Raw genomic sequence first — 129632 nt, 5'->3', positions numbered from 1 at the left:
TTGAAATCCTCTGCTCATCTTTTTACCACATTCATGCACACATTTGCAAAAGATAGAGCTCTGGTTTCCTCTGCAGGGACCTCCTGCTCTCTTTACCATTTCCTTTGATGTAGGCAGTGGCATTCGTTTTACCTGTGTATAAGCACACTCCCTTCCCATATTCAATTGTGACATTATATGGATTCCATGTACTTCATTTTAAACAGGTACCAGGAATAACATTAGAACTGCACTGACAAGGAATCTATCGGTACACCTTTGCCCTGACTTGAGAATCAATGTGTCTGGCAGCCTCTTGATGAATGGATAACACAAGTCTTACTGTGCACACCTCTATTAGCATGCAAATGCACAAAGAGTATTCTACCTTTTGAGAAGCAAGGGAACAACTCTCACCCATATGCATGTCCCTGTAGGGTTTTCTTTATAACCTTTGGTCTGAATAGTGCTGACATGAATCAAAAAAATATTTATAGAGGAAAATGTTAGTTGGAATCATGCTTAAGGACTGGGAAAATTGAGGAAAACTGTTGATGATGATACACATTTGTTAAGGGCAACCACAAAAAAGAAAACCCTATAATAAAATTCTGAATTTTAATTTTAATTCCTACCATTATTTAACCATGGTGAGCTGTCATACTTATGTGCCCGCTTTTAATAATTCATCATTAGGTTTAAATAATTCAATTTAGATTTTAAAGAGTAGATATTGCATTTGAAATTTTAAAGACATGAGAAATGAATGCAGCTGTGGATTAGAATGTATGATTAATGTTGCCGAATGCAACTTTTGTACGGTGGCCGAGACAGCTCAACATGCTGCAACTTAAGAAAACACATGCAAATTGAAAAAACATCAGCAAGTGAAGAAAACATCTTCATCAATTTGACAACACAAGTGTTGCAAATCATCACAACATATGCATATAACGAAAGACTCTGCAAATCATCACAACACATACATATAACGAAACGCGCTTTGCAAATCATCACAACACATGGATATAACGAAACGGCGCTGCAAATCATCACAACACCTGCATATAACGAAACGCACTGCAAATCATCACAACACATACATATAACGAAACGGCGCTGCAAATCATCACAACGCATGCATATAACGAAACGCGCTGCAAATCATCACAAAACATGCATATAGTGAAACGAGCTGCAAATCATCACAACACATCCATAAACGAAACGAGCTGCAAATCGTCACAACACATGCATATAACGAAACGCGTTGAAAATACTTCACAACACATAAATTAAGAAACGCTGCAAATCCTTACAGCACACATTTAGAAACAAATAATGAAGCATTGCAAATTTATTTACATTAACCATGAAATTATATTTAGTTGAGAATATTAAAGTTAGCCATCTTAAGTAACGTTTTACATTTCATCATGTAATCATTTGGCTTATTTAGGCTAATAATATCCAAAAGATAAAGGAATCATGGTGTTTAAAAAAAACCCTCACCTTTCAGTTTACCAGCAACTCAACTGACCAGTAGCTGATGCATGATAAACAAATCTCGGGTCCGACACTTTTTGAGGTCTCCTTGAAACATTTCCATTGTGGTCAGTGCTATTTGCAGTGCGTTTGTTAATTGCATGTGTTGTGAAGGATTTGCAGTGCGTTTCGTTTATGCATGTGTTGTGATGATTTGCAGCTTGTTTCACTATATGCATGTATTGAGATAATTTGCAGAGCGTTTCGTTATATGCATGCGTTGTGATGATTTGCAGCGTGTTTCGTTATATGCATGTACTGTGATAATGTGCAGAGCGTTTCATTATATGCATGTGTTGTGATGATTTGTAGAGTGTTTTGTTATATGCATGTCTTGTGATGATTTGCAACACTTGTGTTGTCAAACAGATGAAGATGTTTTCTTCATTTGCTGTTTTTTCAATTTGCATGTGTTTTCTTAAGTTGCAGCGTGTTGAGCTGTCTCGGCCACCGTACTTTTGACACATACACAATCAAAACTTTAATTACCTGAAATTTGCACTTTAACTCTGAAACTTTGGATTTCAATAAAAATAATATTTTATAAACTGTTTATTGTTTCAATCCCACTTCAATTCAATTCAAAAATCAATATTTTGCCCCTAAAAGATTACAGATTGCACACTTGAGATCTATAAAGTTGTCATAAATACATGACTGGAGAGTTCATCCTTCACTGATAAGTATTTGCTTTCGCAATAAAACAAATGGGCTCCAGCACATTATTACTTTTCCACAGTTGCATCATTTTACTGCTTGCCTCAAGCCACAGCCTCTCTGTTTGCCCATAATCACGTGGACTTGTCAGGTAATTGGTTTTACTTTGAGAAGAGCGCAATGTGGATGTTTTTTTTTACCCCTATGAGAGGTCTGAAGGAACTTAACAGCCATGTTAAGCATCAGCCATGAAAATAATATGCCATAAATGAGCAATGGATGGGAAGAGGCTGCGTGGAGAAGAAGGGGTTCAAGACAGCAAATGACACAGAGTGTACTGACTCAGCCTGAATGTGCGGGTGGATGTAAAGAATAGTGTTTTCAGCGGGACCTCACGCTGAGAAAGGACAAAAACCACTGACAACTAATCATTACACCCACCACTGACATAAATGTTATCACTGAGGGTGGAAATAAGTGGAGTTGGCAAGTCAAGGAATGCAATTTGGGAATAGCTTTTCAAAGTGGGTTACCTTGTGGCTGTGGTGGGGCAGAGGAGGTGGTGCTTCCCCTGTTTTACGGTGATATATAGCTCAAAGAACACAAGAGATGAAATGAAAACAAACACAAAAGTCCATAAAGTGTTATACTGTGCTGATTGTACCTGCATTTTAATTCCCTGTTATATCATGCATTTTTAATGAACTGATTCATTGTTTAATAAGCTTCTCTATCTGCTTCCATGGAAATATAGTCGTTTTACTTTAACTGGTCTTAAATGAGAATAAAAAGAATTATCCAGCTAACCCTGTAATATTTATTTCAAGTGGGTGCTTTTTCAGAGCCACATACAGTTTCCAGGACAACATTTACATTTTAAACTAACATTTTCCTATTTGTACCTTGAAAGAAAAAAGCTCAAAACTGCATAAGACTGTTTGCTGGTCTTATGCTGGGTACCCACTGCATGATTTTCACTTGTTGACAGTTTTGTTCACATAAGTAACAATCGTAGTGTATTATCAAAGAGACAATCTGAGAGAAACACTGAAATGAGAGATGCATGTTAAATATCTAGACCTGTCTGCAACTCTGTGAAATGTGTTTTGCCTGGAAATTAAGTCGGTGACAACCTGCAACCAATGAAAGAGTAAGATCCAGAGCAAGGGAAAGGTCTGGGGAGGAGTCTCATAAACCTGCAACAAAACATCAGCATGCATGGCTTCTGCAAGTACCATTTATATTCTTCTTTTCGTTCCAAATCTGCATACAGAAAAACTTGTACTGCAAACTTCTTACGGTCTGCAGTTTTTAACAGGATTAAATCCTGTTCATGTACATATATTATTTTGTTGTTTTTTTGGTTGTGAAACAGTTTGTTTAAAATAGCTGTTATTTAGAATATAATGTATTTTACATTTACGTAGAATGACATCATCAGTCACATGCTTGAGAAACTTGCATACAATTATAGCAACTTCATAACTTTAATAGCGATAAAAGCCTCAACCATAATTGGTTAATGTAGCTCAAGCAACATTTCCTCTCATGCTGAATTATACTATACCATCTGGTTTAATACAAAGCCAAGACTAGGCTGAAAGAAAAAAAAACTTAGTAATTAGTAATAAGGAACTGAAAGTTCATCAGCAGAACATTTCCAGCAATGTTCAGTAGAACATTTCCTAAAAACATTTCCTTCACTTTCCCCTTCCTGTTATAGATATATTCCAGCTGCCTTTGTGCAAATATACACCTTGGACACCTCTCCTCTCTGTAAATACAGTGCTAATGTGATTAGCATGCCTCTAGGGCTCATTACAGAAAACTTAATTAGCAGTCAGAGGAAGAATAAAAGGCAACATCCATCCAAAAGATCCAGCTTGCTTTCACTGTATTATATTTGCATGGTTTACCATGCAGTGAATTAATTGAAAACCATTGAGGTAGCTTATGAAGTGAGCATTCTCTAATCATTTTGATTCCGATCTGGTGTTCAGGATTTGATGTAAATGAAAGGCAGAGGGAAAAAGGACAGAACGAAGCCCACCAACCCCAGTGACTTGGACTGAATGACATCAGCAGCTTGCTGTCACCATAGCGATGGAAACCTCCCAGGGAATACAGAGACCGGACTGCTAGTAAACATCTCTATGGACAAAAGCATAACCTTCTCCCCTCTGTCAGCTGAAATGCATTCTGATCTCTAACATTATTCGTCAGAGAGTGTGGTGTTGGTTATACCAATGTTTTTTTTATCCACTAAATGACCTCGACTTTAGTGGGGACTTATATTTTCACCATTATGATGTAATGTGACATCTGATGGGTGGGTATATCATCGCATTTAAGTATATGTTCAGTACAAATGCTTGTTAAATAGACAAAATGTTTACTTGAGTTACAACTCGAGCAAAGCAATTTGTAATGTTTATTTCAGGTAACAGCAAATCAATAAAAACGTAATAAATAATAATGGCAAAGCAGGTTTATTGCTTAGTCTACAGTTGCAGGGGAATTCCTTCAACATTGCAATTAACTCAAATGCTTGTATTTTGGGGTAAAGAATAAACAAACGAACAAGAACTAAACGATTAAAATGTTAATTTCTGTAGCTCTTAGGAAATTCAATATGAATTTCTATATAGCTGTTTTATGTAACTGGTTTATGTAAACACAATATTCCCTTCATTGTAAGAGTAATTCTGTTTGCCTTATTTGTTTTGCAGTGATGAAACACAAGCAGTGTGTTCTTGTGGGGAAACCATGCCATGCTGACATCTTCCCCTAATGTCTCAGCAGTTTCTAATTAAAACACTCCATTTGTGCCACCTATCCTGGTTGGCTGAGAAACTATAGGAGAATAAATTGCTGCCCTCATCTCCAGGGGATGGCAAGGCCTTTGCATTTTGCAGCCTTTTGTTTAACATCCAGGGGAAAAGAAGAGTGGATTACAATTGACTTGCTGTTGATGTGATTATAGTATGCAGCTGCAATTTAAATGATGAACAGCTTCATTGGGAAAATAAATGTATTGCAATTACTATTATTATTTTAGGGCATTATCTACATGTTTTATAAAGTTAGAGACTTTTTAAGACCAAATGTCTTAAATGAAGATACATTAAAATAAGTATAACGACTAAAGAATAAAAGAAGGCATAATATACAGTAAACATCAGCCAATGGGCTAAGAAAAAACAACTTAATTTAAAGGGAAAACAAGTTTCCATGCCCCAAAATGTAACATCTTAGCATCTCAAGTTCATGTCTCTTTACTAAATGATGTTTAGATAATTTTATTGAAAAACCAGTGAAGAAGATATTCTTCCTCTTCCTTTTTTATTTTATTTTTTGTTTTAATTTTTAGTAATTTAAGACTTTGTGCTCTGATTTAAGACCTTTTTCAGGCCTTAATTTGTGGAAAGGAAAGTTAAGACTTTTTAAATCCCAACCTGTAAAATTGGACTCTGTATTGCATGTGACCAACTTAAATAAAAATGTATTAAAAATATAATTCTGCTCACATGTTGTGGTGAAATCTTAAATTTGCATGTCCCCAAACTTGTTTTGAATTTATATAAAGCTGTTACTGATTTGATATTTAAAATTGGTTACATAAAAATGAATTGTCTATTGCTGTTCAAATGCCAAATAAATTCTTGATTTGCTATTAAATGTTTTCAAAATAATGGCAATTCATTTCTCCTTCATTGAATCATTTTCGAGGTCATTTTACACCACTAAACCGCATTTAACATAATTAGCACCTCCCCTTGACATTTCTCTTTCTCTCAATTGTTTTCAGTTGTCACACTTAACCATGGCACATTGCTGACAGTGTTCTATAATTTACAAAGGCAGGTTTCCTCTCTCATTATCTGTAGTCAGACAAAGGTCACTTTTTCTGTGTTGTTTTTCATTGAACATAGACGCTTCTATAACAGCATTGTGGAACCTACAACACAAACACATACAGTATGCCTTGGAACATTTGCTTGCTATCACCCTTGCGTAATAATTGCAACAACTGTTGGCCCCGTTGACAGCCCACACAATTAGACTCCTTTCTGCCACACATCAAATAATCAACTACATTAGTAAGTGTAGCTCACTGTGTTCCATATAAAAAAAAGATTTAACTGCTCCTTTTGCCACGTTTCACATACTGTAAAGTGAGACAAACAACACCATTTCTATGTTGAACATAACTGTATTAATTAATACATTGCAGTAATACACTGCAACCTTTAGATGACTTATGAAATGATGACTTTTTTTTAAGATTTCATAACAGATATTTCACATTCATATCTAAACGGTATATATGAATCTTCACCTTGCTCTCTGTCAAGTTAATAAAATATGTGCCAAATTGTGCCCAAAAAGTCAAACATAGTCAAAGTTATTTCACTTTCATTTTCCAACGTATATACTGAGAAAATAGCTCATATTGAATCTGAATAAAAAGAAACTCTAAAATCCAATGACCAGAACTATAAAAGTTCCTCTTATTAGAGATTCCACTACAAATGCAAAAATCTAACTTTTTGTTCAAATTCAAATTTCCATGGCAATGTGCTTAGCTACGAGTTCAATGTCTAAAATAAATCTAAATACAGAGAATGAAGAATTTCTGTGATGGGAAGTGTAAAACATAAAACTACACCACATCCACTACATACAAGAGTAGAGAGTGCTCTTCGTTGTAATAAAAAATGTATTATGGTTTATACATTGGATGGAACTTTAAAGACAGACATTTTGGTCGTGTTTAAGGTCAGGCGTACAGTGTTAGATACCAATCTGGCTCATGCTGTTATGACAACCTTGGAAGAAACACATGTAAATGGATCTGTGCCTGTATATATTGTGTTTAGTATCAAGAGACATCATTCTGTCAAACACTAATGAATGCCAATGAATGCCCTATTGCTGCATGTGTATAGAACACAATACTGCACAACCTAACAGCCTTAGAATCTGCACAGCAAAGCAACAACATTAGAGCAGATTGAAAAAGAGTATGACTCCACATCCATTCGTCCTCTTGGATTGTTTTTGATTTAAAAGCTTTAGATATTTTAATGAGAAGGGGGCTGATGTGCCAATCCTCAATCATTGATATGCAGAGAGCAGTTTGCTGCACTGTGCAGAGGAATGATGAAATAAGAGCTAAAAATAGCAACCTCCCAGGATCCCCCTTTGCCCAGCACTGTAAACACCTCATTCCTGAGACAAAAACAACACATCTGCAAACCTTTAAAAAACTATTTTGCAGTATGCTTTTCATACACACTGCAGGCAATTATAAATATAAAAAGACTCGCAGTAAACATTTATGGAAATGTTAACACATCTGTCTACATGAGCTGACAGCATACAGAACAAAACTGCTGGTTAGGTTGTATTGTCCACTGGTGTATATATAAAGCTTATTGTTATTTTACATTTTGATAATTTGCCAAAAACTAGCAGAATGAATTTTCATTCTCCATAATATCTTAGATTCTATTCTATCAATTTCTGTAAAGGTCCAATATTAAAACAGTCAATAATAAATGCCAAAATGACACATAAAAATTGCTTAACAACAATGTGAAGTCATAGGTATATGTGGCAGTATCCATAACATTTTGATCACTTAAATTGCTATATGCAGTCTAAATCGAACAGGAACAATCTTTTATCTACATACACTGATTATCCTGAGTAACTAACAACAAAGGTGAGAACCTACCCACAGATGAATTCATTGTGTCCTCATCTCCCCACCAGTCTGGAGTCGTGAGTCCAGCTGTTTCTCAAAACCTAGCGACCTGCCTATTTAGACAGCATTGCTGGGCATCGTGTGCGTGTGCATGAGCCGAGCTGACTCGAAAAGCAATGCTGCGAGCATCTCAAATGTCCCTAAAATGGGTACTAAAAAGCATTTTCCAACCACTTCTGGATAACATATTGAACGAAAGCTTAAAAATATAAAACGTAATTTAAAGGCTATTGGTTGCTAAACATAGCATTGTGTGATTCAACGGTTTGGTGTTTAAATTATCAGAGTAGCCTAACAGTTAGGCCTACTTTTATTTAAATACACAACACCTTGTATTTTATTTATTTATTTATTTATTTATTTTGATTAAATCATTCATCGGTTTTCTGTGAATGTGCGAGACTTCCAGATCGTTAGCCACTGTAGGGAAATAAGGAGAAGAATATCAATGTGCAGTAAATGGCAGAACCATTCGCACTTCAAACCCGTGTACTCATAACTAAGATAATACATTAAAACTTTATGGTAAGACAGTGTTTTCAACCTGTGGGCCGTGATGGTATTGCAGGTGGGCTGTCAATTACTATTAAAATAAAAAATTATATTGTTCATATATTTAAAAATGTCGGAGTCATAACACAATAACATCATTTCATATAATTAAATAACAAAAAATAAATATTAAACTGTAACTATGCTTCCAATATTCGAACTCACTGATTGGTTTAAGAATAAACCGCCAATTTATCTTAGATATTTTTGCTGCATATGCTACAGAACAACAGCAGTTGTGCCAAGCGGTGTTATGTAGCCTGAGTTATTTTCTGTTCATTGCCAGTTCATTCAATAAAGACAGTTAACAATCTAGCTTCTGAGTACTAAGTTATTAACTCAACAATAGCGGCTTCAGTTAATTTTGTTGCAGCGGGCCGCGCAAACATATGTTTGGTTGTGTGGGCTGCATTTTTTACAGCTAAAAGTACCTGGAAGCGAATGACACTGGAAGCCAGACACATAAAATTTACAAATGAACACATCCGCTCTTGGATAAATAAGGTCGATAGCCTATAAAAATAATACTTATTTACAGGACGCGTCTATAATAATAACTAGGATGATGTATTACAATTTACTTTAGAATTTACTTTTTTATGCTAGAATGCCTTCCGAAATCGAGGAATTAAAGTTAGTTCTTATTAGATCTTGGCTGCTCTTAAATTTCATTTTTATTCTTTAGCATTTTCTCAAGAGTTGTTATCTTGTTGTAACTGTGTTATCTGCCTTGTTTTAAATGTATAGCACTTTTGTGCAATGCTGTTGCTGTTAAATGTGCCTTCAAAATAAAAATGACTTGACTTGACTAGATCTTGTCAGTCTTCAGATTCGCCATGGCCGCCCGAGTCTCCAGATCCGCCCTGGATGTCCTCCTCAACTCCATCCTGTTCCTGTCCTGCATCAACCTCCATGGCGCCCCCCCCCCACCCCTCGGTGTTACAGCTCGGGATGAGCCTTCCAGGAGGGGAGTCTGACAGTAATCGGGGACAACCCGTCCAATGGCCAAACATCAGAAGGAGTGAGTCTTGACTCCCAGAGAGTGAAGATCAGAGGACTCGAGGCTTAGGATAGCATCCCGATCACAGCTTAGCATAAGCTTCTTCTAGCCGGAGGCCTCAGCCTCAGCGCACCATGGATAAAACATGTAAAAAGAGGGTGTCTGCCCACTGACTGGCCACCAAGGGGGGTGGGGTAGGCTGTCATGGCTGCCACATAGACCTTCAAGGTGGAGTGGGTCGACCCTGCGGAGAGAAGGGCCTGCAGGAACTCCAGAACTGTACCAACTGGGCAGTTAACTGGGTTGAGCTGCTGGTCTCTGCACCAAGAGGTGAAATGCTTCAACTTCAAGGCATACAGTTTCCTCATTGAGGGAGCTCTGGATTGGAGAACGGTCTCAACAACCTCGGTTAAGAGACTGGAAGCTAAGAGTTGTGCCTCCTCATAGACCACACCTACAGCCTCCAAGCTCCATTTGGGGGCACACAGTCTGGCCAACCTCTCCAACTCTGCTTCATCACCTCTGTGTGAAGCCGTCATTCCCTGGGCCTCGGCCCTACCTCAACAGGATAGGATGTCTGCTCCCATATTAAGATGCCCAGGAATGTGGACTGCTCTCAGCGGGAGTTCACCCTGGCACCAAACAAGGATCTGGTACGATAGTTTGTATGAACGGCGTGAGCTTGATGTAAGAGGCCACTGCTGTGTTGTCGGTGTGCAGCAACACATGGTGACCTCTTAGGTCTGGGAGAAAGTAATGTAGTGCTCGAAGCATGGCCAGCCTCCTATGGCAGATTATATGCTATGACAGATTGCATTACGCGGCGACAAGGAGCTCCCAGAACCGGGCCTTGAGACAAAAACCAAGGTTTTCTCCACATGTCCAAGGCATGTAGGCACCGCCGCATGACCATTAGCATGCAAAGTGGGTTTCCCCTCTAGGAGAACCCCTTGGTCTTGAGCCACTACTGTAGGGGTCTCATGTAGAGTGGTTAGAGAGTTTGACTTCTAACCCTAGCGTTGTGGGTTCGAATCTCCGGCCGACAATACCACTACTTAGGTGCCCTTGAACAAGGCATCGAACCCCCAACTGCTCCCCGGGCGCCGCAGCATAAATGGTTGCCCATTGCTCCGGGTGTATGTTCACAGTGTGTGTGTTCACTGCTCTGTGTATGTGCACTTTGGATGGGTTAAATGCAGAGCACAAATTCTGCGTATGGGTCACCATACTTGGCTGAATGTCACGTCCCTTTTTATGTACAGCAGTCCAATAGTATTCACGTTGGATGCACCTGCCATCAGACCCAGCAATCTCTGAGACTGCTTGACAGTGAATTGACCGGCCTTCTCTCACCCTCGCAACTGCAGTGAGGATCGACTCGATCCGAGCAGGTGACATACGTGCCTGCATTGTGGTCCGATCCCACACCATGTCCATATAAGTGGTTCTCTGTACTAGAGAAAGCACACTTTTCTTGACATTAAGTCTTAACCCCAGCTCTTTCATGTGAGCGAGAATGGCACCTTGGTGCCGAACTGCCATCCACTCTGATCGAGCTAATATCGTGAAAGTGTGGGGTGAGAGTGCACGGCGAGAGGAAGAACCGTATTGGCAGGCTTTTGCCCCCAAAAGCAAACCTCAGGAACTTCTGATGAGGAAGGATGGAGATAAGTGCATCTTTTTGATAGATCATGACACAAGGTCTTCGGACTTGGTCTGAACTTCAGTCCCCTGACTGACGTGGCATTTCACTACAATGTGCAGGACCCACTGAGACACATTTGGCAGTAGTTTTCACACTGCCAAATAGTCTACTAAGGGAATCAGCCTCTCAAGACTGATCTCTGGTGTCATCAGAGCAGTTAGCTTGGTGCCCTGTAGCGGCGCACTGGCAGGGGACAACCATACTAGCTGCTCTAGAGACCACCGCTGAAGTAGCGAGCCTCTTAGAACCGCTACATTTCCAGGCGGTAACTGAGAGAAGTGGTCGCCGGAGACCGCTGCGTCCTGGAACACCGGCAGGGTTGGCAGATCGATCTCCTGAGGGCACTGAGGAGAGACGGGAACTGTGTAATGTGGTGTACACCGCTCTTTCCAAGAGGGAGCTGGCCCTCAAAAAGTCCTAGACCTTAGGCGTCAGGACGTTATGACAAAGGCTATCCAGCGAAAATGACGGTCCGCAGAACCGCTTTCCACTAGAGGCCTTCAGCCAGGGAGCACTACTCTGACTCTAATATACCTGATGAGAGTGTGTTGATAGTCTGTGTTGTTGGATCATTGAACTCCAGAAAATCAGTAATTAGGTACTTTGACAGTTACAGAAAAAAAGGGGGTGGGATCAAAGAACCCTAAACTTTAACACAGGGTGTTAGAGCTAAACTCTGCAGGAGAGTGGATCTCATGGGCCAGATTTGAGGAATCCTGCTCTAACACAAAGAACCATTTCAGCATAAAATGGTTCTTCAGAATGCTATGGTTCTAAAAACCATTACTGCATGTAAAGAACCTTTAAAGAATATCTTTTTTTAGACTGCAGAAACTGAACTTGTTAAAATAACTAATGACTTGCTTCTTGCGTCAGACCAAGGCTGCATCTCATTGCCAATTTTACTTGATCTTAGTGCTGCGTTCAACACCATAGATCATGGCATACTCCTAGATCGATTACAAAACTACACAGGTATTCACGGGCAGGCTTTAAGATGGTTTATATCCTATCTGTCTGATCACTACCACTTTGTTTATTTAAATGGGGAGTCACCTCAATTATGACCAGTAAAGTTTGGAGTGCCACAATGATCTTTCCTTATACAGAAAAGTTAGTTCATGCATTCATGACCTCTAGAGTGGACTATTGTAATGCACTGCTAGGTGGTTGTCCTGCATCCTTAATAAACAACACTGCAAAAAATGGCTTATCTTACTTAGTATTTTTGTCTTGTTTCTAGTCAAAATATCTAAAAATTCTTAAATAAAGATACTTTTACTAGATATTCCAAATTACTTAATATATATAGTCTTGTTCTCCGGGGGGATATGATAAATTAAGTGCATTGTGCTTAAAACAATTAATTAAAAAAACTATCTGCCAGTGAGGGAAGTAAAATTCTCGTTTTCAGAATATCACCATTGGCAATGATATGTTCTATATTCTATGCTGCCCTCCAGTGGTGAAAACAAAAGGCACAACAGAAACCAAAAAACCTATACCTATATTTCATGGAAATCTCATTAACATATTTATATAATGAAAATTTCCAGTGATGTTAAAAGTTACAGTTCTTCCTCTGCTTCCTGATCCATGTGGGTCATTGACAGCTGGAGATGATGACAATAAACTGTGGTAGGAGGGGTGTCATTATTTAGGGATTCAGACGCTGTCTGTATTTGTAACAGATTTATGTTAGCACTAGGTGAGTCATCTAATGTACCTCAGGCCGAGGCCCATAATTAAGGACCCAGCATGCCGTTCTGGGCCAGGTGTACCACCCGTCTGTCTGTCATCACCAGAAAGGAGTGAGATTGTGTTTAGCTTACTCATCCAGCCTGCCCATGTAATAATGAATCCTAATTTTCACCTAAATCTTAATAAGCCTTGATGATCAGAATTATTAAAGGTAAATATATAATCTTTTAGAGTATGTAATTAATTTGTCTTTTGTGGTGTGTAGTTTTTACACACAGTGGTTACACAAGTGAGGTCTAGCTATTTGTTTTAAATCTGAAGCATCTCAAAGGAATCCTGCTAAGAAAGAAATTTAGTTTAAAAATTAATGTATTCAAACTGATAAGAGAGAGGAGATAAAGGTAAAGATACAGGCTATAGCACTTAATGAGCTCTGCCTATTCAAGTTTGAGGACTGCACAAAAGGTTAAAGATTAAGCGACCACCAGTATTATATAACGTATATTTCACAGACCAAAAAAGCAACATTTTTTTTTTAATAAAGTGTGGTTCTACCACACGTACATTACGTTACGATAAAGCAAAACATCTAAAGTGTAAATTAGTTACGCATGAACAACTTTATAGACGTACAGTACCAATGAATCCTAATGAATATTGAGATCCTGGCATTAATATTTTATGTTGTATTCAGTTTCCATATAAATAGCATTTTCAATCGCAAACAAAGTATTAAACAAAGTTTACTTAATATGAAATAAATTCTTGTTTTGTTCTGTGTGACGTCTCGTTTAAAGGATTAAAAAATGGTCAATTGTAAATATGTTTTTAGCTGTAAACATGTAATAAAGTTTACCTTTTTAGACATCGTACATCACTGCTGGACTTTATAGTGCCCAAGACAACTGTTTCAATATTATTACTGTAGAAACTGAATGGCTTTTGTATATATTACTTTGGGTTTTTTTTCCCCCTGCCCCCTCTTTTCCATTTGACTCTTTTGCTATTTCCTTAAAAGGCAATTGTCTTGTCTGGAAAGATTATTTTTACTTTCTTTTCATAGGATTAAAGTAATTCCTTTCAGCTGTGGACCTGTATCAGTGACTCAGAGGTTTAAAAATAGTCTTGGAGGAATGTGATTCTGAAAGCAATAAGAAAATGTGAAATGTTTTTTTTTTTTTTTTTTTTTTTTTTTACATGGTAAAACAAAAAAGCTGCAGGTCAGACAAATCAAACTAACTTCAGTTTTTATTTAGATTAGGCCAGTGACACAACCTGTGACATTTTTACTACTGCATAGAATGCATCATTACATTTGGTAAATGGGTTTAAATTGCATTAGACTGCATGCTTACAGCTTTAGAAGCCTGTCTTATAATTAATTCCTGGTGTATTTAAAGATGTCTCCATCTTTTAACAGTGTAATAACATTGCAGCAGGGGTGTCTCCACAATGACCTTGCAGTTCCCACTTGCAACTACCAGGTAATTAACACCTGCACATACTTTGCCAGCTTGTTAAATCATAGCTGTACCACATGGTAGCAGCTGATAAATCTTGCAGATATATTCTGATTAAAAGACAACTAAAATATAAGCTTATTATTAAAAAACGTGGGACAAACCCTAACGGACACAAGCTAACGGACCCAAGCTAATGGTGATTATGTATTATCGTTACGGCTTTAAACTTGCATGTAGCACATCACTGGTAATAAAAATCGTTATTTTTATACATATTTTGTTTAAAACATTTCTCTACATGCAAATTACAAGAAGATATGCTTTGACCTTCTTGAGGTGACATCTCAGCAAGCTACAAGACTGAAATCTGGATATGTCTCAGAGTCACTTACTCTTGTAAACTTTAATAATCCTGGAGCATTCCTACACTTCTCCATGCCTTTGTAAAGTATCTGAAAATGCATATTTAAAGAACTATAGTGTTGCATTAACCTCTGTAAAACTCTTCTCAGTGAACTAGGTTGACACTTCATTTAGTTAATGTCAGTACATTAAAAAAATCATTTGGAGTAGTTTATTAATGATTAGCCTAATAGGATATAGTAATATTACAAATTGTCTGCCACAGCTGCATTTTCTTTAATCACTAAAGATTCAATGTTGGCATTTTTTTAGTCACAGAACTTGAGAACTGTGAAAAAAAGTATTACAGGTCAAATGCTTAGAATTTTCCAATAAAGTCAGCAATGGTTTTAATTGTGTTCCACCATGTTGTGTGACTTTTGCATGCTGGGAGATTGAAAATACTGGACTGTTGCTGTTTTATACTGTTTTAACCTGAAGTTAGTATAAAATATAAAGAAACATTGTTTATTTTCTTTTTAAATATGATTGACTACAGTGGTTGTCAATAAAATCAATGGGGAAAAAAAATCTGATTACAGTGCATACTAGTTTTCTGAATCACTCCACAATTATCCAAAATAATTATTTAGGAATGTGTAGATGATGCCCATTTATGATTACAAGAAGTTATCAAGCACCATATGTTAAAAAGTTATAAAAATTACAACCACAAGAGAGCGCTGTCAGGCTAGCAGAAAATGTACTAGCTCAAACACTAGTTACTGAACTTTGTGAACCATTCTTCCATTCCGTGCTGGATGCCTATGGAGGAATCTGGACTAACAGATACATGTTGCCCTGAGGGCCCACCAGTGAAAAAGTGCTTGCTGGTGGCCTTTGTGCAGAAAAAAACCTCTTTTGTTTTCAAGCATGCTCTTGTCCCTCTCTGGTCTGCATCAGCATTGTGGACTTTGGGCACATGCTGGTCTCTGGAAAAGCCCCTGAGTCATCAACATGGCCTGAACTATTGTATGGGGAGATTTAGGGGTTATTGACCAGCAACTGTTCACACAACTGGCAGCTCATCCTCTCTCTCTGAACCAGTGCAAACACACAAGCACTCATTTTCACATACAAATGGTTAAAAAACAAGTGTGGTATGTATATTCATGTGAACAGGTACTGGTAACAAAAACAAAATTCCTGACCTAAGTGTCATTACGGCAAAAAGCCTGAAAAAGCAGTTTATTTTTAGGCCATTTATTTCAAGCTGATTCTTCATATGTCATGTTTATTATAAATAAACTTTAAATAAACTCCTATAGTAAGTGTTTACGTGCAATTGGATTTATCAAATATATTTCAATGTATTAATTGTTTATTTATCGTAAAATGTATAGTTTGTCATGACAGTACTAATATGTAAATGTAAATTCTGTTTTCTTGTCTTGTATGCAATGTAACAGAAGTCAACATTTTTTAGATTTTAAAATCTTATGTTTGTAAGAGACCATTCAGAAGCAATAAACCAACAGAAGGGAGTATAGAGTTATATCAACAGTAGATGCCGAAAGATATGAGAAGGCCATTAAATCAATTAAAAAGTGGTTCACATTTAACACACACAAACACACATGTATTTATTTAATTTCATAACTTTCTATTCATCAAAAAATCCTAAACAAAATGCATCAGCATAAAACCAAGTCAGCATATTCAATGATTTTTAAAGTTCATGATATTGTGTCACCGAAGACTATATTAAAGTCTACTAAAAAATGTATCTTTGTTATCAAAGGTATAAATAATAAAAAAATAAAAATAAAAAAGTAAACCAGGAGACTGGAGCTTTAGGGTAGCACAGTGTCATTTCTTATTAAATGGTTAAGGAACAATTAACTACACACTGAAAGACTTAAAACTCCTGAACATGGCTGATGGAGCCGACAGCAGGATGCATGGCACTCCAGTGAAGTGGCGGAACTCGCCTCTATCCAACAAATACTGATGTCCCCTGTAGTTAGGATGCTCACACAGGCCCCATCCAGAACGTTACAGGACTGTACTGTACCTCACGGTGATGGAAGCGGTCATAGAGAGAGGGTAAGTCCTCACTGGACTCCATAATCTGACCCTGAAAGTCAGGCCGCTAGTACAGACGGATACAAAAAATGCCAGTATGCTACAAAAGATACAGCAGGTAGCCAAATACCATTACAATGGATTGATTTCTTATCGGCCATATACTGTAGAAAGAGCAGAATCATATCCAGACTCACCTAAAATTATACTAATGGGGGACTGAATTATTAAAAAAAAATATTTAAGTTTATGCATACTGGGTTTTATGTTTCAATCTTCTCCAAGATAAAAATAAACTTTCAGTAGGGAACAATACAGTGTTATTCCATATCTGCCAGAGTTTAGGGCAAATAATGCTGTTCCTGAATGGTTAGTGAGGGATGCAGTATATGTTGGTGTGGTTCTTCCTGAAAAAAGGAACATACTGTAGACTTGTATTGGGCTAAATAGCTCAGTTTCTCCAAACAGGCATGACTTACATTTCGCACCTTGCGTAGGGTGACCATATGCGCCGTTCATACGGGACACGTCCCAGCCAGAATTTTAACAATGCCTTAAACATCCAGAGCAGCTTGACCAATAACATGCAGGTATTGTACGTAGTCGACCAATCGTGGGGCTGCGTGTGAGAAGGTGAGATCTAGAGGGAACAATCAAAGCTATGCAAATATGCGCACGTGTTTGTTCGTTCGATTGACTTGAAGCGTCGCTGCGCACAAATCCAAAAAAACAAACAAAAACAAAGTGCGCCACAATCCTTCAAGTCAAACGAACGAACATACACGTAAAAGCGATTCAAAAGCATAAGGAGCCGTCTGCTCTGCTCTTTATAGCTCTCATGATTCACAACAATCAATCTGCACAGTACAAATAGCCAAAACCTGGATATTTTAGGCAATATTAAAATCCTGGCTGGGACGTGTCCCGTATGAACGGCGCATATGGTCACCCTAACCTTGCGGCAAGACCTTATAGAGTCATTGTAGCCCATCCAGTGCAGGTAATGAGGATACTCTCCCCTGGTTAGGATGTACTGGCAACCGATTAATTTTGGATGTTCATTCAAAACCCAGGCCCCACTTTCACTCTTGGATGGAGTTACAGCGGCTGAAGTGGGATGACAGCTCTGGGCAGTCCATACTGCACTCAAAACAACATCCCTGAAAGTTTTTCTCTTCATGCCTTATATTCTCAAAACAGTAAACGCAAATCCGTAACATCTCACCCAATTCCCCAAACATCCAATTTTCAGTTCAGAATGAAGCTCTACACTCAAAACAAGTCCTCAAACACACACACTACAACATAGTCTTACACAGTGGTCAGGTAAATTCAAAACAAAACTACAAAAACTAAAAACCAGTAATAAGTTGTGTTGCTTGTGGTTCTCCCCCTCAATGAACTTTTCACATGATGAACATGTGTATACATTTGCACATTTTCTATTCCTTAATGTACTGTACAGTACAATACATCAAACAACAACCAAAAAATATTCTGCCCCAGCATCACATCTTTGGTCTGGGACAAAATCCTCTTGCATGAGTGATCCACCCCCGTCACACATCAACTGTAATGTCTAGTCAGGCTTCTTCCATTCCATCGTCTCTGTGTTCTACAAAAATAGAAAGACTGATTTTGACACAATGAGCCAAATTTTGCATAACGTGTGATAGCAATAAGCAAAATCTGTAAGCAATCGAGAAAAACTGCAAGTTTGCAAACTCATTGCCCAGCCTCCCTTATAGTCATAGGACATGGTCAACTAATGGCACAAATTTTATCTGAGACTCCTTTTCTCCTTGCCCCTCATCCTAATCCTCCTCCTCCTCCTCCTATTTGTCTTCCTCCTCCTCTCTGGTGTCCTGGAGCTTTTCAATCATGTCTCTCTTGATAAATTGCTCCAAAACTGAATGAACTGACTGGGACTCTTTTATCTATCTATTGAAAGTTCTGATTGGTGTGTGATAAGTTTTGACTCCTAATGTTTCCATTTGGGTAACTGTGTACTAATTGAGCTCAAGCTATACTGACTTTAGTGAACAATATTGAATGCTACTGCTTTCTAAATGACAACATGGCATAGGCAATGAGAAATTAAGGGATTTGTATGTAGAGATTTGCAGTGACATTTCACCAAATCCGATTCATGTGTTTAAAAAAGGGTTAAAGTGTTTAGTTTAGGGGAATGGGTGTGCTTTTTAATAAATGGTGCTATGGTCTTGAAATTTTAGTTCAGAAGCCTGGTTACAGTGTTTAAGCAGTCGAGAAAAACTATATTTATGCATTTATGAAGTAAAATATCTAATCACTGTATGTGAAATGACTGAAAATAGCATTTTGCTCTAAACACACACTGTCTGATAAGAACGCTATATATATAGAACGTTCTATTGTATTTTAAATTATAACAAAGTATTATAAAATTATAACAGTAAATGTAATATAATCTGATGAGCTGATTTTTATCTGCTTTGTAAATTGCTCAGGAAGTGCACAACTGCTGTTGTCTTTTGTCTGATTTATTTCAGAGTCAGACAACTCTTGTTCATTGGGCTTAGTTTATGAAAATATAAAGTAAAACATCTTACTTGAAAACATTTCTGCTCAAGAGATGCAAGTTTTACCCCCCCCCCCCCCATTTTTATCACCTGATTGAGTTTGGACTCTTTGCTACCATTGCCTTTGGCTCGTTTAGTTAGTGTTTAAAGACACTTAATATTCAGTAATATGATCACATTTACTCTTTAGGAAGAGAACACCACTTGAATCTAACTGAACTGAGCTGAATAATGACACTATTGTCTTCTATAGAGCTGCTTTATAGCAGCATTAAATTTGTTAATCACTGATAAATTTAACATAAATACTGTTATTGAACTGAATTTAATAAAGGTGACTTGATTTGGCTTTACAAAGCAGTCATTCATAGAAATATATATGATAAACTAGCTGTAATAATGTTTTTTTTTTTTTTTTTTTTTTTTTTTTTTTTTAGTATTTCAGCCTTATATTTTTTTTATGGCAACCAGAACAAAATAGACACAACTCACATATATGAATGCCTCTTCAATAATTGTATTTTTCAATATTTTTCAGTAGTAGTGACAAGAAGTTTTCAGTTCAACAGTCTGTGGTGATTTGACGAACAGAGCCCACAATGGGATGCATGGCCCCCCATTCAGTGTGGCGTCTGTACTCTCCCTTCTCAAGGAGGTACTGACGGCCACTGTAGTTTGCATGCTCAAAGAACACACAGGGACCTTCCTGGACCTTGCAGGAATGTATCTCTCTACAGAGGAAACGTTCCTGGATGGACGGGGTGCTTTCTGTAACTTCCCATGTTTGGCCATCAAAATTGGGCCTTTCAAAGAGCTTCAGCTTGAGATTTCCAGTAACCTGAAATAAACACAAATGACGTTTCTATGTTTACACCTAATCACACTGTTTACTTATAATCACAGACTCCCTAAAAGCAATTCAAAGTGATAATTTGTGTTGCCATTGAACTTACATGCCTGAGTAGACGACAAGATCGGACACAATCATTGAAGCCAATCCAATGATGATAATCTGGATACTCCCCTGGGGTCAGGACATACTGATAGCCCATGTAGTTTGGCCACTCATACAGCACCCAAAAGCCCCCCTCCACCTTTGCAGAATTACAGCGGCTAAAAAAAGAATGAAGGTCACTTGTGTCTCCCTTACACTCATATGACCTTCCCTGGAAGTTCCTGTCTTCGTAGAACACAATCTGTCAGACAAAACACAACACTGACAGTTTAACATTTTGCTAACACATCATGACAAACTGTGGGACTCAGACAATCAGGGAGAAAGAGGCACTTACACTCTCAGTTGTCATTGTCAGATGTGAAATGTTGGATAGCAAACAGTGTTGTAGTCTCTTTATACAATCCTGAACAAAGGCACAGGTTGTAAAAAAAATTTAATCAGCAATTCAAAAAAATATCTAAGCTATTGTTCTAAAGCACTGAATCATAGATTCGTTCAACAATAAAATTGTTAGTACCAAGCATCCCAACCTCTGTCAATAAACCCCAAGCTCAGGCTTGTTCAACATGCCACTACATACTGACTAAACTAGTGTTTGTCTACTTAGCCAGCTCAGGCTGATTATTTATCTTACTACAGAAAGATGCATTCAAATGTTTGCCAACAGCACCCTCACATTATCAGATATTGCAAAAACACTGTTATGAATGGCAACCATGGTATCCATCAAGGAGGATTTAGAGGCCGAGAACTGGTATATACTGTGTCTCTTAAAGGTACAATTTGTAAGATATTTGCAGTAAAATATCCCAAAACCACTAGGCTAGTGTTATATATTTTGTCCAGCTATTAACATATCTCTAATGTTTACAACTACTTGTAAATCATGAGAAAAGTCCTATTCTAAACAGTGACACGGGGCAGTGCAGTTACCTGTCAATGACGTTAGTAACCCTTTGTTACCACCTTTACTGACGTAGAAACCACATGACAACAGTGACTTGGATAAATGCGGAAGTTGCTTCGCGACAAACTTCATCTAGAAAGAGATGCCGATCTCGCTTGTGTTTTAATCGTCAGCAGTTGAGTAAAAGACAACAAATCCCATCATTCTACGCTCCTTCTTAGCATTATCAAACCACACGATTGTTATTGTTTTGGTAGTGCGCCCTCTCGTGGCAGGTCCTACCTTTAAGGGCCATTCACGTAGAACAATTTTAATTCATTTCAAAATGTGAGATATGAGGGCAAAAGAATGCAAGGTATACAGTAGAGACACTTTTTTAAAAGTTTAATTTCTTTTTACTGTCATGTGAAAAACTCAAGAGCAAAAGTCAAACGTGTCCAAATTTTTACAAATGGAAATGTGGTGCGATAGAATGGAAAAGGCCTGTGTGGACAGCTCTTATTATACAGATAATAGAACTGTATGATAAAATGTTTTTGCATATTTCTCAGTTCTTGGGTAGTGTCTGAAAATATCTCTTTTATTATGTTTGCTAATAACTTTTGAACCAAATAGACAGTAAACTTTTTCTCTAAAAATAAATAAATAAAATATTATCAGAGGTGCCGGATCCAGCTTGTTCCGGCACAAATTAAGCCCTGTATCTAAACAACAAAAATATCTGATAAATTCACGTTCAATAAAGCAAGTATATATGTGAGAAATAATATGCAAGTTATGTAATCAGATTACTTTTTTCAAGTAACTAGTAAAGTAAAGCATAACTTTTTAATTTACAAGAAAATATCTGAGTTACTTTTTCCAAAAAGTAACTAATTATGCATTACTTTCTATAAGAAATAACTAAGTAACATAATTAGTTACTTTTTTAGGGAGTAATGCAATATTGGAATGCATTACTTTTACAAGTAACTTTCCCCAACACTGATCATGATAAAGCCCCCTGGAACTTGAGTATTTGGGCATCCACAGAAGCTGAGGTACAGACACAGGTCTTAAAGCTTCAAACAACCCTGACATTTTTTTTTCTCTACATGTTATTTATAATATTATTTTAGTATTATTATTTACAATTATTTTTTTATTGATACATAACAGGGACAGAGTTTATACATATCTGCGTTATGCTCATGTCTAAACAACCATTAAATAAACTAGAAATGTAAAATAATGTTAACTGCAGTAAAGTGCAGAATAGGAAAAGAGGGACTTGAAATGAAATATGGGCTGCATTTTTTCAAAGCTGATACAATTGCTTCACATTATTAATAATTTTGGTGACCTCTCTTGGTAGAATTGTAGAATAAATGGCTACAATTATATGAGGAAATCTAAAATCAGTTACGGCATACTGTACAATTTATTTGAGTAAATTGTATAAATTTACTCAAATAAAAATAGACAGCAAATCAGACTCTTTATGAAACTCCAACTGTTACTTTTGAATTACTTGGTAAATGTTTGCTACTTTAAGGAATTCCTCAGACTTGGTAACTCTCGGCAAACATGATTTGTCTTGCTATTGCTGTCCCTCTCTCGTTCTCTCTCTTTCTGTTTATCTTTCAATCTGTTTGTTTCATGTAGGCTGTGATTGCACAATTTAAATTAATAGAAAACATAGACCTGCTTAATCATCAGGTTTCAGGGTATTTGAATGACAAAACCATTATCAGCCTATAAAGTATAAAAGGCAGCAGTCAGACAGACACCAACTGGACAGAATCCCACGAAGACTAGCAAACATGGGCAAGGTATGTATTGGGTGGCCTTAATCCAGTGGAGAAGAGCTGCCAAAAACAGCAAAATCTTCTATAAATGTATTAAATGCAAATAAACTTTATTTATTTATTTTTATGTGGAAACAGTCAATATGTTATAGGTAATTATATTAGAAACAAACTATAATACAAATACCAAATAAAAATATTCACATTTGATTTTCTTGGTAGATCATCTTCTACGAGGACAGGAACTTCCAGGGTCGCTCCTATGAGTGCAGCAGTGACTGCTCTGATATGTCTACCTACCTCAGCCGCTGTCACTCATGCAAAGTGGAGAGTGGCTGCTTTGTGGTCTATGACCGTCCTAACTACATGGGAAACCAGTTTTTTATGAGGAGGGGCGAGTATGCTGATTGCATGCGCATGGGAATGAGTGATGGCATCAGGTCCTGTCGCATGGTTCCTCAGGTGACAAAAAATTAAAAAATTAAAAATGAAATAAAATTCTAATATTTATTTTAATAATTAGTAATAATAATAGTTAAATGATTTGGCCTATTTGAAACACACTGTATTGAATCAGAAATGTATTCAATCAGACTGAATCAGTACATTTCATCTTACAGTACAGGGGACCCTATAGAATGAGGATCTACGAGAGGGAGAACTTCGGAGGTCAGATGTACGAGATGACTGATGACTGTGAATCCTTCATGGACCGTTATCGCATGTCCGACTGCCAGTCCTGCCATGTGATGGACGGCCACTGGCTCATGTATGAGCAGCCCCACTACAGAGGCAGGATGATATACTTCAGACCTGGAGAGTACAGGAGCTTCAGAGATATGGGCTACAGCAACACCAGATTCAGTTCTGTTAGAAGAATCATGGACTTGTGTTAAATTCATGGTCTGAAAACATAAATGATAATATAAGCAGAAACAATAAATTTCTCATGCATTTATTTTGTTGCGTTGGCCTGTTTTCACCACTTTGAGTTCCACCATTAGTGTCAATGTACCAAAAGTATTCAAACCAATGGAAAATAAACATATCAGTTTCATAGCATCAGTTATGTTTATAACATTTATGTCCAAATGAAGAAGCAGATCATTGTCTGCTGTGAATACTGTAGACTCAATCTATCATTATACATACTAAGGATTTTTTTTAAAGATTTATATTTTAATAATTCTAGTTAGATGTCATGCAGACAGATGAATGTTCATGCAGTGATATTACAGTCCTACTGACTGTGTTTCATTACCAAAATGCTTGTGGACGTCAGAGCAATGGCCTTGTGAGGAGCACTCAGGCATGTGCCTCAGCCGAATCAAGTTGTTGAGGTCCTTCCCCAGTCCTGTTTCTCTCTTCCTACTGTCCAGTCCAATAAAGGTAAAAAGCCTCCCAAAATATAACATAAAAGACATGGGCAAGAAAAGTATTGATTATTTTCATGTCTGCATGCATGTAAAACAATACTTGTGTACCTCAGTTTAAAGATTGTGTATACACGTCTGAATAATCGACCTGTCATACACACACACAAAAAAGGAACAATCTGACTAAATTGAATCGATTTATGTAGATCTATTTATGATGGAGATTATATCAGCTATTAAAAAGATTATACCAAATGAAAATAAAAGTTTTTGATCCTGTTGTGTTATGTATCAAGCGATTTTGTTAATTTAGCCTAATATGATACATCAAACAAAATTATTACAATTAAAGTAGGTTTGAACTAATGGATCTCCATGGTCTCTGTATATGACTTTCTGTTTTTATTTTAATCTCCCAGTCTTAAATGTAATATTTAAACAAACACCAATATAACAGTGAATAAACAAAAATAATCAAATAGGGCACTAGTAGGTCTTCAGTTACCAGTGTCCCCTTAAGGCTGATATGCTAAACGATATTAGTTTTAGGGCGAGTGAGACAGAGAGAAACTTACAAAACAAATTTTATTACTGAAATTTGTCTCTTTTATGTTTCAAATGTACATTAAATGACATATCAGTGGATCATGGTGGGAGCTTGATGCATGCGGCACCGGATGGGTACGCCGGTAGTTGGACGGAAAGGCCAAGAATGCTTGACCGGGAGGGCTCTTGCAGCCTTAGATGAGAGTTCAATACTCGCGCACGGACAGGCAAGCAACGGTGTTGGTTGAAAAAAAATGTTCATTCGACCATGAAGCTCTTCCAGCATCTGACGGGAGTTTAATACTCATGGCATCAGACGGGTAAACTCTGCCAGTAGTTAGTAGGAAAAGGTAAGGTTGCTCGACCGGAAGGCTCTCTCCGCATCTGACAGGAATTCATTACTCTGTATCAGATGGGTGAGCCCTGCCGGTAGTTGAAAGAGAAACATTTACTCCGCTTGCCACACTCTTGCAGCACCTGCCAGGGAGTTCAATACTTGGAGCAATTTGAGTTGTCTAAAGGAGATGCTATGAGGATTACTTTGCATAGTTGTTTAGCGAATCCAATAAGATTCTTCCAATAACGTCAGAAAATCTTGGTTCGGCTTGCCTTCGAAGGTAAGCATACAATGCAATAGAATTTCCTGTGTCAGTGTACCCCAAGTGCATTGACTGGATGTGTGGGCATAGCTTGGAAGTTGAGGTGATGTCAACTTTTGCCAGCCAAGTGCTAAGACCCAAGACTTTTTTTCTCCCTTTTCTTTTTCTCTCCATATCTATTGCATGATCATTGTTCTACGGTTGAGAAAGCGAATTCATCAAGAGCAATCAGGGTGATTATGCTTAAAAAAGGTAAATTATATGAAACTGACAGATCGATTAGGAGTTTCTAATCCCAGAATTTTCAGATTAGCCACTTCAATGGGCTAATGAGAAACCAAGAAGGCGGGGGTTCAAAGATGCTGATAATAAACCCTACTTTGATTCATGCCACCTGTCGGGGAAAGCTGAACAGGTTACTTTAGTGAAATACCTAAATGTATTGAAAAATGGCAACATTTGATGTCCACATTCAAGGATTTGTGATTGCTGTAGCATGCCTGACGTAAAGAATTGTCCAAATATTAAGAATAGTGTACATTCGAATTAAAGGTTTAGCCAAATGAGGATTAGATTGCACAATGACATGCACATGTAGAAACTATTGTCGGGACGTTAGTGCCCTTTGAAGGCTTTTGATATAATGTACATATACATTATATTGATTGTGATGCGTTATGTTGAGTTTGTTCAGTGGAACTGTATAATTAATTGCTTTCATACTTTACTTAAACTAATCATTACATTAAACTATAATCATCACATTGCGCAACAGTATCTGCACATCTCCAACGCAACAGTATCTGGTGGAACAGGCAGTGATATTGCTAAAAAATAAATTGTGATTGAATTGTGATGAAGTCGAGAGCTGTGAGAGAGATGAGCAGGGGCCGCGAAGGCTGCTTCCTCCTGCTTAACAGCGACCTCTGTGGCTCGGGGTGGAAAACTGAAGCCTGCGTTGCAGCCAGTCTGGCCATTGTTGTTTAGATTTAGTTTTTTTTTTTAGACTTCCCTAGCAACCATAAGAAGTTAAAAAGACATGCATTTTCCTCTTAACCACACAAGAAAGCAAGTACTGATAAATTAGCTAGAGCAGCAAGTTGGCTAGAGACTTAAGAGAGGTGTCTAGAAATACTCACATCACATGTGAATTAAGTTGCTAGTTCCACTTGGTCATTAATTATACTTGTTAGTTGTTTGATTGTTTACTTGTGGTAAACCCATAGACTGTAAAAAACATTATGCGCCTATAATTGTTAATCATTTAGGTACATGGTTGGTTTCATTTCTCGCAAATCAACCTTCCATCCGTTATCTGAGTGACGAGTAATTTAAAATACAGGAAAAAATAATAGCAAAAATTAAGGTTACATTTTAGCAATTTTACCTAAAAATTATTTTCAACAAGGCTTGTGTGCAGCTGGGCAATGAACCAAGGCGAGTTCAGGGCCTTGCGGTCTTTGCTTGATATATTGGCCGCCCTGCTGTTATGGATTTAGAGTAGGAGTGAGGTTGGCTGCTGCTGGGAGAAGAATGACTTAGATCGTATGGATCTGCTTGTTTACCTTCGCGAGGACTAAGCATGGGAATTAATCAGTGTTTGCCTCAGACTTAAATACAGTTAACTTCCCGATTGGAGGAATTGTTGGCATAAGCGAATGCCGAGGAAAATTGGAAGTGATGCCGGTAGAGGCGAGGTCAAGCCACGACGTCACCGAGAGCGCGTCGCTTGCCGAGCAGAACAGCAGCAGCCACACCTAAGTCCGGAGCTCGGCAGCGGTGTCTGTCAGAGAAGGAGCAATCCTGGGGCCAGCATATTGGCTGGATAACTGAAGAATCTCCGGTATATGTCTTGTCGTTTTATGGGAAAAGCTGAGTGTGACACGTAATGGCAAAAGGTGCAAACGGAATGCTGATAAACTGTCAGTGGATAGAGGTAAATCAGCAGTATTTATATTGTGGTACCGATTACTTGATTGTGGTCCACCGGTGTTGATTAGGCTAAGTATCTGACACGCTCCTCCCGAACCTTGTTATAGTAAAACATCCTTTGTTGGGAACCATTTGTCAAAGTACTCAAGATGCAACAGTTATTGGCATAAGGAGGAGCAACTAGCACAACTGTGACCATGGGCAAAGTAAGTTATGCAATCCAAAGTCACAACAACTCACAAACTAAAAATAAATAAATAAATAATAATAATAATAATAATAATAATAATAATAATAAAATGTGTGGATACATTTTTTAATTATGTAAAGTTATCTTTAAAAAATTTCAAATAGAAGTGATAAATGCAACTAATTCTCCTTATTAAAAAGTTTAAATTAATGAAATAATTACTTTGACTTTTCAGGTTATCTTCTATGAGGACAAGAACTTCCAGGGCCGCTCTTATGAGTGTACGAATGAGCGACTGTGCTGATTTCTCCTCTTACATGAGCCACTGTCTTGCAGAGTGGAGAGTGGATGCTGGATGATGTATGACCATCCCAACTACATGGGAAATCAGTATTTCTTTAGGAGGGGAGAGTATGCTGATTACATGTCTATGTTTGGAATGAATGAATGCATCAGGTCCTGCCGTGTTCCACAAACATTTGGATGCATTAGCAAATGTTATCATAACTTTAGTCTACGTGAAAGAGAAAACTTTTGAGCCTATTTACATTTGATCTCAGAAGTTCAGCCTGTTCAATTTAAATATATCTTAAATATAATTTATCTTCCACGACAGTACAGGGGATCCTACAGAATGAGGATCTACGAGAGGGAGAACTTCATGGGTCAGATGTATGAGATGATGGACGACTGTGACAGTATAATGGATCGCTACCACATGTCTCACTGCCAGTCCTGCCATGTGATAGATGGCCACTGGCTCATGTATGAGCAGCCCCACTACAGAGGCAGGATGTGGTACTTCAGGCCTGGAGAGTACAAGAGCTTCAGCAATATGGGAGGCATGAGATTCATGAGCATGAGGCACGTCATGGATTCATGTTACTAATGTTCCGATGATTTAATAAAATTGAATGAAATTTGTCTAAATTTATTCCAGGCTTTACTGTTTCTATATATATATATATACAGTTCCTTCCTCTAATATTGCCACCCTAGGAAAATATGATCAAAGGCAGCTGTGAAAATAAATGAATGAAAGAGCCATTTTTATATAGCACTTTTATTGTGTATTTCTATACACAATAGAAGCACACAAGCACACAAAGCACACAAAGCACTTTAAAGTCATTTTTGAGGTGGTCTCTCCTCAACTGCCACCAGTGTGCAGCATCCACTTTGATGATGTGATGGCAGCCACAGCAGAACAGTGTCTGTGTGCTCACCCCACACCATCTACAGTTGGAGAGGAGAGAGAGCAGTACAGCTAATTTAGTGAATGGGGATTATTTGGAGGTTGTGATTGACTAGGGCCAGTGGAGGGAATTTGGCCAGGACACCAGGGTTTCACCCCTACTATTTTATGATAAGTGCCATGGGATTTTAAATGACCACAGAGAGTCTGAACCTTGGTTTAATGTCTCATCAGAAGGATGGTGCTTTTTACAGAGTAGTGTCCCCGTCACTATACTGGGGCATTAGGACCCAGACAGACCACAGTATGAGCACTCCCTGCTGGTCTCACTAACCCCTCTTCCAGCAGCAACCTAGTTTTCCCAGTAGGTTGCGGAGTTGCGGCTAAATTTGCATACATCTAAATAAGTAAATCGTTTGGATCTTTCATTTTTTTTTTTTAAAAATCACAAAATTCTAACCTTTCATTGAAGTAAACAATTGAAAGTGGGGGGAACAAATATCATGAAATAAATGTTTTTCCTCCAATGCACGTTGGCCACAATTATTGGCACCCCTAGAAATTATATTCCCATTCAAATTTGTTAGCACACCAGGGTGACTAGGAGCATGAAATTGGATTATAAATATGAGTAACACAATTAAAGAGTTAGTTCACCCCAAAATGAAAATTATGTCATTGATGACTCACCCTCATGTCTTTCCAAACGACCTCTGTTCATCTTCGGAACACAGTTTAAGATATTTTAAATTTAGTCTGAGAGCTTTCTGTCCCTCCATTGAAAATGTATGTACGGTATACTGTCCATGTCCAGAGAGGTAATAATAACATCTTCAAAGTAGTCCATGTGACATCAGAGGGTCAGTTAGAATTTGTTGAAGCATCGAAAATAAATTTTGTTCCAAAAATAACAAAAACTATGACTTTATTCAGCATTGTTTTCTCTTCTGGTTTGTTGTGAGCACGTTCACAACACTGCAGTGTAGTGATGTCCGGTTCACAAACAAATCAGGCTCGGCTCGGTGTTCATCTTCAGTTCTCTCTTCACAGCAACTCAGTCAGTGTAGTGTTTGAGTAAATTAATTACTATGGGGTACTGGTTTATTTTAACTCAGAGGGAGTGTGAGCCACATTTAAAAAGTTAACAGTTTAAGTAATTTGTGGATTAATGCTTATTGGAGATGCGAACCATTTCAAGCGATTCAGTTTGATTTGTGTGAACTGGTTCATGAAGATATGGTTAAATCTCCTACTCCTACTTAGGATGTTGGCGTCCACTCCTGCTCCTCCAGAGGTGGTGGCATTTGCCCCAGAGCCTGCTCTAGTTCACAAGTCCATTTCAGAGCCCACTCCAAACATTGAATCTGTTGGTGCCACCCTCTCACCATTTTCAATGTCCCTGTTTGCCTACCTGCCTTGTTTGTTACTATAGTTACCATCATTAGTTACTATAGCAATTCATTAGCTCCTTCCCCTTGTTGACATATATTTATTTCTTTGTCTAATCTTGTGCATTTTCTGAGTTTTACGTGTTTGGTTCCCTCCTGTTCATGGTTTCAGTCATTCTGGTTCCTGTTAATTCCTTTAACAAAGCTCATCTGCATTTGGATCCTCTCACATTCGTTGCTGAATTTTACCAAGCATAACACAATCACACTACTCTGACTCACTACAAAACACCCTGACTTATATGGCATTTTTCCATTGCATGGTACGGTTCGGTATTGTTCACTTTTGGTTTTTTTTTCCACAGGGTTCATTACCTAGTACATTTTTAGTACCACCTCTGTTGAGGTTCCAAGTGAACCGTACCATTACCAAAATGTGACGTGTAAACTCTGTTGATCAAAGATTGGCTGGAGAGTATCGTCACTACCTGCCTCACTGAACTTGCAACACAAACACGAAAGAACCAATAGATTTAAATCAGCACAGCCAGCGAAGGAAGAACTGTTTTGAACAAGTAGACATTTTTTTTAACAACCAAAAAAAAAATTCTTTTGAGGAAGTACAGACGTTCCTCTCGTTGATAGCAGAGGAGTGGATCCAGCTGTAGCTGGATGGGGCAACGTGGATGTAATAATAAAACTTCCTATTAATCGGGAAGAAGGAGGCGGGAACCGGCGCACAATCAAACAGAAACTTTAATAATCACAAATAAACACAAAACAGCGCATCAGCCCCTCACGGACGAATGATGCGCGAAAATAAAAGCAAACACAACTAAAAGCCCAGGCCTGGTCCTCTCTCGTCCTTCACGGTCGTCGCTCCAGTTTTATATCCTTCCATCTCCTACGTGGGACTCAAGACCGGTGGTGGGTCGCAGGTGCAGCTCATCTCCAATCACTACACCTGGCCTCACTCCTCGTTCCCACGTCTCTCGGCCCCGCCCCACTCGTCACAGTGGAATGAAAAGATTTGTGATATACAAGTTATATAGATATATAACTATAATGATATACGAATAATCCTACCCACTCTAAAGTGATACTAAACTGCAGTGGAAACGCTAACTAAGTCGAGGCAAACCATACTGAGCCATGCTGAGCTGAGTCGTACCATGCAGTGGAAAAGCTTATTAGTTCCACTGACTTCATATACATGTGAATGCCGGAGAATGAATGCACAAGCTACTGCAAAGAAGTCTCACATGTCACTGCATTCCAAAAAATATAGTTTAGGGCACTCTGAGCTGCAGAGTCGTATCTCATGGAGACATGACAAACAGAAGATTGCTATGTCACAGTATGACCTTGACAAACATTAGGGGAACACAGTTATAAGCTTTGTATCATCTGAAAGAATTTCAGGTTTATCTGGATATCTGGGACATACTAGCATTATCTGTTGCCCAGACTGATTTGGCCTCTAACCATAAGTTGACATTCCCCTCACAAAAGTGGAGATGATGGGGAGAATGATAAGCTCCTGTGTGAGGAAATGGTTAGGTGTTCCAAGATGCCTAATGTTGTTTTTCCACTGCATGGTATGGCTCGGTACGGTTCACTTTTGGGGGGTTAACCACTGGGTACGGTACCTGGTACTTTTTTTAGTTCCAAGTTGAAGCTCTTATTGAACTGTACCATTACAAAACGTGACGTGTAAACTCTGCTGAGCTGTAATGAATAATCCCGCCCACTCTAAAGAGATACTAAACTGCAGTGGAAAAACAAACGTTGGAAGTCTGACATTAGAATGAGGCAGCAAGGCATGCTAAAACTGTTACTCAAACCCAGTAATAACAATTGACAAACTGAAGAGCAAAGAGAAACAGTTGGAGGGAATTGTAGGAGATGGATTCAAGTAGAATCAACTTCCTGCTCAGAACAGCCTATGAAGTCCCACCCTCACCCAAAAACCTCCAGTATTTGTTAGGGGAAGACCAATCATGTCCTCTATGTTTATCATAAATAAAGGTGTTGTTATTATTATCTTCTGCTTCAGTCAGACACATCCTTTCTGGTTGAAAGGTAAGCCTGTCTCCAGGGAGGTACACAATGAGACACAACCAATTGCCAAAATGCCTGGCTGCAGCAACTGAGGCCAATGCCCTGCTCTCCAGAACACCAAACACCAACCAGGCAGTGCTATTCACCTGGGAAGGGCAGAAGGTATATGGAAAGCTTCCTCCATTGACAAGGGCTGTACATCTCAAAGGAATCCGCGACTGGAAAATGTTGTCTGATGTGGGTCAACAACTCATAGTATGGAGCCAAAAGAGTCTCAATAAAGATAAATGCACACACTACATTCACATATGCACACACAGGATTCATACATGCACACACATGATTCATAAATACACACACAGGATACACAAATGCGCACAAAATTTACAAATGCTCACACAAAATTTAAAAAGCACAGAAGATTCAGAAATGCATACAAAATTCAGAAATGCACACAAAATTCAGAAATACACACACAATTCAGAAATGCAAACAATATTTACAAATGCACTCAAGATTCACAAATGCACAGGACAAGATTCAGAAATGTATTTCTGTTGATCACACACATATATCTTGATTTACAAACTGCTTGCAGTCTGTGAACTTTGAGACTCCTCTGACTTGGCTTGACACACAAATGCTTTTTTTTTAAACAGGGAATTTTCAGCAACCAATCAGATATCTCCATTCTTTTAGCCAATCACAAGAACGCACTCGAAGTGGGGGATTGTTTACTTATAAGCCAATCACATGAACGCGTTTACACAGCGCCATATGCCTGTGGTGCAGCATATTATAGCCTACTTATTTATGCAATTGTATGAAAATACAGATGTTTAGATTACAATTCAGGTTTTTTTTTTTTTTTTTTTTTACAAAATATTAATTTAAAAATGTCTCAATACATATAGCCCAGTGACTGCAGAAAAAAAGGTTAACCATGGATTCATAAATTTGCAATAGGCAATTATTTCATTTTATTGAAATATTTTAATGAAAGTAAAAAAAAAAGTTGACACCTTTTTGAATATTTAAATATATCTAAATATTCTTTTGGATGCAATATAGAAGTCACATTAATTACAATATTCAGTCCCTACATGAAGAGAGAGTCAGTGGTCCACTGTGAGAGGAAAGTGACTCTCCAGCTGCACAAAGTGGGTCTCCAGCTGTGTGAGGAAGGTGAGTTGTTTGCTTAGGAAAGTGAATTGATTTCTTTGTGAGGAAAGTGAATCGTTCGCTCAACTTCGCTGTGTGAGGAAAGTGAATCGTTCGCTGAGGAAAGTGAGTCGTTCGCTGCGTGACTCGTGAGGAAAGTGAGTCATTCGCTGCGAGAGGAAAGTGACTCTCCGGCTGCGGAAAGTGAGTCTCCTGCTGCACAAAGTGGGTGTCCGCCTGCGCAAAATGAGTCGCCAGCTGCGTGAGGTAAGTGAGTCCTTCGCTGAGGAAAGTGAGTCTTTCGCTGCTTGAGGAAAGTGAATCGTTCACTGAGGAAAGTGAGTCGTTAGCTGATTGGCTTATAAGTAAACAATCCCCCACATTGGGTGCATTCTTGTGATTGGCTAAAACAAGGGAGATATCTGATTGGTTGCAAATCATTCCCTGTTTATAAAAATGCATTTGTGTGTTGAGCCAAGTCAGGGGAGTCTCAAAATTCACACACAAATGCAGTGAAGTTCACAGACTGCAAGCAGTTTTGTAAATCAAGATATATGTGTTTGTGCATCAGAAATACATTTCTGAATCTTGTCCTGTGCATTTGTGAATCTTGAGTGCATTTGTAAATATTGTTTGCATTCTGAATTGTGTGTGTATTTCTGAATTTTGTGTGCATTTCTGAATTTTGTATGCATTTGTGAATCTTCTGTGCTTTTTAAATTTTGTGTGTGCATTTGTGAATTTTGTGCGCATTTGTGTATCCTGTGTGTGCATGTATGAATCCTATGTGTGCATATGTGAATGCAGTGTGTGCATTTATCATTATTGACACTCTTTTGGCTCCATACTTTGTGGCAAAATCGAACATCAGGCTGCTGAAAGACCTGGGAATCCACAGCCAAGCCCTGAACCAGACCATCAAAGAAATAGAAGCTACTGCAAAACATTGCAGTCAGTGGCTCTGGATCAGGTGTAAAAATCACAGTTCAGCCCCAAGATAATGGGAACATGTCACTGGGGTAGGCCTGCCTCTGCAGAGGGTGTATTATAAAAGACAAAACACCAGAAGACATAAATGTATACAAATGATGATGTGTCCCTTACATCAACTAAGTGCCCCTGGCATCTACTAATGGTTGGCACATTTTGGCTTTAGTGCAGTGCAAGACACTTGTGTAGCCAGTATTCTAGCTTTGTGTCAAGTCTGTGACATGTAGCTTGATCTACAGTGCTACAGTGTTCCATTTCTGGATGCTGTAGAACACTATAGAATGTAAATCAATTATTTTATATAAACAAGAAAAGGTATAGTACTCAAGGTTATTATAATTGTGCAATAAATGGGGATGTTGACACATTAAAAAAGCTTTAGTAGTCTTTGACTTTAGATTTTATTAGACTGCACATTTGAAAACATGGAATATTTGGCTATATATTCCGATACATTTGGGTATAAGTACATAATAGGGGCAAGAAAGAGAGTTGGAAACTACAGGTCTATATGGATAGATTCTTCATTACTAATATACAAACCCAAACAAACCTATGATCAAAACACACTGACCAGACACAACATTAAAATCACCTGCCCAATACAGTACAGGTCCACCTTGTGCTGCAAAAACAGGTCTGATGTGTAGAGGTATGGACTCCATATGACCTCTGAACATGCACCACGAATGTTATCTGGTGGCAAGCAGAGATGTATAAAGTACTAGAGAACCATACTTGAGTAAAAGTACAAGTGCTCTATCAAAAAAGTGACTTGAGTAGAAGTAGAAGTGCTCTTTAAGCACCACACTTAAGTAGAAGTACTAAAGTATTCAACATTTTTTGTACTTAAGTATTGCAAGTAGTCTATTTTAAAATTTACTACTCAAGTACTGAAAGTAAAAGTAGAAGTATTGTGTTATGTAGCTATTAAAGAAAATAGTCAAAAGTTTGAACATATTGTTTTTACTATTTCAAATGATTAACCTAAAAGACAATCACAATTCCTTTGACTGTAACTTCTTGTAAACAAAAAACAGTTACTAGGGTTAGTTAGCCCAATTTGCAAAATGATTTCATTAATAACTTACCCTCATGTTGTTTCAAACCCGTAAGACATCAGAGGGTCATTTAGAATTTTTTGAAGCATCGAAAATACATTTTGGTCCAAAAATAGCAAAAAACTACGACTTTATTCAGCATTGTCTTCTCTTCCGTGTCTGTTGTAAGACAGTTAAAAACAAAGCAGTTTGTGATATCTGGTTCGCGAACCAATCATTCGATGTAACCGGATCTTTTTGAAACAGTCCACCAAACCGAACTGAATCGTTTTAAACAGTTCGCGTCTCCAATACGCATTAATCCACAGATGAATTAAGCTCAGGGGCGATTCTAAGATTTTCATTTTAGGGGGGCTCAGCCCCCAATAAGGGTATGATTAAAAAATATTATTTGACTATTAGGGTAGGGTTGTATACTACTAACCTTATTGCAATCCACTATTCCATTGTATTTCCTGTATTTCATATATGGGAGTAGGAGTACTGACTGAGCCATATATAACACTGTAAAAAAAACTAATAGTTTTTTAGATGTGACCAGTCACTGGAAAATTTTGAATTGGGAATGTAGATTTATTTATTTTTTTTACAATAAAGACTAACTGATTCAGTATTAGGACATTCATGTTTATCCTTTGATGATACCACTGCTTTTTCTTATGAAATGTACGTGGAAATCGGCAGAATATTAAAACAACATAAGGGTTCAATGACTGCAATGAATCTTGGGAACACAGTGGTATTGTGTGTGTGTGTGTGTGAGGCTGTCTGTTCTATTCTCACCTGACTGTTGCTCATTTGCAGACCTACTCCCGCACGACAAAAAAATGTTGTATATCCATCTACAATGAAATATAAATTATTATATTTTTTTATTATTATTATTATACATTTTTAGCTTTTTAGCCTTTATAATCAACAATACGGTTGGTTATACATCAAGTCAGCCCCTGAAAATGTATTTCATTTCAAATCATTTAACTAACCAGCTAATAATCATTAAGAATATAGACAAAACATGTATTAATGTAATTGTCTATTGGCAATATGTTTAATCTGTTCTATATTTATTTCAATTTATTAAAAATAACACCATTATCAATTTGCCACTTCTATAACTCAATTACTTAAAAAAAAAAAAAAAAAAAAAAAAAAAAAAAAAAATCACAGATCCCTTTACTCTTACTCTAATATATGTATCATGATACACTAATGATTCATTATTACTTAATACAAAATTATATTTAATAATAGAAAACAAAATAACTCCACATGATGTTTCTCTCTCTGTGCCATTTAGTGCTTTCAGACAATGATGTGTGTCGTTAATAATTTCGTTTGCATGGCTGCATAATGTAATGCCGAAATACACAATAATATGTTTTCAATTTTAAAAAGTAAATTAAAATAAATCATGATCGTTTTCTAAAGTATGTTTTCATGGGTGTTAATCGCTTCATTTTTGTTGGAAGAAAAAACAACTGTCACACTGTGATAAAGGTTGAAAGTGAACGCAGCGAAGACGTATTGGTATTGGATGCGAGAACACACACACACACACACACACACACGCACACGCACACACACACACACGCACACGCACACACACACACACACACACACACACACACCTTGTACTCTCTGATGTTCGCTCTGCTCGGCGCCCCTGTGGATTGAAAAACGCGCTGAATCCATGCAGACTCAGATCAGGGGAGGAGCCGGAACTTGATGCAGCTTGCCACCGTCTCAAATGAGTTTTTAAAGGGGACTGAAGCGATCACTAATTAATTAATCAAATAATTTTTAGGGGGGCTGGGCATAAGTTTAGGGGGGCTGAAGCCTAGCCTAGCCTAGCCTAGCGACGCCCCTGATTAAGCTGTTAACTTGTTTAATGTTTCTGACACTCCCTCTGAGTTAAAACAAACCAATATCCCGGAGTAATTCATTGACTCAAACAGTACACTGACTGAACTGATGTGAAGAGAGAACTGAAGATGAACACCGAGCCGAGCCAGATAATGACTCGTTCACGAGTCAAGAACCGTTTCTGTCAGACGCGTCCGATTCATGAACCGAGGAGCTGATGATACTGAGCATGTGTGATTTAGCGTGAAGCAAACCGACACACAGAGCGTCTGGAACCGAACTGATTCTTTTGGTGATTTATTCTGAACTGATTCTGTTATGAGCCCATGTGCAGTCAACGCCAATGACGCCATTGCATCGAGCGCAAAAGAATCGGTGAACTGTTTTCTTCAACTGGTTTATTGAATCGAACTGTCAGAAAGAACTAGCGTTACTGGTCATCCGAAAACCGATGCAACCGGTTCTTGACTCGTGAACGAGTCATTATCTGGCTCGGCTCGGTGTTCATCTCTCTCTTCACAGCAGTTCAGTCAGCACGCGCAGTCTCGCTTGATTCGCTCAATGATGTGCCAGCGTCATCAAACCTCTCATCTACAGTTCTGGCAGTGGTTTGTAATGGAATGATTCGTAACCTTTTTATAATTGTAACGAGTAACGATGCAGCACATAAAAAAAATATCGGAGTAAAAGTATTAAACTCAGCGAAAATATGTACCGAAGTAAAAGTGGAAGTAGGAGAAAAAAATAATACTCTAGTAAAGTACAGATACCGCCTTTTAGTACTTAAGTACAGTAGTGAAGTAGTTCTACTTCGTTACTATACATCTCTGGTGGCAAGTCATTAGCAGCAGACCATTTAGGTCCTGCAAGTTGGGAGGTGGGGCCTCCATGAATCGAATTTATTTGTACAGCACATCCTTTAGATGGTGAATCAGGCTGAGAGCTGGGGAATTTGGAGGCCAGGACAACACATTGAATAATTGTCAACTGTCATTTTCTAATTATTGCATAATGGGAATAAACACATGGCTTGCTGTTTTGAAGATGCTTTGATCCTGTTGTCTAACAATCACTATTTGGTCCTTGTCAAAGTCACTTTATGCTTTTTCCTGCTTTCAAACACATAAGATTCAAGAACTGACTGCCTTCTTGCTGCCTAATATATCCCAAACCTCTGACAGGTGCCATTCTCATGATATACTGTAATATTTTTCTTTTCAGCTGTCAGTGGCTTTAATGTTGTGGCTGATCAGTGTATATAAATACTGTATATAATAATGTAAAATAGGTAGTGGTAACATAGTAACCATATGATGCAGTTGACTGCATTCAATTATTTTTTAAATAAAATAAAATATATATTTACAAATCAATTTCTACATTGATTTCAATTCTACAATTTATATTACATAATTTTCATTGACACTTTCAGTCCTGATTGGACAAGATGTGTTTCAAGAATTTTTTATCACTCCATGTCTGTTCTGTGCTCAACTTAGAGTACACGAGGACTGCAGAGTGAATGCAGACAACAATTATGTAATTTGTGCCTTAAAGGTTCTATTTCACCAGTGAAAAGTGTGCAAAAAATGAAGTGGAGGTGGAAAAACCCACATTCAGTACACACCTACTGTACATTATGTGCTAATCAGATAAAATTCTTACCACAAAAAAGACATTAAAAGGTTGGCACATTTGACATTTATATTTGAATCTACAGCATTTGTACAAATATTTTTGTACATTACACCCACAAAGGTAGGGTTAAAGGTATTCTGAAGAACAATTGAAAGGATAATTACAAAAGCATGTATGTTGGTCCTGTGATGGTCTCCATGCCAACTTGCACAGTCAGGAATTGACTAACAATAGAGGCCCTATAGTCTTTAGTCTTGGTCTAGTATAAAAGGACAGGTGACAGCAGTCAGCCAACAAGCAGAATCAGCTTCAGCTTCTCCTTTGTGGAACTACTGAGAATCAACCAGCACAATCATGACAGGAAAGGTAACTTATTTCCAACAACAATTTTACATTAAATTTAATTCACTTGACTTTAATTTCATAAATATGACTATAAAACATTAAAATAATAACTTTGAATTTTCAGGTCATCTTCTACGAGGACAGGAACTTCCAGGGTCGCTCTTATGAGTGTATGAGCGACTGTGGTGACTTCTCCTCCTACATGAGCCGCTGTCACTCTTGCAGAGTGGAGAGTGGATGCTGGATGATGTACGATCAACACAACTACATGGGAAATCAGTATTTCTTTAGGAGGGGAGAATATGCTGACTACATGTCTATGTTTGGAATGAACAACTGCATCAGGTCCTGCCGTATGATCCCCATGGTGAGCTCAATTTCAGTTTATAAGATAACATATGAATAGATATATCTTTAACTTTCTTTGGCTGATAAATAAAAATGAATTTTCTTCCACTACAGCACAGGGGATCCTACAGAATGAGGATCTATGAGAAGGAGAACTTCATGGGTCAGATGCACGAGATGATGGAAGACTGTGACAACTGCATGGACCGTTACCGTATGCCTCACTGCCAGTCCTGCCATGTGATGGACGGCCACTGGCTCATGTATGAGCAGCCCCACTACAGAGGCAGGCAGTGGTACTTCAGGCCTGGAGAGTACAGGAGCTTCAGCAATATGGGTGGCATGAGATTCATGAGCATGAGGCGTATCATGGACTCCTGGTACTAGTTTTCTGGTGTTTCAATAAAATTATTTGTAACTAAACAATGTGTTTTGAATTAATTAATACCACCTATATTTTCCTGATTAATGAAAACAAAAATACACCAGTGCTTAAACACACACACACAAAAAAGAAGAACAGTGAAAGCTTAAACCATATAATAGATTATTCAGGACATATTTAAGATAATAGCCAACAACATTTTATAGTTAAATTCTTAAAATAATCTCAGACATTGACAGTGACTATGAAAAGTCTTTAAAAAAATCACCAGAGTATTGCAACCTTGATCAGGGCACTTAAACCTCACCAGAGGGCAGACACAAATTATTAATGAATAATTTTATTTATGAAGCATACCAGTAATTTATTTATTACTGTGATTAGTTGTTTATTTGCTTGATTTTCACATAATATCGGTTTTCAAATTTTCTCATCAGACACGAAACATCTGTCATTCTGAAAAAAACTTCTGCCAATAGCCCCTCATTATAAAGATAACAAAATACTGGTTGATTCAGATGTTTTAAAACATTGAACAGAGCTATACTGAATTTTTACAGTACTTTCCACGTCAACATTGTAATAATTTGTCTGAGTTAGCCAGTTAATGGTAAGATTGTATGAGATGGCTTTTGCTCCAATTTAGACAATTCAATCAACACAATTTTTAATTCAATACAGGATATTTTTATCCAAATTGCAAGCCATTACTTTATTTTTAAAAAGTAAATGTTTGCCTACGTCAGTGAACAAACTGATGAATGCATTTCTGACTTATGCAATACAACATACATTTAATCAATACCCGCACTTCCAACTTATGTTCTCTTTACTTTCTCCTTGCTATCAAATCACAATTAAAATATAGTTCAGTTGTTTGAGCAAATTGTGCAACATATACGCATTAAAAACATAAGTTTGCCATTATTTACTCAAGTTCAAGCTTTTCCAAATCTTAGATTTGTCTTTCTTCTGTGGCACACAAAAGGAGTTTTTGTGAATCTCCTTGTTCCTTTTTTCCATACCACCAAAATGAATGGGAAAATGGGGCTATCAACCTCTAAAAATATAAAATAATATACATATATAGTACTGTATATATATAAATTGTGATGTATTCCATAGATTTCATATTTCAACTGCTATGAATCTTTAACATAGCTTCCAAATTTCACACGTGTGAAAACAGTTTAGTGTGTGATTTCCCAAAAAAATATTTTGACCTATTTTGTTGAAATTTCTCTTTTTATGGTGTAAGCAATATATTTAGGACGTTTTAACAAAATCATCAAATACTGAGTGTGCTCACTTTGAAAAAATATCTAATATTGTCCTACAAAAAAAAAGGGATTGACTGAACTGACTGCAAAAATATAGATTCAATTCGGCAAAAAATATTGAAAAAGTGAAATATTATTCTACTATGTTATGATATACTATACTATATTATGGCATATAAGAAGGAAATATTAGCTTAGTAAGTGTGTTTTAATTATGTCATTTTATAATAAAAATAAGAAAATGCTGGAATCGTGACAAATAACATACATAATAAGCTTTAGTTATAATGGTCTCTATTTGAACTTGCACAGTCAGGAACGGGCAAACAATAGAGAGGGTGTAGTGTTTAGTCTTAGGTTAGTATAAAAGCACAGATGACAGCAGTCAGCCAACAAGCAGAATCAGCTTCAGCTTCAGCTTTAGCTTCTTATTCGTGGAATTACTGAACTACAATCAGCCAGCACAACCATGATGGGAAAGGTAATTTCAATCCAACAACAATTTTACATGACATTTAATTCACATGACTTTAATTTCATATATACAACTATAAAACATTAAAATAATAACTTTGACCTTTCAGGTCATCTTCTACGAGGACAGGAACTTCCAGGGTCGCTCGTATGAGTGTATGAGCGACTGTGGTGACTTCTCCTCCTACATGAGCCGCTGTCACTCTTGCAGAGTGGAGAGTGGATGCTGGATGATGTATGACCGTCCCAACTACATGGGAAATCAGTATTTCTTTAGGAGGGGAGAATATGCTGATTACATGTCTATGTTTGGAATGAGTGAATGCATCAGGTCCTGCCGCATGATCCCTATGGTGAGTTCTATAAGCATTTTGATTTGGATTTATGTCTAAATTTGAAGTTGGGGAAACAAAAAATGAAATTAATGGACATCTCTTCCATTACAGTACAGGGGATCCTACAGAATGAGGATCTATGAGAAGGAGAACTTCATGGGTCAGATGTACGAAATGACCGATGACTGTGACAGTATCATGGACCGTTACCGTATGCCTCACTGCCAGTCCTGCCATGTGATGGACGGCCACTGGCTCATGTATGAGCAGCCCCACTACAGAGGCAGGCAGTGGTACTTCAGGCCTGGAGAGTACAGGAGCTTCAGCAATATGGGTGGCATGAGATTCATGAGCATGAGACGTATTATGGACTCCTGGTACTAGAGTTCTAGTGTTTCAATAAAATAATTTCTCTACAAAAACAAACACTGTGTTGTGAAAATAAGTATTCCACAAAAACACAAACAAAATTCATAGTAAAACACTTTCTCATAATGCACAGCATGTAAATCTCAATAAAAACAAAGAAACAAACAACAACAAAAAGCAAACATTTTCTGCCTAACAATGAAAAATATATCTTTAAATGTGCCTATACAGTGTTTTATCTACAACATGTAAGGTATACAGTATGTGTATGCAGGTTTAACTGTGTTTAAATGTGTGAGCATTGAAGAGAGAAAAAACCTTAATAAATTGAAAACGGTTCTGATAACATTTGAAAATAGTATTTATGAACATACAGTGCATATTTGAATGCTAAATTTTGCTTGCTTCTTTGTTTACAGAGGTGATGTGGGCATTTACAGGCTCACGCGTCTCACGTGGATCATTACCATATGAATAGCATGCGTGGGCATGATCACATTACAGATAATGAGCTCAGATGGTAAAGACTTCACACATTGGTTTCATTACTTCATTTAAAAGTAGACACTTCAAGCTTTCCTTATGTTTATATGTATATGTTTCTGATATCTGCGTGTGAAGTATTCTCTGAGTTTGTGTTTTTTATTGACGCGTTTCAGAAAGTAGTTTGCAGAGACTGAGACAGCTGAAAGTGCACACTGTATATTTTACAAAACCACAATATTTTAATGAAATTGTAAGTGTACACAAATGAAAGTAGACCCTTAACAGATTCAAATTATGTATTATGTATTGTAATTCAATATGTATTGTAAATTATGTATTACGTAATTCAAAATAATTTACCTGTAGGCTATCAAAATGTAAACAAAGCAAAATATTCATAGCCAGTACAGACCATTAAAAACATGAGAAAAGCTTCTAAGATGTAATAGTGATCTTGGGTGTCCCCACAATGTGTCTGTAAAGTTTCAGCTCAAAATACCCCACAAATTATTTATTACAATATGCTGAAAATGTCATTTTTGGGGCATCTAAAAATAGCTGTTTTGGTGCGTATCACTTTAAATGCAAATGAGCTGCACATTCCTGCCCCGTCTTCAGAAGAGAGCATAGTGTATATCCAAAGCCACTAGAAGGCAAGCCTTCAGCCTTTAGCCTAAAAAGCATAAAAACTAATGCTAATACTTCCGCTTTGCCAGTATGGGTAAGGAGACCAGAGGCCGTTTTTAAATGGATGTCAGTGGAGGAGGCTTCACTATGCTGAATAAACAGAATTTTAGAGGAAACGGCTTTTAATTTAATGAATCGACAGCAAGGAGTGCGCTGAGGCTGTTTTTGAATTCATCAGCAGAAGTTAATTCAGGGTAGTTTCAACAGATGGAAACATGTAGACAGGCAAAGGGTCAAAACCAGACTAACAGTCCAATCCGTTGACATACACAGGGTTAATCCAAAAGACGAGGGTGAGCAGGCAGGCAGAAAGTCCAAACACAAACATCAAGACAATCAGGTAGTCAAAATAGTGGGGATAATTCAGGTAATTAGTAGTCAAGTAAACTGGCAGAATTATACATAGGGAATGCAAGCAAGATAACTAGAGAAACACTTGGTAAGACAGGTTAACTGCCAATAATTTGCAAAGGGTTTGTGCACATATAAAGCCACCGAACAGGAAATGAGTAGTGAGGAAGCAGAGGTAGTGGGACACAGTCAGTACTCTGCTAGTTTGGTATTATATTGGCTAATCTTCAACATGTTTTACACTAAACAAAACCTTTGGATTTAACTATTTTTAGAGTTTACAGCGAAAAAAAAAAAGAAGTTTTATAAGAGAAGTCACACACTATTTTTCAGCTTATGGCACTTCTCATACATTCCTTTGGTATCCATAAACACAGATTGAGCGTCACACAACTCTTTCCGAAATTTAATGATATCAAGGCTATAATGTGATTGGTTACCAAGGAAAATACGATCCAAGTTGACCGTTATGCTTTCTCCAATAGTAATACAGACCCTTTCACCTCCCTATAGTAAACAATTTCTACAATCTCTGGTATATCTCAGCTTCACATACCTACAGCAATAAACAGCGGGTAGCAACATGACTGAGAGTGAAAGAACTGGTGTTCAGCCATACATGTTGAACCAGAGTCTGACACAGAGAGACCCTGGCAGAAGACAAATATCAGAAAGAACTAGGACATCTCTGAATGGTTATTTGATACATTTATATACATTCAGAGTGTTCACTGCCAATTTGCAATGATGGATGAGTAGCACACACACATACACACAAATACTTTGAATACACACGCACACAAAATATGGTTTAAACATTAGCTGAGCACTATAACGACATGACATTTATGCAAGGGATACTGTCGCATCATATTCAAATATTATTTCTTGTACTGGTGCTCATGGGGCAAATATGAGAGGATGCCTTCAGAAACCAGAGAATGTATGCTGCATTTAGTGTTTTTAATGTCACGTCTTTACAGATAAACATACACAGTTTTTCAAGAAAAATTATCTTTAGCATTGTTCTTTACAAACGTGAGCTTATACAGTATCTAAACAAGGTTAAAAAGAGATGGAAGACTTTAGGTCTCTAAGGGTGCTTTCACACTAGCACTTTTGGTGCGCTCCCGGTTTTGATCGATGCCAGAGTTTGGTTCGTTTGGATGATGTGAACGCTGTCTTCCGTACTCGGATGCGCACCCACGAACCGTACCCGAGTCCGCTTAAAAACAGTAGTCTGGGGTACGCTTCATGTGAACTCTGGTACAGTTCGCTGCTTATGTGAACGCAGTCGTACCAAATCGCGGAAGTGAATCGCTTTTAATGACAAATTATTTGATGAAAATGTGTGTTTGTGTGTGTCGCCTTTAAGGTTCTTTAGAGCATTTCCAGTACATTCATAAGACAGACGCAAGTGCCGTTATGTACTGAAGCTTTATAAACGAAACGAACAGTTCAAAAGCGTAATACATAAAAGTGCAGAGAGTAATGTTATGCATTTGCCGCCTTGCGCTGTCGTTACCAAGCAACGGGGTAAACAGCTGCTGGCTTGATGATGCAAGCGAACCGCGGTTCGGACTCAAATATTATAATATGAACACAGTCCAGTAGGGGGAGGGGGGAGCAACCGAACTCGGGTTCTGACCAGGCAAGTGAACCAAGTTTGAAACCACCCTAAGGCAACAATAGCTTTAGCCGCATTTGTTGTTAAAATGGCTAACAGGCACATTGACTGAAATGGCGATTTACTCAAAATTCATAAAAAATAAACAGTGTGACACTTACTTCTTCTGGAGGTGAAGCTGGTACAGATAGTTAGTTAGTAGTATTTTATTGTTCAGCCTAAGCTGAAAATACATCCTTGAATAACAACTTTTTAGCAATGCCTGCCCTTGTATTGCCCCTCATTCACAAAGCAGTCTGTAGTGAAATGATTTGTTCAGATATAAACAAATTTTGGTACAGTTTGAGATGCATTACTTTCAAAAATAAAAATTATCCACTGCATCCTCAGTGGCTCAGATTTTGAGAGAAAATTAAGACTCTCGGGTTTAGTCTTACATCCAAACCCAGAACACTGGGATTGCTTAGGAGATATTAGGCTTGTTCGACTTCATGCACTGCCACAAATATAGGCTGCCACCTGACAAAAGCAATGCATTCTGGTTAGAACATTTGTCCGACTTTGATCGATGCCGCAGCAGTTTTAGGATCACACGTCCCATCAAAGTACCACGAGAACAAAACCAACCAGCCACCTAAATAAAAACAAACAACAACAAATACTGCTTGTATTCTGTGTTATTGATTAGAATCACTCAGCAACAACATTTGCTTGTGTTTACACTAATTCTATTGGCTATACGCGATTTTATAGAAATTTTCCAAACACACGGATACTCTAAACTTTCATTAAAAGAGAGCACTGCTAAAAGCAAAAGAAATGGCAGACAGCAGTTGCTGAATTGTTCAGTAACATCAGAACTTAGCAAAGGGACACTGTATATGACTTTACCAAATACATTAAATATACTGTACCTTGGCAGAACAAACTATGTGACAAGATTCCCCACAGTGGCAAAGGCGTTAATTATGTATTGTTTGCAATATTGATTACAGTAGAATTATTGTATTTTATAAAACTACATATGAAGTCAGTGAACTAAAGGTCTAGCCTAGATAAATTTGTATCTCTTAATATAACACTGAGCAATACCTAGCTGTGGGTAATAATACCTTTGGTTGTTTGTACTCGAATTTACATTAATAATACAGAGTACTAGAAATGTTTAAACTTCCGAAGTGTTAGGGTCCTAATAAATGCGAGTGCTAAGAACTACATAACAAGCTTAAACTATAATGGCCTCTATGCCAACCTGCACAGTCAGGAATTGTCTAACAATAGAGGCTGTGTAGTCTTTAGTCTTAGTCTGGTATAAAAGCACAGGTGACAGCAGTCAGCCAGCAAGCAGAATCAGCTTCAGCTTCTCCTTTGTGGAAATACCGAGGATCAGCCAGCGCAGCCATGAAGGTAAACATTCCTGATCCATTTCCACAAAATTTGACTTTAAAATATTTGATTGGTTTATTTCACTTTACATCATCAAAATATTAACTTTGAATTTTCAGGTCACTTTCTTTGAGGACAAGAACTTCCAGGGTCGCTCTTATGAGTGCATGGGTGATTGTGCTGACATGCACTCCTACATGAGCCGCTGTCACTCTTGCAGAGTGGAGAGTGGCTGCTGGATGATGTACGATCAACACAACTACATGGGAAATCAGTATTTCTTTAGGAGGGGAGAATATGCTGACTACATGTCTATGTTTGGAATGAGCAACTGCATCAGGTCCTGCCGCATGATCCCTATGGTGAGCTCAATATAAGCATTTTTTTTTTTATTCCATATAAACATAAATTTATCTTTAAACATTTTTTTGGCTGATAATGTTAAACTAAAAGGACTTCTCTTCCAATACAGTACAGGGGATCCTACAGAATGAGGATCTATGAGAAGGAGAACTTCATGGGTCAGATGTACGAGATGATGGATGACTGTGACAACTGCATGGACCGTTACCGTATGCCTCACTGCCAGTCCTGCCATGTGATGGACGGCCACTGGCTCATGTATGAGCAGCCCCACTACAGAGGCAGGATGTCATACTTCAGGCCTGGAGAGTACAGGAGCTTCAGCAATATGGGTGGCATGAGATTCATGAGCATGAGGCGTATCATGGACTCCTGGTACTAGAATTCTAGTATTTCAATAAAATAAAATCAAAAGCAAACATTGTGTTGTGAAAATGAATTTTTACAAAATCACACTTAAAATAAAATAATGTATGCGCTGAAGGCTAATACACTTTTCATGGTTACTTTTTCGTAATAATTGTTATTAAGTCCTTGCCCGCAATTTTCTGTCATTTATAAGAAAACACTTTCCCTCCATTGACAGAATTTTATGACTTTGTGTTTTCACAAACTATGATAGGGGCCGCTATTACACATCTAGTGAAAGAGCACAGAATCTCCTGATCAAAACACAGGCAAAGAAGCAGAAACAAAAGATGTGTATATATATATATATATATATATATATATATATATATATATATATATATATATATATATATATATATATATATATATATAAGCAGATGCATTTGAAAAATAACATAATCATCAAACATTAAACAGCATGCGAATCAGAACGGCCTAAAGTTACCAAGGATTTTAATGAAATAATTTCTCTACAAAACTCTACATTTATTTATGAAAATAATGAATATATGGTGTTATTTTTTAGTCAAAAGTTATGAGTGTGTAAGACATGCTCATAAGCACATTATGTTATTTCACACGCGCAAAAATGAACCTTCAGCTGGCATGATAAATGTACTCGTGCACAAATTCAACAACCGAGAGGTGTACATGTAGCTGCGAGCGAGCGCCTGGCATACACTTTCACACAGGGACATCCTTTTACCTTGAATGACAGCTCTCATTACAGGAAGCACAGAGTTGGGTTAAGTTACCACCGAAGAAGAGTGGGAATGAATTAGAATGAGTTTTCTAATATACATAAAATGTGTCTGCACGTATAAAATGCTGCGCAGATCATAGTTAAATCAATTACCATCGATGAATATATTAGCGAACGATGAAGCCTACGTTTTGTTAAGCAAGTTAACATTAACTAACATTAACAAATGCATATACAACTACAGTAGCCAAAAGAAAGAAGAAGAAAAAAAAAAAACACACACACAAAAAAACCCCACAATTTTAGGAAATGGCAAAGTCAATGCTAACCCTTTTACCCCCTAAAAAAGAGCACCTGGTAGAAGACACTGGAGACGAGAATTGTCAGCATATTTTATCAAATTAAAGTTTATACTGTATGGTGAAGCATAAAAAGAGACTCCAACCCATTTTAAATATGCCTCTGTAACGGGCATACTGCCATCTTTGCAAATATGCTAAAATCTTTCATAACTTCTTTGGTTAACTCTGTGTAGCTTCTTTAGGCCAAAGTTATTGGTTAGCCATGAAATTTGTGTTGAAAAATGTTACATTCAAAATTTAAATAAGAACTTAGAACTTGAACCTGGATAAGGGCATGAAATGCAAGCTTTCACATCAACATTACCTATCACATCAACGTCACACACACTGGTGACACAGTCCAACAGAATCATTGAGCTTATCCAAATCTAAAATGATTACTGCTATTATATTTTTCTTATTTTTTTTATTTTATTTTTTTACAAGAATATAATGACAGACTATATCTATATCATGTGTGGACAGAGTTTTTGCAGAGCAGAATTAGGAATTAGTTATGAACCACATTACTTAGCCAATTATCAATGGCAAATGCCATGTGGGCAGTAGTTGTTTATAAGAAGCACGAAATGCTGATCCTCATTAAAAATGTATTTGAAATTAAAATAACAAATATATTGTTTTACTAAGTTTACCCAATAATGTTCATATATATATATATATATATATATATATATATATATATATATATATATATATATATATATATATATATATAATAATATACTCAGATGTATATATTTTTTTTTCCCCTTTCAAACATAGTAGACCAGGTGAGTTGCAATTACTGTGGCCAAGAACATTAAGGGTGTTCTCATTACTAAAATGACCAATGAGAATGAAACGTTAAAGAATGCCACAAAATGCAGACAAATTTTTTTTTGAAAGAGGCTAAATGAAAGTTGCTTCCTTCAACATACATCCAGTCATTTTCAAAGTAACTAAGCCAATTAGCTTTCAGCTTCAGTTTAGTGAGTCATTAAATCTGCTAGTGGTTTCAATAAGCAAAATAATAATAATAATAATAATAATAATAATAATAATAATAATAATAATAATAATAATAAACAGAACAAATAAGACTGAACAATGGGGCTAAATATATTTTTTCCTTTCTCTAAACTTAGGTCAGAATGTGTTCATTTAGGCTCTCCATTGTAAAAATTCTTAAAATGTTCAAAATCTGTATAATAGGGTTTCTGCAGGTTTTATGATGGTAAAATTAAGACCAAGATTTTAAGACCAAGTAAAGAAATTTTAAGGATTAAAAGAGGGAACACAATACCTCAGTATGTTCTCTTAATGTAAATGCCTAGGAAGCACACAGTGAGTTATATTGGCAACACTTCACGGTTTGAAAATTTAACTTCCAACAAACTCCATTTTTTCTATTTTACAAAATACTACTACTACTACTACTACTAATAATAAACTCTCTTGATTTTGAAAATAACCTAATTCTTTTATAATGTTTTGTTAGTTTGATCAAGGCTGATTTACATATATGCATGAGGGGAACATAAATGGCTTAAAGAATTAAAGAATCTTAAAGAATTCCTGTTTTCACTACCAACCCCAAAAACTGGCATCTGGTATGTGTCATTTAGCATTATAGACTGGCTACTCACTAGGTTTTGTCTCCTTACTCTGATCTCAAAATCAAGGAAAGAGCTAAGGATACAGGTTCAGAATCACTAAGAATGATTCCAAAATGCATGCTCATAAAAAACAAACAAATCCATATAACCATAAGTTCTCAATCTAAAACAACAACCACATGATAAAAATACAAACGTAGGCTGTTTCCAGAAGCTTAAGCAGCTGCCTTGTTGCCAAGTGGCCTCATTATATTATGCCTTGATTTCAGTTATTATTGAATTTCTACAATACTAGTTTCTCACTATAAATAAAACCAATTTTTATCACAACAAAGTTGGTCACAAACATTTACGCAAAAACTGACCACCATCTGCAACTTTCAGACACAATTTTACTCTCCTACTAGTTTGATATAGGCAGAAAATTATACATCTTATGCTGTTATCAAAAATCAATCAATTGAAGGTATCTCAGCAGACAGAATGTGCAAATCATTGGAATTCACAATCATTATTATTTCAATAACAGTTTACATTAACATTATACAATGTTCATGTTTAAATGATCCATTAAGAATGCTGGGAGCATTTTATAAATTATCATAGCCTAGATTAAATATTTTTCACTGTCATTTCGTGATATCTAAAGCAAAACCTAATGTTAACAAATTGAGCATTATTTTAAATCATTATCAGCATTTCTTAAGAGTTTATCCAAATCACATTTTTTTACCAATATACTTGTATTGTTCTAATAAATTTAAGTACTAAGATCAACATACCAAGCTTTAGCTAGAATGGCCTCTGTTCCAACTTGCACCGTCAGTAATTGAATAACAATAGAGGCCATGTAGTCTTTAGTCTTAGTCTAGTATAAAAGCACAGGTGACAGCAGTCAGCCAACAAGCAGAATCAGCTTCAGCTTCTACCTTGTGGAACTACTGAGGTTCAGCCAGCGCAACCATGAAGGTAAACCTTGTTCTAGTACCAATTTCCACAAAATGTAACTTATTTTTTTTATATTTGGTATCTCTCACTTTAAGTCACTAAAATATTATACACACAAACAAATATATAATTGTTTTTTTCAGGTCACTTTCTTTGAGGACAGGAACTTCCAGGGTCGCTCTTATGAGTGTATGAGCGACTGTGGTGATTTCTCCTCCTACATGAGCCGCTGTCACTCTTGCAGAGTGGAGAGTGGATGCTGGATGATGTACGATCAACACAACTACATGGGAAATCAGTATTTCTTTAGAAGGGGAGAATATGCTGATTACATGTCTATGTTTGGAATGAACAACTGCATCAGGTCCTGCCGCATGATCCCTATGGTGAGCTCAATTTCAGCTTATTTAACATGTAAACATAAATAGGTTTATCTTCAACTTTTTCTTTTAATTAATTAATTTTGTTTTTATTTTGCTGATAAACTAAAATAAAATTTCTTACATTACAGTACAGGGGATCCTACAGAATGAGGATCTACGAGAGGGAGAACTTCATGGGTCAGATGTACGAGATGATGGATGACTGTGACAACTGCATGGACCGTTACCGTATGCCTCACTGCCAGTCCTGCCATGTGATGGACGGCCACTGGCTCATGTATGAGCAGCCCCACTACAGAGGCAGGATGTGGTACTTCAGGCCTGGAGAGTACAGGAGCTTCAGCAATATGGGTGGCATGAGATTCATGAGCATGAGGCGTATCATGGACTCCTGGTACTAGAATTCTAGTGTTTCTATTAATAAAACATTTTCTCCAAAAAACTAAATAATTGTGTCTTTAAAATCATTAATGCCACTTATATTGACTTGGGTAATACACAAACAAACAAACTTCTCATGAGATTAACATACTTTCACAACAAATCAACAACTGTAAAAAATAAGCAATTACTGTATTATGTTTGCAAGACATACAGGATGTAATATTAAAATTTGGCTTCCAAAAGACAAGATACAAATAAACACTGAATCCTAGTTCTTTTAGAAACTGAAAATGAAATTGCAAGCGGTCTGGAATACCTCAACAGTTAAAGCTAATCCTGAAGATATTTCCTGAAGTAAATGAAGTAGAATTTTGTGGGAACCAAAAAGCCAAAGAATGATCTATGTGGAAACCACACTTACCATGTGTTGTCAAATAGCTAATTAAAAAAAAAAAGTGGTGGTGATCTAAAAAAAAAATGTTATCTACAGTGTCAAATTTTGCTCTTAAATATAGTAAGAGTAACAAATGTGCAAAACTTAGGATTTCTGAATTGTGTTGCCAAAATTATAGATGGGAGTTAAAAAAATAAAATAAGAGGTGCAACAGTATTTGTTGGGGAAAAAAGAAAAATTAACATAGATTCTGTGAGTATTTTCTCATAAAATACCATGTAAAATGTCTTCACAGGCACATGAATACTGATTCCTAGAATCAGACTGCACAGTCACAACAATTCCCACATAAATAACGTAACATCTAATCACATATTACATAACCTTTTTACAAACACAAAAGTATAGAAGCAGATTAGTCTCAAATATAATTCACGCAAAAAACACGATTCACACATGCGTAGACAATTTCACATGCATGAAACCGAATTCACGAACATACAAAAAAAATTCACGTGCGTGAAAAAAAAAATAGATTCACAAAAAGCAATTCACAAGCGCAAAATAAAATTATATATTTATAAAATACATTTCACAAATGCAAAAAACAATTTGTCGATATACAACTGTGCACAAAAACCTTTGAATGTTTAAAATGCACGAGTGTCTGAATGTACAAATTGTCATGTACTACGAATCCACTCGGATTTGTGTGTGTGTGTTTTTTGAGACTTTCCTGGCAGAGCTCTCTTCCCATGTGGGTCTTTGTACTCTTTAGCTAATCAGATGCGAGCTTACCATTCAACCAATTATATCCTAAGACACTGAGAGTGCATTCAAGGAGCACGATTCTGCGCGGCTTTTGCGCAATATGGATTAATTAGAACGGAAATTCGCTGGTACATTTTAAACATTCAAAGGTTTTTGTGCACAGTTGTATATCTACAAATTGGTGTTTTGAATTTGTGAAATGTATTTTATAAATTTATAATTTTATTTTGCGCATGTGAATTGCTGTTTGTGAATCTATATTTTTTAACGCACATGAATTTTTTGTGTGTGTATGTGAATTAGGTTTTATGCATGTGAAATTGTCTACGCATGTGTGAATCGTGTTTTTTGCTTGAATTATATTTGAGACTAATCTGCTTCCATACAAAAGTGCCCCACAGTTTTCTAATGATTCTGGACCATTGTTATAACACACAATATCAGTAAGTCAAACAAGAAAATGTAGATTGCCTTGAGTAGTCATGCTTCATTTGGAAAGGGAAATCAGAAAGAAGACAATGAGTACGTTTACAAGCTGTTAAAATTCGGGTTATGGTTGGGTTAAGTTCACTATTCGGGTTTCTGAAACATTCGGGATAACCCGTTTACATGCGTGAGCAGAGAGAGTTACTCCTGTATACATTGAATGTGTAATCAGTCACCAATATCCCGTTGTAAACGGCGACCCACGGTTAGCGTCTGGACGTACGGACAACATTACTCAAAAGACCAAGATTCCTTGCGAATAGAACATGCGCAGAACACCGAAACGCGTTTTCAAGACCAAATATTCGGGTTAGAAAAGGGGTACCCTAGGTATAATATCCCGGTCTTTAAAAACGGTGTTTACATGGCCGTGCGCGACCGGGTTATTGCTAATATTCCGGTTTTGAATGGGTTATTGGCTGCATGTAAACATAGTCAATGATCAGCCACAACATTAAAACTACTGACAGGTAAAGTGAATAGCATTGATCATAAAATGGCACCTTTCAAAGGGAGAGATACTTTAGGCTGAAAGTCAAAAGTTAGTTCTTGAATTTCAAGTGTTGGAAGCAGAAAAAAGTGGGCAAGGGAAAAGATCTGATCTGAGTAAAAAGGGCCAATTAGTGGTGGCTAGACAAGTGGGTCAGAGCACCTGCAAAACAACAAATCTTGTGGGGTGCTCCCATTATCAAGTAATTAGTACCTATTAAACGTGCATGGTGCAAAAAAGGGTAACAGGTTGACTGACATTTGGGGTCACTGGCACCCAAGGATAAGTTATGCATGTAAAAAGTGAAGACTAGCTCATCAGGTCTGACCACATAAAAGAGCTACTGTAGCTCAAACTCCTGAAAAACTTAATGCTGGCCATGATAGAAAGGTATAATACAGTGAATTGGAGTTAGTTGCCAATGGGACTGCACAGCAGCAGATGGTCAGAATACCCAGATAAAACCTGTCCACTGCCAATAGTACCTACAACGGGCACATGAACATCACAACTAGCATGGGGCAATGGAAGAAGGTTGCTTGGTCTAACGAATCATGTTTTCTTTTAGACCAGGCATGTGTGTGTTGTTTACCTGGGGGAAAAAATGGCTGCAGGACGTATGTGGGACGAAGATTGGCCAATGGAGGCAGTATCATGTTCTGGGCAATGTTCTGTTGGGAAACCTTGGGTCTCGTCATTAATGTGGATGTTACTTTGACACATACCACCTACCTTAAGATTGTTGCAGACAATGAACATTCCTTCATGGCAAAGGTGTTTCTTAATGGCAGTGGCTTCTTTCATTAGAATAATGCACCCTGCTACACTGCAAAAATTGTTCAGGAATGATTTGAGAATTTTACCATGTTACCTTGGCCTTATAACGATCAATCACAGGAAACGAGAGATCCAAATGCAGTGTGTTTAATGGGGTAATCCAAAATCAAAATCCAAAACAGGCTACAGGTCAATTATCAGGGAAAGCAGTCCAAAAACAAGAATACAAGAAACAAGAAAACACAAGGGAAAGTGGGAAAACCGGTGACGGAAAACAAGGATTCTATGAAAACAGAATGAGACAGGCTGGTATATATGGACAGGTAATAACAAAGAGAGTGGAGACAGCTGAGTGCAATACAGGTGTGCAATTAACAGTGATGAAGGGACAAGGCTTCGTGGGTAATGTAGTGCCTGCAGTGGGGTGCCTATGGGGAAGTGAGACCACTCGTGGACACCCAGGGAAACACAGACCAGACACTGTGACATTGCCCCCGTCCTACCAGATGCTCCATTGAACACAAAAACAAACCAAGGAACACAGAGACCAGGAGGGAGGTGTACTGGTGGAGGATAAGGGGGAGGGACGGAGGGCCAGGTCCATAGCAGGAAACAGAGACAGGAAGTGAAAAAAGAAAACAACAACCACAAGAAGACCAGGAGGGAGGTGGACCGGTGGAGGACCAGGGGTAGCGACGGAGGTCCAGGTCCATAGAGGGAAACAGAGACAGGAAGTGAAAAAACAAAACAACAAACACAAGGAGACAAGGAGGGAGGTTGACCGGTGGAGGACCAGGGGGAGGGACGCAGGGCCAGGTCCATAGAGGGAAACAGAGAGAAAAAACAAAAAACTAAACAAAAAGGCCAGGAGGGTATACAAAGTTCAGGGGCCCAGGGCAGAATCGAAAGGGCAGAAATCCAGGGTGGAGCAGGTGGAACTGGAGCCGTGCCATCGAGACAGAAGCCCACCAGGGCGGCGCAGAAGACCACCACAGCCGTGCGGTCGAGACAGAAGCCCACCAGGGTGGCGCAGAAGTCCAGGAGATCGATGGCACAGGAGAGCAAGTCTGGTTAGGTGAGCCTGAAATAGAGAACATGAACAGGTTAAGGGTGGGCTCTGTGGCACTGATGAGATGGTAGATGGTCTCCATGTCCATGACAGGGCAGGCGGTGACTTTCTGGATGGCCTCCATGGCCACGACAGGATAAGTCGAGCCCTCAGGGAGTTCAGCTGAGACGTGATGAGGCTCTTGAAGTTCCACAGAGATGTGGAGAGGCTCTGGTAGTTCAGCAGAGACATGGAGAGGCTCTGGTAGATCAGCAGAGATGTGGAGAGGCTCTGGTAGTTCAGCAGAGACGTGGAGAGTCTCTGGTAGTTCAGCAGAGACGTGGAGAGGCTCTGGTAGTTCAGCAGAGATGTGAAGAGGCTCTGATAGATCTGAGGTGATTTGACTGGGTTCAGGAAGATCAACTGAGACTTGACTTCTTCGTTCAGGAAGATCAACAGTGACTTTACTGGACTCAGGAAGATCAATGGTGACTTGACTTTGCTCATGAGGATCAACGGTGACTTGAACTTGCTCATGAAGATCAACGCTGACTTGACTTTGCTCATGAAGATCAACTGTGAATTGACTTTGCTCATGAAGATCAACAGTGACTTGACTTTGATCATTAAAATCATTGGTGACTTGACTTTACCCATGAAGAACACCGGTGACTTGACCTTACCCATGAAGATAATTCGGAACTTGACTTCTGAGGTCAGAAGCCCACCAGCATGGCGCAGAAGACCACCACAGCCATGCAGTCAAGAGAGAAGCCCACCAGGGCGGCGCAGTTTTTTTACGGGAAGTCGTGGCCTAATGGTTAGAGAGTCGGACTCCCAATCAAAAGGTTGTGAGTTCGAGTCCCGGGCCAGCAGGAATTGTAGGTGGGGGGAGTGCATGTACAGTTCTCTCTCCACCTTCAATACCATGACTAAGGTGCCCTTGAGCAAGGCATCGAACCCCCAGCTGCTCCCCGGGGCGCCGCAGCATAAATGGCTGCCCACTGCTCCGGGTGTGTGTTCACAGTGTGTGTGTGTTCACTGCTCTGTGTGTGTGCACTTTGGATGGGTTAAATGCAGAGCACACATTCTATGGGTCACCATACTTGGCTGAATGTCATGTCACTTTCACTTTCAGAAGACCATGAATTGGCTTTGCTCATGAAGATCATCAGTGACTTGCCTTTGCTCATGAAAATCATTGGTGACTTGACTTTACCCATGAAGAACACCGGTGACTTGACCTTGGCCATGAAGATCATTGGTAACTTGATTTGACTTCTGAGGTCTAACTGTAGTAGTGCTTAACTCATGAGTGTAAATGGTGACTTGACTTGACTCTGGAGGGTCAATGGTGACTTGACCTGACTCTGGAGGGTCGGCGGGGACCTGACTTAACTCTGGAGAGTCACCTGTGGCTGTCATATTGTGCAGAGGCGTTGGGCCGGTGGCCATCTTGTGCAATGGCTCTGGGCTGGTGGCCATCTTGTGCAGAGGCTTTGGGATGAAGGCCACCTTGTGCTTTGGTTCTGGGCTGGCGGCCATCTTGCGCAGTGGCGCTGGACTGGCGGCCATGTTGTGCAGTGGTGCTGGGCTGGTGGCCATCTTGTACAGTGGCACTGGGCTGGCGACCATTTTGCACAGTGGCGCTGGTCTGGCGGCCATATTGTGCAGTGGTGCTGTGCTGGCGGCCAACTTGTGCAGTGGCGCTGGGCTGGCGGTCCTCATGTCTGGAGACACCAGTCTAGAGTCGGCCATTACACCTGGAGAGACAGGTGTGGCTGGGGTATCCCACTGAGACCGATGTTACATTATGAGGTACATTATGAACCCCCAAAAATCCAAGATCTACAGCTCATCCATTTCCCACTCAGGCACAGGGTTGTCCAGGCAGGCGTTAAAAAGGCCTTTAAGTGCCTCATCATTGTACTGTCGTGTGGAAAGAGGACCAGAGAGAGCAATTCGCGGAGCAAATATTGTCTTTAATGATCAAACACAGGAACTTGAGAATAATAGGGAATGCAAACAGAAAAAATCCCAAAAGGAAAAACTGGAACCAAAACTCGTCCTTGTTCAAAAGGAGAAAGCAAAAGCCACCGGCCGCCCCGGCGGATTGAGTACGGTGGACAGCTCCGCAACCTCACAGTAGAGAGAGAGAGATCGGCAGGTCAGGAGATGAGCAGCGGCTAAACTTCCAGGCTCACACTCACAGCACCCCGAACAAACAGGACTAAGACTGGGACAAACGACAGGGGATAAGACATACCAGTTAAGCGTATTTTAGGGGAATAATCTGGCAAGGCAGGTAGGGAGGAAAGGGAAAGAAGTAGGAGTGTTAATCAAAGGAGAAGAGGAAACAGGTGCGGGAAGCCAAGCGCAAAGAGTAGCGCAATGAGGAGCAGCTGAAGGAGATTAACGAGAGAAGAAAGATTAGTGCAAAGTAGGAGAAGAGAAGAAAAAGCATCAGAGAGGGGAGGGGAAAAGGGGAAAGGGAAACAGGATCATGACAGTGCCCCCGCCTCAATGAGCGCCTCCTGGCGCTCCCAAGGGGGAAGCCTGGCGGGAGCGGAGGAAATCATCAATAAGCGAACGGTCCAGAACGTCCCGGGAGGGGATCCAACTTCTCTCCTCGGGACCATAACCCTCCCAGTCCACTAGGTACTGTCGACCCCGACCCCGGCGGCGGACGTCCAATAATCTACGAACCCTGTAGACAGGGGATCCCTCAATCTGAACGGGGGGGGTGGAAGACCAGGGTGGGGGCGCGGATAACCGGTTTAATGCAAGACACATGAAAAACAGGATGGACACGACGGAGATTGGGAGGGAGTTGGAGGCGGACCGCGACAGGACTAATAATCTTAGAAACTCGAAACGGCCCAACGAAACGAGGGGTCAATTTGCGTGAGATCGACTGGAGGGGCAGGTTAAGAGTAGACAGCCAAACCCTTTGACCGCAAAAATATCTAGGGCTCTTGACTCGGCGGCGATTAGCGATACGTAGGGTCCGGTCTCTAAAACGGCAAAGAGCGGATCTGACCCTCCTCCAGGTACGCTTACAGCGCTGAACGAACGCCTGAGCCGACGGGACGTTGGACTCCGAGTCCTTGCACGAGAACAGGGGTGGCTGATAACCGAGACTAGCTTGAAAAGGGGATAGCCCAGTGGCCGAGGACGGGAGCGAATTATGAGCATATTCAGCCCAAGGGAGCTGTTCAGACCATGATGCTGGGTTGCGAAACGCAAGACTACGTAATATGCGGCCGATGGTCTGATTGGCTCGTTCGGCCTGACCATTAGTCTGAGGATGGAAACCGGACGAGAGGCTAGCGGATGCACCGATTAAACGGCAGAATTCCTTCCAGAACTGCGAAGCGAATTGTGGACCTCTATCTGAGACAACATCAGAAGGTAGACCATGTAGCTTAAAAACATTCTCAACGACAGTCTGGGCGGTCTCCTTGGCGGAGGGGAGTTTGGGTAGAGGAATAAAATGCGCTGCTTTAGAGAAGTGGTCGATGACAGTGAGGATAACGGTATTTCCAGCCGACGGGGGAAGACCCGAAATGAAATCAAGGGCGATATGGGACCAAGGGCGTGAGGGAATGGGGAGGGGTCTAAGAAGGCCGGCCGGAGGGGAGTTCCCAGATTTCGTCTGCGCGCACACCGCGCAGGCGGCTACAAAACTACGAGTCTCCCGTTCGCGGGAGGGCCACCAGAACCGTTGGCCTATGGAAGCCAGGGTGCCCCTAACGCCGGGATGGGCAGCTAATTTGGACGTATGAGCCCACTGGAGGACAGCCGGACGGACGGATGCAGGGACGAAAAGAAAATTGGAGGGGCATCGACGGGGAGTGGCGGAGTGAGAAAGAGCTCGTTTGACTAGTCTCTCGATTCCCCAGATGGCCGCACCAATCACACGCCCCTCGGGGATAACGGGAACGCGTGACTCGGAGCACTCTGAGGAATCGAAGAGGCGGGACAGAGCGTCAGGCTTGACGTTCTTCGAGCCGGGTCGGTAGGAAATAGAAAAGTCGAAACGGGTGAAAAATAATGCCCAACGAGCTTGACGGGCACTCATCCTCCTCGCAGAACGAATATATTCGAGATTCCTGTGATCCGTCCATACCAAGAAAGGAACGCAGGAACCTTCTAGCCACTGACGCCATTCACTTAGCGCGAGGCGGATAGCGAGTAGTTCACGATTACCCACGTCGTAATTACGCTCGGAGGGAGTTAGTCTGTGCGAGAAATAAGCGCAGGGGTGAATCTGACCATCGGAGGCAGATCGCTGGGAGAGTATAGCTCCAACGCCTACTTCGGACGCGTCAACCTCGACTATGAACTGTTTGGAGGGGTCAGGGGTCATTAGGATGGGAGCGGACGTGAAAAGGGTCTTCAGGCGGTCAAAAGCGCGCTGGGCGGACTCGGTCCATTCAAAACTGGACTTGACAGAGGTAAGGGCGGTTAGGGGCGCTGCGACCTGACTGTAGTTGCAAATGAAGCGACGGTAAAAATTGGCGAACCCCAAGAAACGCTGCAAGGCGACGCGAGAATCAGGAACTGGCCAGTCAATAACCGCCTTAACCTTAGCGGGGTCCATGCTAATGCCCTCCCCTGAAATGACCGATCCCAAAAAGGTGACCGAGCGCGCGTGAAAGCAGCATTTCTCCGCCTTGACGAACAGCCTATTCTCGAGAAGCCTTTGAAGAACGCGGCGAACCTGCTGGACGTGCACCTGGAGGGAGGGCGAGAAGATAAGAATGTCATCAAGATAGACGAAAACAAATATATTTAGCATGTCTCTAAGAACATCATTTACCAACGCCTGAAAGACCACGGGGGCGTTTACAAGGCCGAACGGGAGAACGCGATACTCAAAGTGCCCAAGGGGCGTGTTAAACGCGGTCTTCCATTCATCCCCCTCCTTTATGCGAATTAAGTGATAGGCGTTGCGAAGGTCCAACTTCGTGAAGAATTTGGCGCCCTGCAAGACCTCGGATCCGGACAGGGCTGGCGGATTGAGGCTACACTGGTGGAGTTGTTTAGCCAGATCCGTCACCTGAGCCGCCAGCGTCTCCACGGCCTGTCTCGCGGCCGATAATTCCTCCTCGTGCTTACCCAGCATAACTCCCTGGATCTCGACGGCCGTCTGGATCGGATGCTCTCTTGCTGGGTCCATAGTGGGCCAGATTATTCTGTCGTGTGGAAAGAGGACCAGAGAGAGCAATTCGCGGAGCAAATATTGTCTTTAATGATCAAACACAGGAGCTTGAGAATAATAGGGAATGCAAACAGAAAAAATCCCAAAAGGAAAAACTGGAACCAAAACTCGTCCTTGTTCAAAAGGAGAAAGCAAAAGCCACCGGCCGCCCCGGCGGATTGAGTACGGTGGACAGCTCCGCAACCTCACAGTAGAGAGAGAGAGATCGGCAGGTCAGGAGACGAGCAGCGGCTAAACTTCCAGGCTCACACTCACAGCACCCCGAACAAACAGGACTAAGACTGGGACAAACGACAGGGGATAAGACATACCAGTTAAGCGTATTTTAGGGGAATAATCTGGCAAGGCAGGTAGGGAGGAAAGGGAAAGAAGTAGGAGTGTTAATCAAAGGAGAAGAGGAAACAGGTGCGGGAAGCCAAGCGCAAAGAGTAGCGCAATGAGGAGCAGCTGAAGGAGATTAACGAGAGAAGAAAGATTAGTGCAAAGTAGGAGAAGAGAAGAAAAAGCATCAGAGAGGGGAGGGGAAAAGGGGAAAGGGAACCAGGATCATGACATGTACCCCATGCCTACCACCATGGTACAAAATAATTGTGCTAAAGCACCTACCTCACTCCCCTTTTGACGTAGGGTGGTTAATTTGAGGAATCTCCCCCTCCACTCCTCCATGCTGGCTGGGGAACTGACACGAAATCCCACACCGCTGGGTCTGGGCATGATGGAGTCTTTCTGTACCGATCGATCACAGGAAACGAGAGATCCAAATGCAGTGTGTTTAATGGGGTAATCCAAAATCAAAATCCATAACGGTCAATAACAGGGAAAGCAGTCCAAAAACAAGAACACAAGAAACAAGAAAACACAAGGGAAAGCGAGGAAACCGGGTGATGGAAAACAAGGACTCCATGAAAACAGAATGAAACAGGCTGGTATATATGGACAGGTGATAACGAAGAGAGAGAGACAGCTGAGTGCAATACAGGTGTGCAGTTAACATTGATGAAGGGACAAGGCTTTGTGGGAAATGTAGTGCCTGCAGTGGGGTGCCTATGGGGAAGTGAGATCACTAGTGGACACCCAGGGAAACACAGACCAGACACTGTGACAGGCCTTCAAGTCTCACATATCTTAATCCAACTGAGCATCTAGGGCCGCAGTCCTGCAGAGTTAACTTCCAACCCTGCTCCAACACACACATACCATATATATATATATATATATATATATATATATATATATAAACTTATTGTTGAACAAGCTGTACAAACGGTTATGATGAGCAAGTGAGTGAATTGCATTTATGCCAAACACTTATTACAAAGCAAAAACAAACACTCTTCTACCACAACAGACATTCGGAAGTCTTGTGAGTGTGTGCCTCGATACATCAGACCTGATTTGGCAGCATGAGGGGGACCTACATGGAATTAGAATTAAAATGTCATTCTTTGGTCTGTGATCTGGAAGTGATCTTTTAATTCTTCTAAACTTTAATTACAAAAACAGAAACTAAACTATCTAAAAACTAAACATAAATGTGTTATATAAAATAAATTAATGAAAATATCAACTCTGGCAAGAGGCTCTTATGATATTCAACTCTGGGCTACTGTGGGCTGCTCAGAGGGCAGCAATTGGTCAGATTACATGGCACTCAAGCGGCTCCGGCCAATAAGAGCTGTGAAATTTGACACTTCTGGGTCAATAGAGAGGAAATACTATTTTTACTTAATTCTATAGCAAATATGAAAATGATATTAAAATAAAAATGCAAAACTATAATAACCTTGTAGAGCTGCATTATTAACCTTTTAACGCATTCTTGATTCAAACACCCATGCAATCTTATTCCTAAATAACAATGATTCAGCCATCAACCCTTTGACAGAATCATACCAGCCATAAATTTAAATCTGTGATCACTGACCCAGAGAGAGAGAGAGTCTTCACAGTGTCACGCTGTTTTATTATTATTATTATTATTTATTTTTTTTACTTTTTGTGTGTGTGTGTGTGTGTGTGTGTTTGTGTGTATGTATTTTTTTTCTTGGTTCCTGACTTGTCATGTATTCAATGACCCTGTCATATGATCCTGCCATGTGGTCTCTTTTGTTCATTTGTCTTGTTCTCATTGGTTCATTTGTTGTTTATGTAATCCACTGTTTGGTGAGTTTTGTCCATGTTCATGTTCTTATTTTGCCTAGCCAAATCAAGTCATGTTTGTTGTTTATCTGCTCACTTTTGGATTTATTTAAACTGCACTTGGGTTCTTTCAACTTGCCATCAGTGGACATTTATTACACAGTATTTTCAACATCATTACGCCATTAGGTGGTGAAAAGTGGCTTTATGAGCAAGTCAGTTCATTCATTTAACCAAATTCATTTAAATATACGGATTCATTCAGGAACAATTTTAATAATTACTGAATCATTTGTTAACCAATTCCTCAAAAAAGGAATTCGCTGTAATTGTACCAAATGGTCCACTGAAGGCAAGTTGAAGTGAGAATCCAAGTGCAGTTTATTTACGCAAAGACAAAACAATCCAAAAGACTTGACTTGAACAGACTTGACTTGGCATATACAGACTCACCGACAGCAGGGTTACAAAATCAAATCTAAACAAAGAACAAAGGCAACATGAGGGTTATTTATATCAAACAATGAGGGTCACATGCAATGAGAACATGAAACATGAACCAAGGAACCAATCAGATGTAACACACAAGGTTTGACTGTGCAGACCTATCGGCGGCTGACTTAAAACAGTGCATACTGGTTATAAATTTTGTCTGGCCTGAATCAGCGCCGACACCATGTCCCAGTTCATGTGTGGCATCAAAGTACCGCGATAGCGTTCCAAAAGCAGCTGTCTGACTCAGCTGGTGCAGCTTTTTCAGAGCAACTCCATGAGCGCTGATGACGACACAGCTGTTTCACGATTAGCCATTTTCACCATATGACAACAATGATGTGTGTTTCTACCATTTCAGTTCCAATACTGCTCACAAATCTGTTTTTAGAACAGTAAAAGTTTTTTTTTTTTTTTTTTTTTTAATTAAGTAACAATGTTTTATTGAGTCACCTTTATCAGAAAAACACTGAGAAAAGCATATATACCCCCACTGGTATTTAAATAGTAAATGTTTATGTTGAATTTGTTTCTTGAACAGATGGTGCTGTATTAAGCAGAATATGAAAAATGTTACTTGTTGCTCATGAAAATGCTTCTGAAATGTCTGTGTATTTTACAAATATTGCATGTTATTCAATTAATCTGCGATAGATTATGCAAACTCAACGAGAGCGTCATTACCGGGAGCAAAAATTGTCCAACTTGACGTCTCTGCTTTCAATTTCGCCCCTTACTGCAAGTGCTAACTTTCACAGATCAGTCTGTGCAGTGTTGCATAAAGTCGAAGACACCTACAGATAAGGGAATCACATGACAGTACATGACTGTGGCTGAACTACAAAATAAAAGACATGAAAACAATGAACAAGAAACAAAGCCCAAACCCCACGTTGCAGTAATAAATGTGTTTGTAAAAACTTCTCCTGTTTTTCTATTTAAATCTACCACGACATTAAAACCATGTAAGATGTTTTATGTGAACTTCTTATGTGAATTTATATATATATATATATATATATATATATATATATATATATATATATATATATATATATATATATATATATATATATATATTTTTTATTTTTTATTTTATTTTATTTATTTTTTTACATATTTAGTTTCAAAAGCTTCCTAATTTTAGTAAGTTTCAGGTTTTGTAAATCACAGATATGAATTACAGGCAAAAAAACAACAACAAAAAACAAAGTGTGATTCTCAGTTTGAATCATCATGCTCTGGTTTTTAATTTTAGCAAACATTAACTAAGATCTAGATACTACGCTTTAACTAACAGCCTCTATGTCAACTTGCACAGTCAGGTTTTGACCAACAATAGAGGCCGTGTAGTCTTTAGTCTTGGTCTAGTATAAAAACACAGGTGACAGCAGTCAGCCAGCAAGCAGAATCAGCTTCAGCTTCTACCTCGTGGAACTACTAAGAATCAGTCAGCGTAACCATGAAGGTCAACCTCATTCCAGCAACCATTTCCACAAAGTTTAACATCAAAATGTTTGATTTGGTATCTCTCACTTTAAGTCACTAAAATATTAAATTTGAATTTTCAGGTCACTTTCTTTGAGGACAGGAACTTCCAGGGTCGCTCTTATGAGTGTATGGGTGACTGTGGTGATTTCTCCTCCTACATGAGCCGCTGTCACTCTTGCAGAGTGGAGAGTGGATGCTGGATGATGTACGATCAACACAACTACATGGGAAATCAGTATTTCTTTAGGAGGGGAGAATATGCTGATTACATGTCTATGTTTGGAATGAACAACTGCATCAGGTCCTGCCGTATGATCCCTATGGTGAGCTCCATGAATATTTTGACATAATTAAAAAAAATACATAATCATAAAAAAAAAAAAATTGCCACATAATACATTTTTTTATTGAATATTTTTTTTCCTTGCCATATAGAGAAAAAAACAATTCTGGCAAAAAAAATTAAAGTAAAAATCTTTATCTACTTTTCTTCCACTACAGTACAGGGGATCCTACAGAATGAGGATCTATGAGAAGGAGAACTTCATGGGTCAGATGTATGAGATGATGGATGACTGTGACAACTGTATGGACCGTTACCGTATGCCTCACTGCCAGTCCTGCCATGTGATGGACGGCCACTGGCTCATGTATGAGCAGCCCCACTACAGAGGCAGGCAGTGGTACTTCAGGCCTGGAGAGTACAGGAGCTTCAGAGATATGGGTGGCATGAGATTCATGAGCATGAGGCGTATCATGGACTCCTGGTACTAGAGTTATATTAATAAAATAATTACTCTACAACTATAAGCATTGTCTTGAAAATCATTAATACACCTAATAACAAAAACAAAATCCACAAAACACTCTGCAAGTTGTCCTAGACATTATGTGGACTAGACATTACTCACTGACAGGAACTGACATTACTCACTGACAGAAATCACTGACAGGAACATTAGAAATTAAAATAAAATGAACACATCAGTAAGTAATTTTTTAAAATATTTTCTCTCTTTCTCTCTAGATTAGGAAACATCAGTAACACTTCACAATAACTTTCCATTTTTTTTATAAATCATTAAGAAACATTATATAATGCTTAATGGATCATTAGTTAGCATATATTCATAGAGTTAGATACATAAGATTATTTGCTTGTTAATGTTTGTTAATAAACTTATTAAACATGTAAACTAAAATGCTTACAAATGTCATTAAACTTTCAATTCCATATGATCAAGCACTTACAGTAAATCTTACAAGCACTTACAGCAAATATACAAATGAATTTAACAGATGTTATAAAATGATTAAAAGCTTGTATTCAAGCACAACACTTTGCTGCTATTGAGGTGTGATAGGGGTAAGGTTAGGTACAGGTTTGGTGGTATGGTTAGGTTTAAGGGTTGGTTAAGGGGTCATATGTGCACTTGAGACAATTTGATTATTATAAGTGAACAGTTTTTTTTGTTGTTTTTGATAAATGAACAAGTATTTTCTTCATATTATATATTTATCATATATTTATGATATATGGGGGAAGTCGTGGCCTAATAGTTAGACAGTCAGACTCATAACCCAAAGGTTGCAGGTTTGAGCCTTGTACTGACAGGGAGTGTAGGTGGGGGGAGTGAATGTACAGTGCTCACTCCTACCTTTAATACCACAACCCCCAACTGCTCCCCGGGCCCACTGCTCTGGGTGTGTGTGCACTTTAGATGCATTTATTAATTTATGTATTTATTTACTTATTTATTTATATATTTTTAGCACTAATTCACTCATTTCTAGGTTGGGGAGTTTATTTCTTTGTTTTGACACCACTTTCCCATCATTCAAATTGTATAATTTTCCTTCATTAGTTTTTATTTATTTTTCCTTGTGTAGTGTAAATAGCTCACACATGCTGCTTTGTGGTTCTGGTTTCTGGTTAATAAACAAATTAACGTTATTCTAAAGGTTTCCTTGGTTCATTTTGCTTATCCTTTCTACCCAGTAGTAGAAAACAAGTTTAAGTTTTGCTGACTTTTCCCTAGATCATTTTAAGAGTTGTAACACAAGCATTTCACAGGACTATTGTAATGCACTTCTGGGTGGCTGCCCTGCATCTTCAATAAACAAGCTACATGTAGTCCAAAATGCAGTAGCTTACCAGATCCAGAAAATATGATCATATTACCCCAATTTTACAGTCTCTGCACTGGCTACCTATTAAGTTCCATATCAGTTACAAATTATTATTACTTACCTATAAGGCCCTTAACGGTTTAGCTCCTGTGTACCTAACTAGCCTTATACCACACTACAATCCATCACACTCCCTAATGTCACAAAACACTGGACTTTTGGTAGTTCCTAGGATAGCAAAGTGCACTAAAGGAGGGAGAGCTTTTTCGCATTTGGCTCCCAAACTCTGGAATAGCCTCCTGATAATGTTCGGGGTTCAGACACACTCTCTCTCTTTAAATCTAGATTAAAAACACATATCTTTCCCCAAGCATTCAAATAATGCATCTCTTAAATTGTGACTGCAGTTGCATCTGATCAAATGAGTATTATTATTCTTTAGCTTGGGTTAAACTAATTAATTTTACTTGTTTGGAACAGCAGCTATGCTAATGATGTCTCTATTTGTTTCTCTGTTTTACCACGGGGTAACTAGGATTGACACAAGCTTCAGTCTGAAACCAGAACACCTGAGAAGAGATGATGCAAACCCCTCAGAGGGCCTCAGATGATGCTAACCCTAAAAAACAACATACAGAACTAACAAATATTGCTACTTACTATGCAATCACATTATAATTGCTGTTAATTAAACTTAATTTTCTGTAAAGTTGCTTTGCAATGATTTGTATTGTTTATTTGTACAAATAAACTTGAATTGACAATTGAATTTAGCTAAACTTAACCAGCCACCCTTTACACCAAACTTGTTACATTATAGATAAAAGCCCAATGATAAATATACTAAATGATTAGTAATTGTTTATAAAATACGGTTAGATATACAATACGATTTATAAATGATGAATAGTTTTAACTTTAGGTTGGCCACTACAAAAAAAAAAACATTATCTCATCTGTTTGAATATATAATAACTAATGATCTGTTAAGCATTATATAATGTTTGTTAATGATTTATAAATGGAAGTTATTATAAAGTGTTACCGAAATATCTATGATTTCAGACCAAATATATATTTCTAACCAGCTTGCCCACACATTTATTGTCCTGGAATGGAAAAATGGATTTGATGCTGATTCTGGGAATCACAATTCAAATCTAAAACAATTATTTATTTATTTTTACAGGATATGAATATCAAATTTGTTTGTTGAATTGTATGAAATTACAAATTAAAAATGAATCAAAACAATTTTATATTAAGAATTATTAAATACTGTTACTTAAATTAGCTTCTAAACATGCAATCATATATAAAGTAATAACAAACAAAGAAACACATTACAAGAGCAAACAAATAAAATAATTAAATCTGTATCTGAAAGTGCTTAAGTATTTGAAAATCAAATCAATAGCAAATCAAGTAAGTGATTTTCCAGTTATATACTATGCATCAGACATTAGACTGCACAAATACAGTTTACTTTATAATACAGACGGTCCACACAAGGATATGTGTGCTTCACCTTATTGTGTTCTACATTCCCAGTATTTTACAAGGAGAGTGAAATCATAAGGTAACACCTAATCAAATCAATCCAAATCCACATAGCCAGAATGTTTGAATCTGAAGCAACAAACAATCTATGAAAACTCTTTTGTAAACTCTTTTTTTTTCTTCTCAGTATTTCATATTCTAAAAAGCAAAATCAAACCAAATCCACAGAGTCAGAATCTGTCAATCTTGAGCAAAACAATTTCTTAGAATGGAAGCTCTTTATTATTCTTTTATATATATATATATATATATATATATATATTTTTATATACTCTTTAATTTTAGCAACAAACACTTTAGAAATTCTATAGTTTGAACATTATAAACACTTCATACAAAGCTTTAACTAGAATGGCCTCTAAACCAACTTGCATAGTCAGGAATTAAATAACAATAGAGGCTGTGTAGTCTTTAGTCTTGGTCTAGTATAAAAGCACAGGTGAGAGCAGTCAGCCAGCAAGCAGAATCAGCTTCAGCTTCTCCTTTGTTTCTCCTACTGAGAATCAACCAGCGCAACCATGAAGGTAAACCTTGTTCCAGTAGCAATTTCCACACCGCTTGACTCCAGAAATATTTGATTTGTTAAATTACTTAAAATATTAATTCTGTATTTTCAGGTCACCTTTTATGAGGACAGGAACTTCCAGGGTCGCTCTTATGACTGTATGAGCGACTGTGCCGATTTTTCCTCCTACATGAGCCGCTGTCACTCTTGCAGAGTACACAGCGGATGCTGGATGATGTACGATCAACCCAACTACATGGGAAATCAGTATTTCTTTAGGAGGGGCGAGTACGCTGATTACATGTCTATGTTTGGAATGAGCAACTGCATCAGGTCCTGCCGTATGATCCCTATGGTGAGCTCCATGAACCTGTTGATGTATTTATTTACAATAGTACTAAATTTATTTCAACCAACAAATGAAATTATGAAATCCTTCAGCATGAAAAGCAACATAGATTCTTTCAGAATGATGATCTGTGAGAAACAGACCTAGACAGTTGCTGAAAATATATGGTTACATGTGATGATACTTCATGATTGATTTATACATAACTGACTTTTCTTCCACTACAGCACAGGGGATCCTACAGAATGAGGATCTACGAGAGGGAGAACTTCATGGGGCAGATGTACGAAATGATGGATGACTGTGACAGTATCATGGACCGTTACCGTATGCCTCACTGCCAGTCCTGCCATGTGATGGACGGCCACTGGCTCATGTATGAGCAGCCCCACTACAGAGGCAGGCAGTGGTACTTCAGGCCTGGAGAGTACAGGAGCTTCAGCAATATGGGTGGCATGAGATTCATGAGCATGAAACGCATCATGGACTCCTGGTACTAGAGTTATATTAATAAAATAATTACTTTAAAACACTAAACATTCTGTCTTGAAAATCATTGATGTGAATAATATTTACATGAGTAGTCAAATCAATGGCGTGCTTCAGTTGCAAGTGACAATGCAGGTGACAATAAGCCACAGACATTTTATTGGATAGCATAGATCATGTTTGTAAGTTGGATTTCAGGCAATGTTCTTTTAGCTGCTGGAGGTTATTAACATAGTCTTGAGCCTTTCCTCTGTTTAGATCAACCCTCCATTCAGCACATTTCCATTCAGCCATAAAACAGGATGCTGAGAACACATGCTTTATACATTCTTCCTTTGGTGCAGACAGATAGATACTTTTTTTGCCACTGACGATTTTTCAAACTGCCAAAAGTAGAGCCCTCTTTCTCCAACATGATTGAATCTCATCATCTAGGATATTATTGCATGTCACGGTAGATCCAAGATAAGTGAAATTTTCCACATCATCAAGAACCACATTTATTAACTGAAAAAAAAACTATATATATATATATATATATATATATCTAATAAATCTCTAATTTATTGAGATGCACCTGTATTATTTAGAAAAATAAAATAAAAAATGCTCAGTGTTTAGCCCTGAAGCCCATGTCCATAGTAGAAAAACTAATTCTTATTTTATTTATATTCTAACTTTTGCTATAGGTTTTTACTATGGTAAATAAACACATATAATTATGTAAAGGTGTGGCTCATCTATAGGCAGGCAGGGAAAAGCCCTACCAAAATATTTATCAATTTCAAAACATAGTTTAAACGGCCAATATACTATGGGGGCTGGTAAATGCTTGAATTTTATTGGTTGATAAACATAATAAGGTGTGCAAGGCAGGTCTTGACCACATGTCCATACCATTTCACCAAATAAAATGTCATCCCTAATTTTTGTTACTTTCAGTTTGGTGAGCAGATCACAAATTATGATGAGATGACTTGAAAATCAAAAATCTAAATGCCAAAACGCAATAGAGGTTTGGTTTTGTTACATTTAAATTGGCATTGCCTTTTCTAGTTATAAAGGTTAAAACAAGCTTAAAGGGCTAGTTCACCCAAATATTAAAATTATGTATTAGGGCTTGGGCGTCGTGACGTCATTACTTGGCGTGGCCGCCACGTTGAATGCCTCCTTTACTGCTACTCGGACTACTGCGCAGTGTTTAGACATACTCCCTCTCATCCGTGTGTCTTAATTAGATTAATTAAAAATCTATTTCAACCATGGTAAACCGTTGCTGTATTGTGGGGTGTAATAGCGCAACACATAATCGCTGTTGGGAACTCAGAAACGAAGACCAGGAGACTCTTGGGTAATCTTCAGCAGGATTCTTTATTGAGAACGCTCTGCGTGGCGCTGCAGTCATCAAAAAGTCTACCTTGTCCTTAAGACATTGTAGTTTTTTATATATTTTAAGGGGGTGGGATACACAGAGGTGGAGTCAACCTAAACAAAGCATGCAAATGCAATACAGGGATCAGCCTGATACTGGCCTTTTTCCCATCTTTGATCTTGTCAGCATAACAGTGTCATTTAAATACAGAGGTGCCTGACAGTATCACTGATACCTTAACATTATCATAGAGACAAAAGACACAGCTGTGCCTTGAGCTTCAAGGAAGACAACAAAGACAAAAGGTTAATGTCTCAGACACTTGATTTTCCTGATTTGAGCTTCTTGGATGTCAGCTTTATTACCCCAAAAAGTCTACTATTATATTGGAAATTTCGACATTCATCTTTTTGTTGCTATCCCTCTGCTGACAGCAAAAATTCGTACTATAACACTGCTGCATTAACTAACATTAAGCGATTTGTGAAGCTAGGTCTAACGTGACTTTAGTTACAGATTGGCGTGAAATCGTGCTCTCACAACAACCAAGCTATCTTAAAAAGCCCAACATAACACTAGGGTTGCTTTCAAGTAAGCAAAACGATGCTTTGAAAACATCTGTTTTGCTGGAAGGGCAAGGAGTAGCAACAGGACAACAATGCAGAGACTTCACAGGTCCGATTGAAGGGCTAACGGGATATTTTACAGGAAAATACTAAAACGGGAAGACAGCGGGAAAAGAGCTCAAATACGCGAGAACCCCGGAAAAAACGAGAAGGTTGACAGCTACTAACTACACTTTTGAAACACATTGTTAAAAGTCCATGTGTGAATGGTTGTTAGCACTAACGGTTACTAAACTAGCAGTTAGGTAGAGCGCAGTTTACCGGATTACTGTATACTGTTTGCTGCTGTTCCGGTTACAGCTCCTGAACCCATCCATTTGTGAACTGTACATGAGACTTCAATGACTTGTAGCTTCGGAACTATTCTGAAGTTTAGGCGCTCACAAAACAAACAAGGTAGCCGAAGATATTTGTAATGCAAAAGTGTGGCAGCAAGTCTCCGTCGGTACTCCACTATTTGTTGGGAATTTCATATGGATCCAAACCATTAATAGTGCCGATTTTGTCCACATACCGGTCCCTGGCATCCCTATTTAGCGTATCCCTATAAATCCCTCAACCTTTTCAAGATTTTAACATCTTTTTTTCTTTCTCCCAACTCTGCTCTTCTCGTTCAACTTGCTGTATGTTTACATTTGCGAGGCTAGCAACATGGCTGCCACATCCCAGAATGCAACTCGGCGCCCAAGCCCTATTAATGACTCACCCTCATGAGTCTTTCCAAACCCATAAGACCTCCGTTCATCTTAGGAACACATTTGAAGATATTTTAGATTTAGTCCGAGAACTTTCTGTCCCTCCATTGAAAATGTATGTACAGTACACTGTCCATGTACAGAAAGGTAATAAAAACACCTTCGAAGTAGTTCATGTGACATCAGAGGGTCATACATTTTGGTCCAAAAATAGCAAAAACTACCACTTTGTTCAGCCTTTGTCTTCTCTTCGTTGTGAGTGCGTTCACTCCGGTTCGCGAATGAATCACTCGATGTAACCGGATCATCTTGAACCAGTTCACAAAATCAAACTGAATCGTTTGAAATGGTTCATGTCTCCAATAAGCATTAATCCACAAATGACTTAAGCTGTTAATTTTTTTAACGTGGCTGACACTCCCTCTGAGTTAAAATAAACCAATATCGAGGAGTAATTCATTTACTCAAACAGTACACTGACTGAACTGCTGTGAGGAGAGAACTGAAGATGAAAACCGAGCCGAGCCAGATAATGAATGAAAGATTGACTTGAGGCCATAAATTACACACCCTCAATGCATCCTATGTGTATGCATCTGAGGGGTGAACAAAGGCCTCCTGTAGCAAATAGATTTGTTTTTTTTAAGAAAATTATCCATATTCAAAAGGCAATAATCACTTTGATGTAGCTTGAGTCAACAGCTGAGACACTATGGGGAAAAGTCATTTTTCTCTGATTTCTGAAGCCTTTTTTAATCATGCAATGAAACTGTATGACTATTGTTTCATGGAGTTTGATACAAATGAACCAATGGCCATGTGAGCCTATGCTGTGCGCTACTAAGGCCAATACCCAGGCCTTTAAGGGTTCGAAAGCCAGCAGGATAAAACCTCGACTTCCACGACCTCAACCATCTTCCTCGACTCGACTGTCTCCTCTGCTGGTCTCTTCAGCCCCACTGTGGATGGGTTTGCTGAGCGCTTCACTGCTGCACAAAAGTTGTTCCAGACTATGTGACACTTTTTGCCCAAGCGCTCATCTTTGTCTGCCTTGAATCGCCCCAAGCCAGCGCTGACTCAGCAGCCTGATAAAACGATGCTGCCGGCGCTCGCTCTCTGCTAAGCGTTACCCCCTTCTAAAGCACAGGGACCCCAGCCCAAGATAGTGCTGGACCTGGCGCCTCAGAAGTCAGCCTGATGCACCAGTCAGGAAGAGGGGAAGGCTAAGTCCCGTCGCGGGCGGACCGCCCTCCAAATTGCCTCGTCTCGCCTTCCCATCACCCTGTTATTCAAAGGCATGCTCCTATCCTCTGTGAAAGGCGAGGATGTGCATGTCCTTCGCTCAAAGGTAAAATCTATGCTGGTGAAAAGGGCTATAGAAGTGGTCCCCCCAGCGCAAAGCGAGTCAGGCTTCTACAGCCGGTACTTCCTCGTCCCCAAAAAGGATGGAGGTCTCAGACCCATCCTTAATTTAAGGCGTCTGAACTGGGCCCTGATGAAGCGCTCATTCAGAATGATCACTTTGAAGCAGATCCTTATAACCGATCCCCATAGTGTCTCAGCCTAATGGCTTACGATGCAGTACGAGTGTAGAATCAAAAAGGAACGTACTCCGTTACTAACGTAACCTCAGTTCCCTTAGATACGGAACGATTACTGCGTACTTTGACGTGCAATACGCAAGGACACTTCATGTCATCGCTTCAGTCAAATTAAATCAATTTGCCTGAGTGAGACGGGCGCTTATATAGCCTGATGCCACCCCTTTTGGCAGGTTTGGGTGGGCTTGCTAACTAAAGGCTCTTGCGGCACTACTGCACCGCCATTGCTTCATTTCTATTGAACTCCACGAACCAATGGTCCTGCATTTTCACTGCTTGATTGAAAAAAGCTTGAAAAAAAATCTGAGAAAAAAAACTTTTCCCCATAGCATCTTAGCCTAACGGCTGATGACGCAGTACTCATTCCGTATCTAAGGGAACTGATGTTACGTTAGTAACCGAGTAGGTTTGTTAACATGAGCAAGGGAAGCTAAATTTCTTCTTTGCTTATATTGAAATCCACTAACATTGTTCTTTACAAATCCTCGTTTTGTACTTCTAATTAGTGACCGTTGTTTTGTTACAATATCTCCCCTTTGCAACCGCATTTGTCACATCTGAATGGCGCATGCGCAACACCGACCTCCATTCGTCATTATCCCCCTTCTTCTCTGTTCTCTGTCAGTGTGTGCTTATAAGTGCAAGGCTAGGTGTAAATGACCAAACCGTGCATGCGTTGCATGGGGCTGGAAGCTGTACAGGTTACACTACCTTTTTTACATTCATGTCCAGTTCGGTTTGAAATAATGGGGCAGGTCAGACTCTGGTCCAGTATTACTGTGTCTGTCTGGGGTTGGTTTTTTCCAATTTAAAATTGTATTTAAGAATCACAATCCAATTCTAAAACAATTACTGGATTACAATCAAGGTTTTTTTTTTTTTACAGACTTTGAATATCAAATTTGTGTGTTGAATTTTATTAAATGACTAATTTAAGTACTTTTTAATAATTAAAAATTAATTTTAAATCAAAACTACTTTATATTAAGAATTAATAACTACTGCTACCAAATAGCTTCTAAACATACAAGCAAATAAAGAGTAATAACAAATGAAGAAACACATTAGTAGAGCAAAAAAAAAAAAAAAAACATTAAATCTGTATCTGAGAGTGCTTAAGTATTTGAAAATTTGCAGAAGGTCTCTAGAATGAGTGGAATATACACAGTAGTTATATAAAACAGTCTTTGTAATAAATGTCACACTATTTCCATGATTTATAGACATTAGTGTTTAAGTACGTCCCCCCCCAATACTTCTTTGAACTTCTGCAACATAAAATCTAAATATAGCCTGTTGGTGGTACTATACATATAAATTACAACTGGTCTTTCACCAGCAGTGTTCAAATCCTATGTTTTAAAGGGTTAAGAATTGTAAAATAATAACGATTGTGATGTTATTTTGTACAGCAGTATGATTACAGGCTATACTCTCATAATACAAAGAATACATAGCATAATAATAAACAGACCATCCCATTTCCACTGTAGGGGAGAGCGGGGTCGAAAGTAACGTGGGACGAAAGTAACAAAGCGATTTTCTCTGAGCCTCTTTCTGCATTTTCATTCCCAGCTATGACAGATATTCAGCATGCAATCCTTGACGGAGCTGAGAAATATCACGTGATTTTTCACGTGAATAGCTCGGCTCTCCCGGGAGGAGAGGATCAGGCGGAGATCCCTGGGACTGTGTTTATACTGTGGCAGCCAAGAACATCACATCCAGCGCTGTCCGGTAAAAGACCAAGCCCGATAGTAAAACCGAGGCTACTATCGGGTGGGATCTCTGCCAAGAAGACCTCATCTACATCGACACTCCTTCCGGTGAGTCTACGGTGGTCTACCCACGCACTTAATCTTCACGCTTTGGTGGATTCTGGGGCCGAGGGCAGTTTCATGGACTGCAAATTCGCCAGGAAGCTCAACATTCCTCTCACCTCCCTCAAACACCCCATTGCCCCTTTTGCACTCAACGGACACAAACTGCCGATCATCACACAGACCACTCTACCGGTTTCGCTCATCACAGTTGGCAACCATACGGAAGAGATGTCATTCTTCATCACGGACTCACCTCTATCCCCCATTGTTCTCGGTCACACCTGGCTCCAGAAACACAACCCAAGGATCGATTGGCTTCTCGGATCTGTGGTTAGCTGGAGCGAGGAATGTCATTTGTCTTGTCTTTTGTCTGCTGGCGTTAATGTTTCTGAGTCTGTGTTTCAGGGGGAGGCAGTGGATTTGGCTAACGTGCCCGCGGAGTACCACGACCTGAGGGAGGTGTTCAGTAAGTCTCGGGCTGATTCTCTTCCTCCTCATCGTCCCTATGACTGTGCGATAGAGTTATTGCCAGGTACTTCTCCGCCTAAGGGCAAGTTATATTCCTTGTCTATTCCAGAGACGGCGGCCATGGAGAAATATATATCCAGTTCTCTAGCAACGGGGTTCATCCGCCCTTCTTCTTCTCCAGCGGGGGCGGGGTTCTTTTTTGTGGGAAAGAAGGACGGATCCTTGCGACCTTGCATTGACTACCGAGGGTTGAACAACATAACGGTAAAGAATACCTATCCTTTACCGCTTATGTCTTCAGCTTTTGAGAGGTTGCAGGGAGCGTCTGTTTTCACTAAATTGGACTTACGTAATGCTTATCATTTGGTCCGCATCAGGGAGGGGGATGAGTGGAAGACTGCTTTTAACACCCCTAGAGGCCATTTTGAGTATTGCGTCATGCCCTTCGGGCTAACCAACTCGCCGGCAGTCTTTCAAGCACTCGTTAATGACGTGTTACGAGACATGGTCGATCTATTTATATATGTTTACCTGGATGACATATTGATTTTTTCTTCGTCTCTCCAGGAACACGTGCAACACGTACGACGAGTGCTTCTGCGGTTGCTAGAGAATGGGTTGTTTGTCAAGGTGGAGAAATGCGTTTTTCATGCACAGTCTGTTTCTTTTCTAGGACACATCATTTCGACTGAGGGTGTTCGCATGGACCCTGATAAGGTTAAGGCTGTGGCAGATTGGCCATCCCCAGAGTCTCGCAAGGCCCTGCAGAGATTTCTGGGGTTCGCCAATTTTTACCGGCGTTTCATTCGCAATTTCAGCCAACTAGCCGCGCCTCTGACCGCTTTGACCTCCCCTAGATTGACGTTCAGGTGGTCAGACGCAGCCGAGGCTGCGTTTACCAAACTGAAGAGCTGCTTTGTTTCGGCTCCCATTCTCGTCACCCCTGATCGCTCACGTCAATTCATAGTGGAGGTCGACGCGTCAGAGGTGGGGGTAGGAGCAGTGTTGTCCCAGCGCGCATCCTCAGACGAAAAGGTTCATCCTTGCGCGTATTATTCTCACCGTTTATCCCCTGCGGAGGTTAATTATGACATTGGTAATCGAGAGTTGTTGGCAGTCAAACTTGCACTGGAAGAATGGCGTCACTGGCTTGAAGGGTCGGGTGTACCCTTCATTGTATGGACGGACCATAAGAATCTCGAATACATTAGAACCGCCAAAAGACTTAACTCCAGGCAGGCTCGGTGGGCATTATTTTTCGGTCGTTTCGATTTTACACTTTCTTACCGGCCGGGTTCCAAAAACATCAAACCCGATGCTTTATCCCGTCTTTTTGAGCGTTCCGATCGTACTGCTACTCCCGAGCCCATTTTACCGGGGACCATCATTATCTCCGCGCTCAGATGGGAGGTCGAATCGAAGGTTTTGACTGCCTTAGAAGGGGTAACGCCCCCGGCTCGTTGCCCACCGAACCGATTGTTTGTGCCGGAGGGGTTACGGTCAGACGTTCTCCAGTGGGGTCATTGTTCCAGCGTTGCTTGTCACCCAGGGGTTAGTAGAACTAGATTTCTAGTCATGCAACGATTTTGGTGGCCTGGTATGGCTCGTGACGTCCACGACTTCGTCTTGGCTTGTTCGGTTTGCGCTATTGGGAAGACTTCCAATCGACCTCCAGAGGGGTTACTCTTACCGCTGTCTGTCCCTTCGAGACCCTGGTCCCACATCTCGCTAGATTTCATTACCGCCCTCCCGCCCTCTAAGGGCAATACGGTGATTTTAACCGTAGTGGACCGGTTCTCGAAGACGACTCATTTCATTCCCTTGCCCAAATTGCCATCAGCCAAGGAAACAGCGGTAGCTGTCATTGACCACGTCTTCCGTATACATGGCCTTCCGACAGACGTGGTTTCTGACAGGGGTCCCCAATTTGTGTCCAGATTTTGGCGAGAGTTCTGTAAATTGTTAGGAGCGACTGTTAGTCTTTCGTCCGGGTTCCATCCCCAGAGCAATGGTCAAACCGAGCGAGCCAATCAGGATGTCGAAAGGGTTTTGCGATGTTTAGCGTCCAAGAATCCTTCGTCCTGGTGTCAGCAACTCTCAATTGTGGAGTACGCACACAATTCTTTGCCAGTGTCATCTACGGGCATGTCTCCATTTAAGTGTAGTTTAGGGTACCAACCACCTAATTTTGTCAGTACGGAATCCGAGGTTTCGGTCCCCTCCGCACACGCACTAGTCCAGAGGTGTCACCGCACCTGGACCAGAGCTCGCAGAGCTCTGCTCCAGGCTAGGTCGCGCACCAAGGCTAAGGCCGATCGCCACCGGTCGAAGCCTCCCCGTTGCGTCGTCGGTCAAAGAGTGTGGCTTTCTACCCAGAATATTCCTATGCGTTCCGTTTCTAACAAACTTGCTCCCAAATTTATTGGCCCGTTTTCTATTACCAAAATTATTAATCCGGTAACCGTGCGTCTTAGCCTTCCTCCGGCGTACAGGAGGATTCATCCCGTGTTCCATGTGTCCAAAATTAAATCGGTGATTTCTTCCCGTCTTAATCCGCCTGCCCCGGTTCCCCCCCCGCCTCGTCTCGTTAATGGGGAAACCACCTATTCGGTTAATCGTATTCTGGACTCTAGACGGAGGGGACGCGGATTTCAGTACTTGGTGGATTGGGAGGGTTACGGTCCGGAGGAGAGAAGCTGGGTTCCTGCTCGGGACATATTGGATCACCACCTTATAGATGATTACAATCTACAGGTAAAGCAGGCTGGGAACGTCAGGTGACGTCCTAGGGGAGAGGGTACTGTCACGGTAGGAAATCCAGTGTTTCCTCCGTGTCATGTTTTGTGGTTGTTTTTGTACTTACGTTGTCTCCATGTGCTCGTTTAGTTGATTGTGGTCACCTGGGTGTTGATTTGTCTCGCTCCAGCTGATCCTCATCACCCCTCAGCTACATATACTCACCTCTCTCTCTGTCTGTTGTCAGATCCTCACTCATGTTGCAGTCTCCCTGTTGGATTACCGTCTCCCGTGTTATTGTTCTGGATTGTGTTCGTGTTGTCGTCTTCGTGTGAGTGTTCCGGTCACTTCCTGGTTTCATCGATTGACCGTCCACACCGTCACCACCGACTTCACCATCCAGCACTTCTCACGCCACTGTAGACCTTCCGTCACCATTGCCCACATCCTGGACTGTGCCTTCATCTTTCTGTTTCGCTGTATTTTCTACCATCAATAAACTACCATTCTAATTACCTGCAATTGCTTCCTCCTCTCTTACGAGCCGTCACATTTCTACAAAATACCACCTGGTATTGATAGACCACACTTCTGAGTTACTGACCACAGCAGAAATATATCTCTGTCTACAACGTTATCTTTTAAAATGAAAAAATGGTACTTTCGCCCCTGCTCTCCCCTACCACAATAACAGATTGGTGTGAATGAAGAATTATTAAACAATAGCACAGTAGTCTCTGAGAATGATTGTAGAGAACAAAATCAAACCAAATCCACAGTCAGAATCTGTAAATCTTGAACAAAACGATCTCTTAGAATTAAAGCTCATTATTATGTTTTTTAGAATTTATAGTCTTTAATTTTATCAACAAACACTTTAGAAATTGTATAGTTTGAACAATATAAACACTACATACAAAGCTTTAACTAGAATGGCCTCTAAACCAACTTGCATAGTCAGGAATTAAATAACAATAGAGGCTGTGTACTCTTTACTCTTGGTCTAGTATAAAAGCACAGGTGAGAGCAGTCAGCCAGCAAGCAGAATCAGCCTCAGCTTCTCCTTTGTGGAACTACTGAGAATCAGCCAGCGCAATCATGAAGGTAAACCTTGTTCCAGTAGCAATTTCCACACAGCTTGACTCCAAAACTATTAGATTTTTTAAATTACTTAAAATATTAATTTTGAATTTTTAGGTCACCTTTTATGAGGACAGGAACTTCCAGGGTCGCTCTTATGACTGTATGAGCGACTGTGCCGATTTCTCCTCCTACATGAGCCGCTGTCACTCTTGCAGAGTGCACAGCGGATGCTGGATGATGTACGATCAACCCAACTACATGGGAAATCAGTATTTCTTTAGAAGGGGAGAATATGCTGATTACATGTCTATGTTTGGAATGAGCAACTGCATTAGGTCCTGCCGTATGATCCCCATGGTGAGCTCCATGAACCTGTTGTATTTATTTAATTACAATAGTCCTAAATTTATTTCAACCATCAAATAAAATGCTGAAAGCAACATAGATTTTTTCAGAATGATGATCTGTGAGAGACAGACCAAGATAGTTGCTGAAGATATATGGTTACATGTGATGATACTTTATGACTGATTCATACATAGCTGAATTTTCTTCCTACAGCACAGGGGATCCTACAGAATGAGGATTTACGAGAGGGAGAACTTCATGGGGCAGATGTATGAAATGATGGATGACTGTGACAGTATCATGGACCGTTACCGTATGCCTCACTGCCAGTCCTGCCATGTGATGGACGGCCACTGGCTCATGTATGAGCAGCCCCACTACAGAGGCAGGCAGTGGTACTTCAGGCCTGGAGAGTACAGGAGCTTCAGCAATATGGGTGGCATGAGATTCATGAGCATGAGGCGTATCATGGACTCCTGGTACTAGAGTTTATATTAATAAAATAATTATCCTAAAACACTTAACATTCTGTCTTGAAAATCATTGATGTAGATAATATTTACATGAATATTTAAATCAATGGCGTGCTTCAGTTGCAAGTGACAATGCAGGTGACAATAAGCCACAGACATTTATTGGATAGCATAGATCATGATTGTAAGTTGGATTATAGGCAATGTTCTTTTAGCTGCTTATTAACATCAGACATCCCAAGTCTCCCGGAAGTTCCAGGAGTCTCCCACATATTGAAAGCGGCTCCCTGAGACCCACAAATGAGTTAAAATCTCCCGGAATCTAGACCGAGCGAGCAAAAGCGCGCATGCGAAACAGATACTGTGTTTCAAGCCGTGTAGCGCGCACGGCAGAGAGGGAGAAGGAGCGAGAGACCTTGCGTGTGTGTGCTAATGTGCGTGTGTGCCAAGCGCATGTCAGACAGAGAGCATCCTGATTGGCCTGTTTCTGCAAATCAACCAATCAATTGTCAGTGTGGGCGGGCTTTTACGGGTCTTCGGGATACCTCCATGAAATGACATTTTGCAGGTTGGGAAGTCTGTAACATGGTCTTGAGCCTTTCCTCTGTTTAGATCAATCCTCCATTCAGCACATTTTTTTTTTTCATTGACTGGGTCCAGTAGTTGGTTGGTATGCTGAAATCAGATCAGATCATGATCTTTTATGATCAGATCTCTTTTCAGTACATCTTTATACATCTTTATATTGGTCCAACATGGGGCCAATCTGTTAACATGACCAGCCCATCCAAGTTGAATAAATTTTAGGCTGAAGGAAAGTGGTTCACTTTTTGTCACTTTAATCAGATATTCATTTGACATTTTATCCCTCCAGGTCTTACCAAGTATAAACCTGAGGCATCTAGTGTGAAAGACACTTAGCCGACTCTCTTGATACCAGTATGTAGTCCAGCATTCATCGCCATATAACAGGATGCTGAGAACACTTGCTTCATACACTCTTCCTTTGGTGCAGACAGATAGATGCTTATTCTGCCACACTCGATTTATAAAACTCTCAAAAGTAGAGGCAATTTTTTTCCAACTTCATTGAAATCTTATCATCTATGGTAGGATCGGGTGTCACGGTAGATCCAAGATAAGTGAACTTTTCCACATCATCAAGAACTACATTTTTTAACTGAAAACAATGTGTTATCTTGGTCCTAATGGTTTCCTCATGGAGGAGAAAGGAGGATAAAAAGATTGGTGCAGCTAAATATGTGTAACAATTAGATTTGGGGTATTCAGACTCCAGTACAACTTCTAATGGACTTGGACTTGTCACGGATTTGGATGCATTTTGACTCGGACTTGACTTGGGCTCGAGCCTTTGGGACTATTTCAAAGTCTGACCGGCTCTAGGGACAGTTGATGGAACTGCCACTGACCCAAAACATTGTCACAAAATTGACATTCAGTATTCGTAGGTATTTTTAAGTCTTGTCAGTACTAGAAAGCTGATTGATGTATGTACACACATCAAAAGTGCACTCACAGAGTGCTTTTCTCAGTCAGCATGCGAATGCTGAATTAAGTTCTTGTTTTGCATGTTATTGCTACACACTTAAATAAAACAACAAGTTATGTTAAAATGCCAGTCTTGGAGAGTATTCATGTAAATGCGGCCAGTTTTGACTTAAGTGAACCTGAAAAATTGGGATATATATATTTTATGTGTCATTAATGTTAATCAAATAACAAATAAAAAAAGAGAAAATCACTCATTGCTCTTGACTGAATAACTAACTTTACTAACTAATAAAAGTAATTTATATTTAATACATACAGTGTTAAAACATTGTTCACAAATCTGTCTAGATCTGTGTTAGTGAGCACTTCTCCTTTGCCAAGATAATTCATCCACCTCACAGGTGTGGCATATCAAGATGCTGATTAGACAGCATGATTTCTATACATGTGTATCTTAGGCTGGCCACAATAAACGGCCACTCTAAAATGTGCAGTTTAACTGTATACTATATGTTAACTATTTTTGAGATAAATATTCCTATATATACTGTATGCCTATATGCCTGCTGGTACTATACACATAAATTACAGCTTTTCTCCCTGGGTCACCAGAAATGTGTGAACAATGCAAATATAGATTTAAATTTTCAAATCCTGTGTCAAAGGGTTAAGAATTGTAAAATAATTAACAGTTATTATGTTCTTTTGTGCTGCAGTATGATTACAGGCTATCCTCGCATAGTAAAAAAAATACGTACCATAATAATAAATAGACCATCCCATTTCAACTGTACCACAATAATAGATTGGTGCTATCATTAATCATAATTTTTCATAAACTCTTCACTATAACTGAACTAAATGTAACAAGTGAAAAAGATTTAGCCCCATTAAAGGTGAGCACTCCTTTCTGAGCTGTCTGTATCACATGTGTGCCAGAAGCTCATGTATGTGGGTAAATTATTTTCTGGCCGATGTTTTACGACTTATATGTTTGCAAGTTTAGAAATTCAAAGGGTTAGTTCACCCAAAAATGAAAATTAGGCCATAAATTACTCACCCTCAATGCATCCCATGTGTATAAGACTTTCTTCTTTCAGACAAATCCAGTTGGTGTTATATAAAATTGTCTTTGATCTTTCAAGCTCTTCCAGTTTCTCGTTTGCTTATATCGAAATCCTCTGGCATTCTTTACAAATCCTCATTTTGTACTTCTAATTAGTGACCATTGCTTTGTTTTGATCTCTCCCCTGTGCTTCTACGTTCATCACATCCGAGTGGCGCATGCACAACAATCATTCGCCCGGAGCTGTTTCCATTTAAACAGTGAGCGCAAGGTAGATTAAAGTGATTATAACATTTTACATATGCATATTTTTGTCAAAAAACAAAAACAGCGATTTGCTACAGGAGGCCTTTTTTCACCATCCCAATACCATCGGGGAGGGGGTGCTGGTGCAGGACTGAGACATGGTAGAGACAAGGAGAGCCTCCAGGGCAGATCAGGAAGCCATGGCGGAGCAGGCAGTTCGGGTTGCCATGGCAGATCTGGAGACTTGGGAGGCCATGGGGGATCAGGGGACTCGGGAGGACATGGCGGATCCTCCATAGTGAAATGTCCTCCACGAGCATATGGCCCCCCTCAAATTTTATTGGGGAAAACTAGGTATCTTGATGGGCACTCTGGGGCTGGAGCAGACAATGGAGCGAGCTCTGGGGCTGGATCAGGAACCCTCCCTGGTCTTAAATGGGGTTTGGTAAAGGCAAGCTGCATGAATGCCCTCATGAAGTTGATGGGGTCAGGGCATGCTTGACCCAATGATATGAACACTGCTCATTCTTCAATTAAAGCATGACAGAACGAGCTGGAAAAAAACTAAACTAAATACTTAAATAATAAGTAACTAAATACTTAAATAAAATAAACGCAGGGAAAAGGGATGCCGTTTACTTTTTGGGTCTGCTGTTCTGTCACATTACACTCGGAAAGGAGTGAGAAGACGCAGGAGAATTCTTCAAGATATAGCATTTAATCATCAATAGGCATACACAGAAACTTAAAAGACATTTAAGTCATTTAATAGCAGACCGAGACCTCAAAACAGGGAACACTATTTAGACATATGACACAATGGAACACATCGGGAACAAATCAACTAATTAATTATACACAGCAGGAACCAAATTCACATAACGAGAACAGGAACAGAAAGGACCAAATAAGGAAAACAGGAACAAACATGTGACATACATAGTGTATGCAAATTCAATTTCCGATGAATAATTCAATAATTAAATAAACCAGAGTGGGGATTACCAGTCAGTCGTTATACTACAACATCATGAACATTCTTATCCACCTTCTTCTCTGTTCTCTGTCAATGTATGCTTATAAGTGTAAGGTTTGGTGTAAATGACCAAACCATACATGAGTTTCATGGGATTGGAAGCTGTACAGGCAACACTACTTCTTACATTCAGGTCCAGTTGGTTTTGAAATAATCATAATTGGGACAGGTCACACTCTGGTCCATTTTTACCGGGTCTGTCTGTGGTTGTTTTTTTTTTATTTAAAATAAGGTTCAGGTAAGGTTTTTGTTGTTGCACCAAAATTTCAATATTTTATATCTTTAGCAAGCATTAAGCTTAACTTAACCAGCCTCCCTTTACACAAATCTTGTTACATTACATAAAAGTGCAATATCCATAAAGATACTAAATGATAAATACTAAATGAATACATCGGTAAACCATCTGCCGTGTTTATTGATTTTGAGCTCCGTCACATAATTTTTTTTATCGACTATTTTTATCATAAAAATCTGTTTTATACACCATAATTTTTGTTTCTATAATGTGTGAATATATCCTCTATCATGTTCTACAACAAAAACAATCAGCCTTGTTATCACTAGTTTTGTGTTTTGTATTTTGATTTCCCGAGTCCGCTATTTACCTTATAGCCTGTTAACATCGCCAGCATGATTGCTGCAAATCCCACTTTCATTGCTAATACTCTATTCACACACATTACCATTTTGCTTTACTCACTGTTGCTTGCTTTAATGGTGGATGTATGTCTACCTTTGAGTGCAGGTGAGGACACGTTTGAGCTGCATTCAGTGCAGCTCGAACTGGAGGCCGTGGAGAAGCAGATTGCGACCTGGAGGTGAGGCATGCCCAGCTGAGAGAGCGGAGATGCGAGCTGGAAACCTCCCAGGATGAAGCTCACAAGTCCAGGTTAAGTTTACAGCATGCTGCTAGCAGTCCTACCACTTCTACTCCATGTGTTTCTCTGCACAGGCCCGGGGCACCCAGGACGCAATCTTCCCAGATGTCCTTCACTCCGGCACCGGGACACCACAGACACCACAGCAAAGGCCCTGGGCAACGACTTCTTCCCCTCCGGTCTTCGAGATCTCCACCCGGAACTGCTTCGCTCCCCTCCACAAGACAGAACGCGGCGCTGTGATTGTCGGAGACTCATTGTCCGACACGTCCGTGCTACGCTAGCTGAAGGTAAAGTCCACACTCACTGTTTCACTGATGCTCATGTTCTCATTGTTCTGCACAGATACCTGCGATCCTGAGGGCAGATGAGAGCTCCAGAGCAGTTGTGCTTCACGCCGGGGTTAACGACACCACGCTGTGGCAGACTGTCACGCTGTCTAGGTCTGTTTCCCTGGGTGTCCACTAGTGGGCTCACTTCCCCTTAGGCACTTCACCGTAGGCACTACAATTCCACTAGCCTTGTCCATCACAGTAATTGCACTCCTGCTAATTTCACCAGGTTATTGTTATACATTACAACTGTTCTCTCTGGGTCCCCAGCAGAGTGTGAACATTTTCAAATCCTATGTGTCAATGGATTAAGAATTGCAAAATAATTAACAATTATTATGTTTTTTTTTTTTTTTTGTACTGCAGTAAAATTACAGGCTCATTCATAAAGGTATTAATGATTAGTTAACATTTATAAACATTTAAAAATGATGAATAGTTAAAAAATTATTTAACAATGGCACAGTAGTCTCATAGAATGATTGTATAGAACATTCTGGGACAAAAAAGAAAAAAAAGAGATAATAATATACAGTTCTCTCACTCATAGACACTGTTTTAAGTCAACCATTCACATGAGAGCTTGCCAGATCAAGTAAGTGATTTCCAGTTCCATATAATATGCAACAGACGAGTTATCATGCCATCAGGCCTTACAATTAGACTGCACAAATTCAGTGTACTGTATAATACAGCCAGGCCACACAAGATTGCTTCCCCTTATTGAGTTATACATTACCAATGTTTCACATAGAGAGTGAAATCATAAGGAAACTTTGAAATATGTGCCAATAAAAACAAATCAATCCAAATAATCAAAATGTCTGAATCTGAAGCAACAGACAATCTATAAAAAAAAAAATCTATGACATTTTTTTTGTAACTATTTTTTTTATTTTATTTTAGCATTTCATATTCTAAAAAGAAAAATCAAACCAAATACACACAGTCAGAATTTGTAAATCTTAAACAAAACAATTCCTTAGAATGAAAGCTCATTATTTTGTATTTGAGCATTTACAGTATAGTCTTCCATTTTAGCAAAATATACTTTAGAAATTCTATAGTTTGAACTGTTTAAACAGTACATACAAAGCTTTAACTAGAATTGCCTCTAAAATAACTTGCACAGTCAGGAACTGAATAACAATAGAGGCTGTGTAGTCTTTAGTCTTGGTCTAGTATAAAAGCACAGGTGAGAGCAGTCAGCCAACAAGCAGAATCAGCTTCAGCTTCTCCTTTGTGGAACTACTGAGAATCAGCCAGCGCAACCATGAAGGTAAACCTTGTTCCAGTAGCAATTTCCACACAGCTCAACTCCAAAATTATTTGATTTGTTGGAACATTTATAACATATTAATTTTAACATATTGAATTTTTAGGTCACCTTTTATGAGGACAGGAACTTCCAAGGTCGCTCTTATGACTGTATGAGCGACTGTGCCGATTTCTCCTCCTACATGAGCCGCTGTCACTCTTGCAGAGTGCACAGTGGATGCTGGATGATGTACGACCAACCCAATTACATGGGAAATCAGTATTTCTTTAGGAGGGGAGAATATGCTGACTACATGTCTATGTTTGGAATGAGCAACTGCATCAGGTCCTGCCGTATGATCCCCATGGTGAGCTCCTTGTACCTGTTGAAGTATTTATTTATTTACAATAGTCCTAGATTTATTTCAACCATCAAATGAAATGATGAAAAGCAACATGGATCTTTTCAGAATGATGATCTGTGAGAGACAGACCTAAATAGTTGCTGAAGATATATGGTTACATGAGATTATGATTCTTCATGATTGATTTATACATAACTGACTTTTCTTCCACTGCAGCACAGGGGATCCTACAGAATGAGGATCTATGAGAGGGAGAACTTCATGGGTCAGATGTATGAAATGATGGATGACTGTGACAGTATCATGGACCGTTATCGTATGCCTCACTGCCAGTCCTGCCATGTAATGGACGGCCACTGGCTCATGTATGAGCAGCCCCATTACAGAGGCAGGCAGTGGTACTTCAGGCCTGGAGAGTACAGGAGCTTCAGCAATATGGGTGGCATGAGATTCATGAGCATGAGACGCATCATGGACTCCTGGTACTAGGGTTTATATTAATAAAATAATTCATCTAAAACATTAAACATTCTTTCTTGAAAATCATTGATGTGAATAATATTTACATGAGTAGTTAATTCAATGGCGTGCTTCTGTTGCAAGTGACAGTGACAGGTGACAATAAGCCACAGACATTTATTGGATAGCATAGATCATGTTTGTAAGCTGGATTTCATGCAACATTCTTTTAGCTGCTGGAGGTTATTAACATGGTTTTGAGCCTTTCCTCTGTTTAGATCAACCCTCCATTCAGCATGTTTTTTCATTGCCTGGGTCCAGGAGTTGGTTGGTATGCTGAAATCAATCAGATCTCGTTTCAGTACATCTTTATACCTCAGTTTGGGCCATCCAGCAGTACAGACACCATTCCTTAGGCACACTGTACAGAATTGTATGGGGAATGTGGGAGGGAGCCAATATGGTAAAATGACCAGCCAATCCAAGATTAATTAATTTTAGGCAGGAGGAAACTGGTTCACTTTTTGTCACTTTAAACAGATATACGTTTGATGTACATCCAGGTCTTACAAAGAATAAACCTGAGTCATCTACAGGTGCTGGTCATATTGATTTGTTTCACTAATTCGATTCAAAAAATGAAATTTGTTATGTTATATTCATTCATTACACACAGAATGATATATTTCAAATGTTAATTTCTTTTAATTTTGATGATTATAACTGACTTTTTTTTTTTATAAAGCACTGAATAAAGCAACAAAGTTGACCATGGTGCTGTACAAGCAATAAAACAATGAACAGAGAAAAAAAGAAAGAAAAAGAAAAGAAAATGCATATCCATAAATCTAAATAGGTAGTATAAACATCATAAAACAGTCAAAAAAACATATTATAAAAATGAAATAAATGACACTAGCACCCTTCACACTTATCTTGATTGAACACTATCATAAAAATATATGTTTTCTGATGGCTTTTAAACTGACTGAGTGTAGGAAGGTCCCTCATATATAATAGGTAAACTGTTCCATAATTTAGGGGAGGCGACCGCAAATGCGCGATCCCCTCTAGACTTCATCTTTGACCGAGGAACAACAAGATTTTAAAATGAATCCTAAAAGTGACAGGCAACCAGTGTAATGATTTTAACACTGGAGTAATATGATCAAAATTTGCGAGTACTTGTAAGCAACTAAGGAAAACAACCAAATTCAGAATCTCAGAAAATTAGAATATTGTGAAAAGGTTCAATATTGAAGACACCTGGTGCCACACTCTTATCAGCTAATTAACTCAAAACACCTGCAAAACCTTTAAATTGTCTCTCAGTCTAGTTCTGTAGGCTACACAATCATGGGAAGACTGCTGACTTGACAGTTGTCCAAAAGACACCAATTGACACCTTGCACAAGGAGGGGAAGACACAAAAGTACATTGCAAAAGAGGCTGGCTGTTCACAGAGCTCTGTGTCCAAGCACACTAAAGGTCCCGTTTTTCGTGTCTTTTTTTTTTTCTTCTTCTTCTTTTTTGAAGCTTTGATTGTGTTTACAGTGTGCAATATAACATGTTTTGGCTGAGGGTCATTTGGGCAGAGAAACAAAATGAGTTGCCTTCAAGAACTGGTCCACCACAGTCATATCTACCATGTTACTCTGCGACGGTGGGAGTCCCGAAACAAAATCTAGCAAAATGTGGGACCAGGGTCTCAAAGAAAGACAGGAGGGATCAGGGGCCACCAGAATGGGAGCTGAAACAAAGCAACTCTTTAGTTTGCAGAACGTGGCTTCTGCCATGCTAGACCACCTGAAAGTCATCTTAGTGGAAGTCAAGGCAGTCAAAGGGGCGGCTAGCTGGCTGTAAATGCAAATAAAACGAATTGGCCAACTCCAATTACTCCAGGTTCTCCCTTGGATGACACAATGTACCCTAGAAAAGAAACAGATTGTGCATGAAAAACGCATTTCTCCACATTGACAAAAAGCCCATTCTCTAGTAGCCTCTGAAGCACTACCCTGACGTGCCGAACAGTGTTAATTTTGGCAGGCATTTTTGATTTGGTCTTAGTTTTGAGACGAAAATGATTAATAGTCTCAGTCACATTTTAGTCATTCAAGTCTTTCATAGTTTTAGTCTAGTTTTAGTCGATGAAAAGTCATTGCATTTTTGTCAACTTTTGCTCATTACGTTTAGTCAATAGTTTTAACCAAACTGTTTTATATGTAGTTTTCAAATAATTAATTCTTCTCTCTTTAAACCAAATCAATTAAGCTTATGAGAAATTTGAATCAAGGACTAAATTTTGAAAAAAATTTGGGTGAACTTTTCCTTTAACACAAGTGAAAAAGGAGCAACTTATAAAATTATTATATACATTTAAAGAAGTACAATTAGACAAATACAATAGAGATACAAATTAAACTTTTTTCATCAGATAATGTAGGTTTTACTTAACATGTATACAATTATTTAACATCTTTTGTTGGTTAACATTAATGACAGATAGGTATTTAATTCGGAATGCTGTCCTTTTAAGACATGTTCAGTTTTCACCCACCTGTTCACCTACAATTAATCCATAACCTACTGTATTTACATGAGGTACTCTACACGATAAACATTTGGACTGCTCTGTGTGTATTTGAGTGCTGAGAACTGATTGCACGCTGTATATGAGAACAAGGAATTGGAGAGTGCGCGCGGGCACAAGAGAGAGAGAGAGCACTTCTATTAGCGTCATTTCACCTATGCCGCTTTCACTAACTTTAAATTTATCGACAACGAATTGTGACTCCTGGGAAAAACAGGACATCTGTTTACCTTACCCCTACCACTTTGGCTGCTGAGGCCATTGTTTCAGATCGCTAGTTCACTTTTTATTAGTCTATCCATCCACTGCGGCTGCCATACTGAGAATAGTTATGCGAACGGCCCTTATCCGATCACAATCCAATGACAGGGACGCACATTTTGAAGGACAATAGGATGCATTTTGAATGTCCGGTAGTCCTCAAAAAAGACATAAGAACTCATTGACCATGTCTCTCAGCACGTTGTTGACTAGTGCCTGGAAGACCACGGGAGCATTAGAGAGCCCAAACGCCATAACAAGATACTCAAAATACCCCCTGGAGGTTTTAAAAGAGGTCTTCCATTCATCCCCCTCCCTTATGTGAACCAAATGATAGGCACTGGAAAGATCCAACTTTGTAAAAAGGAAGCACCCTGCAGACTATCGAAGGCTGAAGACATCAATGGCAAAGGATAGGTATTCTTTACCGTGATATTATTCAACCTCTGATAGTCGATACAATATGCAGGGGACCATCTTTCTTTTTCATAAAGAAAAATCCCACACCTGCAGGAAAAAAAGGACTGATGATCCTGCCTGCCAGAGAATCAGAAATATATTTCTCCATGGCCTCCCTTTCCGGTAAGGAAAGTGAGTATAATCTACCTTTATGCGGAGACATACCTGACAATAAATCTATTGCAAAATCATAAGGACAATGCAGAGGAAGAGAAGTGGCCCAGGACTTACTGAACACTCCCTTCAGGTCAAGATTAATAAAAATAAATAGTCTCAGTGTGGTTGCACGAAGTGATAAGACTCATCGACTCAGTGGCATGGGTGATGGGTGGAAGCGACTGATCACAGGGGGCACTGACTGAGATGGGTGGATTAAGTGGGACAGCAGGAATGCCCAACCTATCGCTGTCCCACATTCCAAAAAATTGCCCTCTGTACCAGAGTCAACCAGGGCTTTACCAGTGAAAGTGTCCCGGCCCCTCCGTAGTTGAACCGGGAGCACAGTTACCATGGAAGAGGAGTTTTGAATGGTGACTCCGGCCATCAGTAGCCTTCTTCTTACTGATGGGCTCTGGTTTTTACTGGGCACTGCACTGCGATGTGACACGCGACACCACAGTATAGGCACAGCCCATGGTTTCTGCTCCTCTCCTTCTCCTCTCGAGAAAGGTGAGGTCTGCCCACCTGCGTGGGTTCAGGATTGAAATGATGATTGGTTGTTTTCTCTGCCATACCATAGAACTGTTCATGTTGATGAAATCTAGTGTCCACTTGGATGGCCAGATCGATCAATCCGTCAAGTGAAGTGGGTAATTCCAGTGTGTAAATTTTGTTAACTATCCGGTCGGCCAACCCTTGCCTAAACATGTCCCACTGCGCTTCCTAGTTCCATTTACATTCTGCTGCCAATGTGCGAAACACAGTGGTGTAATCTGTAACTGATCGATCTCCTTGACATAACTCAGTCAATTCATTCACCCAACTCCCTGCCAGATGCAGCCCTATCAAACATTCTCCTGAGCTCCTCTGAAAATAATTGTGAAGGGTAACAACAATGGTGACCTTGTTCCCACACCGTTGTTCCCCAGAGAGCCGCTCATCCAGACAGCAGAGTGATGACAAAGGCCACTTTGGACTCATATGTGGGAAAAGACGAATGCTGGAGAGCAATGTGAAGAGAACATGTAGTCAAGAGCTCACCGGAGTAGACAGTCGGAGGTGGTAGACAGGGCTCAACACGCCAGTTGGTGAAATCCATCGGTGAAACAGTCTGACCTGAGTGGTTAGATCTGAGACCTGCATAAAAAGTGCCTGTACCGCACGACCGGTAGCCATGATTTGCTCCTCCTGCTGTGCAAAACGACCATTGCTGCTGGTGAGAATGTCTCTCAGTTCCGCAACACTTGCTAAATCCATTTTGGTCAGATCGTTCTGTCATGCAATGATACACAAGATCCACTTGCAAGCGTAATACAGTTTATTGCCACAACATCAACAAGCAAGATGTGTAGAGCATGAACAGGTGAGCTAGTGAGCAGTGTTGGGTATAGTTACTTTGGAAAGTAGTTAGTTAGGTTACAACGTTACCATCAATTAAAAGTAATCAGTTATGATACAGCGTTACCTATTCATAAAAGTAACGCGTTAGAGTACTCATGTGTTACCAAAAATTAAAAGCCGTTTGCAGCAGCTCACACATGACAGACACAGCCCCTGGCCCCTTTAAATGCACCTAGAAGTCGTGACTCCCGACAATGAATAACGTCATCCGACTAAATTAACACTGCAGGATAACAATAACAGGAAAGACAGTCAGCAATCGGCTATTCCACATGGCGTTTTATTTATTTATTATCACAGAACATATTATTAATCAAAATTCGCACCTAACGTTACCCAGCCCGGGTAGCCTAGGCTACTGTATATTATGAGCACCACAAGATAACTCCTGATTTTTCTTTAACTTTAAATAATGCAGTTATCAAAGTACAAGTATGCTTACTTGTAAACACAACCTTAAACAGGCTTGCAGATTTAAATCCATTTAGAAATGATGAACAACCAGCCAGCCAACGATCTAACAGAAATTAACAGCTGCCTGTCAAACAAAAATGATAACAAACCGAATTAAATCCTTCATTGCCACACAGGCAAATGACAAATCGCTTAATAGCCGAACTAATTATTATTAAAGTGTCACTCACAGTCACAAGCCTAAATTCGCTTTAACACAGTCCTCTTACATTTACTCTTCAAAGTAGTGATTAAAACGTAGCGATAAATTTGAGGTAGAATTTTTGGCGGTCGACAGAAGCTTTTCACCAAAGCAGAGTGTGCATTTTACCGTTATGTTCTTTTCTTTTTCGTTGACAAATTGAAAATAATGTGCGTACTTCCATAAACCAAACGCTGTCCTCTCTGCTATCTTGCCGGGAGTTCGAAAAAAAAAAACCCCACACACACAGGGTCAGGCGCAGGGCACAGACGTATCACAGCCATTGACTTTACGATCACAGAGCTTCGGCTCCGCTGATACATCCGCAGGTGGCACAGTAGACCTAGGACTACTGTCTGACAAAAAGCAGGCTGCAGTCGGGATTTTCCTTTCCTTAAAATAACGGATTACTTTTTTAAAAAAAATAACGAAGTTACTGATTACTTACGCACGAAACTAACGCGTTAAGTTACAAATTTCAGGAAAAAAGTAATTAGAGTACTCTAACGCGTTACTTTGTAATGCGTTACCCACAACACTGCTAGTGAGCAGGTGAGCTGGTGAGCAGGTGAGGAGGTGACACGGAGACTGCGAGTCACTGACCCGATCCAACTCAGAGAGAATCCCTGGTAAGCAACGATGAAGTACACTTGAGACAAGACTCTGAGAACTGGAGAGAAAGACAGGCATGGACAATTAAACTCAAACAACATGCAGTACCAAACATAAGACAGATAAGGACAGGACAGAACAAGCGTCAGGTTCAGCCACGCTGATTAACTCATCAGCCCCACAGTTGCCGGAGCAACGCTAAATGAGCAATCAGACAGGTAACGAGAAACAGAAATGCAAAACGAATACATGGATCCATGAACTTTGACACTTTCCCACACATTTATTGTCCTGAAAGGGAAGAAAGTATTTGATGCAGATTCTGGGAATCACAATCGAATTCTAAAACTAATTATTGATTTACAATAATTACAATTCTATTTTTTTTATATAGACTTTGAATATCAAATTTGTGTGTTGAATTGTATAAAATGATTCATTTAAGTACTTTTAAAATAATTACAAATGAATGATATTTGAATAAATAAATATATATTAAAAATGATTACATACAAGAAAATATAGTAACAAACAAAGTGTCACAGAAACAACATACTCTTTCACTAATCAATCAGCAATCCCATAAACAGGAGTTCTGATCACCTGCACCTGACCATAACTAATCCCCAGTACCACAGTTCAAAAATGCACAGAGAACACAAATACAATGTCTGGTCTCCATTGTGGTAAGGACTCATAGCTCATGTTAAACTTCTAACCTGAACGATTATTCCAAGTCTCCCAATCTCTGTCGTCTCCTCCCAGTGTTCCTGTGTCTGTTCACAGTTTGAAAATTTGCAGAAGGCCTCTAGAAATAATTTAATAAATACAGTAGTTATATAATACAGTCTTTGTTATAAATGTCACACTATTTCCATGAATTTATAGACATTGGTGTTTAAATTGTTATTATATATATATATATATATATATATATATATATTTTTTTTTTTTTTTTTTTTTTTTTTTTTTTTCTAGTACTTCTTCTTTGAACTTCTGCAACAAAAAAATCGAACTATATCCTGCTGGTACTATACATATAAATTACAACTGTTCTTTCACCAGCAGTTTGTTAACATTGCAAATACAGATTTGAATTTATAAAATGCTATGCGTCAAAGGCCTAAAATTGTACAGTAATTAACATGTTATCTTGTACTGCAGTAAAATTACAGGCCATACCCTCATAATACAAATGATGCATAATATAACAATAAATAGACCATCCCATTTCCACTGTACCACAATAACAGATTTGTGTGAATGAAGAATTATTTACTGCAACAATGGCACAATAGTCTCTGAGAATGATTGTAGAGAACATGCTGGGGCAAAAAAAAAAAAAAAAAAACTAGAAAAAAGAATATACAGTTCTCTCATTCACAGACACTGTGTTAAATCAACAATTCACATGAGAGCTTGCCAAATCAAGTAAGTGATTTCAAGTTATATAGGCCCTACAATTAGACTACACAAATACAATGTACTGTATAATACACCCAGGTCTCTCAAGGATATGAGTGCTTCCCTTATTGTGTTCTACATTCCCAATATTTCACATGGAGACTGAAATCATAAGGATACAACTATAAGCATCATTTTGAAATGAATGGCAATAAAAAAAAAACAAATCAATCCAATTCCAAAAAGCCAGGATGTCTGAATCTGAAACAACAAACAATCTGTAAACAATCTATGAAAATAATTATTATAAATATTTTTAGCATTTCATATTCTAAAATGCAAAATCAAACCAAACACACACAGTCAGAATTTGTAAATATTGAACAAAACAATTTCGACTTAGAATGAAAGCTCATTATTTTGTATTTGAGCATTTACAGTATAGTCTTTCATTTTAGCAACATACACTTTACAAATTCTATAGTTTGAACAATGTAAACACTACTTACAAAGCTTTAACTAGAAAAGCCCCTAAACCAACTTGCACAGTCAGTAATTGAATAACAATGGAGGCTGTGTAGTCTTTATTCTTAGTCTGGTATAAAAGCACAGGTGAGAGCAGTCAGCCAACAAGCAGAATCAGCTTCAGCTTCTCTTTTGTTTCTCCTACTGAGAATCAACCAGCGCAACCATGAAGGTAAACCTTGTTCCAGTAGCAATTTCCAAACAGCTCAACTCCAAAATTATTTGATTTGTTACAGCACTTATAATATATTAATTTTGACTTTTTAGGTCACCTTTTATGAGGACAGGAACTTCCAGGGTCGCTCTTATGACTGTATGAGCGACTGTGCCGATTTCTCCTCCTACATGAGCCGCTGTCACTCTTGCAGAGTACACAGTGGATGCTGGATGATGTACGATCAACCCAACTACATGGGAAATCAGTATTTCTTTAGGAGGGGAGAATATGCTGACTACATGTCTATGTTTGGAATGAGCAACTGCATCAGGTCCTGCCGTATGATCCCCATGGTGAGCTCAATGAACCTGTTGATGTATTTATTTACAATAGTCCTAAATTAATTTCAACCATCAAAGCAAATGATGAAATCTTTCAGCTTGAAAAGCAACTAGATCCTTTCAGAATGATGATCTGTGAGAGACAGACCTAGATAGATACATGGAATCATGATCCTCCATCACTGATTTATACATAACTGACTTTTCTTCCATTACAGCACAGAGGATCCTACAGAATGAGGATCTACGAGAGGGAGAACTTCATGGGGCAGATGTACGAAATGATGGATGACTGTGACAGTATCATGGACCGTTACCGTATGCCTCACTGCCAGTCCTGCCATGTGATGGACGGCCACTGGCTCATGTATGAGCAGCCCCACTACAGAGGCAGGCAGTGGTACTTCAGGCCTGGAGAGTACAGGAGCTTCAGCAATATGGGTGGCATGAGATTCATGAGCATGAGACGTATCATGGACTCCTGGTACTAGAGTTTATATTAATAAAATAATTCATCTAAAACACTAAACATTCTGTCTTGAAAATCATTGATGTGAATAATATTTACATGAGTAGTTTAATCAATGTCGTGCTTCAGTTGCAAGTGACAATGCAGGTGACAATAAGCCACAGACATTTTATTGGATAGCATAGATCATGTTTGTAAGTCGGATTTCAGGCAAGGTTCTTTTAGCTGCTGGAGGTTATTAATATGGTCTTGAGCCTTTCCTCTGTTAGATCAACCCTCCATTCAGCATGTTTTTTTTTCGCTACCTGGGTCCAGGAGTTGTTTGGTATGCTGAAATCTATCAGATCTCTTTTCAGTACATCACCTCAGTTTGGGCAGTCCAGCTGTACAGACACCCCTCTTTAGGTACACTGCACAGAAAGGCATGGGGAATGCGGGAGGGGGCCAATCTGGTAACATCAACAGCCCATCCGAGATAAATGAATTTAAGGCAGGAGGGAACTGGTTAATTTTTAATTACTTTAAACAGATATTCATTTGATGTTTTATCCCTCCAGGTCTTACCAAGAATAATATTGTGTATTTAAGACCCCTAGCTGACTCTCTTGATACCAGTAGGTAGTCCAGCATTCATCGCCATACAACAGGATACTGAGAACACTTGCTTCATACACTCTTGCTTTGGTGCAGACAGATAGGTGCTTATTCCGCCACACACAGTTTGTCATGGTAGATCCAAGATAAGTGAACGTTATAATTGTTTCCTCATGACTTGACTTGAACTTTAGCCTTTGAGACTCTAAAAATATTTCAGAGCCCGACCGACTCCAGGGACTGATGGAGCTGCCACTGACCTGATGCATAAAAGTGACGGTCAGTATTTGCAGGTGTTTTAAAGTCTTATCAGTACTTGAAAGCAGAGGGGTTCGTGCTCACACACCCAAAGCGCGTGCACAGAATGGGCCTCTCAGCCAGTGTGCGAATGCTGAATTAAGTTTTTGTTTTGCTTGTTATTTCTATACACTTATATAAACAACAAGTTATGTTAAAATGCCTGTCTTGGAGAGTATTCATGTAATTATGTTTTTAATTACTTAAAAATGACATATATATATATATATATATATATATATATATATATATATATATATATATATATATATATATATATATATATATACATATATATACATTCTTTTTAAATGACTGTTATACAATATGCTTAGTAATTACTCCTCTCTGGAATACCTGTGCATAGTTTTACGACTTACAGTATATGTTTGCAAGTTTAGAAATTTAAGGCTGATGAACACAGTACTGTACTGTAATGAGAAGAAAAGACTGTTCACTTATCTAGCTGTTGAGTTTCAGAGGAACACTGAAAGCAATATGGAGCCAAAAGAGTCTCAATAAAGATAAATGCACACACTACATTCACATATGCACACACAGGATTCATACATGCACACACATGATTCATAAATACACACACAGGATACACAAATGCGCACTAAATTTACAAATGCTCACACAAAATTTAAAAAGCACAGAAGATTCACAAATGCATGCAAAATTCAGAAATGCACACAAAATTCAGAAATACACACACAATTCAGAAATGCAAACAACATTTACAAATGCACTCAAGATTCACAAATGCACAAGACAAGATTCAGAAATGTATTTCTGTTGAACACACACATATATCTTGATTTACAAACTGCTTGCGGTCTGTGAACTTCACTGCATTTGTGTGTGAATTTTGAGACTCCTCTGACTTGGCTCGACACACAAATGCTTTTTTTTAAACATGGAATTATCAGCAACCAATCAGATATCTCCCTTGTTTTAGCCAATCACAAGAACGCATCTCCAAGTGGGGGATTGTTTACTTATAAGCCAATCACATGAACCGTTTACACAGCGCATATGCCTGTGGTGCAGCATATTATAGCCTACTTATTTATGCAATTGTAGGAAAATACAGATCTTTAGATTACAATTCATTTTTTTTTTTATATATATAAATTAAAAAATGTCTCAACACATATAGCCCAGTGACTGCAGAAAAAAAGTTAACCATGGATTCATAAATTTGCAATAGGCAATTATTTCATTTTATTGAAATATTTTAATGAAAGTAAAAAAAAAAATTGAATATTTAAATATTTTTGAATATTTAAATATATCTAAATATTCTTTTGGATGCAATATAGAAGTCACATTAATTACAATATTCGGTCCCTACATGAAGAGAGAGTCAGTGGTCCGCTGTGAGAGGAAAGTGACTCTCCAGCTGCGCAAAGTAGGTCTCCAGCTGTGTGAGGAAAGTGAGTCGTTCGCTTAGGAAAGTGAGTTGTTTGCTTTGTGAGGAAAGTGAATCGTTCGCTCAACTTCGCTGCGTGAGGAAAGTGAATCGTTCGCTGAGGAAAGTGAGTCGTTCGCTGCTTGAGGAAAGTGAATCGTTCGCTGAGGAAAGTGAGTCGTTCGCTGACTGGCTTATAAGTAAACAATCCCCCACTTGGAGATGCGTTCTTGTGATTGGCTAAAACAAGGGAGATATCTGATTGGTTGCTGATAATTCCATGTTTAAAAAAATTAGCCTGTATCAATTTCTGTACAGTTTAAGGGGGGGGGGGGGGGTGAAATGCTATTTCATGCATACTGAGTTTTTTACACTGTTAAAGAGTTGGATTCCCATGCTAAACATGGTCAAAGTTTCAAAAATTAAGTTGTATGTTCTGGTTTGTTACAAGTTTCGGAAAGTTTTTTTTGAGTATGGGTCTGTGTGACGTTAGATGGAGCGGAATTTCCTTATATGGGTCCTAAGGACACTTCTGCCAGAAGAGCGCGTGCTCCCGTAGAGCAGAGCGGAACAGAGACATTCACTGATCAGAGCGAGAGCGTCGCAAAATGTCACAAAAGAAGTGTGTTTTTTGTTGCGAGGGCAAGACAACCCTGCCATATTACAAAAAAAAATTAAGGGACCAGTGGACGGAGTTTATTTTTACAGAGCATTGACGGAGTTGTGCAAGTGTTTTTGTTTGTTCCCTGCATTTCGAAGATGATTGTTTTACAAACAAGGCCCAATTTGACGCCGGATTTGCGTATTGTTTATTTCTTAAGGATGATGCAATCCCAACGAAAAAGGATCATGATTGTGTGTTGGAACCGCAGGCGGTGAGCAAAACTGCTTCAAATATCTCTGCGTTGTTAACTTAGCTATCGGCGCCTAAGCACATCAAGTAAACAACATGCGATGTTGTCATCAAACTGCACTTTCCACATGTACAGCTTAAAAAAAAAAAAAAAAAAAAAAAAGACGACATGAAGTGGAACTTAGTAATTTACCAAAACCGCTAAGCAAATATATACAGTTTCAGTACATACCACATAGAGACGTCCTGCTGTAGTCGTTGCTGCTGCTACTCTTGTTAAATTTCAGCCTCGGGATCTGATTTTGGATCATAAATATACGGCTGAATCTGACTGTTAGCCATGGTTTGTTTTGGATGATGGTTTTTCCCTCACGGTAATGTCACAGCTTCCAAACGCTCTCAACGCAAAAGCCTACTCGCGCTCGTGATTCTTTAGCTCCGCCCACACGTCACGCCTCCAGGCGCTCGTGTTTTTCCGGGAAAAATCGGTACAGACTATCTTTCTCTTATAAATATAATAAAACTAAAGACTTTTTGGAGTTATGAAGGATCAGTGTTGTGGGTAACGCGTTACAAAGTAACGCGTTAGAGTACTCTAATTACTTTTTTCCTGAAATTTGTAACTTAACGCGTTAGTTCCGTGCGTAAGTAATCAGTAACTTCGTTATTTTTTTAAAAAAAGTAATCCGTTATTTTAAGGAAAGGAAAATCCCGACTGCAGCCTGCTTTTTGTCAGACAGTAGTCCTAGGTCTACTGTGCCACCTGCGGATGTATCAGCGGAGCCGAAGCTCTGTGATCGTAAAGTCAATGGCTGTGATGCGTCTGTGCCCTGCGCCTGACCCTGTGTGTGTGGGGGTTTTTTTTGTTTTTTTTTTCGAACTCCCGGCAAGATGGCAGAGAGGACAGCGTTTGGTTTATGGAAGTACGCACATTATTTTCAATTTGTCAACGAAAAAGAAAAGAACATAACGGTAAAATGCACACTCTGCTTTGGTGAAAAGCTTCTTTCGACCGCCAAAAATTCTACCTCAAATTTACACTACGTTTTAATCACTACTTTGAAGAGTAAATGTAAGAGGACTTGTGTTAAAGCGAATTTAGGCTTGTGACTGTGAGTGACACTTTAATAATAATTAGTTCGGCTATTAAGCGATTTGTCATTTGCCTGTGTGGCAGTGAAGGATTTAATTTGGTTTGTTATCATTTTTGTTTGATAGTCAGCTGCTAATTTCTGTTAGATCGTTGGCTGGCTGGTTGTTCATCATTTCTAAATGGATTTAAATCTGCAAGCCTGTTTAAGGTTGTGTTTACAAGTAAGCATACTTGTACTTTGATAACTGCATTATTTAAAGTTAAAGAAAAATCAGGAGTTATGTTGTGGTGCTCATAATATACAATAGCCTAGGCTACTCGGGCTGGGTAACGTTAGGTGCGAATTTTGATTAATAATATGTTCTGTGATAATAAATAAATAAAACGCCATGTGGAATAGCCGATTGCTGACTGTCTTTCCTGTTATTGTTATCCTGCAGTGTTAATTTAGTCGGATGACTGACGTTATTCATTGTCGGGAGTCACGACTTCTAGGTGCATTTAAAGGGGCCGGGGGCTGTGTCTGTCATGTGTGAGCCGCTGCAAATGGCTTTTAATTTTTGGTAACGCATGAGTACTCTAACGCGTTACTTTTATGAATAGGTAACGCTGTATCATAACTGATTACTTTTAATTGATGGTAACGTTGTAACCTAACTAACTACTTTCCAAAGTAACTATACCCAACACTGCGAAGGATGCAGTACTACTCTATAGATACTCAAGATTAAGAGGATATTGAGTGAAAACGAGCATTTCACCCCCCCCCCCCCTTTAATCTCTAACTGTCACATGATTCAATTTTCATATTAAGAAATTAGTTTAAAACCCAAAAAGCATACTATGCTCCCATCCAACTGGTTGACTTTAAAAACAAAAAAATATACAGAATAATGTTAAAATCAGACAACATATTAAGTTTACCACATGCTAAATGGGAATCAGACCTATCTATTGCTCCTGATGCCCTTTTTCTGGAAACAAATCTGCAAAAATATCTACTTTATGACAGAAAATGCCAGCTTTCAACTTATGAAGCATAAAGTACTTCACATATTTCACTTACAGAAATTATTTAAAGTGGGATTCACTTCAGAAACATGTTCATATTACACCCAAAATAATCCAGACACATTGTACACCAATTAAACATTTTTGGGAAAAGGTAATTGAATCACTATCCGTCACTATGGGATGTCACAACCCAATTTGTCCCTCACTTTGTTTGCTAGGCAATATCTCCACGATCAATTTAGACAGTCAGTTACTACTAGTGGCACTAGCTATTGCCAAGAAAAATATATTCATGAACTGGAAATAAAAAAATTCCATATTGCATCCCGAAAAAAAAAAAAAAAAAAAATATATATATATATATATATATATATATATATATATATATATATATATATATATATATATATATATATATATATATATATACCTGATTCCAAAAAAGTTGGGACACTGTACAAATTGTGAATAAAAACAGAATGCAATGATGTGGAAGTTTCAAATTTCAATATGTTATTCAGAACACAACATAGATGACATATCAAGTGTTTTAACTGAGAAAATGTATCATTTTAGGGAAATTATTTGATTTTAAATTTCATGACATCAAAACATCTCAAAAAAGTTGGGAAAAGGCCATGTTTAGCACTGTGTGGCATCCTCTCTTCTTTTTATAACAGTCTGTAAAGGTCTGGGGACTGAGGCGACAAGTTGCTCAAGTTTAGGAAGAGGAATGTTAGGGGAATGACAATAAAGCTCAACTTGAACTTGAACTTTATTAGTATTTGTGAATAGGGTAAATTCAGGTCTTTCAGGACACTTTTTGCCATTGAGATGACTGCTCATGAAGGTATTAACAATTAGTAAACATTCATAAAGATTGGATACTGCAAAAACATGAATAAATAATTAACAGATTATTTGTTAAGATGTGTAAATAGAGGTTTACACAACAAACAAAGACCAACAAATAAAGATCATATGAACTGAACATTTACTGAAATTTTCAAGCAATTACATTTACATTAAATAGTAATATGTTAAAAATTAGGCAATGTTTAGTAAGTTCATTAGTAAACATTTACCATAATATTATCTCATTTTTCTAGCTTTGTGTCTTTTTAATAACTAATGATCTGTTAATCATTTATAAACTAAAGTTATTTTAAAGTGTTACCAAAATATCTATCTAAATGATTTCAGGCCAAATATATTTCTAACCAGCTTGCCCACACACTTATTGTCCTGGAAGGGAAGAAAGGATTCGATGCTGATTATGGGAAACACAATCCAATTCTAAAACAATTATTGATTTACAATCTACTAATTTAAGTACTTTTTTAAAAATAACTACGAATTAATAATAAATCAAACAAGTTTTATATATATAAATCTCCTAGGACTTATTTTTTTAAACTTCTGCAACATAAAATCTAAATATAGCCTTCTGGTACTTTACATATAAATTACAACTGGTCTCTAACCAGCGGTGTGTGAACAATGCAAATACACATTTGAATTTTCAAATTCTATGTGTCAAAGGGTTAATAAAAAAAAAAAAAAGTATTATACAGTTCTCTTACGCACAGACATTGTGTTAAATCAACCATTCACATGAGAGTGATTTCCAGTTATATAATATACATCAGATGAGTACACTTTAGAAACTCTATAGTTTGCACAATGTAAACACTACATACAAAGCTTTAACTAGAAAAGCCCCTAAACGAACTTGCACAGTCAGTAATTGAATAACAATAGAGCCCGTGCAGTCTTTACTCTTGGTCTAGTATAAAAGCACAGGTGAGAGCAGTCAGCCAGCAAGCAGAATCAGCTTCAGCTTCTCTTTTGTTTCTCCTACTGAGAATCAGCCAGCACAACCATGAAGGTAAACCTTGTTCCAATGGCAATTTCCACAAAGCTCAACTCCAAAATTATTTGATTTGTTAAAACATTTATAACATATTCATTTTTAATTTTTAGGTCACCTTTTACGAGGACAGGAACTTCCAAGGTCGCTCTTATGACTGTATGAGCGACTGTGCCGATTTCTCCTCCTACATGAGCCGCTGTCACTCTTGCAGAGTGCACAGTGGATGCTGGATGATGTACGATCAACCCAACTACATGGGAAATCAGTATTTCTTTAGGAGGGGCGAGTACGCTGATTACATGTCTATGTTTGGAATGAGCAACTGCATCAGGTCCTGCCGTATGATCCCTATGGTGAGCTCCATGAACCTGTTGATGTATTTATTTATTTACAATAGTCCTAGATTTATTTCAACCATCAAATTAACTGATGAAATCTTTCAGCTTGAAAAGCAACATAGATGATGAATGATGATCTGTGAGAGAAAGACCTAAATAGTTGATGAAGATATATGGTTACTTGCGATTATGATTCTTCATGACTGATTTATACATAACTGACTTTTCTTCCATTACAGCACAGAGGATCCTACAGAATGAGGATCTACGAGAGGGAGAACTTCATGGGGCAGATGTACGAAATGATGGATGACTGTGACAGTATCATGGACCGTTACCGTATGCCTCACTGCCAGTCCTGCCATGTGATGGACGGCCACTGGCTCATGTATGAGCAGCCCCACTACAGAGGCAGGCAGTGGTACTTCAGGCCTGGAGAGTACAGGAGCTTCAGCAATATGGGTGGCATGAGATTCATGAGCATGAGGCGTATCATGGACTCATGGTACTAGAGTTTATATTAATAAAATAATTCCTCTAAAACACTAAATATTCTGTCTTGAAAATCATTGTTGTAGATAATATTTACATGAGTATTTAAATAAATTTGAGCTTCTGTTGCAAGTGACAATGCAGGTGACAATAAGCCACACACATTTATTTGATTGCATAGATCATGTTTGTAAGTTGGATTTCAAGCAAGGTTCTTTTAGTTGCTGGAGGTTATTAGCACCTTTCCTCTGTATAGATCAACCCTCCATTCAGCATTTTTTTTTTTTCCACTGCCTGGGTCCAGGATTTGGTTGGTATGCTGAAATCTGTCAGATCTCTTTTCAGAACATATTTATACCTTAGTTTGGGCTGTCCAGTAGTATAGGCACCTCTCTTTAGGTACACTGTACAGAATTGCATGGGGAATGCAGGAGGTGGCCAAACATAACATGGTAACGTGACCTGACCATCGGAGATTATTTAATTTTTGTTGGGAGGAAACTTGTTAACTTTTTGTAACTTTAAACAGATATTATTTGACGTTTTATCCCTTCAGGTCTTAAAAAATGTATAAACCTGAGGCATCTAGTGTGAAAGAAACTTACCTGACTCTCTTGATACCAGTAGGTAGTCCAGCAGTCATCGCCATACAACAGGATGCTGAGAACACTTGCTTCATACACTCTTGCTTTGGTGCAGACAGATAGATGCTTATTGTTTCACACACGATTTGTCAAACTCCCAAAAGTAAAGGCCACTTTCCACAACCTGATTGAAATCCCATCATCTAGGGTAGTATCATGTTACGGTAGATTCTTGATGATTCCACATCATCAAGAATTACATTTTTTGACTGAAAAAAAATGTCATATTACTGTACCTAATGGCTTTCTCATGGAGGAGAAAAAGATTAGGGCAGCTAAATATGTGTTACAATTAGAGTTAGGGTACTCGGACCCGAGTGCAAATTCTAATGGACTTGGATCTGTCATTGACTTGGATGCATTTTTACTCAGACTTGACTTGGACTCAAGCCTTTGGGACTCAAAAAATATTCCTGAGGCCGACCGACTCCAGGGACAGTTGATGGAACTGCCACTGACCTGATGCATTGTCACAAAAGTGACAGTAAGTATTCGCCAGTGTTTTTAAGTCTTGTCAGTACTAGAAATCTGATGGGTTGGTGCTCACACACCCAAAGTGCACTCACAGAATGCGCCTCTCAGCCATCGTGCGAATGCTGAATAAAGTTCTTCATTATTGCTACACACTTAAATAAGCAACAAGTTATGTTAAAATGCCTGTCTTGGAGAGTATTCATGTAAAAGCGGCCACTTATGACTTAAGTGAACCTGAACAATAAAAAAAAATATATATATATATTAATGTTATACAATATATTTGCGCATAGTTTTACAACTTATATGTTTGCAAGTTTAGAAATGTAAGGCTGATGAACACAGTAGTGCACTGAAATGACAAGAAAAGACTGCTCACTTATCTAGCTGTTGAGATTCAGAGAAACTCTAATAAGTGCACTGCAATGCCCAAGGGAATACTAATCAGCCATTTAAAATATAAATCAGCAAGCTCATTGTCTGTGTATTCAACATGAACCAGTCAGCTTGTGACGAGTTGTTTAATACTAAGAATGTCATCAGTTACATTAAGGATCCATCAGCCTGCACCATCTAGAGTTCAATCACAGAAGTTTTTATACTAATGATACTGTCAGTCGTTATGTTACAAAATAATGAACATCAAGGGACAGAAGCGCGGCAAGGATGGAGGCACACAAGCTAGGCAAGAGCTAACCCCACAAGACCAGCAATTCCATCACTCATGCTCTCAAACATCTACTCTCTAGAAAATAAACTGGACTTAATTCAACTCAGTCAGTCTACACAGCATGAGACAAGGGATTGTTGTGTGTTTGTTTTCACTGAAACATGGCTAAACGACAACATCTCAGACTCCACTACTCAGCTGCACAGACTTGCATGCTATCTATGGGACAGAGACAAAGCACTGTCTAGTAAGGCTAGTGGGGGTGGCTTGTGTGTGTACATCAACAAAGAACAGTAGGTCCTGACAACATACCTGACAACATACCTGGCCGTGTACTGAGAGACTGTGCTGAACAGCTGACAGATGTCCTAACAGATATCTTCAACACCTCTCTGAGCCAGGTAGTCGTTCCCACATGTCTCCAAGACACAACAATCATATTGGTACCAAAGAAATCACCTGTGTCCTGTCTAAACAACTACCGTTCCACAGCACTGACTCCAATCATGATGAAGTGCTTTGAGAGGTTAGTCATGCACAACATCAAAACCAGCCTCTTCAAACACTCTTGATTCGCTCCAGTTTGCATACTACTTGAATTGAATAAGTTTCCGGCTTTGCTACCGTTCGGACGTTCTAGCTTATTACTGCTCTGCGCTTTGCTTCTTATAAGATTTTTACTTCAGCAGATCAGCACAGTGCTCAAACAACAGATTTTTGGCACAAACACTGAAGCTAAAAACTCTTTAGGACTGGAATAATACTACAAAAAGAAAACTTTGCCTCCCACTGCCAGCAGCTTACATTCCGGAGACGGGATAACAACTGCCTGCATTCAAACAAAAGAGAGAGAGAAAATGCCTCCTGTTGGATCTACTTGTTGCATGAACTGCTGCAAACATCTACAAAGGATTGTGATTCTTGAAACAAAGTTACTTGCTGGACTTCCAAAACAGGTGGAAAACACAGCAGACCGTCGTCATGAACCCCCTCAGCATACAGCCGGTGAGTCCCATAAATCTTCTGAATCTCAACAGTTTATACCAAGTGTTGAGGAACAAGCCGAAACTGATCACCACACTAATCGATGGCACAAACAGGGAACAAGACCCAAATGAACATGAGATATCAGATTGTCACTAGTTTCTTGTATTGCTGCCATAGCTTCCTCTACCCCAGATACGACTATGACAAGGCTTGTAAATACTGGCATTCTACCACCCCCTATACATCTTGAGAACAGATTTGAAGCATTAATGAATGTGGGTGAGGAATCCCCAAATGTGATTAAACATCTATTGGATCAGCCAGCAGCTAACACCAGCACTAACAGGCTTTCAAGGACGGGCAGACAGCCGCATTCAGCTCAGAGTGCAGCTGAGCCCAGGACTCTGATAGTGGGTGACTCTGTTATCAGAAACATCCATAGCAGGACTACAACAACAGCTAGGGAAGCCAGGACAACATGTTACAGCCACCAGAAACACCAGAGACACAGCCCATCTCACCAGGCACATTATCCCTCTCTCCAGCATCTCCACTTCTGTGCTTTTCACAGAAAATTGAGGAATTGGTGCATGCTGGGACTAAACTCTCTCACTCATTTGCTGCAAGCCCGCAGACATCAACAAAAAAACGGCGGGCCCCCCAACCATCAAGGCCTGTGGGCCCTGCTCCTGTGAGAGCTCTCTGACCACTGCTACAACACCAGGGCCCAAACCCTCTGTCTGAGAGCTGCATCACTGTCTGGTATAGGCGCTGTAGTGTAGTATTCAAGACCCTCCAGTGGGCAGTGAACACCCCTCTTCCCTCCATCCTGGATATTTTATTCACACAATGCTCCAGCAAAACAAACTGTATTGTGAAGGACCCCACCCATCCCTTCCACAGTCTCATCCAGCTCCTACCATCAGGAAGACGTTACCGGAGCATCAGAGCCCACTCCACCAGACTGCTCAAAAGCTTTTTCCCCCAGGCTCTAAGAGCCATGAACTCAAATCACCCCACCCTCCTCTGAAACCCCACACAAACCACCTACCTCCTGAAACATGAAGCACCTCACCTCAAAATCTGTCAGTAGGTTAGCTGTGTATACATTTATTCTGTTTTACTAAATTGTTGTATGTTTGTGTTTATGTACCTGTAGCACCGTGGTCCTGTGAGATACGGCATTTCATTCCACTGTATGTCCACACATGACAATAAAGCTTGAATAAAACTTTAACTTTAACTTTATTAGTAAATATTTGTGAATAGGGTAAATTCAGGTCTTTCAGGATACTTTTTGCCATTGAGTTGACTGCTCATAAAGGTATTAATGCTAAGTAAACACATATATATATATATATATATATATATATATATATATGGGACAAAAAAAAAAAAGATTCTACATATTATATCTTACTCACACTGTTAAATAACCCACTCACATGAGAGCTTGAAAAAATCTAGTATGTGAATTCCAGTTATATAATATGCATCAGATGTGTTCCCACACAATCAAGCCCTACAATAAGACTCCACAAATACAGTGTACTGTATAATACAGCCAGGCCAAAAAGCACAAAAAGTGCTTCCCCTTGTTGTGTTCAACATTGCCAATATTTCAAATGGAAAGTGAAATCATAAGGAGACAACTATAAGCATAATTTTGAAAAGAACACTGATAAAAAAACAAATCAATCCAAATCCAAAAAGCCAGACTGTTTGAATCTGAAACAACAAACAATCTATGAAAACTATTTTGTAAAGCATTTTTTTTATTATTATTTCATATTCTAAAATGCAAAATCAAACCAAATCCACATAGTCAGAATCTGTATCTTATTATTTAGATGTCAGCATTTATTCATTTTAGCAACATACTCTTTAGAAATGTTATAGTTATGTAAACACTACATAGAAAGATTAAACTAGAATGGCCTCTAAACCAAATTGCAGAGTCAGGAATGGAATAACAATAGAAGCCCTGTAGTCTTTATTCTTAGTCTAGTATAAAAGCACAGGTGGCAGCAGTCAGCCAACAAGCAGAATCAGCTTCAGCTTCTCCTTTTTGGAACTACTGAGAATCAGCCAGCGCAACCATGAAGGTAAACCTTGTTCCAGTAGCAATTTCCACACAGCTTGACTCCAAAAATATTTGATTTGTTAAATCACTTGAAATATTAATTGTAAAATTTCAGGTCACCTTTTATGAGGACAGGAACTTCCAGGGTCGCTCTTATGACTGTATGAGCGACTGTGCCGATTTCTCCTCCTACATGAGCCGCTGTCACTCTTGCAGAGTGCACAGTGGATGCTGGATGATGTACGATCAACCCAACTACATGGGAAATCAGTATTTCTTTAAGAGGGGAGAATATGCTGACTACATGTCTATGTTTGGAATGAACAACTGCATCAGGTCCTGCCGTATGATCCCCATGGTGAGCTCCATGAACCTGTTGATGTATTTATTTATTTACAATAGTCCTAGATTTATTTCAACCATCAAATTAAATGAAATTCTTCAGCTTGAAAAGCAACATAGATCCTTTAAGGATGATGAACTGAGACCTAGATAGTTGCTGAAGATATATGGAAACATTTGATTTTGATTCTTCATGATTGATTTATACTTAACTGACTTTTCTTCTACTACAGCACAGGGGATCCTACAGAATGAGGATCTACGAGAGGGAGAACTTCATGGGGCAGATGTACGAAATGATGGATGACTGTGACAGTATCATGGACCGTTATCGTATGCCTCACTGCCAGTCCTGCCATGTGATGGACGGCCACTGGCTCATGTATGAGCAGCCCCACTACAGAGGCAGGCAGTGGTACTTCAGGCCTGGAGAGTACAGGAGCTTCAGCAATATGGGTGGCATGAGATTCATGAGCATGAGGCGTATCATGGACTCCTGGTACTAGAGTTATATTAATAAAATAATTCCTCTAAAACACTAAACATTCTGTCTTGAAAATCATTGATGTGAATAATATTTACATGAGTAGTCAAATCAACGGCGTGTTTCTGTTGCAAGTGACAATGCATGTGACAATAAGCCTGAGACATTTATTGGATAGCATAGATCATGTTTGTAAGTCGGATTTCAGGCAACATTCTTTTAGCTGCTGGAGTTTCTTAACATGGACTTGAGCCTTTCCTCTGTATAGATCAACCCTCCATTCAGCATGTTTTTTCAATGCCTGGTTCCAGGAGCTGGTTGCTATGTTGAAATCTATCAGATCTCTTTTCAGTACATCTTTGGATGGGTTAAATGCAGAGCACAAATTCTGAGTATGGGTCACCATACCTGGCTGAATGTCACGTAACATAAAGTTATGTTAAAATGCCTGTCTTGAAGAGCATTCATGTAAATGCATCCAGTTATGACTTAAGTGGACCCGAACAATTGGGAAAAACCCCAATCCAAACATTAGATGTTTAGACTGTTATGCGATATGCTAAATAATTACTCCTCTCTTGAATACCGGTGCATAGTTTTATGGCTTTTATGTTTGCAAGTTTAGAAATTTAAGGCTGATGAACACAGTAATGCAAATGAGAATAAAATACTGTTCACTTAGCTAGCTGTTTAGTTTCAGAGGAACTCTGAAAGAATGCTGTAATGCTCAAGGGAATGCTAATCAATCATTTAAAATATAAAGCAGCATGCTCATTTGCTGTCTATACAACGTGAAACAGTCAGCTTGTGACAAGTCATTTAATGCTAATAATGTAATCAGTTATGTTAAGGACCCATCAGCCTGCGCCATCAAGAGTTTTATGACAGAATAATTCAATAATTTATATATATATATATATATATATATATATATATATATATATATATATATATAAACTAAGAACAAACATTAAACTAACATTAAATCAAAATTCCCTTAAACTAAACTGCACAAAATTAGTAAATTAACACTTTTAATCTACATTTCTCAATGTCCTGACAGTGAGACACATTCAGTGTCCTGAAAATTCTACAATACACCAGATTATATATATTTTAAATTAAACACACTTTTTACATTTACCAATGATAGCTAATGAAATACGTCCCTCTGTGTACTTTTTTGCAACAAAGCTTTTACTGTACTTTTCCCCACAATTTCCAATAGAAATGACCACTAAGTGGTGCTAAAATACGGTTCAGTACGTGAAACCTGGCACGATTTTATTACGTTGATATATGTAGGTATTGCTGTGATTTTATTACTTTGCTTCAGGTACGTATTGGGGCAGTTAAGAATTCAAATATCTGGGGAATGTCGCTAAAAGTTGATGCTCTGTCGTGTTGGAAATATCCCCTACACCAAAACCAAACTTAAACCTACCCAATAGTGTTAACAAATGGAAAACTGGAAAATTTGTTGATGCAACCATGCCATTTCAGCTTCCTTAGATTTTTAGTGTTTTGTCGAAACATGGCTACACAGAGTTCCTCGCCTCTCCAGTATGTCTTCATACTCTGTGATCTTTGAAATCCCATAAATATGAAGCTTGATATGTGTGATGCAAATGTTAAAAAGCATCAGTTTTCAAATCTCCCAGCATATTAATATTGCATAACACAATATTGTTCAAGAAATTGTGCGAAAATTATGCTTTATTAATCGACACTCTGTAACAGTTAGTGTGAAATGGAATAAAGAGTGTCAGAGTTTTACTGCCTCTAGTGTTCATTTATTTTGGAAACTGCAGTGTACTTATTGGTACGTATTTTGTGTCTTGCTAAAAAGTGCCCCCAAGTATGTTCAAGTTCAAGTTCAAGTTCATTTATTTATATAGCACATTTAAACAGCCACACAAGACAGACCAAAGTGCTTTACAGAACAAGCATATAAGAATAAAAGCAGAAAAACACACATAGAGAACAACTAAGCTAAGATTAATTATAAAATCAAGAAGCAAATGTAGAAAAAAAAAAAAAAAAAAATAATAATAATAATAATAATAATAAGAACAGTCTAAGATAAGTAATCAATATGCTAACGAGAATAGATATGTTTTGACCAGAGACTTAAAAACAGGGAGGTTGGGAGCAGTTCTGATCTCTAGAGGCATGGTGTTCCACAGACAAGGCCCTGCCACCGCAAAAGCACGCTCCCCTCTACGCTTAAGTCTGACACGAGGGACTACCAGCAGCGCCTGGTCGTGGGATCTGAGACTTCTGGACGGAATGTACGGATGAATAAGTTCAGAGAGATAAACTGGTGCTAGGTTGTGTAAAGATTTGAAGACAAAGAGAAGAATTTTGAAATCTATTCTCTGCCGGACTGGTAACCAATGTAAAGATCTGAGGATGGGAGAGATATGGTCATATTTGCGACAATTATGGATGAGTCTGGCTGCCGCATTTTGGACTAACTGAAGACGGGAGATTTGAGAATCTGATATACCGCAATATAGTGAGTTGCAATAATCCAGTCGACACGTGATGAAAGCATGAACCGCCATTTCCAGAGTTATTGGAGTGAGAAAGCCTTTGATTTTAGATAGTAAGCGAAGTTGGTAGAAACCAGAACTGACTACAAATGAGATGTGTTTATCAAACTTTAAAGACTGGTCAACAAGAACACCTAAGTTCCGCACTTCTGTAGATTTAAAGGGAGATAGACCTCCCAAGTGTGGGCATGTGAACTGGGACCTTTCACTCGGGCTGAAAACAATGACCTCGGTCTTATCATCATTAAGGGATAGGAAATTTTGAGCTAGCCATGCCTTCACCTCCTCTAAGCATAGATGAAGAGAGTTTAGTGCTGCAGGATTATTGCGCTTGATTGGAATGTAAATTTGGGTGTCGTCTGCATAAAAGTGAAAAGATACACAGTGTTTCCTAAAAATTGTGCCCAACGGTAGCATGTAAAGAGAAAATAGAGAGGGAGCCAAAATAGAGCCCTGTGGAAGACCACATCTCAGGGGTGCCATGGAGCTGGAAAAGTTTCCCATTTTTACTAAAAACTTTCTGTCAGTAAGGTAAGACTGGAACCATGACAGGACAGAGCCTTTTATGCCCACCCACGTCTCCAGTCTAGCTAGCAGAGTAGGGTGGTCAACGGTGTCAAAAGCCGCCGACAGATCTAGGAGAACTAGAACCACAGTGTCTCCACAGTCAGTGGAGAGATAAATGTCATTTAGCACTCGCAGGAGAGCGGACTCAGTGCTGTGGGCAGTCCTAAACCCAGATTGAAAGACCTCATATATACAGTTATTTGACAAAAAGTGTTGGAACTGATCCAACACGATTTTCTCTAATAACTTGGAAATGAAAGGTAGGACAGAGATGGGCCGGTAATTTTTTAAAACAGAAGGATCCAGTGAAGGCTTCTTGAGCAAAGGAGTGACCGTAGCCACTTTAAGATTGGCCGGAACAGATCCAGTGCTTAGACACTTGTTAATAAGGGATACCATACCTGGACCCACCGTGTTTGTGATTAATTTTAAAAATCTCGGGTGAATGATATCATTTGGGCAGAATGAAGGTTTGAGCTTAGCGCTCACATCCTTCAGTGTCTGGAGGTTAATGGGAACAAAAGCCTCCCAAACACAGGAGGTACGTGGCCTAATAGGGGGGAGAGTTAATTTAGGGCAGATACTGGTCCTTAATGTAGTGATTTTGCTAATAAAAAATCTCTGGAAGTCTTCACATAGAGCATCTGAGGCAACAGACAATTTAGCAGATGGGTTTAAAACAGAATGAATGACAGAAAACAAGACCTTAGGGTTAGAGTGATTGGATTCAATTAAGTTTGAGAAGTATGCAGCTTTAGCTGATTTAGCAGTGTTCTGGTAAGCTGTAAGAGAGTCTTTGAACATGCGGAAGGAGACACTTAGCCTGTCCCGTTTCCATTTGCGTTCGGCCTTTCTACATGTTTGTCTTTGGAGACGAGTGTCAGAATTTTGCCACATATCTGATTTTGGTTTGGGTTTGTGAGGCTTAAGAGGAGCAGTCACGTTTGCTACTTTAAGCCAGGCAGAATTTAAAAGGCTAAGATGCTGATCTGCATCCAGGTCAGATAAAGGTTGGTCCAAGTGCCAGTGAGAGCATAACTCAGTAAAGCACAAGTCGAAGTTTGTGTTGAACTGAGGAGAATAGAACCGTGACATAACAGGATCAGTAGTGGGTTGAGAAAGCTCCAGAAGAGACAGTGAGAATAAAATAGGCTTGTGATCAGAGAGAGGAAAATCAGAGATAACAATATCAGTGACATTAATCCCATAAGATAACACAAGGTCCAGTGTGTGGCCCTGAGTGTGGGTAGAGTTTTTGACCCACTGCAGTAGGTTAAAAGCATCTATTAAGTCAAGAAACTCCTGCGACAGGGAGTTTGAAAGACAGCAGACATGAATATTGAAGTCGCCCAACAAAAGGAAGCGATCATAATTTGTGGCAATGTTGCCAATGAACTCAGTGAATTGGAGTATAAAATCCTTAGTGAAGAGTGGAGGGCGGTATATCACCCCAATACAGATGGGACCATTCCAATCTAGGTGGAGAAGCTGAGTTTCAAAGGTGGGGAAGGCCGTTGCAGGGACCAGCCGGCAGCGTGAGGAGAGAGAGTTATTTAAAATAGTTAAAATCCCACCCCCGCGTCCATTAGGACGAGGAGAGTTAAAAAATGTACAGTTTGCTGGAACCAGTTCTGATAAGGGAGTTAAATCACCGACCTTTATCCATGATTCTGTGATGAACATAAAATCCAAGTTGTGTGATGAGTAGAAGTCGTTTAATAAAAAGGTCTTATTCACCACGGAGCGGGCGTTTATTAGCGCCAACTTAGGTGGAGGAATAGACACGTGAGATGACGGCGCTTTTCTCAATGAGCGCAGATTTTCGTGATTTGAAGTATGTTTATGCCATGAGACCAGGTAAGTGCTAACATCTTGTTAATTAATTTCTTTCAAAGTTGTTATTTACTTTTTACATTTTACACATGTAATGACCCCGGCCTTGCATATGCCTTGCATATGTCACCACCCTAACCCTAACCCTAACCCAGTCCAGATGTATATTTGATTATTTGAATATTCGTTCGGTGGGTTGGCATTCGATTTAACATTTTTAGATTCTAATTATCTTTTTTTGAACATCTGGCATCCCCTGCGAAACAGTCTTTATACACAATTTAATATAGCTGCTTTTTACTATCAGGAGGAACGGTTCCAAGGACAGTTACATTACAGTTATATTTCCACGTGAGCCTGGTATGGCGCAGCATGATTACAAACAGTTCTCAACCCAGAATTCTCGACATGGTTAGACAACCTTGCTTAGCTGTGCTGTTAGAGTGTGTGATGTCACCACCTTGTTGCCTGACTATGTGGAAGCACACAATTTGATCAAACAGCCAAGTAAACTATTCTATGTTTAATATAAAAAAATAAATAAATGTCTGAGACAGTTTGGTTGTCACAGTTTTGGACTTTGGACTCCTGTTCTTTTTGAGTTTCCTTATTTGGTCATGTTCCTTTTCTTGTTTAGTTAATTGATTACTCCCCACCTATTTCTAGTCTCTCTGATTTCATTCCATGTGTTTATAAATCCTGTCTGTTTTGTTCTTGTTTGTTGGTCCTTAAAGTTATGTATGTGTTTGTTATTCATCGTTGCTATGATTAAAATTTAACTTCTTTGGAAATTCTATGTGGTACCCTCTCTCTATTGAAATGTACTGTCACTTTGGTATGTGGAGGAAACATTTGTACTTTTTTTTATAAATTATACCCAGTTGAGGTCAACAGGTGCCCATCTCCACTGTAAACAGTGTTGGTAGGGCACTGCTTCCCCCTCCTGAGACGTCGAACAGTTTGGCAGAATCTCTTCGAGGCCAACCGATAGTCTTTCTCCGTGGCCTCACCAAACTCCTCCCAGGCCCAATATTTTGCCTCCACGACTACCCGGGCTGCAGTCCTGCCGGTACCTGTCAGCTGCCTCCGGAGTCCCACAAGCCATCCAGGCCCGATAGGACTCCTTCATCAGCTTGACGGCATCCCTTACTTCCGGTGTCCACCCCTGGGTTCGGGGATTGCCACCTCGACAGGCACCGGAGACCTTACGGCCACAGCTCCGAGCAGCCGCAGGGACAATGGAGGTGGAGAACATGGTCCACTCGGACTCAATATCTCAAAACTCCTATGGGATCCGGTCGAAGCTCTGCCGGAGGTAGGAGTTGAAGCTCTCTCTGAGAGGGGGCTCGACCAAACGTTCCAAACAGACCCTCACAGTACGCTTGGGTCTGCCGAGTCTGTCCAGCTTCCTCCCCCGCCATCGGATCCAACTCACCACCAGGTGGTGATCAGTTGAAAGCTCCGCCCCTCTCTTCACCCGAGTGTCCAAGAAATATGGCCGAAGGTCTGATGACACGACCACAAAGTCGATCATCGACCTCCGGCCTAGGGTGTCTTGGTGCCACTTGCACTGATGGACACTCTTATGCTTGAACATGGTGTTTGTCATGGACAAACCGTGGTTAGCACAGAAATCCAATAACAGGGTCTACTATCGGCCGAATTCTCCTCTCCAGTACCTTGGCATAGACTTTCCCGGTGAGGCTGACAGAATTTCTAGGCGCAGCCAAGGGCCGGAGAGTGTCCGGTTTGGGAACCATACGATTTTGTCGCTGCTTTTTGCGGATGATGTTGTCGTGTTGGCCTCCTCAGACCAGGACCTTCAGCGTGCACTGAGACGGTTTGCAGCCGGGTGTGAATAGGCTGGGATGAGAATCAGCACCTCCAAGTCTGAAGCCATGGTTCTCAGTTGGAAAAGGGTGGATTGCCCACTTTAGGTTGGTGGAGAGTTCCTGCCTCAAGTGGAGGAGTTCAGGTACCTTGGGGTCTTGTTCACGAGTGAGGGAAGGATGGCAGACGGATCGGTGCAGCTTCTGCAGTAATGCGGTCGCTGTACTGGTCTGTCGTGGTGAAGAAGGAGCTGAGCTGTAAGGCAAAGCTCTCAATTTACCGGTCAATCTTAGTTTCTACTCTCACCTGTGGTCATGAGCTGTGGGTCATGACCGAAAGGAAAAGATCCCGGATACAGGCGGCCGAAATGAGCTTTCTCCGTCAGGTGGCTGGGCGCTCCCTTAGAGATAGGGTGAGAAGCTCGGTCACTCGGGAGGAGCTCAGAGTAGAGCCGTTGCTCCTCCACATCGAGAGGAGCCAGCTGAGGTGGCTCGGGCATCTATTTTGGATTTCGCCTTCCCAGGGAGGTGTTCCAGGCACGTCTCACCAGGAGGAGGCCCCTGGGAAGACCTAGGACACACTGGATGGACTATGTCTCCCGGCTGGCCTGGGAACGCCTCAGGGTCCCCCCGGAAGAGCTGGAAGAAGTGGCTAGGCAGAGGGTAGTCTGGGCGTCTCTGCTTAGACTGTTGCCCCCGCGACCCGGCCCCGGATAAGCGGAAGATGATGGATGGATGGATGGATGGATGGATTATATATTATACCCGTCGTCGCCTTCTGATTTTTTTATATTTCATGTCAAGAGTTGTGTCTTTTTTTCTGTTTTTGAATGAAGTAAATATAAGATAACAAAGGAGTCCCAAAAACAGAAAAATCTGATCATCGTCCATATTGCTGTTTATATTACACCTGCATTACCAAGGCAACGACTGACGCATTTGTATTGCAATCCAAAGAGCACTGTTATAACCAACACAGTCTCACTCCCAACTCGTCATATATTGACACTTGGTCAGGACCACTGATCTATATATAAAAAGATCACTCATCACGTTCTAAACTGCCAACAGACAGTGAAGCCACCAGAAGTGTTCGATCCACCATTTTACGCCATTTGAGTCACAGTCAATCCGCTGACCTAAAATAACCCTATTTGAAGCAAATTAGTCAAACGGGATAAGTTTTTATGCTGTGTGTATGTAAGTTACTGTTTACTTCAGGTCTTTTGGGGCAGGATAAGCAATATATTTAAACCGTTTAGGTGGGTGTGTCTGCTGCACACTGACGACACAGGTAACAGTCCAACACAAAATATAGCCTATTTCTTTATGAATGGAATTATACAAGAATTATTATACATGAACGTATTAGTATCAGAAATTTAGTACATTTAGTATCAGATTTATATTACAAAATATATTACAATGAATAATACAATTATGTTGTTAATTTTGCTCTATAATGAAATGAAAATAAAGCTTTATGTCTTTAAATCCGTACTGTATATAGTCATTTATTTGAATAAATTCAGATTTCAGAACGAACACTTTGTCGTTTGTTTTATATGTTGAGGTTGTGTCCATCTGGTGTTTATCATGTTCATGATGTTCACTACTGTAATGAATGTAGCTTTTCAATAAGTAGGGGAAATTCCCAACATTAAAAAAAAAAAAACTATTTACATAGGGTGTTTGCATTGTAATAATGTACAAGGATACTTCAGATTTATAAACGCTGACTTGTTAGGTGATGTTTTCTCACTAAAATCATACAATTTCCTATTAATTCAATTGAACATTTACGCACACTAGGGATTATCAATATGGTGTCACGGTGGCTTCACTTTCATGAGGGCATGAGCAATCCAGTTCTACCAGAAAGACTCGGGAGATAGAAGGATGTACGAAGCATACATTTATTGACAGCTCAGCGAGCACAATTATAAATTTCTTTGGCGGAAGGCCCCGTCCATGGTTCTAATCTGAGGGTAGCGAATCTGCATTTCCTGCCTGAAGACGAAGGCAGGGGCGCAGCCGACCTCCCTGGAAGGTAAGGACAGGACCATCCTGGTGGTGGGGAGGGTGGAGGTTGTTGTCGCGTTGGCATCTGCGAACTCAAAGATGTGTAAGTACGATCTTTTATACAGGAGTATAAAGACGTGATTGGATAATGATGAAGGTAATTAGTGACAAAGTGATTGAGTCTTCCTGGCAGAACTTAGGCTAAAGCTTCCATTTCTATATTATAGATCAGTGGTCAAGACCCTTTGGTGTAGTTTTTTAACGCTCAATTATTGCCCAATATATAATTTAATCATGACGATAAGCCTTTTGCGTCAACATATTGACTCTAAGGGTTTTTTATTTAAAGCAATGAAGGACCCTGCAAGTTGAAAAATTACACAAAATGGGATACCCTGTGAGTTAAAAAGCGACACCAAAGTGTCCTGACCAAGCATCAATATGTGACGAGTTGGGAGTGAGACTGTGTTGTTATAAGCGCCACAATGGAAAGTGAAACAGAATCCGTGCTGACCGACCTGGATCGGAATGATATAGAAAGGTTAAGAGAAGAGAACCTTTCGGCTTGATAGTGGAAAAGTGGCTTATGAATCACCCATGAGTGAACTTCATGATTCAGTTCATCTGGAAGAGACAAAAATGCTGAAGACCTCAGGTGTGTGGGAGTACTTTAAATTGAGTGAGGACAAGATAAAGGCAGTGTGCCAAATATGTGAATTGAAACTGGAAAACAGCACATCAAGTTTGAAAAATCACCTCAGTTCTGTAAGTAGTAGTATATTGTTGGTATAAAAAAATTAGCTGCTTTTATCGTAAGCGGTGAACAACATTAAAACATTAAATAGGAACCCATCAAATTTAGCATGCCTGGAACTTACACACACACACACACACAAAAAGTAAATTCTACTTCACTCCACAGACATGCAAAAAAATAAGAAGGAAATAAGCAGTCACTAAAACATTTGTTTAGAAAAAAAAAACCTTCAGCTACGCTGATTAAATAAATATAATTTCTATAACCTAGAAAATAACCCTCCGCTTCAAAGATGTTTTAGAAACAATATAAAACTTAGATTCACTGCTTGTCTGTTACATATATTACTGTAAACACAATATCTATCTGACCAAAAAAAATTAAAAATCAACATTTCATTCTCTGCTGATCAAAGAATCACAATTAATAAATTATTTTAACCTTCTTCCATGTGTTTAGTGAGTTTAGTGTTTCATAATCAGTGCTTCTAAATTCTAGAGTCATGACAATTATGAGTAGTAAGATCTAGATACCAGCTAAAGTGGCCTATTTTCTAACTTGCACAGTCAGGAACTGACTAATAATAGAGGCCCTATAGTCTTTAGTCTTAGTCTAGTATAAAAGCACAGGTGACAGCAGTCAGCCAACAAGCAGAATCAACCTTAGCTTTCCCTTGTGGAACTACTAAAAATCAGCCAGCGCAAACATGATGGGCAAGGTAAACTTAATTCCAGCAAAAATGTCTACATATTTTAACTCCAAAATAAAATAATCTAATTTGTTAACTTTAACTTGCTAAAATTAATGTTTAGGTCATCTTCTATGAGGACAGGAACTTCCAGGGTCGCTCTTATGAGTGTATGGGTGACTGTGGTGACTTCTCCTCCTACATGAGCCGCTGTCACTCTTGCAGAGTGGAGAGTGGATGCTGGATGATGTACGATAATCCCAACTACATGGGAAATAACTATTTCTTTAGGAGGGGAGAATATGCTGATTACATGTCTATGTTTGGAATGAACAACTGCATCAGGTCCTGCCGCATGATCCCTATGGTGAGCTCCACAAATATTCTTATATGTTATCAATTCAAATTTTCTTAATGAAACATTCAATTTATACTGATTTGGAAACATTAAGTTGAATTTTGGGACAATTAATGAAATAAAAATGGTTACATTCAGAATGGTTATTTATGAGGCAGGACTATAAAACAAACTGACTTATTTTCCAATACAGTACAGGGGATCCTACAGAATGAGGATCTATGAGAGGGAGAACTTCATGGGTCAGATGTATGAAATTATGGATGACTGTGACAACTGCATGGACCGTTACCGTATGCCTCACTGCCAGTCCTGCCATGTGATGGACGGCCACTGGCTCATGTATGAGCAGCCCCACTACAGAGGCAGGCAGTGGTACTTCAGGCCTGGAGAGTACAGGAGCTTCAGCAATATGGGTGGCATGAGATTCATGAGCATGAGGCGTATCATGGACTCATGGTACTAGTTTTCTAGTATTTACTTCTAGTATTTCTTAAATTGTTAATAAATTAAATTTCTCTAGAACACAGTGCGTTGAAAAATCATTAATACCGCTGACATTTCCACAAATAGTCCACAAAACACATAATGAGCAAAACTAGAGCTGGGCGATATTGAGTTTGTGTGATATATTAATATATTTTACTTAAATGATATGGAATGAGGCAATACAATTTATATCAATATACAGAGGTTTGAGATAAGTGAGAAGATAATAATATTTGCAGCAGAGAATATACTAAGCTATATATATATATATATGTTTGCCGATTCGCCTCTTGTACATTCCTGTGTATCTTAATATTTAAGACTATACAGTATAATGCACATATGCACATTTGCCTCTTGTACATTCCTGTGTATCTTAATATTTAAGTCTAAAGTATACCTTCATGCACATTATTATCTTTTTTATATATATTTTATCCTTATATATATTTATTGTTTACTTTATTTCATTCTTTTCACTGCTGAATAAGAATCTTGAATCTCCCCATCATCAGTAGTCATGGGGCTTATTTTATCATATTCATGTAGAATAGGAATGGTTAACTTCGGTCCTGGAGGGCCACTGTCCTTAAGAGTTTAGCTCCAACCCTAATAAAACTCATTAAGGTTGGAGCTAAACTCTACAGGATTGAAGTTGCCCATCTCTGTTGTAGAATATCAGCCCAATGTACAGTAGCTGAATAACTGATGTTGGTACAGCGCTCTCAGACAGAAAGAGTTTGAAAAGACTCGTGTGAAAATCAGCATGACTCATTTGTGGTTGCAGGTCTCTGGTCACACACACACACAAAAGAAAAAACCCCTGTGAGCATGTTGATATCAGGTGCATTTTAAAAAAAAGTGTGAAGTGACATACAGCCAAGTATGGTGACCGATACTCAGAATTTGTTCTCTGCATTTAACCCATCCAAAGTGCACAAACACAGCAGTGAAAACACATAACGTGCACACACACCCGGAGCATTGGGTAGCCATTTATGCTGTTGCACCCAGGGATCAGTTGGGGTATCAGTGCCTTGCTCAAAGGCACCTCAGTCATGGTATTGAAGGTGGGAGAGAGTGCTGTACATTCACCCCCCCCCCCCCCCCCCCCCCCGACCCCCCACACACACCTACAATTCCTGCCTGCCAAGACTCGAACTTGCAACCTTTGGATTAAGAATCCAAACCGCACACATCACAAATTCAAACTGATAGCTCATACCTATAAATTTTTAGACATGTTCAAAAATGATCGGGAGCTCGGGAAGTTCTTGTAAGGTGATTTTCATCTGATTTTTAGCCGAAATCTGATTCTTGCGACTCTTTTTCAGGTCGGGACGATTTTCAGCATTTTCGTGCATTGTTTGTTGTGCAGTGTTTTTTGCAGTGTACAAGGGGAAATGAGAGGCAATTAACCTCTCCCGACCAGCAATCGGTTGGTCGGATGGATTTCTGGCATGTCAGAAATTTTGGTCGCCCCTCGTGAGGTATCGCACTATTGAAGCAGGGCTACAAATCATTTTATTGTGTTTCCCTCACTTGCGCATGCGCGAAACCATAAACGAAACCATAGTGACACAGGTTGTAGTGTGGACTGAAGAGATGGAGGGAAAACTTGTGGAGTTACGGCAGAGAAAAATAAAAATAAAAGAGGGATGAAAACTGCGGGCAAAAATGTACGCACGCAGCATTCATGAGCATCTATTTTTGAGCATATATTTGTGAACAGAGTATTATTCATAAACATTGGTCTAAAGATCATCATGTTACAGTGTAAAGAATCATATTACTTTTATATCATATTGTTTTATATTCCATAGAGCATAAAAACATCCTCACCTAGTAAATGTGTTCAAGTTTATATCACGAATAACATGTTATCTAATTCAAATAAGAAAAGTTACTTATACTCAGCTGGATCGAGCCACGCATTGCATCATATTCTTCTTCTGATGTAAATACAAGGTTTAATCCTCACAGTGCGTCTTCTTTAAAAATTGTAAAGTAGCTTAGATGAACTTGATGTTTAACCAGGTGATGGAAAAGGTTTACATGTCTCACATGGATGATTATTGTATGAATAGCTTGCGCTGTGCATGGGGTGTGACCACATTACAGATAATGAGTTTAGACTGGAAAGTCTGTACCTTGGTGTTGGTTTCACACTGACTACTTTATCAAAGAATATTTGTTTTTCTATATAGCTTAGTTCATTAAAAAGTACACACTTCAAGCTTTCTATAGACATATTTCTTATATCTGTTTGTCAATTACTGCTGAGTTTTGGTTAATTTCTTTGCTCACAGAAACCAATATGGCAGAAAGCACACCTTTTTATATTTTTATTTATTTTTATTTTTTGCTTTATTTTGCAATAAACATTTTGTGAGTGAACACAAAATAAAAATTGACTCTTTAGAGTTTTGTATTACTGATTTGTGAGTGATTTGTGTTCCTTATGCCTTTATCAGGAAAAAGGCAACTAAATGCAACGGCATGCTCACCGACCTAAATTTTATTTAAAAATAAAAAAACACTCTCCAGTATTAACAAATATTTTCTTGATTTAATCTACTGCTGTGAGAACGAGACTACTGTACCAGTCACACAAACAAATTCATAATGTTAGCAAACTTAGTCTTATTGGAAAGCACTTTGGTAAACCTAAGTTGTTTTAAAATGTGCTATACAATTAAACAAAACAAACAAACTGTTAGGAATCCGGTGCCTGCCCTTCTGTCCAGGCACCAACAAATGTCACTAGCCACCACATGGACATTATCAAACTAAACCACTATGAACTCTCATAACACACAGACTATATTATACATCACCTCAAACTACATTTCCCATCAGCCACTTTCCTAATCGCACTCTCACCTGATAACACAGCTGCATTCAATTTACTCAGCCTACTTAAGCCTTGGACTTTCACCCACTCAGGACTGAGTATCGTATAGCATGCATCACACTCCTGGTGTTGTTATTCTACCACACATTATCAGTGTTTCTTTCCCTGCCTGTCTTTCTATGGTTTTGATTTTTGCTTGTGTACTTTGGATTGACCTTTTTGTCTTTCCCTCCAGACACTGTTCGCCGATTGTTGACCCACGTTCTCCCAAGGACTATTCTTGTTTTGCCCGTGCCATACCTGTTTGCTATTGATTCGACCCTGCCTGTGTTTGACCTTGTTATCAATAAAGTCCCCAAATGGATCCAAACGACTCTTGTCTCACCTTCCCCGTAACACAAACAAACAAGGACAGTTTGTTGAAACTGCTGAATGAAATACCTATCTATACCTGGAACAGTTACAGTTTTATTTGCATTCATTTGTTATTTTTAAATTGTTTTCCTTTATAAGAGCATTTTCATGATTCTGCCTTTGGTTTTACCAATCCAACAGCAATATATATGTGTATATATATATATATATATATATATATATATATATATATATATATATATATATATATATATATATATATATATATTGTGAGCCGTGTCCCGGGCACCTATCAGCGTCGCCCTGGCAACAGAGGAGATTCACCTGCACACAATCACCGCGGGCTAATCGGTCCCAGCTGAAGACACTCAGACGAGGACTTCAAAAGCTGCACCTGAGAAGACACGGGTGAGAAAGCTCTCCAGAAGAAAACCAGCTAATGTTGTTATCTTTTATCTCTTCAGAAAGCGAGTGACCGACCAGCCCGCCACCTGAGCACCGGACATCGGCCGGCAAACAGGATCACGCGGCACCGAGGACGAGCACCGGACACTTCTGGCACCTTCACAATCACAACCACAAATAAATACAACCTCCAGGGCTTTAAACTTTCACTGCAGCCTGCTTTGTGATTCTTCAGCCCTCGACACTGGTGGAGAATGCGGGCAAACTGCTGAAGAATCACCGGCCCCACGATTCCATTAACTCACCGGTTTGTTTTTGTTTTTTTCCCCCTCCTCTGTGTTTCGTCAGGCGGTGACTCCTCCCCCAGCCATGGAGGAACTCCTCAAACACCTGACGGAGATCTCCGCTTCGCGACTACCCAGTGGGTCCCGCTGCCGGATCCCCGCACTCAAGCCACCCAGCTCCTGCCGAAGATGACTGTCCACGACAAAGTGGAACATTATCTGGGCATGTTCGAGTCCGTAGCCACTCGAGAGGACTGGCCCCGCTAAAGTTGGGCACGGATACTGGGCCCGTTGCTGACAGGGGAACCCCAGCAGGCCTATTTCTCCATGCCAGCGAGCCAAAGAGAATCATACGACGAACTACGGAAGGAAATCCTGGACCGGTATCTGTATGCCCTGCCACGGCCCCTTCGGCAGGCTGCCGGAATGAGGAATCCGCAGATCGTAGGAGATCTCGTCGAGGCAGTTGTGCTAGCGGAAGCGACATTACGTCGAGAGGCTGGGGAGCAAGCACCGCCGTTTCCCCGGAGGGTGTACCAGGAGCAACGCACGCCAGAGGGCACCCAGCGCACAGCCAGCAGGTCGGCGGTTCCTGGTGGACAAGATGAACCAATGCCAACTGAGCCACCGTCCTCACCCAATCGCCCCTGGCTGGCAGGCTGTGCAGTTCATCTGGAACCACCGTGAGGGGCACCCCAGACCGAGGTTTTCATCAATGGCCATCCGTTTACAGCTCTGTTGGACTCCGGGAGTGCAGTAAGCCTGGTCCAGTCCTCCATATTTTTCCCCAGGGGTGGGAACCAAAGCCCGCATATCCATCACATGCATCCACGGTGACACCCAGAGCGTATCTACCCGAGTGGTGACTATCTCCACGAAAACCGGCACCGTGGTCAAGGACTTGCCGGTACCCGTACTGCTGGGGAGAGACTGGCCAGGCTTTGATCAACTACTCACCCGAGTTACCCAGCCTGCCAGCCCTGCCGGGAGCCTCCCGAAGAAAAAGGACCTCCGCCGAGCTCCCCGACGGAACCCTGCCCTCCTAGCCTCGGACAGCGCCCGAGATGGTGAGTCCCCCAAAAGTTCTAACCTTTTTTATGATGTCTTCCAACAGGTTAGGGGTGGGGGAAAATTTGTGGAGGAGCAGCTCGGGGATGATCGGCTAAAATACTGCTGGAAGTAAATAAGGGTGGTTGAGGGAAAGGAGGTCCATCCACCACCGCACCCGACCCCACACTTTGTGGTCCAGAATGGCCTGCTGTACTGTGTCGCGCAGCGGAGAGGGGAGGAGGTGAAACTGCTGGTGGTCCCACACACGAGGACACAGATGGTCATTGAGCTCGCCCATTCCCATCCGATGGCTGGCCACCTGGGGGCGCAGAATACTACCCAACGGATTCGAGACAAATTTCACTGGCCTAGTATGGATGCGGATATCAAAGGATCCTGTCAAGCTTGTCCGGACTGCCAACGGACATCGCCACATACTCCTCCCCCAGCTTAATTCCGCTCCCTATCATCGAGGTGCAATTTGAGCGAATAGGAATGGATTTAGTAGGGCTGCTGCCAAAGTCCGCCCGGGGGCACGAACATATATTGGTCATCATGGACTATGCGACCCGGTACCCCGAAGCCATTCCATTGCTCAAGGCTACCTCCAAGGCCATCACCCAGGAGCTCTTCCTGCTGTGTAGCTGGGTCGGCATCCCCCGAGAGATATTGACCGACCAGGGCACCCCCTTCATGTCCCGGACGATGGCTGACCTCTGCAGCCTCCTTAAGGTAAAGCAGCTTCGGACCACTGTCTACCACCCTCAGACCGTTGGGCTGGTCGAAAGATTCAACCAGACGTTGAAGCGGATGCTCCGTCGCGTGGATGCGGACGACCGACAGGATTGGGACCAAATGCTGCCGTACGTCTTCTCCGGCATCCGGGAAGTCCCCCAGGCCTCCACAAGATTCACACCATTCGAACTGCTGTTTGGACGGTAGCCCCGTGGCCTGCTTTATGTCGCCAAAGAGGCCTGGGAGCAGCAGCCGACCACCCATCGGACCACGATCGAGCACGTGAGGGAGATGATGGAAAGGATCGACTGCGTAATGCCCCTCATCCGGGAACACCTGACAGCAGCCCAGGAAACACAACGTCGACGATACGACGGTGCGGCCCAACCACGGGAGTTCCAGCCAGATGATTACGTGTTGGTCCTCGTCCCCACGGCAGCATGTAAATTCCTCGCTAAATGGCAAGGCCCATATATCGTCATGGAGAAAGTGGGGCCCGTGACTTACAGAGTACGCCAGCCTGGACGATGGAAGGAAAGTCAACAATACCACATTAATCTCCTGAAGCGCTGGGAGGGAACGAGGACTCAGGCCGCCGCACTCGCCGCCATCTCTCCCGTCGTTTTTCATCAGCCCCCAACTGTCGGCTGCCCAGAGGACGGAGCTCCAACATCTGGTCGGTCAACTCTCTGTGTTCTCCCCACGTCCCGGGCGGACCCACATACTTCAGCATGACGTGCTTGCACCTCCAGGGACCATCGAGCGACAGCTGCCCTACCGAATCCCGGAGGCCCGGCGACACGCAGTCGAAAGGGAGGTTCAGGAGATGCTGAAGTTAGGGATCATCGAGCCCTCCCGCAGTCCCTGGTCCAGTCTCATAGTCATGGTCCCAAAGCCGGATAACGACTTCCGCCGCCTTAATGAGGTCTCCCAGTTTGATGGATACCCGATGCCCCGTGTCGACGAGCTGCTGGAGCGGCTGGGGAGAGCCCGGTTCATTTCCACGCTCGACTTCACCAAAGGCTACTGGCAGGTACCGTTAACAGAGCCCACCAAAGCCAAGACCGCCTTCTCCACCCCCAGTGGCCACTGGCAGTACCAGGTTCTCCCCTTCGGGCTGCACGGGGCTCCAGCCACCTTCCAACGGTTGATGGACATCGTGCGGAGACCCCATCAGGCTTA

At 39.6% G+C, this 129632-nt stretch overlaps 12 protein-coding genes and 2 pseudogenes across 14 annotated transcripts; 12 read left to right on the top strand and 2 right to left on the bottom strand.

The window, feature by feature from the left end:
• Positions 1-16632: 16632 nt before the first annotated feature.
• LOC128019354 (gamma-crystallin B-like) lies at positions 16633-18019 on the bottom strand (annotated as a pseudogene).
• Positions 18020-19868: 1849 nt separating this feature from the next.
• crygs4 (crystallin, gamma S4) lies at positions 19869-20688 on the bottom strand. The gene is made up of 3 exons (XM_052605987.1): positions 20653-20688; positions 20314-20556; positions 19869-20198 (listed from the first exon to the last, which is right to left on the bottom strand). Exons 1-3 carry the CDS (start codon positions 20665-20667, stop codon positions 19923-19925), a joined length of 534 nt encoding a protein of 177 aa, XP_052461947.1. The 5' UTR covers positions 20668-20688; the 3' UTR covers positions 19869-19922.
• Positions 20689-23027: 2339 nt separating this feature from the next.
• LOC128019353 (gamma-crystallin M3-like) lies at positions 23028-23970 on the top strand. The gene is made up of 3 exons (XM_052605329.1): positions 23028-23036; positions 23235-23474; positions 23633-23970. Exons 1-3 carry the CDS (start codon positions 23028-23030, stop codon positions 23906-23908), a joined length of 525 nt encoding a protein of 174 aa, XP_052461289.1. The 3' UTR covers positions 23909-23970.
• Positions 23971-27662: 3692 nt separating this feature from the next.
• LOC128019352 (gamma-crystallin M2-like) lies at positions 27663-28544 on the top strand (annotated as a pseudogene).
• Positions 28545-39306: 10762 nt separating this feature from the next.
• On the top strand, positions 39307-40116 carry LOC128019755 (gamma-crystallin M2-like). The gene is made up of 3 exons (XM_052605955.1): positions 39307-39381; positions 39485-39727; positions 39823-40116. Exons 1-3 carry the CDS (start codon positions 39370-39372, stop codon positions 40093-40095), a joined length of 528 nt encoding a protein of 175 aa, XP_052461915.1. The 5' UTR covers positions 39307-39369; the 3' UTR covers positions 40096-40116.
• Positions 40117-41752: 1636 nt separating this feature from the next.
• Positions 41753-42621, top strand: LOC128019756 (gamma-crystallin M2-like). Its single transcript, XM_052605956.1, has 3 exons — positions 41753-41854; positions 41958-42200; positions 42294-42621. Exons 1-3 carry the CDS (start codon positions 41843-41845, stop codon positions 42564-42566), a joined length of 528 nt encoding a protein of 175 aa, XP_052461916.1. The 5' UTR covers positions 41753-41842; the 3' UTR covers positions 42567-42621.
• Positions 42622-47054: 4433 nt separating this feature from the next.
• LOC128019763 (gamma-crystallin M2-like) lies at positions 47055-47870 on the top strand. The gene is made up of 3 exons (XM_052605963.1): positions 47055-47109; positions 47208-47450; positions 47561-47870. The coding sequence occupies exons 1-3, from the start codon at positions 47104-47106 to the stop codon at positions 47831-47833; spliced, it is 522 nt and encodes a 173-aa protein (XP_052461923.1). The 5' UTR covers positions 47055-47103; the 3' UTR covers positions 47834-47870.
• A 3562-nt stretch (positions 47871-51432) lies between these two features.
• LOC128019762 (gamma-crystallin M2-like) lies at positions 51433-52322 on the top strand. Its single transcript, XM_052605962.1, has 3 exons — positions 51433-51494; positions 51617-51859; positions 51985-52322. Exons 1-3 carry the CDS (start codon positions 51489-51491, stop codon positions 52255-52257), a joined length of 522 nt encoding a protein of 173 aa, XP_052461922.1. The 5' UTR covers positions 51433-51488; the 3' UTR covers positions 52258-52322.
• Positions 52323-65447: 13125 nt separating this feature from the next.
• Positions 65448-66356, top strand: LOC128019761 (gamma-crystallin M2-like). Its single transcript, XM_052605960.1, has 3 exons — positions 65448-65529; positions 65633-65875; positions 66054-66356. The coding sequence occupies exons 1-3, from the start codon at positions 65524-65526 to the stop codon at positions 66324-66326; spliced, it is 522 nt and encodes a 173-aa protein (XP_052461920.1). The 5' UTR covers positions 65448-65523; the 3' UTR covers positions 66327-66356.
• A 3344-nt stretch (positions 66357-69700) lies between these two features.
• On the top strand, positions 69701-70623 carry LOC128019766 (gamma-crystallin M2-like). The gene is made up of 3 exons (XM_052605968.1): positions 69701-69766; positions 69860-70102; positions 70324-70623. The coding sequence occupies exons 1-3, from the start codon at positions 69761-69763 to the stop codon at positions 70594-70596; spliced, it is 522 nt and encodes a 173-aa protein (XP_052461928.1). The 5' UTR covers positions 69701-69760; the 3' UTR covers positions 70597-70623.
• Positions 70624-80943: 10320 nt separating this feature from the next.
• Positions 80944-106011, top strand: LOC128019765 (gamma-crystallin M2). Of its 2 annotated transcripts, none has more exons than XM_052605967.1 (3): positions 80944-81010; positions 105246-105488; positions 105713-106011. In XM_052605967.1, the coding sequence occupies exons 1-3, from the start codon at positions 81005-81007 to the stop codon at positions 105983-105985; spliced, it is 522 nt and encodes a 173-aa protein (XP_052461927.1). In that variant the 5' UTR covers positions 80944-81004; the 3' UTR covers positions 105986-106011. The 2 variants fall into 2 exon arrangements, with proteins under 2 accessions (XP_052461927.1, XP_052461925.1); XM_052605965.1 differs by lacking the exon at positions 80944-81010 and adding an exon at positions 105075-105150.
• Positions 88105-89042, top strand: LOC128019768 (gamma-crystallin M2). Its single transcript, XM_052605971.1, has 3 exons — positions 88105-88162; positions 88266-88508; positions 88722-89042. Exons 1-3 carry the CDS (start codon positions 88157-88159, stop codon positions 88992-88994), a joined length of 522 nt encoding a protein of 173 aa, XP_052461931.1. The 5' UTR covers positions 88105-88156; the 3' UTR covers positions 88995-89042.
• Positions 97151-111708, top strand: LOC128019769 (gamma-crystallin M2-like). Of its 2 annotated transcripts, none has more exons than XM_052605973.1 (3): positions 97151-97202; positions 110939-111181; positions 111399-111708. In XM_052605973.1, exons 1-3 carry the CDS (start codon positions 97197-97199, stop codon positions 111669-111671), a joined length of 522 nt encoding a protein of 173 aa, XP_052461933.1. In that variant the 5' UTR covers positions 97151-97196; the 3' UTR covers positions 111672-111708. The 2 variants fall into 2 exon arrangements, with proteins under 2 accessions (XP_052461933.1, XP_052461932.1); XM_052605972.1 differs by lacking the exon at positions 97151-97202 and adding an exon at positions 110755-110845.
• A 10153-nt stretch (positions 111709-121861) lies between these two features.
• LOC128019759 (gamma-crystallin M2-like) lies at positions 121862-122724 on the top strand. The gene is made up of 3 exons (XM_052605958.1): positions 121862-121930; positions 122025-122267; positions 122452-122724. The coding sequence occupies exons 1-3, from the start codon at positions 121919-121921 to the stop codon at positions 122722-122724; spliced, it is 528 nt and encodes a 175-aa protein (XP_052461918.1). The 5' UTR covers positions 121862-121918.
• The last annotated feature ends 6908 nt before the right edge of the window (positions 122725-129632 follow it).

Source organism: Carassius gibelio, chromosome A9 (assembly GCF_023724105.1).
Source record: "Carassius gibelio isolate Cgi1373 ecotype wild population from Czech Republic chromosome A9, carGib1.2-hapl.c, whole genome shotgun sequence".
Taxonomy (NCBI): domain Eukaryota; kingdom Metazoa; phylum Chordata; class Actinopteri; order Cypriniformes; family Cyprinidae; genus Carassius; species Carassius gibelio.
This window is presented reverse-complemented; position numbering and strand designations above follow the sequence as displayed.

Bases quoted from the DNA above. Each gene is read 5' to 3' on its own strand.
- LOC128019761 (XM_052605960.1), top strand. The intron at 65,876-66,053 runs GTGAGCTCCATG...CTTCCACTACAG, and splicing joins CCTGCCGTATGATCCCTATG to TACAGGGGATCCTACAGAAT.
- LOC128019762 (XM_052605962.1), top strand. The intron at 51,860-51,984 runs GTGAGCTCAATT...CTTACATTACAG, and splicing joins CCTGCCGCATGATCCCTATG to TACAGGGGATCCTACAGAAT.
- LOC128019759 (XM_052605958.1), top strand. The intron at 122,268-122,451 runs GTGAGCTCCACA...TTTCCAATACAG, and splicing joins CCTGCCGCATGATCCCTATG to TACAGGGGATCCTACAGAAT.
- LOC128019768 (XM_052605971.1), top strand. The intron at 88,509-88,721 runs GTGAGCTCCTTG...CTTCCACTGCAG, and splicing joins CCTGCCGTATGATCCCCATG to CACAGGGGATCCTACAGAAT.
- LOC128019756 (XM_052605956.1), top strand. The intron at 42,201-42,293 runs GTGAGTTCTATA...CTTCCATTACAG, and splicing joins CCTGCCGCATGATCCCTATG to TACAGGGGATCCTACAGAAT.
- crygs4 (XM_052605987.1), bottom strand. The intron at 20,199-20,313 runs GTAAGTTCAATG...TGTTTATTTCAG, and splicing joins CTTGTCGTCTACTCAGGCAT to GTTACTGGAAATCTCAAGCT.
- LOC128019765 (XM_052605967.1), top strand. The intron at 105,489-105,712 runs GTGAGCTCCATG...CTTCCATTACAG, and splicing joins CCTGCCGTATGATCCCTATG to CACAGAGGATCCTACAGAAT.
- LOC128019763 (XM_052605963.1), top strand. The intron at 47,451-47,560 runs GTGAGCTCAATA...CTTCCAATACAG, and splicing joins CCTGCCGCATGATCCCTATG to TACAGGGGATCCTACAGAAT.
- LOC128019769 (XM_052605973.1), top strand. The intron at 111,182-111,398 runs GTGAGCTCCATG...CTTCTACTACAG, and splicing joins CCTGCCGTATGATCCCCATG to CACAGGGGATCCTACAGAAT.
- LOC128019353 (XM_052605329.1), top strand. The intron at 23,475-23,632 runs GTGACAAAAAAT...TTCATCTTACAG, and splicing joins CCTGTCGCATGGTTCCTCAG to TACAGGGGACCCTATAGAAT.
- LOC128019755 (XM_052605955.1), top strand. The intron at 39,728-39,822 runs GTGAGCTCAATT...CTTCCACTACAG, and splicing joins CCTGCCGTATGATCCCCATG to CACAGGGGATCCTACAGAAT.
- LOC128019766 (XM_052605968.1), top strand. The intron at 70,103-70,323 runs GTGAGCTCCATG...CTTCCACTACAG, and splicing joins CCTGCCGTATGATCCCTATG to CACAGGGGATCCTACAGAAT.